The sequence below is a fragment of the Trachypithecus francoisi genome, unplaced genomic scaffold (assembly GCF_009764315.1).
Source record: "Trachypithecus francoisi isolate TF-2019V2 unplaced genomic scaffold, Tfra_2.0 Lachesis_group0, whole genome shotgun sequence".
NCBI lineage: Eukaryota > Metazoa > Chordata > Mammalia > Primates > Cercopithecidae > Trachypithecus > Trachypithecus francoisi.
In genome coordinates this window covers 97,798,206-97,942,384 of record NW_022681453.1, presented here as the reverse complement: position 1 = coordinate 97,942,384, position 144,179 = coordinate 97,798,206, and positions in this window count along the sequence as shown.

Here is a 144,179-nt window from a genome sequence, read left to right as displayed (position 1 = left end):
CTGGTGAGAACCAACTGTTTATGTCTCTTCCTAAATCCATGCTGGGCCTCCTATGACCTGAAGTCCTTCACGGTGGGAGTATCCCACCACAGAAATTGGCAAGTTATTGCAAATCAAGGCTTTTTTTTTTTTTTTCTGGCAGGCAGTTGGTAACCATTCCCAAGCACATCACTGCCTCAGGACTTCTAAATCTCAGCTGTGTTCTTCATCTGTCCCCAAGTTTGTGGTGTCCTCTCTCATGCCTTTGCTCTGTCCACTAGTCATCGCCATGCTAACTCAAAGCAGACCCACAGATGTTTTTCTCTTGGCTTCTTCTCACTTCTCCTGTAGGGAACATGATGGAAGTTCTGACTGACCTCCGCACAGATCTAAGTGACCTCCATAGAACTTGGCCTGGTCCCCTCTGTACCTAACAGGCATCACATTCATTTCTATTTAAGCTGAAGTTTTCTCTAAAACTCTATGTCCTCAACCACTTCCATAAGTTGGTATCCTCTCAGTGTTCAAAAGAGAAAACAGAACAAAAGCGTTCTTGCTTGTTTGATTTTTCTTGAGTTTCTATTTCTTTTCCTCTCTCGTTCCTGCATTTCATCTGGGTGGTGAGGAGAGTAATATTACTCACCCCTGCCCGGCACATACCCTTATCCTATCTGGCCACTTACCCTTCCTTTGTTCTGTATTTCCTTCCGTAGGCTCTCTCTTCTAAACCAAAGGCAACACTGCTCTTCAGCTTCCTCCTACCAGAATTAGCATATGCCTAACGTAGAACATATAGCATATAGTAAGACTTTTTAAAATTTGGAAAAATATATACCATGGTTTTAAGAAAGTGAGCTTTGAGACTAAGAGCTGATCAATAACTTTCTTAAGGCATCATTTTCCCTCTTTCTTCCTGAGGTAAAAAATTTCATGGTTTAGCCTTAATAGTAGGGCTGAAATAAAATATAGTGTATAGAGGAATTAAAAATCATATAAATTTAATATTTGAAAATGATATCACTTGTGTGATTGCACTATTTCTATTGAAGAAAGATGGGGAAAAAGGCAGATAAAACATTCTACTTCAAAATATCAGAAATGTATATGAATTTTGTATAGTTTGATGTATTTATTTACATATGCCCATAGTTCCTAAACTCCTAAATTTAGAAGTATAAAATGTGTGCTGAATGTCCTAGAAATGTACAATAGTTAAATAATGAAAACTTAGATTAATAGTATGGATTTATCAAGGTAACTTTGGGTGTTGGAGAAATGTGTTGCAGAATTTTTTTTTTTTTTTTTTTTTTTTTGAGGCGGAATCTCACTCTGTCGCTCAGGCTTAAGTGCAGTGGCCGGATCTCAGCTCACTGCAAGCTCCACGTCCCAGGTTCATGCCATTCTCCTGGCTCAGCCTCCCAAGTAGCTGGGACTACAGGCACCCGCCACCTCACCCGGCTAGTTTTTTATATTTTTTAGTAGAGACGGGGTTTCACCGTATTAGCCAGGATGGTCTCGATCTCCTGACCTCGTGATCCGCCTGTCTCGGCCTCCCAAAGTGCTGGGATTACAGGCGTGAGCCACCGTGCCCGGCCTGCAGAAAATACTTTATCTACTAACATAACCAGGAAATGTACTATATTGTAAATAATGTTCATCATGACTTTATTTTCAGTATTGTAATTAATATAATGTGGCTAAATAAATCTCTAAATATACCTAAAATGTTTTCTTCAATTAATTAAAAATATGCATGAAAGAAAAACCAGGAATAAATGGAATAAACTGGTTGTAACGCATTGATTAGTCGTATTCTGATTATTACATTTGGAATAGCCATAGTTCTCTTCAACACTACCTCGACAATGCCCACTGAAATTTCATAATACTTTCTCATTTCAAGTTCTGCAATAATCTAAAAATGATATTTCCAAATCATCATTCTGATTATGTTATCATGCCTTTGCAATTAGTGTGATATTCTCTCTCTTTATAATCACTCCAATTCCATCTATCTCATTTTCATCTATTTCCACTCTCATCTATGCATCCTCTTATCCAGACTCATTGAACTAGTTCTTAAAGCTGATAGGTGTGAGCATTTTAGTAGCTTACTTGAGCTGTACCAAATATTGCAAAGATCATTAAGATAAATTTCAGACAGAAACAACTAAGCTTAGATTTGTGCAGTGTGTCTTCCTACAGTGAATTCGTCTAGAAGTAGAAAACTGATCCAAGATGAGCCAACTAGGTGTTTTCTTCGAGAATTTTGAATTGAGATAAAGAGATCCTAACTCATCTAGTTTTCCAGAATGTAGGAAGCACACATCTGAAAACTACAGAAACTGCCTGTGTTCTGAGAATTTGAAGGAGTTGGTCTCAGAAAGAGAAAGTATACCAAAAGCATTAGAGACAAGGGACCACTAAAGCCTCAGAGTTGATCTGTCCCTGATCCCAGTGCTGCTGTGCTTCTGCTCTTAACTTTTGTGGACATACTCCTAAATTCTAATAAATCCTTGTTTTGAAGCTAGTTTTAGATACTTTCTGTGGCTTGCAACCCTAAAATATTCACAAGTACATGCCCTGATCAAGAGTCAGGCCGGGCGCAGTGACTCACGCCCATAATCCCAGCACTTTGGGAGGCTGAGGGGGGCAGATCACAAGGTCAAGAGATTGAGACCATCCTGGCCAACATGGTGAAACCCTGTCTCTAATAAAAATACAAAAATTAGCTAGGCATGTTGGGACGTGCCTGTAGTCGCAGCTACTTGGGAGGCTGAGGCAGGAGAATCGCTTGAACCCAGGAGACGGAGGTTGCAGTGAGCCAAGTTCACACCACTGCACTCCAGCCTGGGTGACAGAGCGAGACTTCATCTCAAAAAAAAAAAAAAGTGGTAAAGGTGAAGAAGATATTGACAATTTTAGAAGATGCATACACTTCACATGTGTTTCAAGATTGCTTCACTAATATCTTTTGATTAAATTTTGCAATAATTATTTCCAAGATGTATCATGACTTTCTTCGTTTTCAGATCATCTTGTCCAGTCCTTACCCCTGTATAGATATCTGTTATTTGCTATTTTCTATGGTGAGCCTCCATTGGAGGTTGTTTTCTCATTCCCAGCTCCCCTTGCATGCAGTTATTTTTGCCAAATGAATATGAACAGAAATGATGTGCATCATTTCCAGGGTAGGACCTACACTCTGGTAGTGGGATTTTTCCATGTTCCAAATTCCCATCTGACTGGCTCTACACAGAGGATGTCCTAGAAACTGGGGAACCAAATATTTCAATTCCCTGGGTTCCTGTTTCACCACATCAAAGATCACCTGTTAACCAGGGGTACATTTAGCCAATACCTGAAAAGTGTTCTTCTATGATGGGAAATATAAGTTAAATAAAATGTGGGAATTTGTTTTTTGTCACTAAATGCAATTGACTATAGGCTTCACAGTGTATAGAATGCTGAAAGTCCAAAACATACATTTGTTGATTAAGGGTATAAATCTATTGAACTAAAGTCATATGCTTATGTGCTTGTCTTAGAAGAGTGTTAGATATGAGTTCTAAATTTCTTTTCAAAGAATCAATATATCAGTATGTTCAATTCTTTGCCTTCTACTTTTAAACAATTTCCTCATAAAGCAACTTTTTGCAATTACCTGCTCCACCCTGACTCATTCCAAATACCTACTCCATCCTGACTCATTCTGATTACCTGCTCTGTCATAACCATTTTTCCCACCAAACAACTCACCCCATCACTCTCTTTAAATTAGCCAATCGGATTTAGTTTAACCCATGCATTCTAACCCTAGCCAATAGGGGAATGCCACAGCAGCAGGGGCCACGTGCGTCAGGCATGAGAACCCCTTCCCCTCCCTTGTCCAAGCGTGCTCTCACTATTGTTCCATCTGTAAGGGCAGAAGCACCTTGCCTTGCTGAGAATTAAAAGAACATTTTATATTCAAGTGCTATTTCTTTTGTGGCACCAAAACTTTATATAGAATAGGAGTAAATATTTTATATATCAATACAGTAGAAGTAATTACATTTATCTTTTCCTGCTCCCAAGGCATTGTAGGTTTACCAGTCTTTAAGGGTGTTACAGGGAGTTATGTGGTGAGAAATCAGATCTAGAAAACTGTAATCTGAGGGGGAATTGAAAGTGCCAAATATTTGGTGGCCTTGCTGCAACTGTGCTATTAGGGAGGTTAGTGAATTGTAGTTAAGTCTTTGCCCCATGAAAATGCATATTTTGGGTTTTAACACATGGAAATGTGATTTATCCATGGCTTTGGAATGTAACTTTTTGCTTAAAATGAATAATAATCTGTGGTCCCAGCTGCTAGGGAGGCTGAGGTAGGAGGATCGCTTGATCCCAGGAGTTGCAGGCTGCAGTGAGCTGTGATTGCACCACTGCACTCCAGCCTGGGCAACAAAGTGAGACCCTGTCTCAAGAAAACAAACAAACAAACAAAAATAAGTGACAAAAACATTAATAACATTAATTTTATTTGGGGGGAAACATTACAGGACCGGTGAGTAGAGTCACTGCCTGGTTAGGCTCTCTCATCCTTGGTAGTGTATCACCTAAGGAGTAGCTGACTAATACGGTGTTCTGATATTCGCAGAGTTAAAAGGGCTAATAAAAGGAATAAGAAAAAAATAAACTTTAGTGGTGGAAAAATGATGATGGCAAACTAGCATTTCACCTAATTATTTCTAGATCTGGCCTAATTTATATCCCTCAAAATAAACCCTCTATTTAAAATTAAAAAAAAAAAAATAGAAACCTAATTTAAGATTTTTTCCCATTAAACTTAAAGAAACTTTTCATAAATTGGGACATTTTAACACACATACAATTGGAAAGTAGCATGTTATATTCAATAGTATATGATGACAAAATAAACTCACTAAAGACCTGTAAAATATTCTTAAAATTCCAGAAATTTTCACTCATTCTTAAAATAATCTTCTTTTTATGAATATTTCAATGCATTTTAAAATATTGTATAATGATTAGCTTTTTAATGATTTTTTATTATATTTCAGTTGGCTAAGTTTGGAATGGCAAAAATGCAGTTTACTTTTGTACCATATTTAGAGTTTTAATTACAGATTTTCTTTTTTCTCCTTAAATCAAATCCAGTAAAAACAGAGACAAAATTTGTTGGTGTTACAGGCATTGATTAAACCCATTTAATATCTGTAGCTATGAGTAAAAATGTAGATCCCCTTTATAGAAATCAAAAATAAATCTGACAGCATGAAAAAGTCTGGAAGGAAATATTAATATCTACCAAGTACATCAAAAATCATTATCTACCAAGTACATTAACCAGACCTTGATCAAATGATTTAATGATTAACTTAGTTAATTTTATACTTGTTTTGAAAAGAGGACCCATCAAATAAAAAAAATGGCTGGCTGGGTATATTAAACTTTTCATTTTCATTTGAATACGTAGTGCAAGCTATGTATAATTGTGGCAGAACTGGTTTTCTTTGTATTCGTTTTCTCCTAATCATTGTCAAGTGTTGGGAACTTATGTCCAGAATATTCATTATTCCCTCATTATCAATCCATCATAAATAGACATTGTTACATGCACCTTGATCTTGGTTTGGAAAAATGAAATTAAAATAAACAGAAAAAAGTGGATTTACATATTCTTCTTTGCTCTATTCTCAGCCAGCAGCGATTATTTGAGACTTTTACATCACAGTCATTAGTAAGTATTTCGGAAAGAGTAAGAAATGCAATAATGAACATTAGGACTGTTAGTTCTGTTGTTAACTTTCTTTGTGAGACCAGTCAAGGAACTTAATCTCTGGTTCTCAGGTTTTTAATGAAGATAATTTTTCTATCATATCTCAAGAGTTGTTATAAAACTAAAAAGCGATAATGTTATATAAAAGCCTGTTGAACATAACTATTTTTTAATCATTATGCTTCAAGGTTTGGAGTAGACACACTTTCCTTTTTCTTTCCTTGTGAACATGAGTGAGGAGTCTATTTTAAAAAGAAGAAGAAGTGATAAAGAACAGGGGACTCAAGCCCCAGAAGAAATCACCTATTCACTAAAAGAGGGGAAACTACCTCCTGAAACACAACGTGTTGAAAGCTCTTATTAAAAGCTCTATTTAGAATACCATCTGGTCCCAGCATGCTTCATAAAGCAAAGAAAAGAGAGGATGATGGAGCTTGGCACATCTATGGCTCTCTCTGTTGGTGAAGGAATACCTGCCATGATACTGGCTAATGGATGAAGAGCAAAATGCAAAACAATGAACAGCAAGTGGGACCCAGTTCAGTAGGCACTATCACCCCCATATAAATGGGGTCATGATAAACAGTATATCAAAGACTAAGCATGCCTATGGGCTTCATGATGTAGAAACATCCTAAGTACCCACCAAAAGGGTCTGGAATAATGGACTTGAAAAGCAGCAGTACTGAAAGAGTGAACAGATTGCTGGGCTGAACTACCATGGCAAGAGCCAGCAGCGTGGTGCCAAAAGCAGTCAAGACTGTTATGCTACCTGAGTTAACACAGAGATGATACCAATGTGCCCAAGCATATTTTTTAGAATTAGAATGGCACTTTAGTTAGAAATAATAATAATAAATAGGCAGACGTAGTTACCTTAAGGAATCATGTTAGCTTAATGCTTTAAGGAGGTACATTGTATAGGAGAATATAGTATTTACCTAAACAGCTAGTATTGGTATTTGCCTCACCATTCAAAACTCTCTAGGTGGAAAAAAGCCATATTATGACAGGAGTGTCACACTATTTTTTTAATGCTTCTCATTTCATTTTTTACTCTGTTAGTTCCTTTACAAAATAAAAATTCACTCTTTAATGTCATAGAATCCTGGTTGTTGGATCTCGTAATCCTAGGAAAAAAGCTCATTTTCCCACTTATTGTCATACTTATCAGTAAGATATACGCCGCATGTACAAAAGGAAGAGCGAAAATGTAGTCATGATAAATATCTTCATTTGCAACAAAAAATCACATAGCAGAGATTTGCAAGTAGAAAGGAATGCAGTGATTTATACTGATTTTTTTCTTTTTTTACAACACACAAATGAACAAAGGAATGTGAACGAGAGAGCTGAACTCTCAAAGCAGCAACCTCATTAGACCTGGGTAAGAAATTTTCTCTAACAACGATGTCAAGTTATTTCCTCACGGATTTGGAGAGGGCAAGGAGGGAAAATATCTGTAAGTTTAATATGATTATTAAAAAACCTATTGAATAATTATAGTCCATTGAATTATTATCTTGAGGATGTTACTAACATCTCCTGTAGGTTCCATCCCACTTACTTTCTCTCTCCTCCCTTCATGTCTTTTTCCCCAACTGTACTTTATAGATAATAACAAGAAGGAAAATGTAGTTAGGTGACAGGCTTCGCTTTAGATACAAAAGGATGTTCTGAATGCTTTACGGTCAGGAGAGGGTAGGTTGCAATGCAGTAACAATCTCCAAAACTCAGTGGCTCAGCACCTCAGGTGTTTGTTTTTTGCTCACACAAAGTCTCCTATAGTTTGGCATGACTTCAGAACAGCAGACTCTGTGAAGCAACTCAGTTCATGTTGGTTTCACCCTTTGTACTCACCGTCTCAATATATTGTTTCCTCCAGCATTACCATAGCAGGCAAACAGACAGAGACTGGAAAATTCATCATGAATTCGTCACTGTCTCAGCTCACAACTGACAGACATCAAATCTGTAACCACCGCATAGACCAGACAGAATTAGTCAGAGGGCCTTGTTCATCTGCTAGGGAGTTTTAAAGTGCTGTTCTTTCTGAGCATAGATGGGGAGGATAACTAGATACAGGAAAACCCTCAAAAGGGTTAGTAAAATACTTTCCTCTTGCAAAATTTTTATCTGCTTTTATAAATGTTACCTGGACAAGATTGGACATTCTATATAATTTGCGAAGTGTCTTTTTTGGACAGTTTATCTCTTGCTTGCTTCCATTCCAAAATTGATTAGGTATTATTATGAATAAAATTATAATATTGCTTGCTTTGAGATTCATGTAATGAATGATGTTTTTATTTCTTTATCATTTATGATGTGCTTTTACAATATGATTTGCACATTTTATAAGGACAAATCAGAGAATCCCATGACTTAATTGCTATATTCTTCATCCTTGCATTTTGTGCATATACAATACAATAAATATCCTTACTGAAGTTATGCCATTCTCGGTCAGTTAATGTGCTTAAATAAAAGCATGTTTTAAGTTACTATTTCCAAGCTAAGTAGTGCATCAGTTAAATTCGTACAACTGAGCTGATTCTATTATAAAGACACAAAAAATGATACATTAATATTGGGAAGATAGTAGTATCAAAAACTAATAAAATTCATCCAAAAACTTTATGTTCACTAACATGAAGTTCACTAGCATGAAAATACGTAGTTCACTAGCACGAAAATGTTTCACTCATAAAATGAAAATGAGAATGATTATTGCCAGTGAGTTCAGGGGCTCTAGGAAAGCCTTCTAGCAGAATGTATCCTGTGTAAAAGGATTATTTGTCCTTGTTTTCCTTTCTTCTCAGCCAAGGATCTTGAAAATGGTGACAATATTCAGTCTCTCCCTCTCTCTCTCTCTCTCTTTTTTTTTTTTTTTTTTTGCAATTCATTACCAACACTCTCCCATCGTTTCACTGAAACTCCTCTGGTAACCTGCACCATTAATCTTCATATCTTGGTATTCATTGGACACTTTTCGGTACTCATTCTACAATGATCTCATCATATTTCACAGTATTGATCTTTTCTTACTCTGGAAAATTACACCCTTCTCTTCTGTGATACAATATTTTTCTGATTTTTCTTCCAATCCATTTGATCTTTATTCTTGGTTTGCTTTGTCAACTTTTTTCTTCCTGCACCCATTACGTAGTACTGATTTCCATGATTCTCATTTCTGCTCACTGAGTCTTTGTTGTTTTTAAATCTTCCTTTCTCTTCTGGGTGATGCTTTTTACTGTCATATTTTTAACAAAGACTATGGGCTAGTCACATTCATATCTATGCATCTAATTTTAATCTCGCATCTGGATTTCATATCTTCAGATGAAAGTGCTTAATGGACATATCTTTCTGGAAGTTCTCCAGATACTTCCAGTTCCACAAGTTCACTTAATCGTATCCTCCAAATTTATATACTTGAATATTATCTCATATGTTGGCACTACCATCTACATTGTTACACAAAATATACAAGTCATCCTAGATAGCTGTTTCTTATTGTTTACATTGATCAATTTATAAGACCTTATAATTTTATTTAAACAAAATTTCTCATATCTAGTGTGTCTTCTTTATCCAAATTAACAAGACCCTAGTTCTGGTTCTCAATATTATCCTACCTAGATTACTGCAATACTTCCTCACTTAACTTTCCAACTCTAGAATTCCTCCTCTAAATACACATTATCTGTATTATTTTATTATCTCTGCCTGGAATATCCATTTCCTAATTCTTTCCCAAGTCTTCCTTTCATTGATTATTACTCTTCCATTAAGTTTCAGCCCAGGTGTAATTCTCTTTCACAGAGCGGAGGCTTTCTATATCCCCTTTGTGGATTGTCAGGGGAATCCTGGCCAGGTCAGCTCTGTTTATTTATTCATTTCTTCAGCTTATGTAATGCTTACCTTATTGCATTTAACGTTTTCTTTATACATCTCTCCTTTCAGTGAATTGCTCGCTCCTTAAAGGCAGACATTCTTGAAGTACTGGCACTGTGAACAATGTCATTTCCATTCTAAGAATTCAGCAAGTGCCAGTTGAAGTAGACTGTCCCCTCATTGCCAGCTCACCTATGCCTGCTTCACCTCATCGACTTCTCGCAAATAAATCTTTCACCTCCTTACTCTTTTCTCTGGGGAGCTTCATTAAAAGTTTTATATTTATGTTTAATGGAAAGAAAAAAAATGCACCAGAACTTTAAGCCAGACATTTATCTTCCATTCAATTCAATCAACTTCAGTTAGCCAAGAGGTAAAAGTAAGGCAGCTAGTTGAGAAAGGCTATAAAGCCTTTCTCTATAGGCTCTATAAGGAAGATCAGGCTGAGTAGGGAACAGTAGGACAGCATTAGTGAAGGAATTGAAATTTAATGTACTGTTAACTTTTTTCCTTTTTAGTTGACGTATCATAATTGTACATATTTATGGGATAAAGAGTGATATTTCAATATATGTCTGCAATATGTAATGAACAAATCAAGGTAATTATCATCTTTATCACCTCAAACTATTATCATTTCTTACTGCTGTGAATATTCAATAACCTCTTTTAGCTTTTAGTTTTTGAAAACACACACTCAATTATCGTTAGCCAGATTCACCATAGAGTGCTACAAAACAATAGAACTTACTGCTCTCATCTAGCTGTAGGAAGGGACTGGGGCTAGTTACAAGCCAACAGTCTAATTTTACAAAGTCTTTAACCACACATATGAGTACTGTGATAATAAAGCCATTCCAGTCATAAACTTTTATCCTCCTCTTAAAATTGAATGATCTTTGAAAACCCTGCCTTCATGCCAACCACAGTTTCTACGATGTCCTTTTTCTGGGTCCTGTCTTTCATGGCCATTAGCCATTGCCAGCTTTCACTTTTTAAAATGCTGGGATGTAGTAAGGAGAAAAGCAGATTTTTATTCCTTTCAGGTATTTCTCACTCTTCTTGGCCTTACTTCTAGGTCTCTGCCTATTTTCACCAAATTAACTGTTGATGGCACTTCTTTTCTTTTAGTAAAGATTCCTGTTCTCTTGGTAGGCATCTTGTTTGGAATTACTATTTTGAGTGGTAATTAGCTCATCAGAGTACTCAATACCAACAGTAAGTTAATATACTACTTCCCTTACAAATCAGCTACAGTGAACTATATATCTAAATATTTACTATAGCAAATAATATATGAATCAAGATTAGACAACAAATTTTTCCAGACAATAAAATGTTATCTGCATGATGATAAATAAGTACACTGAGGTAATTGATATTTTTTCTGTCAATGTGATGATTTACATCTTCCACTAGGTTCAAAACTGATCCAAAGCATGCAACAATATATTTTAGGCAACCTTAACCAAGAAGAGAAAGAGAAATATTTTCTCAGCGAAATGTTCTTCTTGAGAGTAATAAGAAATATTTATAGATAATGTCTTTCTCATGAAAATCCAAAAATAATATTTTGAAATGTTCCATACAAGTTTTTTTCTGGATATCTACTCAAATAATATTAGCATTGCTTAGACATCATGATCCTGTGTCTGCAGGTTTTATTTTATGAAGGAGGCTAACAGACGTAGCTGCCACTTTGTCCTAACAGATCTTCTTAATTTCACAAGAGGTAGCCAGAAAATATAGACTGGAAAGATGCTTTTCCATACACCCACTCAATAGTAGTTACAAAATATCAAAGGAAAAAAAAAATAACTCAAAAGTTTTCACTTCTTCAAGCCCCATTTACCAAACCACTACGTTTCTTTGTTGCTCACCACTTAGGCTTCCATTATCCCCACTTACAAATGGTCCCTGCACAGCTCAGAGACTAAACTATTCCAAAATGTCTTGTTTGCAAATACTCTCTTGCTTGTTTTCCCTCAAACATTGATCGGCTAATACTCTAAATAAGGAGTCTGATTTACTTTCTTTTGACTTAATGTAAGTGATTATCTGTTTAATGACTTATCTTAAATATTTAATAAAAATATATGCACTACATAAGTACAATTTTGAAAGTATTAGCCTTAAGTTACTTACTTATGTTTAATCTTTCCACTTCATGGGAATATAGTACAATAAATATCTTCACTACAATCATGCTATACTTGGGAAATGCACGTTTATAAAAAAAATTACAGAACTAAGTATTGGTAACTATTCCCTAGTAGAACAGGGTATCATTAAAATCACTATATGTGCTATACATGCAGATATACATGTAAATATCTTTAGAATGTAAAAATTCATTTTTCCCTTAAAATATTTAGAGGTCTAATTGGACTGGCATAAGTAAACATAAGTAGTATGACTCATAAATACGTGGTTCCATTTTAATATAGTAGTTTTTGAAGTATTATAAGTCAAATTATTTGGTAGCTAAGTTCACAAAATTTTTCATCAAATGAAATGTTCAAGATAAAAATAAGATATATAAAAGATAAGATAAAAATATAAGCTGATATCAGAAACATGCTGTATTATTTAAGATAAAGAATGACTGCAAGTAACAACTTAAATCATGGCATGCCTTAATAACAGAAGTTTATTTATGTCTGAATAAGTAATATTCTAAGATGGTTTCTGAATTTCTTGGAGCAGAATAAGACAAGAAAAAATTTGTCATGGTGTAACTTCCTTTTAAGGAAGATTCCTAAATCTCCCACATAAAATTTCAAATTCATTTGATAGAAATTAGTCACATGGAGCTATCTGGAGGCAAAGGGAGACTGAGCAATGTTCTTAAACTGGAGTCTGTATGTTGAGATACAAGCCAGAGTTTCTAGTAAGAGGGGAAAATGAAAGAATAGACATTGAGGACAACTAAGAGTCTACTGAACTTAAATTTTAATTACTATTTATAGAATCTGCCCTCAGGTAATTTTTAATATTTCACATTCAGAAATATTAAGCTAATAAAAAATTTTATTTGAATCACAACTGATAAATGTTTTACTAGGTTAAATAATTTTTTGAAGTGCATAATTATATTGAATGGGGCAAACATCCTATTGTTTACTATTCAGTGAATTCATTGCCTGATATATTAATATATATTATTGTGAAAACTTTTAGGGATAATTAAATTGGATGTTGATTAATTGCTACAACATCCTTGGAGAGGCACCTTTGAGCAATGTGAGAATTATACAGATTGTACGCTGCATTGATGAAGTTAGAAAAAGGTGCTTGAAGAGAGTTAAGCCCTTATGTGATTTTGTGGAGCGGAATGACCAAGAGACTGCTTCCTAGCAATCTGGGGATATTCCTGTTTCATTTACTATACCGTCTGTATAATGTGTTTCCCTGTGTTCCTTTCTGTGTTTGCTGAGACAGTTTAGCCCAAGTAAGAGTTTCATTAACTTCACAATAATAACACTCCTCATTTTTCATGATTAAGTTTGTTATATCTTTACAGCCACTGTTAATGAATTATTTATACTCATTTTACAAATAGAAACCCGAGACTCGGACCTTGTAAATCATCTAATAAATCACAAGACTGAAGTCGAAATCATGAACCGATGGACCTCAGTGGTGTTTTTGCATACCGTTGCTTCTAGAAGACGTGAGGTTTTTTTCATTTCTGTTAGGCTTCTTCTACACTAGAGCAGAGTACATTTTAACTCCAAGGAGCGAGGTTTTTTGTTTTTGTTTTTCTCTTTTCTTTCTTTCTTTCTTTTTTTTTTTTTTTTTAACAACTTCTCTTATTAAGTTCAGTGTTTGTGTAATAGGGACTACCTTTTTGAAATATATTACTGTGTTTTCTCATTCACATTTCTTTACATATCCTTTTTCTCTAGTGATTCAGAGCAAGTGTTTTCTCAGAGCTGGTTTGCACTGGCTTGGGAGATCTGGTGATTAAATTTTCAGAAATCTTGCAAACTGGTTGTTAAATGGAGGCATATTAAAAATTAAATTTTGGCTGGCTGCGGTGGCTGACACCTGTAATCCCAGTACTTTGGGAAGTCAGGGTAGGCGGATCACTTGAGGCCAGGAGTTCGAGACCAGTCTGGTCAACATGGCAAGAAACCTCATCTCTACTAAAAGTACAAAACTTAGACAGGAATAGTGGCGTGCCCGTATAGTCCCAGTTACTCGAAGGCTGAGGCATGAGAAGCGCTTGAACCCAGGAGGCGGAAGTTGCAGTGAGTCGAGCTCTCGTGCCACTGCACTTCAGCCTAGGAGACAGAGTGAGACTCTGTCTCAAAAAAATAAAAATAAAAATATAAATAAATAAGTTAAAGTTAAATTCAATGAATTTACAACTAACAAACTATATTAAAACAAAAATAATAAATACAACTCATCTTTCTTAATTACTTTACTGTTTTATTAGTATCTATCCTTGAGAATGATCATGTGCTGAGGAGTAGAGTCTGTGTTTTCCAGCCATTGGATGAAATTATTTTCTAAATATCTAGTATGTCCATTTGGTCTATAGTACTGATTAAATCCCATGCTTCTCAGTTGATTTATGTCTGGGTGATCTGTTAAGTACTGAAGGTGGGATGTTGAAGTCTCCAACTATTATTGTATTTGAGTCTATCTTTTTTTTTAGCCCCAGTAAGATTTGTATTATATATCTGTGTTTTACAGTGTTGGGTGTTTAGATATTTATGGTTGCTACATCCTCCTGTAGAACTGACCCCTTTATCATTATATGATGACCTTCTTTTTTTAAAAAAAATTTTTTATTTATTTATTTATTTTGAGACAGAGTCCCGCTCTGTCGCCCAGGCTGGAGTGCAGTGGCCCGATCTCTGCTCACTGCAAGCTCCGCCTCCTGGGTTCACGCCATTCTCCTGCCTCAGCCTCCCGAGTAGCTGGGACTACAGGTGCCCGCTACCGTGCCCGGCTAATTTTTTTTTTTTTTGTATCTTTAGTAGAGAAATGGTTTCACCGTGTTAACCAGGATGGTCTCAATCTCCTGATCTCGTGATCTACCCGCTTCGGCCTCCCAAAGTGCTGGAATTACATGTATAATGACCTTCTTTTATAGTTTTTGTCTTGAAATATATTACATTTGATATAAATATAGGTACTTATGTTCTTTTCTGGTTTTTATTTTCATGAAATATCGTTTTCCTTCCCCTTTCTAAGTGTGTCTTTATATGCCAAGTGTGTTTCTGTAGGCAACAGATTGTTGGGTCTTGTTTTTTTATCCATTTAGCCACTCCATTTATGTTCCATGTTATTATTGATAAGGAATGGACTTGCTATTGCCATTTTCAAGTTTATTTTCTGGTTTTGAGGTCTTACCTTCCTTCCTTCTTGTTTTTTCTTTCTGTGAAAATGATTTTATCTGGTGGTGTGTTTTAACTTTTTTCTTTACATTTTTTGTGTATCTTTTGTAGGCTTTTTCAACATTTAAGATTATCATAAGACTTGCAAATAACATCTTATAACACATTATTTTAAACTTATGACAACTCTGATTGCAAAAACAAACAACCTTACAAACAAGAAAAGGGAAAATTAGTTAAAACTATACATATTCACTGTATCACACTTGCTTATTAACTCATTTCTATTTATATCGAATTATACTATATCTTAAAAGATGTTATATTAAATTTACTATTTTTGATCAGTTTATCTCCTAGTCTTCCTACTTGTTATGATTAGTTTACACACCACATTTACGGTGTTATAATGTTCTGTATTAGTCTGTTCACTTACTGTTACCAGTGAGTTTTGTACCTTCAGATGAATTCTTATGGCTCATTAATATCCTTTCCTTTCAGACTAAAGAACTTCTTTAGCATTTCTTGTAGCATAGGTCTGGTGTTGACAAAAGTCCCTCAGCTTTTCTTTCTCTGGGAAAGTATTTCTCTTTCACGTTTGAAGAATATTTTCACTGGATATAATATTCTAGAATAAAATCTTTTTTTCCCGTTAGCCCTTTAAGTATGTCACAGCACTCTCTACTGGCCTGCAATGTTTCCCCGGAGAAACCTACTGCTAGACATATTAAAACTCCTTTATATGTTTTTTGTTTGTTTCTTTTTATTTTATTTCTCTTGCTCCTTTTAGGATCCTTTCTTTATCCTTGACCTTTGGGTGTTTAATTATTAAACACCTTCAGGTAGTCTTATTTGGGTTAATCTGCTTGGTGCTCTGTAACCTTTTTGTACTTGAATATCGGTATCTTTCTCTAGGTTTAAGCATTTTTAAATATCTCTTTGAAAAACTTTCTATCTTGATATCTTGATATCTTTCTCTAACTTACTCTTAAGGCCAATATCTCTTATATATAACATTTGGAAGCTTTTTTTAAGAACTGGTAGGTGTGCTTCTATCTTTGAAAAAATTTCTGCTGTGATCTCTTTCTCTACCTCCTTTTTAAGGCCAATATCTTTTATATATGCCATTTGGAGGCTTTTTTTCAGGAACTTGTAGATGTGCTTCACTCTTTTTTATTCACTTTTTTTGACTCTACTGACTATATATTTTCAAATATACTGTCTTCAAGTTCTCTAATTCTTTCTTCTGCTTGATCAATTCTGCTATTATAAGATTCTGATACACTCTTCAGTTTGTCAATTGAATTTTTGGCTCCAGAATTTCTGCTTTATTCTTTTTAATTATTTCAATCTCTTTGTTAAATTTATGTGAAAGGATTCTGAATTGCTTCTATGTATTCCCCTGGATTTGGTTGAGCGTTCTCAAAACAGTTATTTTAAATTCTCTGTCTGAAAGGCCTTATTCCAGAATTGATCACTAGTTCTTTATTTAATTTGTTTGGTGAGCTCATGTTTTCCTGGATGGGCTTAATGCTTGTAGATGTTTGTCAATGTCTGGGTATTGAAGAGTTAGGTATTTATTCCAGTCTTTGCAGTCTGGACTTCTTTGTATCCATCCTTGAGAAGGCTTTATAAGTATTTGAAGGGAATTGAGTGTTGTGATCTAAGTCTTTGGTCACTGCAGACATGTGTGCATTAGGGGGCACCCCAAGCCCAGTAATGCTGTGACTCTTACACATTCATAGAGGTACTGCCTATGTGATCTTGGGTAAAATCCAGGAGAATTCCCTGAATTACCAGGCAGAGTCTCTTGTTCTCTTTATTTTCCCCCAAATAAACAAGAGTCTGTCTGTCTCTGTGCTGAGCTGTCTACAATTGGCAGAGGGGTGATGCAAGCACTCTGGTGGCCACCATTACTGGTTTTGTGCTGGATTACAACTGAAGCCAGTGCAGTACTGGGTCTCCTTTTCCCAAGGACTCTTAATTAGCAGGTGATAAATCCTGCCAGTACTGATTCTTTTCCTTCTGGAAGGCAGGTTCCCTTTTGCCCAGGATGAGTCTAGAAATGCTGTCCCTGAGTTAAGGCTTGGGATTAGGGGTTTTAGAAATCTGTTTGGTGCTTTATTTTAGTGGGACTGAGCTGGCATCTAGGTAGCAAGACAAATCTTCTTTACTTTCCCTCTCCTTTCCTCAAGCAGAACCAATCTCTGCCCATGTTCACCACCACCCCAGGCCCATGGCTACTATAGCCTAGCTACTACTGACATTTCAAGAACCAAGGACTGCTTATTTAACAGGTAGTGAGTCCTGCCAAGCCTGGGTCCATCCCTTCAGGGCAGTAGGATCCCTTCTGGTCTCAGATGGGCATAAAAGTGGTTTCCAGGAGTTAAGACTTGGAACTGAAGACTGAATGTTTATTTAGTGTTTTATTTTACTGTGACTGAACTGTTATCCAGTTTGCAAGATACAGTCTTTTTTATTCTTCCCTCTCTTCCCAGACCTGTGAGCAGCACTGCCTAGAGTTGGAGGAGGGATAACACAAGCACTCCCTTGACCACCTTAACTGGTATTTCACTGGGTCACATCCACCCCAAATCCAGTGGGTCTTAGCCCAGCACAATACCAGGACTTGCTCAAAAATTGCAGTCCTTGTGGCATAGACTGCTTTTCAGTCTTATTTAGAACTCCAGGGCACTTTAGCCTGCAGTGATGGGGCTAGCCAGAATTCAGATTCCAGCCACTGGGATGAACAATACCCCTCTGGCTAGGGCTGTTCTAAATTCTCCTTCCATGGACCCTGGTTGAACTCTGCTCTGTGTTGCTTTCTGCTATGACAGGACAGCACAGAGTTCCAATGCAAAGTCCCCAAAATCACTCTACTCTTCCTCTCCCAAGTACTCAGATTATCTCTCCCCACATGACAGGTGCCACCGTTGGAGGATCGGGGAATGGTGGTGTCAGCAGTTCAAGACTGTCTTTCCTACCTTCGTCCATGCCTCTTTGGTTGATGTGATGTTACAAATCAAGTGTCACTGCTCATCTCATTTTAGTTTCTTTTGAAGGCAAGTTCTTGTGAAGATAGTTGTTGAATTTGGTGTTTCTGTGTGAGGAACAATTACTGGAGGCTTCTGTTCACCCATCTTCCTCCACCTCCTCTATCTTCAATGTGGCTCCTAGAAAGTTTAAAATAGCTACATAGTTCATATTCGTGGTTTGGATTATATTTTAAGAAAGACTGCCAATCTAGATAAATAACCCTGATTGAGTATTCCTCTCACATGTGCTCTGTAGGGGTCTAGAAATTTCTTAGTTCTCTAGTGGAGTGGTATGTAGAACTAACAAACAGATGAGCAGATGGGCAGAGGTTTTTAGATAAGGATGACTGCCAAGATCAAAGACTGAAGGCAATGACTGAGTCCCTTGGCTGAGTCAAGAGCGGTAAATGCAATCTTACAGTTCAAAGATCACAATAAGCTCTCACATTACAGAAGGGGCAAAACCTGATATGCAGAGGTAAGAAGGACAGCACCTACCAAAGAACAGCATGGATTTCCATCACAGTCTCAAACCTGTACGTTTCAACCTAAGCCTTTTGTCCGCTTGCTGAAATGAGAGCTTATGAGCTCAACTCACTATCTTGGGTCAATAAAGCTTTGGGGGTCTTGACCAAAACAGAGAAATAACTCTATCTTTATATTCTTGTACATATATACAATTCAAACATAAATATCTCTTTCAAGAGAAATAATCTCAATTTTACATTAATATAACTGTTAATACGTACTTTTCATTTGAATTATAATCACTATCTCTGATACCTAGATTTAAAAAAAATCAAAATAATAGCTTCAGAGTTTTAGTAAAGATCTCCTTTTAAGTGCCATGTCATCATGTTGAAATCCGGAATCATAATGACCTTCCAAGATCAAACATTAAGTTGTCCACTGATTTATATTCACAAATTTTGGTTAATTCCATAATTATTAAGTTGATCTTAAAACTCTCATTTAAAATTTAATTCTTTTCTATGTTGAAAATATTATTTAAAGACATGAGAATCATCCTATGATTACACATCAATACAACAGTAAAATATTTGCTTCCAAATGTTAAACATTGGTTTGCATTTTGATGATTTCCACATACAAATTAATCATTTTATTATTAAGAATATCCTTATCTTTAAAAAGTGATTTCTTCTATCCTCCACAATTAACTAGTTTTTATCTTTTAAAATGTCCTTTTAAAATCATCTCTTAAAGATGGTGCAATTAAGAGGCATTACTTAAAACAAAACATAGTTTTATTATTTTGATACCTGTAAAAGAAGCACATGCTTTTGGAACCTTCTTTTCAAATCACAATGCTGTTATTTTAGACTCAACTATATTGAAAGGTATGAACACAGCTCATTATCTGTTAATTGTCATTAGCCATGCTGTCATCTTGTGAATTTTAAAATGAAACAAATTAAAATATAAACTATAATAATCCAGAGGTCTCTTTGTTTTGGTTCCTACAGTTAATAAAGAAACCAATTATCAATGTGATAGCGGTAAGTCAGGAGATGGGGATTTTGTTTGATAATGTAACTTTCAGGGGAGAAAAAGAAAGCATAGGCCAAATCAAAGTCATTTCAAGGTACATTATTTTGGAATTTATTTATGCAAATATATTCTGCATTGGTTTGGCAAGGAATAAAAATACTTTGATGCCCTAGGCCAGGGACTGTATTGCTTGTTATTCCTTGCATCTCTTCCATTGAACACCTATCAGAAAATTGGAGATAAATTTTGGATGACCATGGGAGAAGCAACTGTTAAGGCTTATAAATGGCATAAAGACTCCCAAATTAATAATTCAGCTTTTCAGATGTATATTTCTATAAAAATAAAAATTAAAGATGATGTTTTTAGAATATTTTCTTTGTAGTTGATTAAAATATTATTTATGATGAATAGTGGGACTGTCAAACTACTGTCACAGAAATCAGGTCTCAGTGCCAATAACAACAGGTTTTCTAATATTTTCACATTCTTTGAATACTCAAGTTTGGGAGCAAAGACAGAATTTACTATGCAGTTTTGGAAGCTATGGATAGGAGAATATGCAGTTCTCCCCAACAAACAAAAAAAAAGTGTTTTGAAACTGTTTTACGGAAATTTTATTTGAAGCCCAATATATGTTGATGTGAAGTAAAAATATTTAAGTTTTGGGAAGACACAATACTTCAAATTATTCCAAACTCTAAAGAACAGTATAAAAAAATTACATAGATAATATTCATTAGGTAAAGCAGAAGGAGCCCAGCCTATGGCTTCAAAAAGCAATATTTTGAGCTTTTAAAATGCGGCATGGCCCCGAGCAAGCCACTGAGCTTCTCTGAACCTAGATTCCATTTATGTGAAATAAAAGTAACAATTCCTACCAAATCTACTTCAACTTATTGTGAAATACACATAAGGAAATACATGTGAAAGACTTGGTAAATTTTATATTGTATTGATGATAGATTATCATTGCATCATGAACTTATGTTGCTCTTACAAGTTTTAACTATTTGTGAGCTTTTCAAGCAAATACTTCTGAAGGATTTACAACAGACTTTACACAACTAGGAATCTGGGATATATTAAGATTTTTTTTCCTCTTCTTTTCCTTCCCTTTCATTTTCTTTCTCACTTTTTAGGGAAAGAAAAGATAAAAATATAAACAATTTCACTCAAAAGAGAGCAGCATACATTTTCCTATATTGAAGACATTACCGGAATAAAGCAAAAGGATAAGAAAAATTAAAGAAGATGCTGAGTATTTGGAAAAGATTGAGTTATTGAAATAAATATGTTGCTCAGTAGACGAGTGAACACACTTAATGTAGAAAAGAGAAACAACTAATGCTAGAAAATACTAAACCAAAAGTTCCTATGGCTATTAGATTCCATAGAATGGCTTTGCCTTAATTAACCCAAAGAGATGAGGTCATTCTCATGTAACAAACAAATTAGTAAGTAATATTAGTAGCAAATGAAAGATTCACCTAAAGTTCTAGTTTTATGTCCCTCTACTAATTCCCATATGCTGAATATATCCTGAAAGCCATATATATGGCTTTCTTCTTACCCAAGTTTATTTTTTTATCTCACTCCAAGTTTAAATTTTAAAAATTAATCCTTATTTTTGTTCACTTGTAAGTTCATGGACCTATAATTCTATTGAATTGCTGGAACTACAAGAAAAATATTTGCATCTAAGAAGAAAGAAAAATAAGAATTATATTCTTTCCTCTGTAACTGGTTTAACTGATGGATTGAACCATGAGAAATCCGCACATTTGACTCCATTACCTTTATTGCTGTTCCTCTAGTCACTGCTTTCCTGGCCTTTCCATAGTCTCTTGCCCTTAGCAAATGCCTCCTTTTCATGGCAGACATGTCAGCTGTTCTAAATGATGATTGAAGTTCCTTCACTTGACTCAGTTGAGGGAGGAGACAGCCACAAAGCACATAAAATCTTTCTCTAGGAAACTTCTGTATCAATTAGTTTCCCATTTATTTCCTTGAGGTAGGTGATGAGCTGCAGTTCACAAATTCCCCGTCTCAATACCATATACAAGATGTTCTGAATCCGTGCCCCGGTTCTTTTGTTCTTTTTGCCTTTGGGCTTCTCTGTGTCAACAGGACAAATTTTAAACATCTCATTTAGCAACCGTTGTCTAGACTTACACTGTAAAATCTAAAGCTGTATAAATAATGTAATTCCCACTAAAAACAAATTCTTAGTTAAAAGGCAACTTCTATATCTAAAAGTTTCCAGAAATTAATTGTGCTCTCAGTATTTCCTTTTGCTTTACATTTATTTTCTGTCAAGAAAAAGTTTCCTTCCCAGCATGTTGCCAGATATATTCTATAATTACACATGTAAACCTCATAATATAGAGCAAGTTTGATTGCCTACCCTTTTTAGTGCCATTCTTTGAACAGTATTCTTTGCCATTTCTGTCTTGTGGGGTTCTATCAGGAGAAGAGGTTAAAAGTGTCCACCTATCCAACAAGTGTGTAGGTAGAAGTTCTCATCTTACTGTGATGGTGGTTCTGATGAATAGAAGTTTCTGTTTTATTGTGTTGGAAGCTCTGGACTCATCAATGCTCAATTAGCTGTTCTTCCCACCATAGCATATGCTTCTCAGTAGAGAAAAGAAATTCTCTCCTACACGCTTGACAAATATTATTTAACTTAATTATCACAACAACCCTGGTTGTATTGTGTGATGCTGAGGTTAGGTACAAATGATCCAATCTCCAGTACCAAGCCTAGTACCAGACAGTTTTTCAGCCGTTTCCTCTCTCCCTCCCCCTTCTAGTGGTCCCTATGGTCTATTTTTGCCATATTTATGTCCACAAGTACCCTATATTTGCTTTCCACTTACAAGTAAGAACATACGGCATTTAATTTTCTATTCCTGTCTTATTTGTCTTAGGATAATGGCCTCCAGCTACATCCATGCTGCTGCAAAGAACATAATTTCATTCTTTTTTATGACTGCATAGTATCCCATGGTGTATATGTACATTTCTTTTATCCAATCCACTGTTGATGAGCACCTAAGTTGATATCATGTCTTTGCTGTTGTGAATAGTGCTGCCATGGACATGCAAGGGCATCTTCATTTTTGATAGAATGATTTGTTTTCTTTTGGAAATATACCCATTACGAAGTTGCTGGATCAAATGGTTATTCTCTTTTAAGTTCTTTGAGAAATCTCGAAAGTGCTCTCCACAGTGGCTGAATTAATTTACATATCCACCAACAGCATATAAGGGTTCCCCTTTCTCCACACCATCATCAACGTCTGTTTTTTGACTTTTTAAATGTTCATGTTTATTTTTAAGTTCTGGTATCCATGTGCAGAATGTGCAGGTTTGTTACACAGGTAAACATGTGCCATGATGGTTTGCTGCACCTATCAACCCCTCACCTGGGTATTAAACCCAGCATACCTTAGCTATTTTTCATAATGCTCTTTCTCCCGCTACCTCAGCCTCTGACAGGCACCAGTGTGTGCTGTTCCCCTTCCTGGGTCTATGTGTTCTCATTTTTCAGATCCCACTTATAAGTGAGAACATGCGGTGTTTGGTTTCCTGTTCCTGCCTTAGTTTGCTGAGGATAATGGCTTCTAGCTCCATCCAAGTCTTTGCAAATGACATGATCTTGCTCCTTTAAAGGTCGCATAGTATTCCATTGTGTGTATGTGCCATATTTTCTTTATCCAGCCTATCATTGATGGGCATTTGGGTTGATTCCAAGTCTTTGCTATTGTGAATAGTGCGGCAATGAATGCACATAAGCGTGTATCTTTGAAATATAATGATTTTATATATCTTTGGGCATATGCCCAGTAATGAGATTGCTGAGTTAAATGGTATTTTTGGTTCTAGACCTGTTAGGAACTGCCACACCTTCTTCAATGGTTGAACCAATTTACATTCCCACCGACAGTGTAAAAACGTTCCTATTTCTCTGCAACTTTGCCAGCATCTCTTGTTTTTTGACAAATTTTTTAATAATTGCCATTCTGGTTGGCATGAGACAGTGTCTCATTGTGGTTCTGATTTGCATTTCTCTAATGATCAGTGATGTTGACCTTTTTTTCATATGTTTGTTGGCCACACGAATGTCTTCTTTAGGAAAGAGTCTCTTCATGTCCTTTGCCCATTTTTTTAATGGAGTTATTTGTTTTTTTCTTGTAAATTTAAGTTCCTTATAGATTATTATTCTAGATATTAGACCTTTGTCAGATGGATAGATTGCAAAAATTTTCTCACACTCTGTAGGTTGCCTGTTCAGTCTGATGACAATTTATTTTGCTGTGTAGAAGCTCTTTAGTTTAATTAGATCCCATTTGTCAAGTTTTGCTTTTGTTGCAATTACTTTTGGTGATTTTGTCATAAAATTGTTGCTTATGCCTATGTCTTCAATGGTATTGCCTAGATTTTCTTCTAGGGTTTTTATAGTTTTGAGTTTTACATGTAAATCTTTAATAATAACAATAGCCTCTCTGACTGGTGTGAGATAGAGTCTCATTATGGTTTTGATTAGTACTTCTCTGATGATTAGTGATGGGGAGCATTTTTTTCATATGTTTGTTGGCTGCTTATATGTTTTCTTTTGAGAAGTATCTTTTTATGTATTTGGCCTATTTTTAATGAGGTTATTTGTTTTTTCCTTTTTCATGAAGTTCTTTATAGATTCTAGTTGTTAGACCCTTTTCAGATGCATCATTTGCAATTTTTTTTTTTTTTTTTTTTTTGGCAAACACTGCCTTTAGCTTTGCTCTTTGGGCTTAGAATTGCTTTGGCTATTCTGACTTTTTAAAATGTTTCATATGAATTTTATATTTTTTTCAATTCTGTGAAAAATGACATTGGTATTTTGATAGGAATAGCATTGAATCTGTATATTGCCCTGGACAGTATGGTCATTGTAACAATATTGATTCTGCCAAACCATAATCATGAATATTTGTGTGCGTCATCTGCAATTTCTTTTAACAGTGTTTTGTCGTTCTCCTTGTAGAGATCTTTCATTTCCTTGGTTAGATATATTTCTGGGTATTTTCTTTTTGTGTGTATGGCTATTACAAATGGGATTGCATTATTGCTTTGGCACTGAGCTTGAATGTGATTGGTGTATAGAAATGTTACTGATTTTTGTACGCATTGAGTTTGTATCCTGAAACTTTAATAAAGTTGTTTTATTAGTTCCAGGAGCTTTTTGGCAGAGTTGATAGGCTTCTCTGGGTGCAGAATCATATTCTTAGTGAAAACAGATAATTTAACTTCTTCTTTCCTTTTTTCTTATTTAGATGCCTTTTGTTTCTTTCTCTTGACCGATTTCTCTGACTAGCACTTCCAGTACTATGTTAAATAGGAGTGGTGAGCATGAGAATCCTTGTCTTGTTGCAGTTCTCAAGGGAAATACTTCCAGCTTTTTTCCCATTCAGTAACATGTTGCCTGTGGGTTTTTCATAGATGGTTCTTACTATTTTAAGGTATGTTCCTTTGATGTCTAGTTTGTTGGGGTTTTTTTTAATCATGAAAGGATGTTGGATTATATTGAAATCTTTTTTCACATCTGTAGAGATGGTCATACAATTTTTGTTTTTAATTGTGTGTATGTGGTGAATCACGTTTATTGACTTGTGTATGTTGAATCAAACTTATATCCCAGGAATGAAGCCTACTTTATCATGGTGAATTAACTTTGATGTGTGCTGTTGAATTTGATTTGTTAATATTTTGTTAAGGATTTCCGGGTCTATGTTCAGCAGGTATATTGGCTTGTAGTTTTCTTTTCCTCACTGTGTCTTTGCCAGCTTTTCATATCAGGGCAATGCTGGCTTTGTAGAATGAGTTAGGCAGGTGTCCCTCCTGTTCGATTTTTTGGAATAGGTTTAGTAGAATTCTACTTGTATGTCTGGCAGAATTTGGCCATGAATTCATCTGGTCCAGAGCTTTTTTTCATGGGCAAGATTTTTTTTTTTTTTTTTCTGATTCAATTTCCGAACTGGCATTGGTCTGTTTAGTCTTGCAATCTTGGGAGGTTGTGTTTTTCCAGGAGTTTATGCTTTGTCTCTAGATTTTCTAGTTTTTATGTGTAGTAGTGTTCATGACAGCCTCTGAGGATTTTTTGCATTTCTGTAGGGTCAATTGCAATGTCATCTTTATCATTTCTGATTGTGCTTATTTGGTTCTTTTCTCTTTCTGCATTCTTAATCCAATTAGCAGTCTATTAATCTTGTTTATCCTTTAGTTTCATTGATTCTTTTTATGGATTTTTGGGTCTCAGTTCTGTTCAGTTTGGCACAAGACCAGTATTTTTAGAGGTAATGTAATGCTCTGAGCCTTCACTCCATCCAAGGGAAATAAAAAAGCAAAAACAACAATATTTCTTCTGATTTTATGTATGTGTGTGTGTGTGTGTTTAAGTGTAGTTTAATTTGTGATTTAAAGCTCAGCAGCATTGTTGACACTTTGATCTTGCTCTTCCTTCACACATCCATTACATTTCCATGGATTTTTTTTAAAAAACATACTGTTGCAGAGCTTTTATTGTTTGAGGCTTGGATTACCCAGTAATCTATGCTAACTATACTCCTTGTCTTCATTTTTTAATTTCTTCAACTTCCTCACTTCCATTATCAAGTTATTATTCACAACTCACATTTTCTTCTTCCTTCTACCCCTTGAAAAATTTTCGTCTTAGTGTCCATAAGACAGAATTTATGTTTTATCATATAATCTTTCACAATTTATGATGACAGATCTTTCTCTTTTCCATCAACTTTGCAGGACACGTTTTTCTGCACTCCAATATATTTTTTTTCTTTGCATGTTACTACAAACATCCAGCACTTTCCTATTTCCATGTTTGATTTTATCAAAGTCCTCCACCTTTTCTTTCATATCCCTTTCCTTTTCTTATATTTAAACAATAGTTATTACTCAAAATATGCAAATAAAATGGCACTGGTTCAGGAATGAGGTCATGTTTGTTTATCGTTGGCATTAAAGAAATTTTAAGAAACATTACAAACTACAAAAACAAAAGAATATGTCCTCAAAGACAAAGTCAATGTTGTCTTTTGTGCAATCTTAGTATGTTATTTTACTTGGTCTTGTTTCCTCATTTTAAAAATGGTATACTGTAGCCAGGCATGGTGGCTCACACCTGTAATTCCAACACTATGTGAGGCTGAGGCGGGTGGATCACCTGAGGTCAAGAGTTAGAGACCAGCCTGGCCAACATGGTGAAACCCCATCTCTACTAAAAATACAAAAGTTAGCTGGGTGTGGTGGCATATCCCCAGCTGCTCGGGAGGCTGAGGCAAGAGAATCTCTTGAACTTGGGAAGCGGAGGTTGCAGTGAGCCGAGATTGTGCCACTGCATTCCAGCCTGGGTGACAGAGCAAGACTCTCTCTCAAAAAAAGAAAAAAAAGGTATGCTCAGATTAGACTGCGTCTGTCTTTGGCCCTGCTTCTAATATTTTATTAATCTAGTCTCCTATATGAACTTTTCATATGAATTGAATAATTCAGCAAAATTACTACTACCATTACCAAATTAATATTTTCAAATCATGTTTAAATTCTTATATCACTGCCTAAAGGTCCTCCTCTATTCACTTATTTAATACTTATTCTTTATTCCTCTGAACTACCAGCTTGAGTTTGCTGAAGACTGATATAATGCTTCTAGTAGGATATATATACACCTCACAGATCTTACCTCTGTACTGTACGTAGAACAGGGACTCAAAAACAAGTTGTGTTTTTTGAGCTTAGAAAAGCCAATAGGTAACTAATATTACTTGAAATTAATTCCATATAATTATAAAAAGTATTGGAAAGCCTGGCTGGACAGCACCACCATCTCCCCTTCTTCATTTATGTTCCAGGACACTTATTGTTAGCAGGAGAACCGAGATTTGTGGATGGGAATTTGTGTGAAAAATAGTAGTGGTTCTTTCTAAATTCAGAGAGGCCACACAGAATAGAGGAAATCCTCAGTGCAAATGTTGCCCCGAGTAATATCTGTGAATTTTAGAGTTTACCATGTTAGGTTGGCAGGAAGTATAGCAACTAAGGATAAATGATATCAGCCATGTAGCAAGGTGTTCAAAGATTGCACAATGAATTACAAAAGTAATGTTTCAAATTAGTTAGCAAAGCGTTCATATTTACTGAATATTTTAAATTTTTAACTTAATACTGTCTTCCTTTTAGACTTATAATAATCTTATATTTTCTATATTAATAGAGCAAAACAATAATTTGCGGAATCTACTCAGGCAAAAGTGAAAACTATTTCACACATGAAAAAGTAATTTATCAAAAAAATTAATTATCAGCAATCACAATTTAACTTTTTGGAAGACTTACTCACCTTATCAGAGCTCATTTTCCATAGAGTGAAGTAATGGAGATGGTTTAATACAAACATAAGAAACATTTTGATATTAATAAGAGCTGATATAGATTCATTTCTAAATTGCCTACAAAGAGCTAAGAGAAATTCTGTAAAACAGCCACTCTGCATCATGTGATTTTCATTTTAGAAGTATCTATATGTATCCAGGCACAGTGGCTCATACTTGCAACCTCAGCACTTTGAGAAGATGAGGCAGGAGGATCACTTAAGTCTTGGGGTTTGAGACCAGTATGGGCAACGCAGTGAGACCCTGTCTCTACAAAAAATGTACAGATTTGCCAGGCATAGTGGCATGTGCCTGTAGTCCCAACTACTTAGGAGGCTGAGGTGGAAGGATCACTTGAGTCTGGGAGATAAAGACATGTCTTTGCACTTCAACCTAGGTGACAGAGTGAGACCCAGTCTAAAATAAATAAATAAATAAAATCTATATTTATGTAGGCCAATTTCAAATTATGGTAAAAGAGAATTCAAACACATGATTGCTAGACTGAATTTTAATGATTAAATTTTGAAGAGTTTTTTTTTAGAGTTTTTTAAGGAAAAAAAAATGCTTAGCCAAGGTGTTTTAGTGAGCCCCTTTCTTTGTGATTTAAGTCAGTATAATATGACTTGGAAACAAAGATGTTTAGCAGCATATCTATTTTTTTCAGTGGTGTGAGCATAAACCACAAAGTATCTAGATATATTATGTTTTGAAGAAGTACTTTTGTAATGATGAATCTTTATAGAGATATCCAACCCACCAAAAGTGATGTGATAATAGTCTTTATATATTTTTGAAATAACATATTCTTGATGTTTCTCCAATCCGACCTAGTATAACAAGTAAAGTACCTAATGAGAAAACGAGAAACACATGAACAAAGAAAAGTAGATGAGATCATTAGGGCCAACAAATCAAACAATGACTATGAAATACAAAGCCAAGAGTGGCTCCATTAATGACTGTTGAAGTGAGAGCTGGAGAAAAGACTGGGTCTCTTGAAGGATGAAATAGTTCAAGGTAAAAGGAAAGAGTGGTTCATAAGTATCTATCTCAAGTTCAAGACTGGTGCAAAACTTAAAATTGTTTAAAGGAATGATTATTCCCCATTACTGGTGTTTTACTTCATATGTCATTTTCCTTCTAACAACAGCCAACACAATTCTGAGAATTTAGTATGGTCTCAACAAATTCTTGATGAATTGGATTTAACTAAAACAATAACATTTTAAAATGTAAGTTTAATCATCTTTAATTAGAAAAATATGTTGGCAGTTTTAAAATATTTCAAAGTATAAGTTATTATTGCTTGTTTTTTTCTCATCACAAACTCAATTTATGTTGCATTGAGAGGGCTCTGAAGTTGAAGGAACATACAGAAATGGAAGTTGGACAAGATGACTGCTTAAATTCCTAAAAAGTACTTTATGGACACATCTGAGAAAATCATTGATCTACCAAAGTTTCAGCATTTTAGTAAAAGTACTGATTTTGAAATAATCAATTATTCCAGACCAATATATTTCACTCTAAAATTTGAAAATAAATCAAGTCACTAAATAAATGTTTGCTACTCACATTTGAAATTTGATTACTATTTATTAAATTAATGAACATATAGTCTATGTGTCTAACATATATTTCAAAACATTATCTTGTAAGTACCATTAATTCTAAATATAGGTTATGCTTTCCTGTTCATGTAAAGGTCCAAGATATACAAACAAGAGTGTCTTTAGGTCATTTTATAAGCAGTTACAACTTATAGGAACCATACACTTAACAATTTCGAGGGAGGTCATACACCACTCTATATACTTACAGGAATAGTTAATTTGACTTTGTGATGGGAATTCAATTTTTGATTAGATGCATATTAAAGATCATTTTAATATTGATGTTAAACTATCAGGCATTACAATGCAAGATTTTATTGGGGGGCCTTTGTTTAGGCTAGTATGTAATTTCATGGTTGAAAAACTTATTTCACATACTTACTTCAGGTCAAATACCCTAAAAATACACCCTAATGATCATGCTTTCTGGGAGAAGAGGTAGAGCAAGATGACCAAAGAGAATGCTCCAGCATTCGTTCCCTTACATGAGCACTAAATTGAACAACTATTCATACAAGAAAGCACCTTCATAAGAGCCAGAAATCAACTGAGTGATCACAGTAACTGGTTTTGACATTATATCAAGGAAAAGGGCATTGAAGGGGCAATGAAGACATTCTTGCATTGTCTACACCACCCCCTCCCATACCCCAACAGTGCCACTTGGTGAGGAGAGATAATCTGTGTGCTTAGGGAAGGGAGAGAAAAGTAATTGTAGGACTTTGAATTGGAACTCAGTGTTGCTTTCTCACAGCAGGACACAACCCAAGGCAGTATTCTGACTGTGCACCTGGGGGGAGCATTTAGACTTATCCTGGGTAAGGAGAAATCCTCTGCCCCAGTGGAAAAAAACTAGAGATTTGACTAGCTTTATGATTGGCTGACTAAAGTGGCCTAGGGTCCTGAATAAATCTGGAAGACAGGCAACAAGGGCTGCAGTCTTTGAGCAACACCTGGTGCTGCAATGAACTCAGAGCTAGTGGACTTAACGAGCAGTGGGACACCAGCTGTGGTGGCAGCCAAGGGAGTGCCTGTGTCACTCCTCTTGCAACTTAAAGCAGCGCAGACACAGACTCCTTCTGATTGAGGAAAAGAGAGGGAAGAGGACAGAGAACATTGTCTTGAGACTGAAGTAGCAGCTTAGCCAGAGTGAAATAAAGGATCACAGAAATTCCTGAGTCCCTGTCTCCAGGCCCTAACTCCTGGACAACATTTCTAGTCCCATCCTGGGCCAGAGGGGAACCTGATGTTCTGAATAGAAAGGCACAATTCGGGCAGGATTCATCAGTTGATGACTAATGAACTCTTGGACCTTGAATAAACATCAGTGGTATCTAGGAAATAGTTGCCACAAGCCTTGGGTGAGACGCAGTATGGTGCTGGTTTCAGGTATAACCCAGAACAGTCCCAGCAGCGGTGCCACAAGAATGCTTGCGTCACCCCACCCCCTACTCCAGGCAGCTCAGCACAGACAGAGAGACTCCCTTTGTTTGGGGGAAAATAAGGAAAAAGAACAAGAGACCGTGCCTGGCAATTCAGGGGGAATTCTCTGGGACTTCACCCAAGACTACCATGGCAGTATCTCAATGAGTCGTCAAGGGTCACAGAATTTCCAGGCTTGGGGTGTCCCTGAAATGAACATATGGTTGCAGTAACCAGAGACTTAGATCACCACACTCAATTCGCTATGAATACTTGGAATGCCTTCTCAAAAAAACGGTACAAACAAGCCTAGATTGTGAAGATTAGAACAGACCTAACTCTTCAATGCACAGACGTCAATGAACATCTACAAATATCAAAATCATTCATGGAAACATGACCTCACCAAACGACCTAAATAAGGAACCAGTGAGCAATTCAAATGAGAGAGATATGAGGCCTTTCAGATAGATAATTTAAGATAACTGTTATGAGGAAGCTTAATGAAGTCCAAGATAACACAGAGAAGGAATACAGACTCTGATTAGAGAAATTTAGTAATTGGCACATGCTTACATGTTTAACAAACCTGCATATCCTGCACATGTACCCCTGAACTTAAAATACAAATTGAAGAAAAATTAATAATTACAAAGAATCAAGCAGAAATTCTAGAACTGAAAAGTTTAATTGACAATGTGACGAGTTTATTAGACTCCCCCAACAACATAATTGATCAAGCAGAAGAAAGAATTAGTGAGCTTAAAGACAGTGTATTAGAAAATACTTGGTCAGAAGAATCAAAAGAAAGAAGAATGAAAAAGAGGGAAGCATGCTTATAAGTTCTAGAAAACAGCCTGCAAAGGGCATATATGAAATATTGGCCTTAAAGAGGAATTAGAGAGACAGAGACCAGGATAGAAAGTTTATTCCAAAAGATAATAATAGAGACCTTTCAAAACTTAGAGACAGACATGCATATTCAAGTACAAGAAGTTATAGAGCACCAAGCAGATTTCACCCGAATAAGACTACCTCAAAGCATTTAATAACCAAACTCCCAAAGGTCAAACATAAAGAAAGGATCCTTAAAGCAGAAAGATAAAATAAATGACACATAAAAGAGTTACAATAGGTCTGGCAGCAGACTTCTCAGAGGAAACCTCACAGGCCAGGAGATAGTGGCATGATATATTCACAGTGTTGAGGGAAAAAGAATTACAACCAAAAATACCATATCTGGCAAAAATATCCTTCAAACATGATGGTGATTAAAAGACTTTCCAAGACAAATGAAACCTGAAGGATTTTGTCAACACCAAACCTATCCTACAGGAAATGCTAAATGGAGCTGTTTCAGTCTGAAAGAAAATGTTGTTAATAAACAATAAAGAATCTCCTGAAAGTATAAAATTCACTGGTAACAGTTAGTATGAAGACAAATACAGAATACTTGCATGGTATAAATGTGGTATATAAACCACTCATATCTTGAATAGAAAGATAAAAAGGCAAATCTACAAAAATAATAACCACAACAAATTATCAAGAGATAGATAGTGTAAAAACATGGAAACCCCAAGAAGTCAAAATGTGGAATAGAGTTAAAGTGTAGAGTTTTTTTTAGTTTTCTCTTTGCTGATTTGTTTATATGTTGTTGTGGTTGTTTTTTAATCAGAGTTAACCTGTCATCAATTTAAACCAATTGATTATAAAATGTTATTTACAAGCCCATGGCAACTTCAATACAAAAAGCCTACAATAGATACACAGAAAAAAAAAGGAGGATATCATAAGGTACTACCAGTAAAAAATTACTTCTACACAAAGGAAGATAAGAAGGAAAAAAGAAAGAAGGAGGATTACAAAACAACTGGAAAACAAGTAAGAAAATGGTAATAGTACATCCTTACCTATCAATAATAACCTTGTATGTCATTGGCCTAAACACTGCAATGAAAACATATAAAGCGGCTGAATGGATAAGAAAGAATTCCCACCTATATGTTGTCTGCAAGATATTCACCTCACCTATAAACACACACATAGACTGAAAATAAAGGAATGGAAAGTGATATTTCATCAAAATAGAAATCACAGAAGAGCAGGAGTAGCCATACTTATATCAGGTAAAATCTATTTCAAGATGAAAATATAAAAAGAGGCAGAGAAAATCATTATACAATGATAACGAGGTCAATTAAGCAATAATATATAACATTTACAAATAAATATGCACCAAACACGGGAGCACCCAGGTACATAACATAAGAGAGTGATAGACCCCAATAAAATAATAGCTTGAGACCACAAAAGTCCATTTTCTGCACTGGGCAGATCATCAAGACAGAAAATCAACAAAAAAAGTTGGATTAAATCTGCACTATAGGCCAAATATAATAGACATTTATAGAACATTTCATCTGATTCTGCAGAATATAAATTCTTCTCCTCAGCACATGGATCACCCTCAAGGATAGATCAGATGTTAGGCCAAAAAAACAAGACTTAATTTTTTTTTTAATTGAAATTCTCTGAAGTATTTCTCTGACTACAATGCAATGAAACTAGAAATCAAAAACAAGAGGAACTTTAGAAACTATACAAACAAATGGAAATTAAACAATATGATACTGAATGACCAGTGAGTCAATTAAGAAATTAAGAAGAAAATTGAGTAATTTATTGAAACAAATGGAAATGGAAATGCAACATATCCAAACTTATATAGGAAAAGAAATATTAAGAGGAAAGTTTACAGCAATAATTGTCTACATCAAAAAAGTAGAAAAACTTCAAATAACAACCTAGTGATGTATTTTAAGGAGCTACAAAAGCGGGAGGAAATGAACCCAAAATTGGTAGAAAAAAAGACATTACAAAGATCAGAGCAGAAATAAATGAAATTGAAACAAAAAATACAAAAGATTAACAAGATGAAATGTTGGTATTTGAAAAGATTTAAAAATTTGACTAAGAACAAAAGAGAGAAGATGCAAATAAATAAAACCAGAAACCCAAAAGAAGATATTAAAACTGATACTATAGAAACTCAAAAGATCATTAGAGAGCATTATGGAACAAGTGTGTGCCAGTAAATTGGAAATTTGGAAATAACAGACAAATTCCTAAACACATACCACCTATTGAGATTGAAGCATGAAGAAATAAAACCTAAATAGACAAATAACAAGTAATGGGATAGAAGCACTAATAAAAAGTCTTCCATCAATGAAGAACCCAGGACCTGATGGCTTCACTACTGAATTCTATCAAACATTTAAAGAAATATTACTAAACCTATTCACACTGTTCCAAAAGATTAAGGAGGAGGGAATACTTTCAAATTGATTCTAATAAGCCAATATTACTCTGATACCACATAAAAAGACCCAACAATAACATAAAAAAAGAACATGACAGGCCAATATAGGTGATGAATATAGATGCAAAAATTCTAAACAAGATACTGGGAAACTGAATTCAGCATCACATTAAAAAGATTATTCATCATGATCAGATTAGCTTCATCCTAGGGATATGAGGATGGTGCAATGTATGCAAATCCATCAATGTGAAACATCATAACAACAGAATGAAGGATAAAAACTATGTGATTATTTCAATTGATACTGAAAATTTGTTTGATATAATTCAACATCTCTTCATGATACAAACTCTCAAAAAACTGGGTATAGAAGGAGTATGCCTCAACATGATAAAAGCCATATACAACAGACCCACAGCAAGTATTATACTGAAAGGATAAAACTCGAAAGCATTTTCTCTAGGATTTAGAAAGAGACAATGTTGCCCACTTTCACCACTGTCATTCAGCATATTACTGGAAGTCCTAACTGATGGACCCAGACAAGAGAAAGATATAAAGGGTACCCAAATTAGAAAGGAAGAAGTCAAATTATCCTTGTTGGCAGACAATATAATCTTACATATTTATTGAAACCTAAAGCCTCCACCAAAAAATCTATCAGAACTGACTAGCAAATTCAGTAAAGTTGCAGGATACAAAATCAATGTACAAAAATCAGTAGCATTTCTATACGTTAATGGCAAGCAATAGGAAAAAGAAAGAAAGAAAGTAATTCCATTAACAATAGCTACAAATAAAATAAAATACCTCAGAATGAACCCAACCAAAGAAGTGAAAGATTTCTAAAATTAAAGCTATAAAACATTGATGCAAGAAATTCAAGGGAACACAAAAGAAATGGAAAGATATTTTGTGTTTATGCATTGGAAGATTCTATGTTGTTAAAATGTCCATACTACCCAAAGGAATCTGTAGATTCAATGTAATCCCCACCAAAATACTAATGACATTCTTCGTGGAAATACAAAAAGTAATCCTAAAATTTATGTGGAACCACAAAAGACTAAGAATATCCAAAGTTATTCTGAGTAAAAAGAAGAAAGCCAGAGGAATTGCATTACCTGACTTCTGACTATACCACAAAATTATTGTTATCAAAACAGCATGGTAATAGCATAAAAACAGACAGACTAATGAAACAGAATAGAGAACCCAGAAATTACTTTCATACATCTACAGTGAACTCATTTTTGATTGAAGTGCCAAGTACATACATTAGGAAAAGGATGGTCTCTTCAATAAATGGTGCTGGGAAAACTATATATCCATGTGCAATTGAATAGTCCCCTATCTCTTTCTCTTACTATATACAAAAATCTATTCAAAATGGATTAAAGACTTAAATCTAATACTTAGAACTATGAAATGACTAAAAAAATATTGGGGAAACTCTTGAGGACATTAGCCTAGGCAAGGGTTTCTTGAGTAATACTCCAAAAGCACAGGCAAATAAAGCAAAAATGAACAAATGGGGCCACATCAATTTAAAAAGCTCTGTACAGCAAAGGATACAATCAACAAAGTGAAGAGACAACCCACATAATGGGAGAAAATACTTGCAAACTACCCCTCTGGCAATGGATTAATAACAAGAATATATAAATAGCTCAAACAACTCAATAGAAAAGGATCTAATAATCCAATTTTAAAATGGGAAAAATATCTGAATAGACATTTTTCAAAGGAAGACATACACATGGCAAACAGGTATATGAAAAGGTGCTCAACATCATTCATTGTCAGAGAAATGAAAATCAAAACTACAATGAGATATCCTCTCACTCCTGTTAAAATGGCTTATTATCCAAAAGACAAGCAATAATGAATGCTGATGAGGATGTGGAGTAAGTGGAACCCTCATACACTGTTGACGGGGATAAAAATTAGTACTGCCACTATGTACTAGTTTACAGTATGAGGTATGAGGTATGAGAACAACATGAGGTTCCTCAAGAAACTAAAAACAGAATTACCATAAGATCCAGCAATCTCACTGTTAGATAGACATCTATTTTAAGAGGAAATCATATATTGAAAAGATGATCTGCATGCCCATGTATATTGCAGCACTAGTCACAATAGCCAAGATTTGAAATCAATCTTAGTGTTCATCAACAGAAAAACAGATAAAGAAAATGTAGAATGAAGTGTTAGTGAGACATAAAAAGAATGAAATCCCATGATTTGCAACAACATGGATGGAACTGGAGGACATTACATTAAGTGAGGTAAGCCAAGTACCTTCACATATATGGTAACTATATTACCATATATGGTAACTATATTTTAAAAATTTCACATATATGGTAACTATATTTAAAATGACTGAATTCATGGAGATAGAGTAATGCGGTGGGTGATAAAGTAGAGATGGTTAGTGGGTAAAAAAATATAGTTGGAGCCGGGCGCGGTGGCTCAAGCCTGTAATCCCAGTACTTTGGGAGACCGAGACGGGCGGATCACGAGGTCAGGAGTTCGAGACCATCCTGGCGAACACGGTGAAACCCCGTCTCTACTAAAAAATACAAAAAACTAGCCGGGCGAGGTGGCGGGTGCCTATAGTCCCAGCTACTCAGGAGGCTGAGGCAGGCGAATGGCGTGAACCCGCAGGCGGAGCTTGCAGTGAGCTGAGGTCCGGCCACTGCACTCCAGCTTGGGTGACAGAGCGAGACTCCGTCTCAAAAAAAAAAAAAAAAAACAAAATAGTTAGATAGAATGAATAAGATCTAATATTTCATATCACAACAGGGTGATGATAGTCAACATTTATTGTAACTTTAAAATAACTAAACAGTATGATTTGAATGTTTCTACCACAAATAAATGATAAATGCTTGAAGTGACAGACATCCCAACTACCCTGATATAATTATTACACATTGTATGCTTACATCAAAATATCACATGTACTCCATATGTATGCACACTTATTATGTACCCATAACAATTAAAAATAATTTTTTAAAAAATTATGCTTTCTCATGCAGTGAATGCTAGTCAATGTGTTATAAGGAATTTAATGAAGAAACAGAAAACCAAATACTGTATGTTCTCACTTGTGAGAGATAAATGATGAGAATACATGGACAGAGAGGGGAACAACAGATGCTGGGGCCTCCCAGATAGTACAGGTTGGAGGTTGGGAGGAGGGAAAGGATCAGGAAATGTAACTAATGGGAAACTGGGCTTAATATCCAGTGGTGAAACAATATGTACAACAAATCCCCATGACATGGATTTACCTATATAACAAAACTGCACAAGTATCCCTTAACTTAAAAATAAAAAGAAATAATTCAAAATATTTGCATCCACAGTTTATTTAAATATATACTATACCAAATGCAAATCACTTTTAGATGAATTTTATTATTATATTATTAAAATACGTAAATTGTACAAAAAACACTTAGGTATAACATAAAATCCTATTCTACATACTCCTAGACTTAAAATGACATGTGTTCATAGGAAATTTGGATTATTTGAACAACATATTATTAACCCATTTTTACATAAGAATTGAAAATTAACCACCATATTCAAGATATTTGAGGTCATCACTACAAAAGTGCCTCACTACAATACTACCTTGTGCCTCATATTTGCAGATTATTATGACTTTCATATTGCATTCATACCTGTTGCCCATTTGAGGGGAAGCACTGAGTCTAGTTTTTTTTTCTTCCTGCTTCCCAGCCTAGAATTTGGCCCATTATATTCTTTCAGAAAATGTTTGCTAAAAGTATGTAAAAGAATGAATAGGACAAGAAATGACTTTCTAGCACAATATCCCGCCAGAAGGCAGCTATTTTTATTTCCACTCTATAAAGAGGAAGTGAGGACACTCAGAAGTTGGCTGACCTAACAGGTGTTTTTGTTTGAGAATGTAAGTTGATTTCATCCCAAGATTTAATTGTCCAGTGAATGTCATTTTCAGTGATCTGCTTGCATAAGAAATGGAAAAGGATTCTGGGAAGAAGATATTCTAGGGAAAGAGATAATACATTTTCACAAGTTGTGTGCAAGAGTAATATCACGACCAACAAAGACATGGAAACATTTTGTGAATATTTAATATATACCAGGCACAAGAATAATGAGTTTATCTTCATTTTTCGTGTACCTGACACTAAATGATTTCCAAAGTGTATTGCCATATAATTTTCACTACAAACTTATCAAGTAGTTGCCATAGGGAGGAGCCAGTTTTATGGATGGCATGTCTGTAGGTAGTAGACAGTTACTGTGAACTTTGATAGGAGACTTGTCAATGTCCCTTGCTGTCCCTTGGGTGCTGGTCATCCACACCCATAGTTTTCCTGGTAGGTGGAGGAGGTTGGCTGTGACCCCTACTGAGCAGATTGTGATAGTGTCTATGCTGGAATGTGGCTCTGCTCAGGCAGTTACAGGGTCTCTGCTGAAAAGAAGTGTAATGATTTCCCAAAATCCTAAGAGGGGAATAGCTAAGTCCCAGCTTGAGTGAGACCAGTTTATGTTCTTAGGTATATCAGAGGTCTTTGTCAGGGATACACTGGGCTGACTACCCCATGACTTCTCAGAAGTTAAATACAGACTCTGACTCCTTATTTATGACGAAGGCACTAAATCTTGTGGGTACAAGTTTTTCTATCCCTGACTCATGGTTGCTAAGGACTGGGATTTCAGCCCTTCCCATGAAGCCAAGAAGTTCCAATTTTCACCTAGAATTCCAAAAACGGAAAACAACCAGCCAGTCTTCTGAATTTTTTTCTTTTTTAAAAAAGGTAGATTTAAAGAGACTAAATGAAAGGTCACAAGGATATAAAAGTCAGGTATCTACAGTTAACCTTAGTTATTGACAAACCTTGCTATTTTCTCTGCTCTATCAACACTCTTACGGAAAATTATGTAAAGCTACTGCCCTTACATTCAGTGTCCTGTGACTTTCATCTGCCTATTTATGGGAAAGTTGTACAGCCATGATGGTATCAGATTGAGTTAGTTAAACTTCTCGCAGGTCAATAGTTTGTTCAGTTACTGGTCTATAGTGTCTCAATTGACAGACTCAGGGAGCCCATACTAATAGTTTAATGAATTATATTAGGAGTATAAGTAACTCATTGACAGAGAAGGAAGGAAGAAACCAGACAGGCAGGGTAGGCCCTCATTAAAACACTTTCAAACCAAGAACAGCCTGAAAATCAAGCTGTAGACCCCAGATAAGAAAAAGCCCACACCAGCAAAATTACTTCACTTCAGCTCCTTCACTTCAGACCCTGATTGGTCCTGGGTCAAGGTCTGGGGCAAGCCTACACCTCAGCCCTTGATTACTTCCAGGCCAATGTCCCAGGCCATGCCTTCACTTCAGCCCCCAAATGGTCCTTTATGCTATGGTGCCTCTTTCTGAGTGGTGCTTTCTTCAAGACAGCCCACAGACCAATCAGCACACTCCTGCCCCTTTAGAGTGCACAAAATTTCTGAACTTAGCCCCACAGCTAGCAGCCCTCTTTTAGTCCCCTTCTCTTTGCTGAGAGCTTTTCTGTTGCTTAATAAATTCAAATATTCCTTACTCACTCACTGGTGTCCATGTGCCTTATTCTTAAACAATGATAAATGGTATAAAATATGCCAGTGATGAAGAAAATAATGTTTTTGATGAAACAACAAGAAAAAATAGAAGTATATTCTAAGATATAATAGAGGAAAACACATTTAAGGTGAAAATATGAGACAAAAAGTCTCAGAAGGGAATTTTTGCCTCCAGACAGTAAATAGATGATATGGTTTGGCTCTGTGTCTCCACCAAAATCTCACCTTAGATGTAATCCTCATAATCCCCACAAGTCAAAGGTGAGAGCAGGTGGAGGTAATTGGGTCATGGGGGTGGTTTCCCCCATGTGTTCTCATTATAATGAGTGAATCTCACAAGACCTGATCATTTTCTCTGCTTGTATTCACTCTGTCCAATCACCCTGTGAAGAAGGTGCCTGCTTCTCCTTTGCTTTCTACCATGATTATAAGTTTCCTGAGGCCTCCCCAGCAATGAGGAACTGTGAATCAATTAAACCTCTTTCCTTTATAAATTATCCAGTCTCAAGTATTTCCTCATAGCAATGTGAGAGCAGACTAATACAGTAAATCAGTACCAAGGTAGTGGGCAGCTGTTATAAAGATATCTGAAAATGTAGAAGCAACTTTGGAACTGTCTAACAAACAGAGGTTGGAACAGTTTGGAGAGCTCAGAAGAAGATAGAATAATGTGGGGAAGTTTGGAACTTCTTAGAGATTTGTTGAACGGTTTTTACCAAAATGCTGATAGTGATATGGATAACGAAGTTCAGACTGAGGTGGTCTCAGATGGAGATGAGAAACTTCTTGAGAACCAGGACAAATGTGACTCTTGCTGTGCTTTAGCAAAGAGACTAGTGGCCTTTTGCCCCTGCCCTAGAGATCTGTAAAACGTTGAACTTGAGAGGGATGATTTAGGACATCTGGTGGATGACATGTCTAAGCAGCAAACTGTTCAAGAGGTGACAGAGCATAAAAGTTTGGAAAATTTGCAGCCAGACAATACTGTAGAAAAGAGAAATCCAAGCTGGCTACAAAAACTTGCATAAGTAATGAGGAGCTGAATGCTAATCACCAGGACAAGGGGGAAAATGTCTCCAGGGCATGTGGAGACATTTGTAGTAGCCCCTCCCATCACAGGCCCAGAGGACTAGGAGGGGAAAATGATTTAATGGGCTGTGTCCAGGGCCCCCATTATCTGTGCAGCCTTGGGACATGGTGCCCTGCACCCCAGCTGCTTCAGCTCCAGCCATGGCCAAAAGGGGCCAAGGTACAGCTCAAGCCATTACCTCAGAGGGTGCAAGCCCCTAGCCTTGGCAGTTTCCACATGGTATTAAGCCTGTGGGTGCATGTAAGTCAACAATTGAGGTTTGGGAAACTCTGCCTAGATTTCAGAGGATAAGAAGTTTGCCACAAGAGCTGAGCCCTCATGGAGAACCCCTACCAGGGCAATGGAGAAGGGAAATGTGGGGTTGGAGTCTCACACAGAGTCCCCACTAGGGCACTGCCCCAGTGGAGCTATGCGAAAAAGGGCCACCATCCTCCAGACCCCAGAATGACTGATCCACCACAAGCTTGCACCATGTGCCTGGAAAAGCCACAGACACTTAACACCAGCCTATGAAAGCAATGGGAGGTGGGCTGTACTCTGCAAAGCCACTGGGGCAGAGCTTCCCAAGGCCATGGGAGCCCACCCCTTGCATTTGCATGCCCTGAGTGTGAGACAGAGAGCCAAAGGAGATCATTTTGGAACTTTAAGGTTTAATGATGGCCCTATTCGATTTTGGACTTGCATGTGGCCTATGTCCCCTTTGTTTTGGCCAATTTATCCCATTTGTAATTTATCCAATGCCTGTACCCCTGTCATATCTTGGAAGTAACTAACTTGCTTTTGGTTGTACAGGCTCATAGATTGAAGGGACTTGCCTTGTCTCAGATGAGACTTTGGACTCTGAACTTTTGAGTTAACGCTGGAATGAGTTAAGACTTTGGGGAACTATTGGAAGAGTATGATTGTGTTTTGAAATGTGAGGATATGAGATTTGGGAGGGTCCAGGGGCAGAATTATATGGTTTAGTCCTGTGTCCCCACTCAAATCTCACCTTGAATTGTAATCCCCAGAATACCCAAGTGTCAAGTGCAGGGCCAGGGGGAGGTAATTGGATCAGTTTTCCCATGTTGTTCTTGTGATAATAAGTGAGTCTCACAAGGTCTGATGGTTTTTTAAGCATCGTGCATTTCCCTTGCTTGCACTCACTCCATTTTACCACCCTGTGAAGAAGGTGCCTGTTTCTCCTTTGCCTTCCACCATGATTGTAAGTTTTCTGAAGCCTCCCAAGGAATGCAGAACTATGAATCAATCAAGCCTCTTTCCTTTATAATTTACCCTGTCCTGGGTATTTCTTCATAGCAGTGTGAAAATAAACTAATACAATGGAGTAGATTGCAACAAACACTCAACTGAAAACAATTTAGAAGTCAATACAATACAAACATCACATATGTAAAGTTACTGGACACCTAATGAGTCAAGGAGGACTGAAAGTGCTGATTCCAAATGAAATGACCTTTGCTATCTGCTTTCTCTCAGGGTATCTTCTTGTTCTGAACACTGGCAAGAGACTAAGAATGTGGGCTTTTAATGAATAGAAGGTTCCCCATAAGGAGGAAAGAAACCATCAAAACATAGTCTTGCAAAGTGGGAATATGAGACTTCAGGTGCTTCATACCCATGTCTGTTTTCTTATCCAAATAATTTATAAGTGCTGAAGATGTGTGTGTGGGAAACTAAAGAAATAAACCACAAACCTCTGTGTTCATTTACTATTGATGCTATAAAACCACCACAAATTTAGTGTGTTAAAACAACACAAATTTATTATCTTACAGTTTTGGAGCTCAGAAGTTTATAAAGGGGTCTCACTAGATTAAATTCAAAGTAGCAGCAATGCATACCCTCCTTGCAGGTTCCGAAGAGAATGTGTTTTCATTCCTATCCAGTTTCTAGGGGCTATCTACCTTTTTTGGCTCATAAACCCCTTCCATCTCAAAACCCAGCAATGACTGCTTGAGTCTCACAATGGCATCACTCAGGTTCTGACTCTTCTGCTTCCCTGTTTTCTAATTGAGGACCCTTGTGATTACACTGGGCCCATTTGAACAATCCAGGATAATCTCCTTCTCTTAAATTCAGCTGATTAACAAACACAATTCCTTCTTGCCACATAACATAACATATTAATGGGTTCTGGTGATTAGAATATGGACATCTTTGGGGGTACAGTATTTTGGCTTATCATAACCTCTGAAAATCAGAAGAGTTTTCTGCTGAGAAAATGGATCAAATTCAACACCTCCAATGAGAACACACCCTGTAGAATACTTTAGCCTCTCAACTAAAAACCCAAAGAAGCAGACTGCATTTCAGAAATGGAGGCCAGAGGTTGACTGACCTTTGTCTAAACAGTAACTCAAGCCAATTCAGATATCCTTTGTTTTGAGATACTCAGCCTCCACTCTGTCTAGGAGAAGAAAGGAGAAGAAACCCTCTCTTGCAGAAAATAACATCTTCTTGAGCTTCTATACTTTTTAGACACTACTTCTCACATGCATTCAAAAATTACTGGGCATGTTAAGAGACAGTGCCATATGACCAAAAATCAAAAAAGGAAAAGAAATGAAAGCATGGATGATTTAGACATTGACATTAGCAGACAAAAGCTTTGAAATAACTATGAGCGAATCGTGTAATGAAATAGATGAAAGGAAAGAATTATCATCAGTCTTCCTTCCAAAAATACAGTATCTCAAATTGAGAATTTATAGATGGGTTACTCTAGAAGACAGTGTTAGTTAACTGCAGATTGACAGAAAATACCTCCATTCTCTAAGCAGAGTAAAGAGAAATTTCCTCCAAAGTGATGATATTTTTAGGCAAACAAAAAGCTGAGAGATTTCATTATCATCAGACCTGTACTGAGAGCAATATTACAAGGAGCTGTTATTGCAAAAAGAAAATTATTCTGATGGAAAAGTAGAACACAGGAAAGAATAAAGATAAAGAGAATGAGAAATTTGTGGAACTGAATAAATAAAGATATACATACATTGTATAACATAGAAATAGGTGTTTTAATCACATTAACAACAAAATGAAAATAAGATATTTTAAAACATGCAATGACCCTCTATACAAGTCATTTCAAAGGTCATAATATTTAGACAAATCGAAAGGTAAAACATTCTTTTGAGAAAATGCTTAACATTTATTATCATAAAAATGCTCATTTACATTTAAATAAAAAATAACTATTTGTAAAGCAGGCAAAAGAGAAGAAAATCAGTTTTACAACATAAAAATACTTAAAAACTAGTAAATATTTAAAATAAAATGGCGTTAAGCATATTTAATAAAATCTATACATTAAATAATAAAAATAAAATACCTCGACTGTCTTTTTACTGAAACAATTGGCCACAATATATAATATCTAAGTAATGGATGTTGTATTCAAAGTGGCATTATTTGGGAAGCCCACAGAAACTAGAAATATCATACATTGGGAATTTTTTTATAATGTAACTCATTGAAGGCATAGATTACTATAGATATAGAAGGAAAAACAAAGGGAAGTAGGGCTGTAATGAAAATGAAGTAAAACAAAAAGCAAGGTACAATCAATATGTGTAATATAAATATATTTATGTAAGTTTTCTGGAAGGATATACAGGAAACTGCTGACGGTCTTTACTTTTTGATAGTGAAACTCAGGCTGGGGGAAACTTTCTTAAAAAATGAGTAAAATTATTTTTTTATTCTTCATTTTAAATGCTTTTGTATTTTTTAAAAATATGTCACTTTGAAAATAATAATTTCAATAAAAAGAAAGATGAATAGAAAATGCAAAGGGCATATTAAATTTTGTGTCACTTTGGAGTTATTTGCTGGACAGTGTGATGAGAAAATTTTGAAAGATATCCTCAGTAGTACTGGAATATTGTGTGGATACAACTAAAGTGGTACTTCACTCATGAGTGGGGCTTATTCAAGAGAAATGTGATGGACCACAGTAAACTGGCCTGAAAAAACAAGTAGCTGGAGACTTTTCCCAACTTTCAAATAACTGTTCAGTTTAGTGTCAAAGTTTCACTGTGTAGCAGCATATGGAGGAATGGCCATCATTGATATGCACTGCTTGTTTTCTAGAAATCAAACATGAGCCCACAAGAGCAACTGACAATAATGAATGTTTCACTGGGTAAGTGTAGTCTTGGCGTGAGATCTTGTCTTTATATCTTCCTGCATTATAACCTAAGCTAATGTAACATTAAAACATCTCGAAAAAAAAGACAATTTGGACCTCTAAAAAATTTAATAGACCATGAAATTATGCTGTTTCCTTAGGGTCAGAACGGGATGTAGTCAACTAGGTATTAAACAACATTTTCTTTCATTTGATCAGTGGTTTAAGTGTTACATAAGAAAAAAATACTTCAGGTAAAAACTTGCTTTACATTTAATACAATGTGCCCCCTACATTCACATTTTGAATATCCTAAAGAAAGAAAAGAAAATATCGCCAGTGGAAATATGATAGAAAATTAAAATTGAAGATACAGTAAACATACTTAAGAAATTATGGAGTCTTTTTAGGTCTATTTTTTTCTGTGATGTTACTCTGTAACATCAATATATTACCAAAAGAAAAAAAAAAAGTCAAAACAAAAACAAAAACAAAACCTGTGAATTCCATGCCTTAAGGACAACTACCACAATCAGGAGTAACTGTGATGCTTCTGAACTTCAATCTACTAAATTTATTTATTATTTAGAGAGTCTCACTTTGTCACCCAGGCTGAAGTACAGTAGTATAATCTTGGGTCACTGCAAACTCTGCCTCACAGGCTCAAGTAATTCTCACGATTCAGCCTCCCGGGTAGCTGGGATTATAGGCATGTGTCAGCATGCCTGGCTATTTTTTGTGTTTTTAGTAGAGATCTGGTTTCACCATGTAGGCCAAGCTGGTCTCAAACTCCTGGCCTCAAGTGATCCACCCACCGTGGCTTCCCAAAGAGCTGGGATTATAGGCCTGAGCCACTGTACACACCAAAATCTTCTGTATTTAAACATTGACAGAAAAAGATGAGGGGGACATGTAATGCCATTCTACTCCACTGATAGAGGAACACAGATCCTTTTCCTTCTGCTCCTCACCATTTTAAAATTAGTCATTTTGGAACTTGGGATGAAACCCTAAATGAAGGAAAAAGGAAGTAAAAATGATGGAGAGCCAAAGAACATGGTATGAGGGATATTTTGTGGTAAGACTTTGAATTTAGGCAGTTGCTTTCATTTAGCAAATGTTGGGGTACGATAGAAGAAGAAAGTAAGTTGCTGATATGGTTTGGCCCTGTGTCCCCACCCAAATCTCATGTTGGAATGTAATCCCCAATACTGGGGGAGGGACCTGGTGGGAGGTGATTAGATTATGGAGGCAAATTTCCCCTGTTGTTATGGTGATAGTGAATTATTACCAGATCTAGTTGTTTGAAAGTGTGTAACACTTCCGCTTTTGCTTTCTCTCTCTCCCATCACCATGTAAAGATGTACCTGCTTCCCCTTTGCCTTCCACCATGATTGTAAGTTTCCTGAGGCTTCTTCAGCCATGCAGAACTATTTGTCAAGTAAACCTCTTTTATTCATGAATTACGCAGTCTCAAGTAGTCCTTTATAGCAATGTGAGAATGGACTAATACAGTTGATATGTATTTATCCTATGGTCAAGGGAATGAGATAAAGGAGCCCTATGGATTTAAGTTGTCCAATCCTGCTCACCAGACTGGGAAAGAAAGTGATGAAGGTTTAACAATAAAGATATATATGTGTGTGTGTGTGTGTATACACACACAGTTATATATGTGTGTGTATGTGTATAGCTATATAAAAACTGTATATAGTATGCATGTGTATAGTGTATGTGTATACATATATACACACACATCTTTATTGTTAAATCTTTATCACTTGTGTGTACACACACATATACACACAAACATATGCAAAACATATGTAGAAAAGTATATAAAACTTTTTTGCTTACCAAGAACTTTTTCTCAACCAATCTAAGTCCCCATCCGCCACACAGGAAGAAGGTATTTCTGTTAAACAGAAATTTGGATAAGCCATGTGCGTAGTATATCAGAGATCCAAGAGGCACTCTTAAGTGACCATTGATACGCCCAGATGAAGTGACAGTTGATGAGCCTGTCCATCACTTGAATGGATACTATGAGGTGAAATCAGAGCAGAATTATTCAAAGCCAGAGAGACAAGTTTAGATTACACATGAGGGAGGAAGAAGGAGAAATGAGATGTCTGTGGAACTTGAGCCAAAAAAATCCATAATCCTGAGAAAGCAGATTAAGTTTTGCACTTGGATACATAGTGTAATATTGCTATTCTCCTTCTATATAAAATCTCATTGAAACATCATTATTTGCTAATGTGTTGTAATGTTAAACATGTTTAGGATAGCAAGTAGAGTACCCGAGTGGTTTGGAGTGAAGTAAAGACCATCTGTAGGAGTGTTGTCACATTTTAGTTATGCAGGGGCAGAAGTTCTGTTTAATAAAACACTTAGGCAATGTGTTCCTATTCCTCCTCTTCCCAGACACAGAGCAGCCTTGCTCTCTCCCTTCCATTCTTGTCAAAGCTGCTCTAAGGAAAGGATTTGACATTGATCAGTTACAACATAGTATGAATTAAACATAGCGTGCTCTTTTTGAGGTAGTATCACTAAAAAAATGCTATTTGAATCATGAAATGGAATGTACCCATGCCTACTTTACTTGGCACTAGATATCAATGAGATACACAATTCTTTTGATAGAATCATATATGTAGGATAAGAAACAAATAAACCATTCTATTCTACTTCTTAAAGAATTCTTTTCAACAGCTTATTATTAATGTCACATTAACTCAATTTAATCAATCAGTCCCTTAATGATGTGTGGATACGAAGTTGACACTGTCTGGGAAGAGAAGTTGGACTTCCAGAGTATTATTTGATCTGAGAACCCCATGTAAGGTTTACCAGAATCCACCAGCAAGATGCCATCTCCACTGAGTGGGGTTAGAATTTTCGGTAGGAACAACAGTTATCCTGCAACCTACAGTGTGCCTTTCCCAAAAAAGTGAGTAATGTTGACATTTAGGAATTCTGACTCCCACCACTTCACTTGCAATCCCATTTCTCAATGACTCTAGTTGTGTGAAGCTAACTCTTTGAAAGGGAAGTGTGCTTTCTTGCCTTTTCTTCCCTTGGGAAATTCTTCTCTTCTAGGAAAAAGAGGAAAAATTAACAGTTCTCTTAGACACAGCTGATTATTTTATAAATCAAACATCCAAAAGAAGTAGAGCATGTTCATTGTAAAAGGTCTTATGTTTGCACTACTTTTCTTCCTGCATTTAAAATAGAATAGGAGATAAAAAGTTATATGATTTAATTTTCATAATCAAAAGATACATGTTGCCAAGGTACAAAGACAATGGAAATTTGATCATCATTGTATTCTAAAGAATTTCTCCATTTTCTATTTGTAGATGAATTAAATCCAAAGGGAAATTTGAATTTAAATTTTGATAAAGCAAAATACTATTACTAAAGTTTTTAAATCATCCTCAAGGTGAAACAAACAACAACAAAAAAATGAAATTAGAAACAGAATGGGTTTTAGTCAAACAGATGGCAAAAGTCTTTACAAACACCAGTTAAAGTTCTCATTTGTTCTTGAAGTGCTCAAGTAGATCATTTAGATAATCCATTTTATGTCCTTGTAAACTTTATTAATCTTGATTTTCAGAATATTTTAAATTACCTCCATTATGCAAGAACTTCTAGACTCCCTTTTATACCTAATTTTACAAACAAGATAACTGTTGTTAAATTTTGCTAAAGGCCAGATATCAAAAGCAGTTAACTAAATTAGATAGTAAATAGCTAAATTTCTGGGACTCCATGGAACTTCTTGTAAAAAAAAGATCCAGAGCAAAACTGGGCCTACATTTGCTGAACAAAATCAAAGCACTTTTGACATTAAAAATTACTGGGAACTGCAGAGAAAAGTGCTTGATTTGCATAACTTGTAATAATCCGCCATAAGTATTAGGAGTTACATTGAATTTCTACAAATAATTGTGAAGGAGTTTCACTACAAAGGAAGAATAAAATGTGAAATGTTAGAATATCACTAATTATACTGATGATTATAAAAGTTCTAATATTTTAGATTAGTGGTAAATTTTAACAGCTGTTATTCCTCATGTTTCAGGAAATACCAATTAATCAGTAAAAATTACATATTGTATCATGTTTTATAAATAGGTTTTTTTTCTATTTTAGAGAGATGGAGTCTTGTCCTGTTTCCCAAGCTGGAGTGCAGTGGCATGATCATAACCCACTGCAGCCTGGAACTCCTGAGCTCAAGTGATCCGCCTGCCTCAGTCTGCCATGTAGCTGTACAGGCGTGAGTAACCATGCTTGACTAAAACCTTTTAAATTTTTGTGGAGATGAGGTCTCACTATCTACCCAGGCTGGTCTCAAACTCCTGGCCTCAAATAATCTTTCTGCCTCAGCCTCCCAAGTAGTTTAAATAGCTTTTGACAAAATCGTATGTTCAATGATCTCACTAATTTCCTTTGCTAATTTTTGTAGAGACTCTTGAAATAACTTTATTAATTTGTTTATGTACTAATAATTTTTTGAATTAATACACAAAAATGTTATGATCACTAATGCTACATATTCAGTTAACATTAACTGAGATTAATTTTATTTCCAAAACATATCTACAAATTAGATTATAGTGTTTTCACTAAAGTGACTTGTCATTGAGATTTATTTAAGGCCAATTATTCCTTCAATTGATACAGTGCTATGAAAATCTTTTATAATCCGTATTTCAAAACTTTGAGATTGTTTTACAATGAACAGCGATAATAATCCTCAAGAAGATTTTTAAAGAAATAAGTCCCTCTTAGTGTCATCTTCAGATATATGAAGACGCAAAGATCGTTCAAGGCAATTCTAGTTATGTGTGAGTTTACTTCTCTTTCACTTCACAGTACTTGAGGATCTTGGATTTTTTTCCAAGAGTTTATAGGGCTAAGTTTTCTAAGTGGCAAAAATATGGTCTTCATAGAGGTACTTGAAAATTGTACTGAATTAGTTTTGGGTTTTATAGTCAGAGAAATAAATATGAATAAACGAATGCACATACACATATACTTCCACATACACTAATTGCTCTATCATATTTTAACTGTTATACATTAAACCCAAATTTTCTTCTGACCTTTGTTTATATTGAAGTGATTCAAAACATATAAACCCTTCAGAAATATCCCAGTGTTTCAGAATTGTTGGAAAAAAGATGAATAATATATAAACACCAGTAAGGTAGTTAAAAATATTAAAATAAATAAAGTTTTCTCTGAAAGAAAGGTTGTCAAATACTTCTTATATGAGGTTCAAAACTATCCACATTTTTTTCTTCTTCCATTCCCAAAGGTAACGTATTAATGAACTTGGTCAGCATTGTGAGGCGGCAGTGAGCTATGATCGTGACACTGTTCTCCAGCCTGGGCGACAGAGTGAGACCCAATCTTAAAAAACATGAGCCTGATCTAGGATTTTCTGTACTCAACTGACACCGATTCCCTCTGTGCACATATCTGCTATCACTTCAAACGAACCAAAATCCATGATGAAATCTAATTCTAGTTCCCTTTGTTTTACAGTTGCCCATCCTTCTAAACTGTACATGTGACTAGAATTTAGTGTTATGTAATAAAGTTGCAGCCAAAGGTTGAAAAATCATAAAAGAAGATAATTTGAGTTTGAATTTTCTCTTAAAGACTTGGGTATTTATATTAAAACAAATGTCAAACAAATATAGGCATACGGGATACGTTTCTCATAGAATTTTAAGATTAAAGATACATCTATTGTAGAAAATGTTAACACCATACACTAAAATTTACCTCTGCCTTAATTTTTACTTCAAAGTGCCCAAGAATTTAATAAGATGCATCCTGCATATAACTCATAGTTCTTTAAAAGATTGTGTTAAAACATGATACAAAGTCAGATTCCTCTTTACAGAAACTCTCACTCTTTTCAAGGACATTATATTCAAACTCAACTTTGATTATGCCGAGTTTATATTACCATCATCAAATGAAAGGGTCCTGTAAAGATTTTTTCAACAGAAATTAGAGATGTCAAATGTCTGTGACTTTTACTCTGTAGTACAGTTACTTTGGTTACTTTAAATGAGACGACTTTATAAAAAAAAAAATCTTCAAGGGGTTCAAATTTAGAGATTCAGGTTCGGAGAGATTGGTGGAGTCCACCCACTGCCATTCTGAAACCAAGAAATATCAAGTGGCTTCCTCAAGGTGACACACAGAAAGAATGGAAAAGCTGAGAGGAGAACCTGAGTTGTCTAGCTTTCAATCAGATGTCCCTTTTTGAACACATAAATTATCTTATTAACACACACACTTTACTGATGAGACAACTAATAATCAAAATGGTAAGTATAGGGATAAATCGTGGCATTAGAACTAAAATTAAGCAACACATTGTGGTCAAGAAGCTTTAGGAGGTAGAGAAAATGGGAAGTGTTCTCTGAAACCTGGAAGACAAGAGAGGTTGACTTTGACATAGAGGAGATTTATGTTCTAGCATTTGGGCATGGATGCAAAATGGCTACATGAGAGACCAATATTTCTTGGTTTCAGAATGAGAACCACCTGTTGCTGACTTGTGATGGGCAGGTGTAACAGGGATTTTGTTAAGCTTTTGCTTTTTGAAGAGGGAAAAATTTAGGGCCGCCTTAGGTAACATTTCAAAGTAAGCATAATTCATATCCAATTTAAATTAAGGAATTAAATTAAATTTCTTATATCCCATAATTTATCCATATATTCCATGATGTCTCACCTTGACACTTTGGCTGCTGTGTTATTAATCTAGCCCACAACTGATGTACACTATTGTATTAGTCTGTTCTTACGCTGCTAAATAAGACATACCTAATACTGGGTAATTTATAAAGGAAAGAGCATAATTGACTCACAGTTCTGCAGGGCTGGGGAGGCCTCAGGAAACTTACAATCATGGCGGAAGGGGAAGCAAGCACATCCTTCTTCATATGGTGGCAGGAAGGACAAGAATGAGAGCCAAGTGAAGGGGAAAGCCCCTTATAAAACCATCAGATCTAGTGAGAGCTTACTCACTATCATGAGAAGAGCATGGGGAAAACTGCCTCCATGATTCAATTACCTCCCACTGGGTCCCTCCCACAACACATGAGGATTATAGGAGCTACAATTCAAGATGAGATTTGGGTGGGGACATAGTCAAACCATATCAAGTATTCCTGTTTCTTCTTTTTTCAATATTTCCCTGCTTCTCCTCCTTCCGTCTCTCAATTTTTAGTTTTTTTATTTTCCCAAAAAAATCAAAATTTCTTATCTTAGGCACAAAGGTTGATCAGATCTCCTAAAACACTTCCAATTGTTTTATATCAGTGAATCTATATGGTAGCTTCTAAATTAGTGTTGGGGACAAAGAATAGGACAGAGTACCTTCCATGAAATCATAGTATGTGGTGTGCAAGATGTATAAATGTGTGTAAATGTGCATAAAATGGGTCCTGGGCAAATAGACAAAAGGAAAAGGTTAATTTGTTCTCTTCCCAAAGATGAATTTATCATTTACAGATATTTATAAGGATTACTTATGATATATAATTGCCATAAAGCATAAAACTTCTAGACACAATCCTCACTTACTCATTCATTTAGCAAATATTTAATGAGTGCCAAAATAGGACAGGAACTCTGTTACATATTCTTAAATAAGTTGATGTCTGAGGAAAAGACTATTGAGACTGACTTAAATGATTAACATCAAATCAAACTAATTACATATTTATGTACAAAAATATTTTTATTTACATATACTTGGTGTCTTCACATGAGTTTTCTTCTGATATACCATTGCTATATCTACCAATAAAAACTAAAATACAGTACATGTGTTACATCCAGTATTTCTCTCCTAACTTAAGAATTTTAATTGTTTTAAATGTTCTCCAAGAGTAATTACTGAAAATGTAGAATTGTATACAAATTCATTAGGGAACTATTTGGTACAAGAAGTGCATCTTTTTGTCACCTGTTCCTTGCTGCTTAAAGTGTAGTTTTGGAGTTAGCAACAACAGCATAACCTGGGATCTTGATAGAAATTCAGAAACCCAGCCCAGATTTAGTGAATCAAATCAGAATTGTATAGATGTTTCCCAAGTGAATAAGTATCACATTCAAATTTAAAAAACACTCACTGAGTTAAGACAAGAACTGGATTGGCTGTATCCAGTCTCATCACATGGTGTAAAAGCTTTCATGCATGACGCAAAATATAGGAAGTGAGAATTACACTTTATTTTGCCATAATTTTCATGAAAAATAGGTTCTTAATTTTTACCAGCTCAGTATACCATTTCCACAAATACTGAGAAGTAATGTCAGAGAATGTGCAGGATATTCTGGAAATTTGGAATCTATTCTGGGCCATCAAGAAACCTATTCATTCATGAAGGTCTTAGGAACATCCTTGAAATTGTCAGAATTGACCCACCAATTGAATTTATCACTGTTCAGTTTTAATTGCAGAAATAAACTCTGATCTAACCTAGATCTCTCAGAGCTACATCCTTGAAAATCTTATATTTTTTCTTAAATTTTTTTTAGAAATTTAATACAGGTCCATTTATTTCCTATACTTCTTCATGTGATTTTTGGCAGATTTTGTGTTTTAGTCTCCATGACCTCACAGGAAGGAAAGAGAATTTGGGCAATGCTTTTCCTATTTATCTACTAATAAGACTGACCTAAGTTTACATATACAGATTTCCACATGCACTTCTCCAGACCAGTGCCTCCCACTACCTAGACCTAATGAGCACGACTCTCTAGGGAAAGACCAATCTTTCTTTTCTGTCTTATTTTCCTCTCTTCATTTTATCCTTCACTTTATTGTTGGCTCTCTCTCACACACACACACACACAAAATTGGAATCATATTACTCATCATTCTGGCCATACTCAGACCAGTGGCCACTTACCCTTAGAGTAGGATGATGTAGTCACAGCATTAACACAATAAACACTCTTAATGAAGCACATTCAAACCAGAATGCAATTTCGTCATTTCTGCTTTTCTTAGACAGCATCTTTCTCTCCATCTGTTCCGAGTTTAGAGCCAAAGTCTGCTCTAGATAAATTTAGTGTCTGTGGGAATGGATGTGGAGGAGTTCAAAGACCAGCCTCCTGGGTGGGTTGCCAAAGACTCAAAAATGTAGAAAAGTTCCTTTTCTTACCATCAGGGAAGGAAAAAAAAAAAAAAAAAAAAAAAAAAAACCTCTGTGTCTGTCTGTGGGAACCCCACCTAATGTGGCATTAAAAAGTACTGTACCACTCCAGGACTCAAACTTGTCTTCTCTGTTTCTTAGATTAGCCCCCAAAATAGAGGATCGTTTTTATTTCTCAAGAGGTGAGATCATCCATTTCTCCCAAAACCCACCTGGGAAAATGGTCACACTTCACAAAGCACTGACACCATCAAACCCCAGCTCCTTGCCTTGCTTTTCCCAAAGACAAAATCGTAGGTATTTTTACTTAATTGGTTTTGCCTCAGATCTCTTCGGGGAAACAGAAGATTACAAATAAAAAATATGAGAATGTTATACATTTGTTATGGCTCTTGCCCTATAGTTTTTTACTCTCTCCAAACAGAAAAGGAAAGCCACATTTGTCCCCTACTTTTATCTTCCTGAGGTAGACATGCTATAAATGTTCCTCTTCTCTGTATGTTTCCTTCATAGTACGCTCTTTCTGTTCCAAAAGTGCCTTCAAAACATATTTTTTGCATTATTTCCAATAAGTAATTAATTGTGAGTTTCCAGACAGTTTTGTAGAGATTTCATTACACTTTTGTTCTGCCTAAGGAAGTTTATTTTTGTACAAAACAATATGCTGAATGATTACAGGTGGCTTAGAAGGAAACCTTAAATAGAGCAAAAAAACACAATTTCACATTTGTAAGAAAATAGGAAGGGAAAATCGCGGGGGGAAACAAAATAAAATGAAAGTGTCAGTAAAAGTCATACAAAATTACATTCCATGCATAGCGATCTTTTACTTTAATCTGGCTTTTTTTTCTTTGCAAGGAACAGTGTCTCATTGGAGCTATTTCAAGGAAAAGAGGAATTAATGTGGACTGGAAAATTGTCAGACACCAAGGACGGCTACTCTGCACTCGGTCATAACACACTTTTGTACTTCCTCATGACATCTCGGGTTGTTTTTACTATGGTGGCTGTTTCTCTGAGTTTATTTTCATTGCCTCGCGTATTAATTCCTCTCCTGAGTTATAGATGTTGCTATCTCATTACTGTTGTGTCACTTGGTCTCTCTACCCGATTTCATCTGATAAAACTTTTGGGCTTCTTCTACCCCTTCATTTCCTACCATCCTGCTGTCAACTGCCATGGTCTTTATGCATTTTCCAGAAAATCAGATCACTGAAAGAAGGTGTCTTTTTATACCAGCTAATGACCATATAGCACTAGCTGGCCCATAAGTGGGCTAGTTTGACATAAAACAAACAAAAACAACAAAACCCCACTCCTCATTTAATCATGGAAATGAAGGTAGAAATGTGGTTAAATTTAAAAATGAAACAAAAGCCAAACAAACAAAAAACAAACATCAGCTTCCCAGAATAAGGTGTGGGTGAGACAGATTATTTTAAAAAGAGATTTGTGAAGTGCAGGAATCTTGACATGTACAGTGTATTTTACTAGTTTGCGTCCTGCACCCATTTTTACATAGATAGTGACACAGAGATGCCTGTGGTCGGTAAATTGCCCAACTATTTAGATGTCCAGCTACATTAACTTCCAAACGACCTCCAGTTACAACAGTCATAGTTAAGTCCAGTTTCTTCAGTTAGAGCAATACCATTGAGACATTTCAACAAATTGCTTTGATTAAATGTGGCATTAATATAAAATAATATTTAAAAATTATGTTTAAAACATAAATAAAACCAGTGCATAAACAACAAAACCCTGTGTACCTGCCTTTACTTGAAGACATTATAATGTGGACTTACCTTTGAAATTATTTGTGTGGTCCTCCTTGATCCCCTTTTCTCTCTTCTCCACAAAGGTTTTGTGTGGTTGCTATTTACTTGCTTAGCATCAGTTTTTTTTTTGTTTTTTTTGTTTTGGTTTGGTTTGGTTTGGTCTTTTTATTTTATTTTGTTTTGTCTTTTAATTTTTTTTGAGACAGAGTCTTGCTCTGTCACCCAAGTTGTAGTGCAGTAGTGCAATTTCGGCTCACTGCAACCTCCGCCTCCTGGGTTCAAGCAATTCTCATGCCTCAGCTGGGACTACTGACGTGCCCTACCAAGCCTGGCTAACTTTTATATTTTTAGTAGAGATGGGATTTCACCATGTTGGCCAAACTGGTCTGGAACTCCTGGCCTCATGTGATCCACCCGCTTCAGCCTCCCAAAGTGTTGGGATTACAGGCGTGAGCCACAGCACCTGGCCTCGCCATATTTTTTAACACAATTGCGTCCATAAAGAATATCCTGTTTAGTTTTGCAAGTATTTGAGCTTTACGTGAATTGGACAAAACTGTGTGCAGTCTTCAGAAACATTATTTTTATATTATGTTCTGGAGACCTATTTATGCTATTGTATATAACAGTGTGTCTAGCTGTGACACTTATTTTTACTAATGTCCAACAGCAATGTATCAGCATAACAAAATTTACCAATCCATTCTATTATTTATGAGCATTTTCAGTTGTTTCCAATATTTTGGAATTAAAACGGTACTGCCAAGAACTTGTTCCTGATGCACATGTGCAAACGTGTTTCTAAAATATACAGATTGACCATCTTTGATCTAAAAATCTGAAATTCATACTGCTCCAAAACTCGAATCTTTTCAAGTGCTGACATGGCAATACAAGTGGAAAATTCCACATATAAATACTCAGCACAAACTTTGTTTCATGTATAAAATCATTTAAAATATTGTATAAAATTACCTTTTGACTATGTGTACAAGGAATATATGAAACATAAGTGAATTTTGTGTTTATACTTGGGTACCATCCCCAAGATATCTCATTATGTATATGCAAATATTCCAAAATCCCCCCAAAGTAATCTGAAATCTAAAACACTTCTAAGCATTTTGAAAAGGGATACTCAACCTGTATATCTTGGGAGCAAAGTTGTTGAGTCATAGAGTATACACATCATCCACTTTCCTAGAAGTGGCCAACATGGAGAAGGACTACTCAGATTCTCCTTGAGAAAAGACTTGCTATCCAACTTTGAGTAATGTGATTTACTAATTTCAATGTCTTTTCTAGTCTTTGAGTTAAGGTTTTCTCAGAGTGGCTGCTGGATAATAACTGAGCAGAGTATGGAAAAGGTTCCAGACATTTCCACCAGCAGCAAAACTTTCAATGGGCAATCCTTGCTTCAGAATTTCTGTTGCACTGGCAGAGACTTTGTCATGTCTCTGTTGCAAGACAACAGCTGCCTCTCTGCTCTACTGCACTTCCACTCCTATTTGTCAATCTCTGCATTTATTTCTCAGAATGACATACCTACTACACTAAAACATTCCAAATTATTTTCCATAGTTGTTGAAACAATGGATACACCCACTTTCAATACACGTGCCAGCTGTACTGTATTTTTAGAAATACTTGGTACTATCCAACTTTCAAAATTTTACAAATCTCATGAGTGAAGAATTAATGATTTTTATTTTGCTTTACCCTTTATTACTAATAAGATTAGGGGTGTTATGTTGTTTGGTTTGTTTTTCAATTTTTATTCATCTTTTAGTTTTCCTCTTTAATGAAGGGCTTGTTTATGTTTTTCCTTTTGAGCTGCTTGCTCTCCTTTTTGTTGATTTGATTGATACCAACCATTGTTTATTTATTAAGTGTTTCCCAGTTATAGAGACGTATTTGTTTGCAGTTTGTGTCTTGACTTTCTACTTTATTTATAGTGCTTTTAGATGAATCACACTTCCAAATTTTAATGTTGTCAAATTTATTGATTTATGAAGTTATTTGTGTTTGGGAACAAGTAAAACACTTCAAAAAACTGAAAGTTTTCCTCCTAAATTATCGAAAAAGACAAGGATGTGTACTCTCAGCATTCTTAACACATCTCTGAAAATTCTAGTGAGTACAATAATGCAAGAAAAAGAAATAAAAGGCATACAAACTGGAATATAAGTAAAACTGTCTTTATTTGTAGTGATAAGACTGCCTACATAGAAAATTGAAATGAATCTACCAAAAAAAATCCTCAAAATAATATGTGAGTTCAGCCAAATCACAAGATATAAGAAAAAATATACAAATTATTTTTATTTTTGTATGTTAGCAATGACCCTGTGAAAGCCAAAATTTAAAATAAAATACTATTTTCAATATCTAAAAATATGCAATAGCTGTCAACAACATAGACAGGACTTATATGCTGAAAATTGTGAAACACAAATCAAAGAAATCAAACAGAATCTAAATAAATGCAGAGGCAGACTATGCTTATAGATTGAAAAAGTCAAAATAATAAAGATTTTACTTTTCCCCAGATGGAAGAATGTTTAGCACAATTGTTTTCGAAGTCCATACAATTTCTTACAGGTATAGATAATGTTATACTCAAATTTATATGAAGAGACAAAGGAACCAAAATAGATATAAATGATCATGACAAAGAAAAAGAACTTTGGAAGAATCTGTTTACATGATTTTAAGACTTATTATAAAGCTATGTGATATTGACAGGAGGATATAAACATAGATCAATAGAACACAATATGGAACACAGAAATAAGCCTGTACAAATATTGCCAAATGGTTTTTAAATAAAGATACAGAAGCCATTTAATGGAGGAAAGATGGCCTTTTCAATATGTGCAACTGGAGTAGCTGGACATATCTAGGAAAGAGAAGAAGGAAGGAAAGAGAAGAAGGAAGGAAGGAAGGAAGGAAGGAAGGAAGGAAGGAAGGAAGGAGAAAGAAGGAAGGAAGGAAGGAAGGAAGGAAGGAAGGAAGGAAGGAAGGAAAGAGAAAAAGAAAGAAAGAAAGAAAGAAAGAAAGAAAGAAAGAAAGAAAGAAAGAAAGAGAAAGAAAGAAAGAAAGAAAGAAAGAAAGAAAGAGAGAAAGAAAGAGAGAGAGAGAAAGGAAGAAAGAAAAAGAAAGGAAGAAAGAAAAAGAAAGGAAGAAAGAAAAAGAAAGGAAGAAAGAAAAAGAAAGGAAGAAAGGAAAGAAGACTGGGGAGAGGGAGGAAAGAAGGGAAAGAAGGGAGGATGGGGAGAGAGAAAGAAGGAAGAAAAAAGGAAGGAAGGAAGAAGGAAGGAAGAAGGAAGGAAGAAGGAAGGAAGGAAGAAGGAAGGAAGAGAAGAAGGAAGGAAGGAGAAAGAAGGAAGGAAGGAAAGAGAAAAAGAAAGAAAGAAAGAAAAAGAAAGGAAGAAAGGAAAGAAGACTGGGGAGAGGGAGGAAAGAAGGGAAAGAAGGGAGGATGGGGAGAGAGAAAGAAGGAAGAAAAAAGGAAGGAAGGAAGGAAAGAGAAGAAGGAAGGAAGGAAGGAAAGAGAAAAAGAAAGAAAGAAAAAGAAGGAGAACTTTGACCTAAGAACTTTGATCTTACACAAGAGTCAATACAAATTGGATCACAGGCTTAATTGTAAAATACAAAACTTCTAGAAAAAAACCATGAGAAAATCTTTGGGATTTAGGGCTAGGTGAGAGTTTTTAAGACTTTATACCAAAAGCATAATCCATAAAAGAAAAAATTAATAAATTGCATTTCATCAAAATTTTTATAAATTATCTGTGAAAGACCTACTTAAGGTGATGATATGAAAAGCTGTAAAATAATGCAAGCAACATATCTAACAAATGATTGGTATCTAGAAAAGAAAAACAAAATTTTCAAAACTCAACAATAAAAAATCTAATTGGAACATGAACAAAAGACATAAAGAGATATTTCATAGAATAGGATATACAAATGGAAAATGAACACGTGAAAAGATGTTCAACATCATTACCTAGTAGGGAAATAAAGATTAAAACTACAATATTACATCACTACAAAACTATTAAAAACTTCTATAGTTTTTTATAGAACAGTAAAAATAGTTTTTTATAAAACAGTAAAAATACAGTTGAACCTTAAACAATGCAGGAGTTAGTGTTGCTGACTCCCTGGGTAGTTGAAAATTTGCATATAAATTTTGACTCACCAAAGAGTTAACTACTAATACTCTACTGTTGACCAGAAGCCTTACTGATAACATAATCTTTTAATACATAGTTTATATGTTGTATGTATGATATACTGTAAGAAAATGTTATTAAGAAAATCATAAGAAAGTGAAAAGATATTTACTATTGATTGAGTGGAACTATATAATCATAAAGGTTTTCATCCTTGCCATCTTCACATTGAGTAGGAGGAGGAAAAGGAGGAGTTGGTCTTGCTGTCTCGGGGTGGCAGAGGTGGGCAAAGTGGCGGAGGAGGAAGAGGAGGCAGGAGAGGCAGGCACCCAGAGTGAAAATTTACAGAAATACATTGTAATTTCTGTCTGGCTTTTTTGTGTTTTAATTTCTCCAAAAATGTCTCTATACAATACCAATCCTTCTCCCACCATTTACGAAGGGTACATGCCATAAAATAATTGTAAATAATCCATAAATAATTAGAACCCTTCTGCCAGATTGACTCAAGTCGGTTTGTCTTCTGGCACTGATTCTTCTATGCCTTCATCCTCATTGTCTAACACTGGTTCAGAAGTACTGATTTCCATGAAACTGTCTTCTGTTTATTCCTTTGGTGTAGTGTCTATCAGCACTTGATGTTCTTCTAAGATTCATATCTTTTAACCCACCAACCCCCATCTTTTATTTTTTCCTTTTTTTGCATATTCACAACCTCTTTCCTAATTTCCTTGATTTGCTCTGTCATCATTCTATGAAGTCATGCACAACATCTAAACACAGTTTTCTCCAGCAGGAATTTATTGTTTCAGGCATGATGAAAAGCTTTCATGGCTTTTTCTATAACAATGACATCATCTTCAGTGATGTGATTCTTCCAGACTTTCATGATGTTCTGTTAGTATTGTTTTTCATAGTGTTGACAATTCTTCCATAGAGTACTATGTGTAATGAGCCTTAAAGGTATTTATGACCCTCTATTCTAGAGGCTGAGTTAGAGATACTGTGTTTGGGAGCAAGAAGAACACTTCAAATTATAAAAAATAAGAATAGATGACATTTAAAAATTTTATAATGCTTTTAAAACTATTTAACCTTGCATTTCTTCTACGATCTGTTCTGAGAAATTATAATTTTCTAGCAATTTAGGCATTAAATTTATTTTTACTATTTATATCAGACTTAATTTATTTGTGGCTAGAAAAATTAGTTGCATGCTACCATGTGAAATCTGTTGGGATTTGCTTTATAGGCCAGCATGTGGTCTGTGTTTGTGATTCAAAAGAATGTATACTTATATGTTGAGGTGATGTGTTTCATGTAAGTGAATTAGATCGAGCTTGCTAATTGGTTCTTACAATCTTGCTTGTCATTGTTGCTTTTTTGGTCTCTCTAACAAAGACTGAGAGAAATATTTTCAGATATTCCTAAAATATTATAAACAAAGCAATCTTTAAAAGTGAACTGTGAATTCTTGGGGAGTTTTATGGCAAATCATACTTGGATAAAATTGAAAACATTAGGAAAAACTGTTAACAGACTGGAGAAAAAATATAACTAATATGTCTACATCATTCAATTTTAACGAGTCAACAAACCATATTTGTATCCACTGTATGCCAGGCATTAAAAAATTAAGACAACAGTTCTGTAAGATACCTTCTGGCATGAATGTGCAAATAAGGTGTACATCAATTTTGATAGAAGATGGCATTTGATAAAAGTTCTAAAAGAGTGGAACAAACAAAAGACTAATGGAAGCCAAGGGAAGTGGTTACTTCTAGACAAGTAGATGAAAAATGCCCTCAGATGAAGCAATGGACTCTTAAAGGATGAGTAAAATTATGACAAAGAAAAACGGAGAAAGTATATATTTTCCAAAAGTGAGAAGGCAATAAAATACTGGCTTGTTTAGGAAAATTGAGTTTTTCTAATTCGATTAAAATATAGGGCTCATAACATATCTGGGTGATATGTCAAGTTAGGGTGTTTAATATGAGCTGAATTGCTTCCCCCGACGCCTGGAAAAAGAATGTATGTGTTGAAGCTTAACTCCTAGTACGTCAGAATGTGACTATTTTGTGATATAGGTCCTTAAAAGAGTTGATTAGGCTGGGCGCGGTAGCTCACATCTGTAATCCCAGCACTTTGGGAAGCCAAGGTGGGCAGATCACCTGAGGTCGGGAGTTCAAGACAGCCTGAGGGACATAGTGAAACCTCGTCTCTACTAAAAATACGAAATTAGCTGGACATGGTGGCACATGCCTGTAATCCCAGCTACTTGGGAGGCTGAGGCAGGAGAATCGCTAGAACCCGGGAGGTGGAGGTTGCGGTGAGCCGAGATTGCGCTGTTGCACTCCAGCCCGGGCAAAAAGAGCAAAACTCTGTCTCAGAAAAAAAAAGAAAAGAAAAGAAAGAAAGAAAAAAAGAGAAGAAAAAAGGAAAAGATAATTACAATAAAATGAAGCCATTAGGGTATATCCTAATCCAATCTGATGCAGAGAGAAAGCAGGAGTGCACATGGGTGCACACAGATGCTATGTGAGGACATAGCAATAAGACAGCCATCTGCAAGCTAAGGAGAGTGGCCTCAGAATAAACCAAATCTGAAGACACTTTGTGTTGGATTTTAGCCTCTGGACTGGGAGAAAATCAATTTCTGCAGTTGAAGTCATCCAGTCTGAGGTATTATGTTTTGGCAGCCCTAGAAGACAAATACAGGGATATGCTGGAATAATAAAAAATGATGCCTATTTGCCTTTGGTTAGCCTTTGAAAGCCATCACACATATATACACTTTCTCTTAAAACATTTAACTACTTTTAATTTCAGCTGGTTATTAACATGAGGATCCCTCATACTTAATCCTTGCTTTATCTGTTCTTCTGTCACTCTATTTTTTACCTCTGTAACAGGACTCCAAATGTTAGTCATCTAAATCTGGCGTCTCTTCAACCACATGAGCTCTCCCATAAAAAAAAATCTTCTAGCTTAAGAATAGTTCATAAATATCTATATGTAAAGAAGATGAGTCAATGGGGCATATATGAAAAATATGCATACTACCAATATAATTGTAGAATATGTCACAGTGCTGAATTCTAGAAGGCAAAATGTGAGTTTATTTTAATTCCACATAATGTATTTGCTAGAAGAATATTTAGTTTGGTTTTTGTTACAGAGTTCAAGCTTCCTTATTTACTAAATGTCACTTAAGAACTCCAAAGAGTGACCTACAACTAAATCATACTTGGAAATAAATGAGCCACATGGTATTCATCTCTCATTCATCTGCTAGTTTGGATTTGATGTGGCATCTATAAAAAGCACAACATGTTAACATATACCTAATAGGACAGCCATGAGCTGTACAAGTTAATTGAGCCTTGGTTTCAAATAGTGTATCTGTTCATTAAATATTCTTCGAAGCTTCCGGCAGTTCTAATTTGTGAAAGCAACAACTTCACCTAGAAGTCGTACGCTAACTCTTATTTTTGTTACAAATTGCTGTTTAACGATGAGTGTGTTCTTTCTCCATAAAAGATTTTGAGTCATTTACTAAAGGATTGAGGCTAGGTTTCCCATTTCTGTTGTATCTTCTGTAGTAGTTTGGTATTCCGCAAAGAGTGCATGCTGGAAAAATATGGAAAACAGAAACCATAGGCGAAAAGTGTCACAGATATGCGTTACATAATTAGAAAACCAAAAGAGTAACCAATATGTAAAAGAGGGTTGAACATGGATCTCTGATGAGAATGAGTCATGAGCAAGGGTTGTAATCAATTTAATTATGTGCCCTTGAGGTATAAAGGGGAAAAAGGTTAGGAAAGTATTTCAAGCTTGCTCATAAACCAATAACATCTAAACCCTTTGTGATTCTAATATTGTAAAACATCAAAGAATACAATTTAAGCAGTTCAGTTTGTTAGGACATGAATAAAGTTATATTAAATATTGATTTTGTCATATAATCTCCCTCTCAGATATTAGAGAAAAAAGAAAGCTTTAAACAATAATTTTGAAGGGTAGATGTGCAAAATTGAAAACACTTGGAGCATTCACAGATGATAAGAGATATTTTTTATACTGCTTCATGTTACTCTATTTTCTTTCATTTAACTGGTGATGATTTGCTGAAATTCAGCAATTTTGCTTTTTATAGTAAAGAAACTGACAGATGTATTTGGCTGCAGAAATGTCTCTGAACTAGTTCCAAAAGATACATGGGAAAATGAAAGTTTCTCATATACGTATGTGTGTGTATGTGTGTGTGTAATTATTATTTTTACAGAGGTTTCAGAAAACATATTTCTTAGCTTATCTAAGTTAGGATTTCAAATGAGAATGTTAAGAAATGGCCTTCATAATTCATGCATCTTCTTTCTTAACAAAATAGAGATTTATGCTATTCAACTACATAACATGGACATTCTTATTGAGGAAAAGAGAAAGCGAGCACAAATTGTGAGTAAAATATATCCCATTAAATTATGTTTTGGCAAATGCTTGCTACCACCGTCATCATCAACTAATGTTTTTCAAGGATCCTCCATGAGTCAAGTTAAAAATGAATTTTTGGGTTTATGAGGGCATCAGGTGTAGAATCTTTAAAATAAGACATGTATTTTTATTTGCAGACAACAGAATAATTTACTGTACCTAGTTTGAGCTCAAATAGATTTATTAAAGGACGTTTGAAAGTTCACAGTATTATAGGAACACTGAAGGATGAGATTGCAGAAATAGTCCTCAAACAACATTGTAGAGCCGGCCTGATAAGGAAACTGCTGCTGCTGCTGCTGCGGGCACTGAGCACAGAGGTACCCAGTTCCACCTCCGCCCACACGAGGAGCAAGAAGCAAGATCTCACTGATTCCCCGTAAAACTCACCTCCAATTCAAACTCTTGCATGGGTATGTTTATTGAGTGGGACTTAAGTTATATGTGCATACACTGGCAATAAAAATTTTTATTTTATTTTATCTTGGGAAAGATAATTAATGACATGAGAATGTGGGGAACTATATTACACCAAGGGTGAAAATAATTTAAAATGTTTTGGGTAGCCACAAATGGCAAGTGTCTATTTCTATGTAACAACCCAAACTTCATTAGCATTGCCAGATTTTATTTTTGAAATACATTCACTATTTATAATATACAAACATCTACCTACAATTATATGATAATCATCAATGCAGGTTCTTATAAAGTATAACACATTTGAGGTGCTAGGGAACTGCAGTAACGGGATCTCCTCTAGGGAAAGTCATAAAATACTTTTTCTATTGTTAATTCTTAAGTAGTGTTATCTTTAAGTTTAGCTGTAGTATATACTACACTGTCTTTCTCCCATCCACTAGTGCTAATGGTGCTTTAAAATAGCCTAAACTAAAATTCCTAATAGAAAAAGTTACTAAGTATTTTTTTAAAGTAACCACTTGTATAATTTTAAGTCCAACAAGAAAATGTCTATGTAAATATTGCCAGTGTTAGCTCTTCTTGTGAAGGATATAAAGGATTCATAATCTTTTCATGATGTGCTCTAAAATTCCTTTACCACTCCTCTTCTCCTTTCTACTTGCAGTAACATTTGTTTTAAGTGAGTCAGCTGAGATGCAAATATTAGCTTATTTCACCAGTGACCCAATTTTGAACAATACTGGAAAACAAGACATGTTGGGTAATGAAAAAGACTGTTTCCAATTGTTCTCTCTCTGAACCATTCTGGATGGCATTCTCTTAGCAGAATTGTTGGAAAATTACAGGAAAGTTTAAAAGATAACCACAAAAGAAAACCTGGCAGAGGAGTGGCATGCAGAAAACAGTCAGTGGTTGCTTCTCCCTTCAACTTTTCTCTTTAGTCCCTTCTCAGTCTGATTCAGAAAACAGTGATTGCCTGTCTCCTACCTGCCAGGAGTTTGCTGAGCCTTGTGGTGAGTAACCTCAGTTTGCTGCCCTCCAGTCATTTACAGACAGTGTCGTAAACATTTATTTCCAAAACAGGTGGTGTGAGCCGTGAGAAGACATGCATAAGTACAGAAGTTCACATATGAAAGAAGGAAGTAATTAACGTGTTTTCCTTCAAAGAATAGGTGGTATCTCAGCAATGTCTTGACAGATAAGTAGGAATTCAATAATCCAGGAACATGTGATACATTAGTAAAATCAATTTTCCCAACGAATTGTCCCTTCTTGGTCACGAAACCTGGGAGACTTTGTAAAATCAGATAGCCTGCCAACTACTGGTGTATATATTAATCATTTTACATATATTTGAGTGATTCTGGCTCCTTTTAAATCATATCATATAGACTGATCTCTTCATTCAGCAGCTGAAGCAGAATACTCTTAAATTAGTTCAATGAGAAAAAAATAGCCCTGATTTTCTTGTTTAATAGAAAAGAGAGAGAGATAAAAAACTTGTATCGAAGCCATGACCACTCAGGGAAGAGTGCTTATTGAAAGTGTACATCTCTCTATGCACTATTTGTAACAATAGATCTATGTTTAATGGGATTAAACTCTAGGATGGAGAACAGGGATAGCTTGAAGGAGGCTCAGCTATGAGGAGACAAGATAACAAATGTAAGATTATTGCAAGTGAACAGCAAAATGAATATGGCATAGAAATCCAAAGACAATATGGAACAAATACATATGAAACTAATAGGTTATTTTTTTCATCAAGGGAATGGAAAATTAAGATTAATTCTGATCACAGAATTGCAAAGTAGCATACAAAGGGAAAAGCTTAGTTGATAGGACAATAAGCAAAGTAAGTTTTGGGTGGTTTTTAGCAGATATTTGTTTAAACTATAACAGTATCTCTCCACTCTGAAATTTCCAGTATTCTGTGGTCATTCTTTCTGCTTTTATCTAAATTAAATATTTCAGGTTCTTATTAGGCATAATGTTACATAATCCAGCAACCTCGTAAATATTTGTAAGGAGTTTCTTGTGTTCTTTGTCACTTGTCATGTGTAAGACTACCATACACGGTCAATAGACTGCGTATTGTCTACTGCACAATTCCAAGGGCACGACTCACAAAGATTCCACTGGAATTGGTATTCACTTTCCTCCCAGAATTGTACAATGGACATTGTGCATATCTGCACATAGTGGTGCAACAGCTTTCATCTCAAAGCTCCTCTCTCAGCTTTTGTGTGATCCCCTCTCCTGTACTGCTATGCATCATCCTTGCATCTTCAAGCATGTCTGCCTCACCTCCCATCCAAGTATGGACATGCTACCTCCCTTTAGACACCTAAACCACTGACTGCAGTCTAAAAATTTTTGCTCTCAACTTGGTGGTATCAAAAGATTATATATATATACACATATACACACACATATATATACACACACACCACTATATATATATATATATATATCACATTCTCTCTGTGTGTCTCTTACACACACACACACACACACACACATAAAACTTAAAATTCCATATCAATAGCATATCCACTGTTCTTAAAGAGTTTTGTTTTTTTTTTTTTTTTTTGAGACGGAGTCTGGCCCTGTCGCCCAGGCTGGAGTGCAGTGGCCGGATCTCAGCTCACTGCAAGCTCCGCCTCCCGGGTTCCCGCCATTCTCCTGCCTCCGCCTCCCGAGTAGCTGGGACTACAGGCGCCCGCCTCGTCGCCCGGCTAGTTTTTTGTATTCTTTAGTAGAGACGGGGGTTTCACCGTATTAGCCAGGGTGGTCTCGATCTCCTGACCTTGTGATCCGCCCGTCTCGGCCTCCCAAAGTGCTGGGATTACAGGCTTGAGCCACCGCGCCCGGCCAAGAGTTGTTCATTGTTTTTGTTTGCTCTTCAAATAGAGTCCAAACGTTCAGCCTTATAGACTAAAAATAACAAATTAGCAGGCAAAACAATTATAATGACAAACATTTTCTATAATATAAATGATTTATGTTAGGCGTTGTTCACAGAAAGATACCTGGGAAACTACAAAGTAATGAATTTTGAGGGTTCAAGTTTTGTGTTATGAGTTCATCATGACTCCAAAAGGTGCTACTAATATTTATTTATTCATAATTCTAACTTTAAGCTGGGATGTCACACTTGGAAGCAAAGAGATTGAGTTTCTGGGAGAAACCCAGCAATTCTGGCCGCTCTCAGTTTACCTTGCAAGAAACTCAGACAAGCAGAGCAAGACAAGGGCGTGTACGTAGGAGCAGTTTCAATTGTCTAAGTGGGCATGTTGATAAGCTTACAATTCTGAATAAATATTATTAGGTAACCTTTGCTAGCTCTCTCCATTGCAGCTGGACAGGACATAGAAAAATCAAGGGCATAGTCATAGCTAAGTAGGAATGGCAAAGTTGTGAAGGCGTGGCTTGCACCTCCAACCTGTCTGCAGCTATGCTCAAATTTTGAAGATTCCTGCCTAGTAGTCTATGACTCTAGGATCCAGATTCAATATGGAGTCCAGAATATAAATTATTAATTGAAGTTGTGTTACGGACTAGAGGAGAGAAATCCATTTGCCAGTGTACATAATATATAAAATACTTCGTGTATCTTCATGTGCTAATTCTAAAATATTTATTGCCTTCATCAGATTTACTAAAAAAAATGCAGTTTGAAGGAATAAATGTTTACAGATGAAGGATGATTAAGAAGATAGACTAGCATCATCATGTTTTGGTGATTTCAACTCTGGAATATCAACAAACCATCTCCTTGGTCATTGTTAGTTGCAAATGGGCCACTTTTGAAATCAATCACTCCAACTATGAAGAGGTCTGCTTCCCCCTGCTGGAAGCATCCAGTAGCTGCACTTAATCCAGCAATCTTTTCAGTAACATCACCATTGATAGAACTGCTTGCTCACATTTATTAAGTGCTTACTCAATAAATGGGTTTGGTATAAGAAAATGATAATAAAATGTCCCTTTCCTCTTGTACATGACGAAATCTTTCTTATGACTCCCGGAGATGTGAGTATAATTCTGTCTAGGCTTCTCCTTGACCACGCCACATGTGCTAATACACAAACCTAAGAAACAATGTGGTTTGATGCTCTAATACTTGAAAAGTGCTTATTGGCTTCTTTCTCTTCTTGCAAAATCACAATCACATGCAGAATCTCTAGGTTCTCAAAGAGGAGAAATCCTTCTTTTCTTTTTCTAAATGTCCTATTGCTTTTCTTCTCTATCATTTCTTTTGCATTTCTTTCCTGTCAGCGAAATCCTCAGGGTCTGGTGGAGACCTTTCTTCTTGATCCAATTACATGTTTGTTTACCATAATATGTTTTATAAGAATAAAAATACCTGACTCCTTCCTTATATCTATGTGTGTATATTTTATGTATATATTAATTATTCCACATCGCAGGAGCCAATGAAAGACAATTTACAAAACAATTTTTTACAAAACCACTTAAATAAATTCATCAAATTTTACATATCTTTGGCATACCTTAATACTTTATGAACAAGTTTAGAAAAATGTTATGATTTGAATCTGAAGTTAATAAACATAGTGACTGAATAGCTACTGAGGCTTCTGATTAAGTAACACATCATAATTATGGCTGGTCGCCATTTGGATGTTTTCCAATTGTCATCAGAAAATGAAGTGTATCCTCAGGAAGATAATTTTAAAAATTGTCATATAATTTTCTAGGACAGTAATAAACACTCACAGATAATGAATACTGAAGACAAATTGGTGCTTTGCAATTAAGTTTGTTTTCCAAATCAAGTTTGTGTGTTACAGAAGGAGGTTCACTATGGAGAGTCAAAGTTCTAAGATGAAACAGATCTCGGCCGGGCGCGGTGGCGCAAGCCTGTAATCCCAGCACTTTGGGAGGCCGAGACGGGCGGATCACGAGGTCAGGAGATCAAGACCATCCTGGCTAACACGGTGAAACCCCGTCTCTACTAAAAATACAAAAAAAAAAAAAAAAAAAAAAACTAGCCGGGCGAGGTGGCGGGCGCCTGTAGTCCCAGCTACTTGGGAGGCTGAGGCAGGAGAATGGCGTAAACCTGGGAGGCGGAGCTTGCAGTGAGCCGAGATCGCGCCACTGCACTCCAGCCCGGGCGACAGAGCGAAACTCCGTCTCAATAGAAAAAAAAAAAAAGAAAGAAACAGATCTCTGGTGATTCATGGCAGATAGGAAAAACAAGACCATTCTCAGTTTTGTGATTTCCAAAGAGTAATATCACATGGGGACAATTTTATTAAAAACACAGCAGTTTCGGATTTTTCAGGCCTCAGATGAAGATTGGTATTCTTTATAAAGTTCTGCTCCAACTTACAGAAAAGTTGTGAAGATAATATTTTGTTTCATTTGACTATTCCTTGGTCAGAACAGGCTAACTTACTATGTTTTATAAGCAGTATTGTCTGTTGGTGACCTTGAACTTGATTTCACAATTTTCACACTGCCACATATTAAATTTCATAGTACAGATACCAGGATTCAAAACAGGTGAGGAGCTAACACTAGGAGATCAGAACCCAAAGTCAAAAAATATCTAAAATTACTTTGACAGTCTCATGCAGGAGACTTCTGTCCTCTCTAAAATATTTATTGCCTTCATCAGATTTACTAAAAAAAAAAATGCAATTTGAAGGAATAAATGTTTACAGATGAAGGATGATTAAGAAGATAGACTAGCATCATCATGTTTTGGTGATTTCAACTCTGGAATATCAACAAACCATCTCCTTGGTCATTGTTATCATATATAACACTATTATAATCACAGTCAAAGCCCGATAACAATCAGCAAAGATCATTTGCACTTTATTTTCGCCTAATTTGGCAGTTAAAATGGTCACCAATGGATAGTGATACAAAGAATTCTTGGAGATTCTAAGGCTCACTATGTTTTCTGAAGGCAGTTATTTTTTAAATTATATATTCTGTTAACTTTTTATTATAGTTTTAGTTTGTTTTTTAGTCAGTATACTCAAGGACTACAATTTCCATATCAGAATTTTCTTTTTATTTTTGACAAGTCTTTTTAACTTCGCATAAGCTAGATTAATGGTAATTGCAAATAGTTTAAAAACAGTTAATGGAAAATTAAGGGCTAAGATATGCAGTACACATAATTTAAGAAAACTTGATTAGGCATCCCTATTTCCTGAAAAATTACAGAATTCTTTATTTAGCTTTTTAATGTAAAATTAGAAATGCTAAGAAAGTTTATGTTTACCAGAATACAATTTATTTTTATTTTTTAAAACTCAACTGTATGTGAATATTCTGATTTAAATGACCACACCTCTTTATGAAAAGGAATGGTAGATCTAACATACGATATACATTGTTAATGTTTGGAGAGCACTTGTGTCGATAATGAAGTATCAATGTTAAAGGAAAATACTAAGCAGAAGATTAAAATTAAAAAAATAACTGTCTTCCTTTCTTAGCTTAAGGTATTTTAATAGGCTGTTACTAATTATGACTGTAACTACATGTGTCAAGGTTTTCGCTAAAGAATAACACATTATGGCTGAACAAAAATTCTTCAGCATTATATGTACAAATAGGTATAAATTGAACCATTTTGGCTAATATAACCATTTCTTGAAATTATTACTTATATTTATGGCTTCTATTGCTCTACCCCTCACAATTAAATGAGGGTTTCAACATGGTGACTACGGTTAATAACTTTTTCTTGAAAATTGCTAAGAGAGTATATTTCAGGTGTTCTCATCATGAAAAAGTATAAGTATGTGAAGTAACTCACACATCAATTAGCTCAATTGAGCCATTCCACAATGTATACATATTTGAAAATGTGTTGTATATGACAAATATATACTTTGTATATAAATTAAAATAAATAAATAAATATTTTGTTTTCTTAAATACCCAGAAAATTTGACTCCTAGTAAAATTTTACCGTTTCTTATCTATACCTCTAAGGTCCATCCAGTACTTAAATTATTTACCATGTATACACATAATGAGATACAACCAAGAATGTACATTGCCAGTTTATAATAGCCAAATTTGAGAAATGAATAAATAAATTATGCTAGATATATAAAATAGAATAAATGAAGCCTTTGAAATGTACAATCTGAATGTATCAACTTGGAAATATAATACTGAAAGGAAAAAAGTGATATGCACAGTAAGACACTATGTATATGAATTTTTAATACAAAAATATGCAAATAATAATGCATGCTATTATACACAAATACACATATTTTGCAAGATATTATGTCTTTCTGTAAAGAGATTGGCAATAATGATTGGATTAAGTGTGGCTTTTAACTATATCAGTAAAATTTTACTTCTCTTAATTTCTACCCTGAAAATGATCTAAAGAAAACAATGACAAAACAGTAATGTACATTACACTTTAATGATAAGAAAGTCTTATTATCTAAACTCTTTAGATGTTTGCAATATTTCATAATTTCCTGAAATAATAAGTTATATTGGATGTGCTCAAGAGATATATCTGGAAAGATAGTCAAACTTTACTGGGAATTAAATTTTTGGCCTTCCTAAGGAAGATTTTCACTCATGCCACTTTGTGTTGTGTAGTGATCATGCCACCACACAACCTTATATGAATGATTTCAGCTGACTGAAAAGTTATTGGCTGGGCACAGTGGCTCACATCTGGGAGGTGGATGCTGGTGGATCGCTTGAGCTAAGGAGTTTCAGACCAACCTAGACAAAGTTGAAACCACGTCTCTAAATATAGCCACTTTTGAAAATAGTCTGGCAGTTTCTCTAAAAGCTAAAGCTAGAGTACGATCCAGTAATATCACTCCTAGATATATACCCAATATAATTAAAAACATATGTACACATGATAATTGTATACAAATATAGAAACATTATTTATAATATCCAACAAGTGGAAACAACCCAAATCTATTTATCCATCAACTGACAAATAGATAAAAAGTTGTAGTATATACATATGATAGGATACTATTCAGCAATAAAAAAGATTGAACTTCTGACATATGATACATTGTAGATGAACCTCAAATCATGCCAAGTAAAATAAGCCAGATACAAGAGACCACATATTATATGATTCCATCTATATAAAATGTCCATAAAAAGCATGCTAATCAAGACAGAATGTAGATTAATGGTTGCCTTGGAATGGGTATAAGAAGAAAGATTAAATGTTAATAGGCATGAGGGATCTTATTAAAGGATAAAAATGTTCTAAAATTTAGTTATGGTGATGTCTGTCCCACTCAATAAAGTTAATAAAAACCATTGACTTGTATACATGAAATTATGGATGAATTTTATAATATGTAGACTATTCCTCGATAAAGCTGTTTTAAAAAATAAAAATAAATTTAAAACAAAAAACAAAACAAAACAAAACAAAAAACAGGCGTGACGGCGTGTGCATGTGGTTCCAGCTACTTGGGAGGCTGAGGTGGGAGGATGGCTTAAGCCCAGGAGGTCGAGGCTACAGTGAGCCGTGATCATGCCACTACACTCTAGCCTGGGTGGCAGAGCGAGACCCTGTCTAAAAAAGAAAAAGGAAAAGAAGTTACTGAAGGTCCTGTGACTTGAAATGTTGACTAGGCTAAAGCAATGTTTCCCTGGTGCGCTCCTGCAAACACCAGTTTTATATGATTTTTAAAGTATTATCTGAAAAAGGATTGCATGTCCAAAGAAATTGGAAAAACTTTGGGTAAGCAGATATAATATATTGTATTGTTCAAGAGATCTCAGTTTTTGATGTGCTACATATTGTGAATTTTCAAGAAAAAAGCAGAACATGTGGAATGTGCAGAATTAATTGATCATGAGGCTTTGCTGTGTGTTTGTGATGTCTTTGGAAGTTTTGCCACAGAACATAGGTTGAGGCTTATGAAACCTGAGGATTACTTGTCAGGGAATGAATAGAGAGAATTTCAATAAAGGATGTGTAAGAATTAAAGAGGAGAGAAACAGGAAAGATGACTTTTCAGTCAACAGAGACAGGTTTGTTTTAAATAAACATGAGACGGGCAGCTGGCCGAGTGAGGTCAGAGCCACACCCTCTTAACAGACTGTTTTTAAGGATTTAAGGTGGGAAAGTTTATCAGAGGCTTGGACTGCTTCTGCATCTCTTTGCTGTGCTTATCTGGGCGGGACAGTTGTGTGTCTGTTCCCGTATATCTTTCCGCAGCTACAGGCATATCCCCGGAGTCTGCTTTTAGTTTCCCTGTGTTTGTGCACCTGAAGGGAAAGGAATGTCCTTATTAAGGCCCACTGTTTTACTGGGGCCCATTGCGTGAGGGTGAAATTTGGCAGTTACTCAAGAGACTTTCCCCTCACCTCTCTCGGTGCCCGAGCTGTCTTGTCTGTGATTTATGGTCTGCTCCTTCTGGCTCCTTGTAGTTAGAAGAGAAGTGATTTCCTTGAAATGCATGAGGCTAGAAAGGGAGTTGGAACTTAAAGTGGCAGTATTTGTCCAAGATGACGGTGCTCCTGCTCTATCAGGATGGATGGCTGAACTAGACAATGGACAAATCTGAGAACTTATGCAGCATCTATTATGTGCAATGGACTTTATGAAATGTAAAATAAATAAATACGATAAAGTTTATATATACTTAAGTATATTAGTGTGATAGAACAAAACAGTTATTCTGTACAAACATGAGATTTTCAGACAATATTTTATCCTTATCTTAATAATTTCTCATCTAATGAATATGTTGGGTTTGCATTCCTGTAAGTGTGACAAGGGAGTAGTTGAAAGTAATTTCTAGTATCTAAAAGGCAGTGAATCTCAAAGTGTAATTTAACTTTATATTCCACTATTTGTCTCTTCTGTGGATTAATAGCCTTCATTAGAAAAGTGATTTCCCACTGCTATATTGCAGTACCCAATGCCACTCACCACTTCCGATACGTCCAATAAAATATGTTTTGAGAAATTTTAGGTTATGCAAAGGCTTCCACTATTATTAGGGGTTTTGTATAGTTTTTGTTTATCTAACAACTTTACAAACTCTGTCTTGAATATGCTAAGCATAGTTATTAAATTTTTTAAATTATTGCTTTATGACTATTATCTAGCAGATCTAAATATGGTTGAACTAACTTCTTAGCAGTCCAAATGATGTATTTATACATCCTCACGATCAATTCATTTGCCTGAATGAAAACCACCTTTTAATATATTAATGTATGAAGTCACCATCTGTCAATTATTAATTTATTCATTTAAAAATTCTCTACTTTACTGGTAAAGTTATGGGGATTCTTTGTGTCCACGTGTGGTATGTGTCTGTATGATACATGACAAAAAGAGTTTTCTAATATCAGTTTGGTTAAGATACCAGAACAAAACCAATACTTATTAACAACTTCCATTATCCAAATCCAGGAATTTGTAACTGATTCTGCCAATAATTTCCAACTACTTAAGAAAAAGTAAAGAACTCTCTAGAAATTTGAAAGCAATTAGAAATTAAACATTTCCTTACTGTTCCCCTAAAATTAACAAAGTGGAGGGATGTGGAGCTTTCAAGAGAATCTCTTAGAGAGCTCGAACATTCTAGTCTGTAGGAATGTTGGAAATGTGGGAACTAATAAATCACTAACATTGAAAACAAAATAAAAGGGAGTTTGTCTGGAGTACCCTGCTTGGTGACAGAAAGGAAGACTTTTCTTGCAAAAGACTCAACTTTGGGGGTTGATGGGCAAAAGCATACGCATGTTGTTTATAAGTAATATTTTCATCTTCTGGACAGAAGTTGACTTAGGATCATTTTAAAGAAACGTTAACTATGAAAACTGCATGCAAGGGGTGACCACAAAATAGGGGTCAACCCAGAAGCAAGAATCAGAGCAAATTGTGCAAACAGCTGCATTCCCAGAGAAGCTCATATCCTCATGATGGCCACGATAGAACATTTCAAAACAAACCCACAAGAATACTTCCATGGGAGCTTTGATAAACAACAACAGCCCAGAATGGAACAAGAGTAGATGATAACTATGAAAACCTCATGGAATTTTGCCCTCTCCCTTTCTTCCTCCTTATACTTTCTGAGGCAGACATGGTGGAACCAGAAGCAGGTCTGTGAGGGGGAAGAAGGGATCAGGAAAAGGTGGAGAACTTTCCAAGTTTGACCCTTTCTAGCCTATATCCTACAGCAGCTGGGGGATGCAGAAATTTGGAGGTGAATAAGAGTCTGAAGTTTTTATATTTTTATGAGGTGCATTTCTCATTATCTGAAAGTGAGACTGTTTATCTTTTAGAATAAGAAAAAAGACTAATTTGCTTGCAATACATGACAAAAATGAGATAACAGTCAGTTTAAGGGGACATTGTGAAAAACAATAAAATTACTTTTTTCTTGAAGCTTACCAAACTTCGGTTAAATAAGTACATGTAAGATAGCAAAAGAAATGAAGATAGTAACTTGGTTTGACATCATTTAAATGACATCACCCAATCAAACATAAGTAGCATGAAATTTGACTTTCATAAATTTAAAAATAAATTATAGTATAAATAAATGATAGTGAATTTTCAATTTCCTTGAATATTATTAGAACAATGTCTAGCACAGAGCAGATGCTCTCTTGAGAGACAGAGAGAGAGAGAGAGAGCATCTTTGTTTAATTTTAGGGGAATAGTAAGGAAATGTTTAATTTCTAATTGCTTTCAAATTTCTCTCTCTAGAGAGAGAGAGAGACAGAATCTCACTGTGTTGCCCAGGATGGAGTATATCAGTAAATATTTTGGAATAAATATTTTAAAATGGCTGAAATAATATAAGTTTAATGGCAAAAATTAAAGAATAAGAAGTTATAGCTCTGGCCAGATGTGATGGCTCACACTTCCTATCCCAGCACTTTGGGAGGGTGAGGTGGGAGGAGACTCTGAGCCCAGAAATTAAAGACTAGCCTGGACAACATAGTGAGACCCCATATCTACAAATAATACAAAAATTAACCAGTGTGGTGTTGTGCACCTGTAATCCCAGCTGCTCAGGAGGCTGAGGTGGGAGGATTACTTGAACCCAGGAGCTTGAGGCTGCAGTGAGCCGTGATTGTGCCTCTACACTCAAGCCTGGGCAACAGAGCAAGGCCCTGGCTCAACAAGAACAACAAAAAGTGATAACTGAAAATCTTGTTAATAGTACTATTTTGTTTTTGTCCTTAGTCTTTCTATGAACACTAATTATTTCACATATATTATCATATTTTTAATCATATTACTTTCGGAGCTTTATTTTATAACAAATTTGAAAATGTTATTTTTTAAATTGAAAACTGAGATCTTTAAGTTTCACACTAATGTATTTTAATTATTTCAAATTCCAATTATAATTCCCCGTACTAGTTAAAACCAAATATATTGACAAAAGAGAGTCTGAAAATGTTATTTTTTATTAAAATCTGAGATCTCTAAGTTTCACACCAATGTATTTTAATTATTTCAATTTTCAGTTATAAATAATTCCTACTACTGGTTAAAAAAATATTGACAAAAGACAGTCTGGTAATAGTACAGTCATAAATTATACTATAATATTTTAAATCAGTTAAATCAATTTGAGAATACAATTCAAAAATAATTTCCAGACCCAAAGCACACTAAAATTTTAAAATGTGCAAATAAAATAAATAGCAATATTATTATCCAGCCCTGCTCAGTTCTTCTAATAATGTTAAGCACCAAGTAATAAAACTGTAATATATTTTTTAAATCCAAGAACTCTTACTGATTTAAAGCACAGATTTCTTAAGCGTCTTTTCATTATTTTTTATTGACATGATGAATTATGAAATAAATTTTATGTGATGATAGTTATTCTACATCATCTGTGTTCCTTTCTTGAAAATAAAAATATCTGTTTCTAATATAGGGAAATGGATTCACAGATGTATTGCTTTTCAAATTAGTAAATTTTCTATAAGCTAAACTTATTGCTGTGTCTTTACTCTTTTAATTTCTTATTTTTAAACTGAAAATAGGAATAAAAGACTTGCAAAACTATTGTGGGCCATTACGTTTTATAGCCATTGACCTAAATAGAATATATTCTTTCCTGGCTTATGTTTCATAAACTGGAGATGTTAGATATCCTTCCAAAATCATATAAGCCTCATAAAATATATGATTTTTCTAATGTGATAGTTTACAATTTGAAGATTCTTAGTCTCTCTTAAAATACCGAACTCTTCGATTATGTAGCTGTTCCTAATTTATATTAGAGCTGGAATTCTGGCAAAAATCAAGTAGTGTCTCTATAGATTTGTTTTCACTCTTTAAAGAAAATGGAAACTTGGTGATCCACAAAACAGAACATGGTAAAATGTTGAAACTACATTTTAAAAAATCATGAATGTTTATTCATCTTAGTTAGAAATTGAAATCATGTTAATAGCAAGGCTTGACTCTTTTATTATTAGTTTGGTTATTGCTGAATTAGTCTAATAGTATTTATCTAATGATTAATCAAATAACACAATATAGTAAATTGTTAACTAATTTATCAGAAATTAAGATGTCTTAAAATACCAAATCACTTTAAACATTTTTAAATAAATTTTTGGAAACTGGTAATAGTCAAATGTAATTTTTAATTGATACTTATGTTTTCTTAACGGTTTATTCAATAACCAGAAAGCTAATAAAAGTAAAATGCCCAAAAACAATTTGTCATTGACCTCTTCTAGCAAATATTTACAAAGAAAAAAAGACACTGTGATTAAAGTTTCGAATGTATGAAATGATAAGTGAGTGTCTTGGCTTCCCTTAGTAAGGATTAAACATCTTAATTAAAAACAATCTTTTATCTCATCCAAACTTAAGTCCAACTAACTTTTTGAAAGCAATTAAGTATCACAAGCTTTTAAGAGAGGAGCCAGAACATTAAAGGAAATAGAGTATTAGTTCGGCAATATTTATCTAAGGCCACCTAGAACCACTGTGCAGTCATAATTCATAATTTAACCTCGATGTGGATTTCCAGCTTTTCTAGTGATTTCAAATCTCTTTTGAGCAATAGAACAAAATCTTATTTGAAATCCTAATATGCAAAGTAGTTTAAAGTCCCGGAGCTTCACTGTGTCAGTCTGTTTCATTCTCCATCACCACAGCCGCAGTTCCAGAGAACTGTACAGATTCTAGGATTTTCATGAACATGGTTTGAAAATCATGGCATCCCATCTTTTGATGAAAACATTAAAGAAGCAGTGTTAAATAATAGTAGGTTTAGGACTAGAACTCTGTTCTCCAACTTCATTCTCATTCTTTCTATTAGATTTTTAAGTTTGTCAGCAGTACAATATAAATGATTGTAAGTATGGTTTCAGAATTGAATATATCTGAGTTTAATACTGGTTTCACTACCAACTGTTGCTAAGAGCAAGTATAACATTCTAAGTCTCATCTTCTTCATTTTTATGAGGATGAAATGAGATAGCTTATGTGAAGGACTCACCATAGCACCTTTCCATACTAAGTGCTCAGTAAATATTACCTATTATTACTATTACTTCAAAGTTTAGCACACTGTTGTTGGCTGCTAAAATGTTAAAGTTATGTAGATGTTACAATAATTAAAAAGAGAGGAATGGGGAAGTTTGAGTGCTATATAGACTAAAACAAAATTAAACATCCTTTTTTATACAAAAGAATGTAAAAAACTGAAGTGAGAACAAACAAAAGGCAAAAGAAGGGAACTAGAATTTAAAGATCTAAACAAATAGGGATATTGATAATTTAATGACAAAAACAGGGACTGATCAAGTCCCAGGGATCGCACAATTTGATATTAACTGGAAATCTTAACCTCTCCAGAGTTTATTTCTTATCCTCTTTATATGTACTGAAGCCTCCACCCACCCCTGTCTGTGTAGTTATCAATAATCAGGATAGGGAGAAACGTCTGTCTCATTTGGTTTTACTACAGAGAGTTGACTGTATCCTGTACAGAAGTTGTTCTTGACCCATTGCTCAAATCCTGACCACTGGTGTTACCAGTAGCACAATACAATGGTGCCGACAATTTTTCAAAAGGGTTCAGCTTACTCTGACGAAAAGTGATCCCTGAAAATGGAACCAGGTTCTGGATTTGAAAAGTCAAGAATTTCTCAGTTCCTTTACCAAGATTCAGGCTGTGATAGACACATCCTCCTAGACATCAGGGCAATCCTTTTACACAAGGGGACTCATGTATCACAGCTTATGGAGACTGCTAAATTACTAAATCACTTTGGAGTTCAAAAACACGGCTATTTCCCAAGGCATAAAACGAACTTGGGAGGGCTGAAGGAGAGTAATGTGAGGTATTTGTTCCATTTGAAATACTATTCAGCTCTCTTTCTCTCCAATTCAATGCCATGTTTAACATACTGATTTTGTTTTTCTCTGTGTTTGTGGTTACTTAATCTTTAATGTTCCGTGGCCTTTTCCTACCAATGGGCTTTGGCTAGGACAACCCAGTCACCCATTTCTCATGAATCACTCTCATGCTAAATCCTAGGGAGATGATGTCAAGGAAGATTGGTTCTTTTCTTCCCAGAAGACCCCTAGACTTATAATGCAAATTCACAAAATACCCCCTTGCCAATTTTATCAATTTAAAGCTCCCCAGGGCAGAGGCCTGATTCCTACACATCTCCCATACCTAACAGGGGTCTGCCATATTTGCAAAAGTGGGATCTCACTATTACTGAGCAAAATGCCCTGGATACCTTTTTACCAGAGCACTTTCAGCATCAGCCTGTACCTTTACATATGTACCCACGTATAAAAATGGACAGACTCACACATAAGGGAATACAAGAAAGGAACAATTGTGATTCAATGTTAATGATTTCAAGGGAGAAGGTGACAACTAATCAGAGGTTTGATACTTTTGCTGGGTTTATCAAGCAAAAGATGCAGTTACCAAAAAAAAAAAAAACTTAAGGAATGATTGCACTTTGTTGGAAATCAACAGAAGTTGTTAATTATTTCAGAAAATTATAATACAAACAGTAACACTGCTTGGGGTATTAGATTCGTTTGTACAAAACAATCAAAACAAACCTGTGTGAACCTACGTGCTTCACTTAAGGTGATTCTGTATGTACGTGCAAACAGTGGACTCTTTCACCGTGTCTTCTAATGAAGTCTTGTCAAAACATTTAGATTGAAATATATATTGTTTTATTAAAAATTAATATTGTATACTGATTAGATTACAATCATGATATACTATCGGTATTTTGGAAATTACATAGGTAAGTTACATTATTGATGATTCTCATTGTAGAGCAGTAAAAAGGAAGTTATAAAATACTTGTTATTAAAAAATAATCTGACTGAGATTCTCTTTTTATAGGGATAGATCTAGAACTACCGTACCAAAGGAACCCAAATATAGTTACTGTTAACAGATTTTTAAAAACTATTAAAGGTTCTTTTTTTCCTACTACAAAAATTATCACAAACTGAGTAGCTTAAAACAATAGAAATTTATTCTCTCACAGTTCTAGAAAATGGAAGTCTACAATCAATCAATGGAGGGCCAGGCTCCCTCAGAAATCTCTGGGGGAGAATGATTCTTTCTCTCTTCCAGCTTCTGTTAACCTCGGACATTTCTGGGCTTATGGCAGCCTAACTCCAATCTCTGCCGTGTCTTCGCATGGCACTCTCCCCCTGACCCTCTTTGACTTCTCTTCTTACAAGGACACCAGTCCGATTAGATTAAGGCCCACTTTAATATCTTCATCATAACCTGATTACATCCACAAAACCCCATTTCCAAACAGTCACAATCACAGGTTCTGGAGGTTAGGATTTCAACATACCTTTTTGGGGAGACACAGTTCAATCCATAATGGGCTTATTGCAAAAATATATATATATAGAAAGTGTAGATTATTTTCAAGGACACTTAGTTATAAATAAAACTTGAACATAATTTTTATTATAATATTTTGCTATTTCATTGGAAGTGAAATGTAGACAAATATTTGAAAGTAAGAATTAGATAAATAGGTTTAAGCTCTTACTACACACAGCCAAATTGCTTTGCAGAAAGGTTATACTGAGTTTGCTCTCTTTAGTAGTATAATTTTATGTTTTTTTTTTTTTTTTTTTTTTTGAGACGGAGTCTCGCTCTGTCGCCCAGGCTGGAGTTCAGTGGCCGGATCTCAGCTCACTGCAAGCTCCGCCTCCCGGGTTTACGCCATTCTCCTGCCTCAGCCTCCCGAGTAGCTGGGACTACAGGCGCCCGCCACCTCGCCCGGCTAATAATTTTATGTTAAATCATAGGTCCTCCAGCATTGTGCATAGCCTTGGCCTATCTATCTAATGAAGTCTAGGGCTTCTACATATTTATTTGTTTACTTACACTATTAATAGAAGTAAATGCCAGTACTGGTAACTGGTATGTTAAGATAAAATAAACCAACCTATTTCTCATTTGTAGATGATGGTTCTAATGAGAGAAATGTTTTATTATTAAAGTTTGAACCAAGCTTTTTACTGGCATATCACCTGCTGTTACCAATACAAGCAAATCAGAATCCTAGAGAATTCTGTAGGCAGGGTGTGCAAAATTACACTGGAAACTAAACATTTAAAAATAAACAAATATTTATTTATTTAATATTTATTCAGTATGTATTTCATTAAGGTTACAAATTTGGTAAAGTTCTTTACTAAATTAACATAAAAATTCATTTTAAGACCAATATGTCACTTTTCTTCCTGAGAATGCTATTCAATTAAAACTGAGACATCAAAGTTCTTCTACACAGAGAGTTTCATTATGCAACCTCATTATGAGGTCTAAATTCCTGGATATATGAATACATTTAAACTATGGATACTACCAATATAATCTTGCAAAGACAACAATTAATTATGTTTTAAATCTTGGCTCCCGAGAAATCAACCTTGAAGCACAGCCTACATGCAAATGCTTTATTAGGATGAAGAGTACAGTCACAGAGCATCGAAATAAGGATAAATGGGGTAAAAAAGAGAAAAAGTGGGAAAATAAATACAAGATTGTGTATTGCAGAGATGGTCATGACTTCATAGAATACACGGTTAGCTATGTATTCACATGAGATGCTTCTGGAGAATTGGTATGAAGCCACAGTGATACTGTTTGGCTGTGTGTCCAACCAATTCTCAACTTGAATTGTATCTCCCTGAATTCCCACATGTTGTGGGAGGGACCCAGGGGAAGGTAATTGAATGATGGAGACTGGTATTTCCCATGCTATTCTCATGATAGTGAATAAGTATCACAAGATCTAATGGGTTTATCAGGGGTTTACACTTTTGCTTCTGCCTCGTTTTTCTCTTGCGGCCACCATGTAAGAAGTGTTTCTCGTCTCCCACCACGATTCTGAGGCCTCCCCAGCCATGTGGAACTATAAGTCCAATTGAACCTCTTGCTCTTCCCAGTCTCAGGTATTCTTCATCAGCAATGTGAAAATAGACTAACACAGTAAGTTGGTAATAGTAGAGTAGGGTGTTGCGGAAAAGATATCCAAAAGGCTGGGCGCAGTGGCTCAAGCCTGTAATCCCAGCACTTTGGGAGGCCGAGACGGGCGAATCACGAGGTCAGGCGATCCAGACCATCCTGGCTAACCTGGTGAAACCGCGTCTCTACTAAAAAATACAAAAAAAAAAAAAAAAACTAGCCAGGCGAGGTGGCGGGCGCCTGTAGTCCCAGCTACACAGGAGGCTGAGGCAGGAGAATGGCGTGAACCTGGGAGGCAGAGCTTGCAATGAGCTGAGATCTGGCCACTGCACTCCAGTCTGGGCCAGAGAGCTAGACTCCATCTCAAAAAAAAAAAAAAAAAAAAAAGACGATATCCAAAAATGTGGAAATCACTTTGGAACTAAGTAAAAGGCAGAGGTTGGAACAGTTTGGAGGGCTCAGAAGAAGACAAGGGAATGTGGAAAAGTTTGGAACCTCCTAGAGATTTGTTGAATGGCTTTGACAAAAATGCTGATAGTGATATGAATAATAAGGTCCAGCCTGAGGTAGTCTCAAATGGAGATGAGGAGTTTGTTGGGAATTGGAGCAAAGTTGACTATTGTTATGCTTCAAGCAAAGAGACTGGCAACATTTTGCCCTTGCCCTAGAGATTTGTGGAACTTTGGACTTGAAATAGATAATTTAGGGTATCTGACAGAAGAAATTTCTAAGCAGCAAAGCATTCAAAAGGTGACTTGGGCACTGTTAAAAGCATTATATTTTAAAAGGGAAACAGAGCATAAAAGTTCAGAAAAGTTGCAGCCTGACTATGTGATAGAAAAGAAAAATTCATTTTCTGGGGAGAAATTCAAACAGGATGCAGCAATTTGCTTAAGTAGCAAGAAGCCTAATGTTAATTTGCAAGACCATGGGGAAAATGTCTCCAGACTATGTCAGAGACCTTCACAGAAGCCCCTCCCATCACAGGCCCAGAAACCCAGGAGGAAAAAATGGTTTAGTTAGACAGGCTCAGGGTTCCTGTGCTGTGTACAGCCTAGGGACTTGGTGCCCTGTGACCCAGTTGATCTAGCCATGGCTGAAAGGGAACAACATGCAGCCTGGGCTGTGGCTTAAGAGGGTGGAAGCCCCAAGTCTTGGCAGCTTCCATGTGGTGTTGAGCCTGCAGGTGCACAGAAGTCAAGAATTGAGGTTAGGGAACCTCCATCTAGATTTCAGATGATGTATGGAAATGCCTGGATGCCCAGGCAAAAGTTGGCTGCTGGGGTGGGGCCCTCATGGAGAACCTTTGCTGGGGCAGTGCAGAAGGCAAATGTAGTGTTGGAGCCCCCACAGAGAGTCCCTACTGGGGCACTGCCTAGTGGAGCTGTGAGAAGAGGTCCATTGTACTCCAGACCCCAGAATGGTAGACCCACTGAGAGCTTGCATTATACCCTCGGAAAAGCAGCAGGCACTCAACACCAGCCCTTGATAGCAGTCAGTAAGGAGGCTGTACCCTGCAAAGCCACTGGGGTCAAGATGCCCAAGACCATGGGAACCCACCTTTTGTATCAGTATAACCTGGATATAAGACCTGTAGTCAAAGTAGATAATTTTGGAGTTTTAAAATTTGACTGCCCCGCTGGATATCAGAGTTGCATGGGCCCTGTAACCTCTTTGTTTTGGCCAATTTCTCCCATTTGGAATGGCTGTATTTACTCAAAACCTGTACCCCCATTGTATCTAGGAAGTAACTAGCTTGTTTTTGATGTTGCAGGCTCAAAGGCAGAAGAGACTTGCCTTGTCTCAGATGAGATTTTGGACTGTGGACTTTGGGGAACTTTTGGGAAGACATGATTGGATTTGAAATGTGAGGACATGAGAGTTGGAGGGGCCAGGGGTGAAATGATATGGTTTGGCTGTGTCCCCAGCCAAATCTCAACTTGAATTGTATCTCGTAGAATTCCCAAGTTTTGTGGGAGAGACCCAGGAGGAGGTAATTGAATCACAGGGACCAGTCTTTCCCATGCTATTTTTGTTATTGTGAATAAGTCTCACAAGAGCTAATGAGTTGATCAGGGGTTTCTGCTTTTGCTTCTTTCTCATTTTTCTCTTACCTGCCACCATGTAAGGAGTGCCTTTCATCTACCACCATGATTCTGAGGCCTCCCCAGCCATGTGGAACCATAAGTCCAATTAAACCCTTTTTCTTCCCAGTCTCAGGTATGTCTTTATCAGCATCATATACACATAGCCTCTCAAAACAGGCCTTCACAGGGCAAATAAAGGGAATGAACTCTTGACTGAAGACTCACTTTCTTACACCTTTCATGTGTAGACTAATTAAAGTGAATTATTTAATGATGTCACATATCTGAAATCTGCACATACCAAGATATCTTTGTGTGATGGCTGGCAGAAACTACTCAGGAGGATTAATACATGTCTTCGGCATCAATAAACCACTGAAAATTGGAAATAACTCCTAGACCCATAACTTCTGGTGATGATAAATAATAAGGTAAATAATAATAATGTAATGAAGGAAGTGTTTGTGATGATCTTAAACCAAAATTACATTTATTAGTAGCTCAACAGGCACTGGAGTACCGGGTGTAAGAAAATGGGAAAGAACAAGGAAGATGTGATGGTTAATTTTATGTGTCAACCTCATTGGACCATGGAGTATCCAGATATTTGACTAAAACATTCTTCTGGGTATGTCTGTGACGCTGTTTCTGAATGAGATTAACCTTTGAATCTGTGGACAGTTTCTTCAGGAAAAAGTCTGATGCAATCCATTTTCATATTCCTTCCAGTTTGCTGAGAGAAAAGTGACCTTTTTTGCTGAATTCAGGATACTGTCTATCTAAAATATTTTCAACACCCCAAAAATGTTAGGAACTAAAAACAAATTTTAGAGAAAATTCAAATAATATTCACACACTCTAAAAAATACTTTCTACAAAATTAGTTAATAATATATATTTTACAATATTCAGTTACCTTCCAATCCTTCAAAAGCTGGAAATAGAGTTTCCCTTCTTCTCTCTGAAGAAATAATAATTGTAGACTCCTCTCTAGGTGCTAGGAACAGTAGGAGGCATCCTCACCTGTGCTACGTCATGTAACCTACACAAGCCTGAAAGGTGCACATATTGCAACTGATTAAGCCTCTTTAGTCTAGTGGCATGTCCCCTGTCTCCTTTTCTCCCTGTGAAATTTATTTGTTAAAAAATAGAGTAATAAGTCGTTTGAAATTGTTCACCGTCTAGGGTTTATTGAATATATTAAATGCATGCCCAGTTTAAATTGTCTTCATTTTTAAAACGACTACTTCAGAAGCAGTGTTCTCTTCTACTACCCAGGGACACAGATTTGGTTTGTCTCTCTTTTTGTGATATTAACAAGAATTTGTATATGCTTGATTCTTTCTTTCTTTACATTTTTGAAGTTAATAGGTCAGTTTGCTTACTTGGTTTAACAGTGAACTATTAGTTAATATTTTAGTATCACTACATACCTACAGATCTAAGCATATCTGATGCAATGCAATCTATTCTGGTGATTAACTTTATTGATGATCTAATTGTCTGCTTTGTGTTTAGTGAAAGCCTCTTCATATGAATCCTTTGGGCATAATCTCTTGCTCTCTGAAATGGTATTTTACAGTCTCATCTTGCATATTTCCTGCTCCAGCCCTAAAATCAGCCATGTATCTAAAAAAAAGTCATAGTCTCTTTTACTGGGAAATTATATTTAGGCATAATTGGACCCTTAATGGCATTGTTTTTCATTATTGTAAAATAGGTGCTGCTGCTTCTATCAGAAATTTGAGCCAATGAAAAATTTTTGCTATACGTCAATGCTCTTGGATCAACAACCAATGCTATAGCAAACAAATTTTCTTGTTAGGGACTCACACAATATCAGAGTAAAGAAGAAATATAATAAAATTCTAAAGAGCATTGTCATCTAAGAAATTGACCAACTCCCATAGACTTCTTTCCTTCTCATTTTATATTTAGTTTCCAAATTGATATAAAAATAGGTATTTGAAAGCTTTGGAATTACCATATGCCTATTTCAGGTACTATTATCTGCCATATTATGTAGTGTGTCACTGGACTTCTGCCTCCTAGCCCTGCATCTATGTTCATGTTATAGGGGTGTGCTACCTATTGACAGTAAAAGAGGGCATCTCCAAATATTCCCCACACTGGAACTCTCCATGAATTGTATAGCTGAAAGCAGTCAGAGATCTTCTCAACAAACATAGCTTCTATGTTGGAATTTCTATTTTTATTTCTAATAAATGACAGTACTTCACAGTATTTGATGTGTTTGGTACTTTATGAAAGACATTGCCAGATATAGTATTCTACTGTTAACTTTGGGTATATTTCTAAAATTCTCAGGCAATTGAAATACTTCAAATCTTGTAAAAAAGATAAGACTGGGAATCTGACAAGTGAGTGAAACTACTAGAAAGTTATAATTTTTACAATTATAATAAAGGTACAACAATGAATATAGCACAGTAAATAAAGCAATAATCAATGTATCTTTTTTTTTTTTTTTTTTTGAGATGGAGTCTCGCTCTGTCGCTCAGGCTGGAGTGCAGTGGCTGGATCTCAGCTCACTGCAAGCTCCACCTCCCAGGTTTACGCCATTCTCCTGCCTCAGCCTCCTGAGTAGCTGGGACTACAGGTGCCCGCCACCTCGCCTGGCTAGTTTTTTGTATTTTTTTTTTTTAGTAGAGACAGTGTTTCACAGTGTTAGCCAGGATGGTCTCGATCTCCTGACCTCGTGATCCGCCCGTCTCGGCCTCTCAAAGTGCTGAGATTACAGGCTTGAGCCTAATCAATGTATCTTAAATTAGCCTTTTAGGAATAGATGGGTTATAAATAAATAAGTGAATTAACAACAGTTTTCCTTTGTAATAATGGCATTCTTACTAGAGTTTTGCCTAGCTCCAGCATCCACCCACCATCTCTGGACTCATGAAATAACGCGAGTGCTTCAGAGGGCAAAAGCTCTGGTCAAACTTCATTGAAGCCAATCAGACAGACATTATTGCTATGTACTTTTAAAATTTTAACTGCATTCAATGTTCCACCCACAATGACTTTATGCCAACATAACACCATGCATATCTGGAAACTTTGGTCTGGCTCTGCCAGAGTCACACACTATTACTTGCTTCCTTCCTAATAGCTATAGGAGTATACTTCTAAGGGCTGCATTCATATTCTCTCTCTCTTTTTTTTTTTTTTTTTTTTAGCATTCTTGATTTTCTTGATTATCTTACGGCTAAATCCTCTAGTTCCATTTGTTCTTTAGCCTTACTGTTTTGCTAATTTCCATTGATTTTTCTTTTTGATTGCACATAATTCATGCCTGTGAAGTTGTTTGCTCTCCAATAAACATTCATTTAAACTGACAAAAATTATATACTTATTATGTACAAAATTTTGTTATGAAATATTTTTACATTGTGAAATGACTAAATCAATCTAAGTAACATGTGCATTAGCTTGCATGCCTATCATTTTGTTTTGGTATGGGGAGAACACTTAAAATCTACTTGCTTAGCAATTTTCAAGAATATAATATATTTTGTTAACTATTGGCACCATGTTGTACAATAGGTCTTGCAAACTTATTCCTTCTATCTAACTGAAATTTTATATCCTTTGTCCAACATCCCATCAACTCCCTACTCCTCCAGCCCCTAGTAACCTGCATTCTGCTCCTTATTTACATGAGTTCCACATTTTCAAATTCTATATGTAAGGGAGATCGTGAAGTATTTGTCTTCCTGTGCCTGGTTTATTTCACTTAGCATAATGGCCTCCAGGGTCATTCACACTGTCACGCTTGGCAGAATTTCCTTCTTTGTTATGACTAAACAGTATTCCATTGTTTATGTATACCACATTTATTTATCATTCAACTGTTGTTAGACACTTAGGTTTATTCCATAGATTGGCTAGTACGAATAATGCTGCAATGAACATGGAAGTGCAGATATCTCTTTGACCTACTGACTTCATTTCCTTTGGATATATTACAGAATTGGGACAGTAGCTCTATTTTTAATTTTTTTTTAGAAACTTCCACACTGTATTCCATAATGGCTGTATAAATTTATATTCCCAGCTACAGTGTGCAAAAGTTCCCTTTCTCTACATCCTATCCAACACTTACATATATATTTTGTTTATAGTAGCTGATACAGTTAGGCTTTGTGTCCCCACCCAAATCTCATCTTGAATTGTTGTTCCCATAATCCCTACATAACATGGGAGGGACCCAGTGGCAGGTAACTGAATCATGGGGGCAGTTACCCCCATGCTGTTCTTGTGATAGTGAGTTCTCATGAGATTTGATGGTTTCTAAGGGACTCTTTCCCACTTCACTGAGCACTTCTCCTTCCTACTGCCCTGTGAAGAAAGTTCTTTTATTCCCCTTTGCCTTCTGCCATGATTGCTAGTTTCTTGAGGCCTTCCTAGCCAGGCAGAACTACGAGTCAGTTAAATTGCTTTTTCTTTTTTAAAAAAATAAATAAATAAATTACCCAGTCTTGGGTATTTCTTCATAGCAGCATGAGAATGGACTAATATAGTCAACTGGTAACAGGAGTAGTGAGGCGCTGTTGTAGGTGCCCAAAAATGTGGAAGCGACTTTGGAACTGCATAAGAGGGAGAGGTTGAAACAGTTTGGAGGGCTCAGAAGAAGACAGGAAAATGTGAGAAAGTTTGGAACTTCCTAGAGACTTGTTGAATGGCTTTTACCAAAATTCTGATAATGACATGGACAATGAAGTCCAGACTGAGGTGGTCTCAGATGAAGATGAGAAGCTTATTGGGAACTAGAATAAAGGTGACTCTTGCTATAGTTTAGCAAAGAGACTGGCGGCATTTTGCCCCTGCCTTAGAGATCTCTAAAACTTTCAAACTGAGATAGATGAGTTAGGATATCTGGTGGAAGAAATTTCTAAGTGGCAAAGCATTCAAGAGGAAGCAGAGGATAAACCGAAAAATTTGCAGCCTGCTAATGCGATAGAAAACAAAGACCCATTTTCTAGGGAGAAATTCAAGCTGGCTGCAGAAATTTGCATAAGTAACTAGGAACCAAATGTTAATAGCCATTGCATAAGTAGCCAGAAGCCAAATGTTAATAGCCAAGACAAGGGGGAAAATGGCTCCAGGGCATGTCAGAGACCTTCACACCTGCCACTCCCATCACAGGCCTGGAGGCCTAAACGGGAAAAATAATATTGTGGGTGGGACTCAGGCCCCCCTGCTCTGTGCAGCCTTGGGACATGGTTTCCTGAGTCCCAGCTGCTTCAGCTCCAGCTGTGGCTAAAAGGGGCAAGGTACAGCTCTGGCCATTGCTTCAGAGGGTGCAAGCCCCAAGACTTGGCAGCTTACATGTGCTGTTGGGTCTGCTAGTTCACAGAATTCAGGAAATAAAGTTTGGGAACCCCCACCTAGATTTCCGAGGATATATGGAAATACCTGGATGTCCAGGCAGAAGTTTGTTGCAGGGGTGGCGCCCTCATGGAGAACCTCTGCTAGGGCAATGTGGAAGGGAAATGTAGGATTGAAGACCCCACACAGAGTCCTCACCGGGGTACGGCCTAATGGAGCTGTGAGAAGACGACCACCAGAGGATGGTAGACCCACCAACAACTCACACTGTGTGCCTGGAAAATTCACAGACACTCAATGTCAACCTCTGAAAGCAGCCAGGAGTGGGGGCTGTACCTTGCAAAGCCACAGGGGTAGAGCATCCCATGGCTGTGGGAGCCCATCTCTTGCATCAGTGTGACTTGTACGTGAGACATGGAGTCAAAGGAGAATATTTGGGACCTTCATGGTTTAATGGCTTCCCTATTGGATTCTGGATTTGCATGGGGCCTATAGCCTCTTTGTTTTGGCCAATTTCTCCCATTTGGAATGCGTGTGTTTACTAAATGCTTGTACCCCCATTGTATCTAGGAGGTAACTAACTTGCTTTTGATTTTATAGGCTCATAGGTGAAGGAACTTGCCTTGTTTCAGATGAGAATTTGGACTTGGACTTTTTGGTTAATGCTGGAATGAGCTAAGATTTTGGGGGACTGTTGGAAAGGCATGATTGTGTTTTGAAATGTGAGGACATGAGATTTGGGAGGAACCAGGGGTGGAATGATATGGTCAGGCTTTGTGTCCCCACTCAAATCTCATCTTGAATTGTAGTGCCCTTGATCCCCACATGCCATGGGAGGGACCCAATGGGAGTTAATTCAATCATGGCAGCAGTTACCCCTATGCTGTTCTTGTGACAGTGAATGAGTTCTCATGAGATCTGATGGTTTTTTGTCTATTAGTTGGTTGGTTTGTTAAGACAGTCTTGCTCTGTCACCAGGTTGGAGTGCAGTAGTGTGATCTAGGCTCACTACAACCTCTGTCTCCCAGGTTCAAGCAATTGTCATTCCTCAGCCTCCCATGAAGCTGGGATTACAGGTGCCTGCCACCACACTTGGGTAATTTTTGCATTTTCAGTAGAGATGGGGTTTCACCACGTTGGCCAGGCTGTTCTTGAACTCCTGACCTCAGTTGATCTGCCTGTCCTGGCATCCCAAAATATTGGGATTAAAAATGTAAGCCACTGTGCCCAGGTGATCTGATGGTTTTATAAGGGGCTCTTTCCACCTTTGCTCAACATTTCTCCTTCTTTCTTCCCCTTCACCTTCTGCCATAATTGTAGGTTTCCTTAGGCTTCCCCAGCTGTGCAGAACTGTGAGTCAATTAAACCTCTTTTCTTCATAAATTACCCAGCCTTGGGTATTTCTTCATAGCAGTGTGAGAATGGACTAATACAGTAGACATTGTAACAGATGTGTATGAGGTGATATGGTTTTAGTTTGCATTTATCTGATAATTAGTGATTTGAGCATTTTTATATACCTACTGGATATTTGTTTGCCTTCTTTTGAGAAATATCTATTCAGATCCTTTGCTCCTTTTGTAATAAAGTTATTTATTGTATTGTCATTGATCGTTTGAGTTTCTCATATATTTTAGGTATAAACCCTTATCATGAGTATGGTTTACAAATATTTTCTCCAATTATGTAGATTATCTGTTCACTCTATCTATTTTTTTCCCTTCATAGAAGCTTTTTAGTTTGATACAAACTCATTTGTCTATTTTTGCATTTCTTGCCTTCACTTTTGGGTACATTTCCAAAAAATCATTGCTCAGACCAAAGTTATGGAGTTTTTTTCCCATTTTCTTGTTAGTTTTATAGCTTCAGGTCTTGCATTTATGTCTTTAATCAATTTAGTGTTGACTTTTGTAAATAGTATGAGATAAATGTCCAATTTCATTCATCAGCAACTGAATATTCAGTTTTTCCAGCATCATTTATTGAAGAGGGTATCCTTTCCCCATTGTGTGTTCTTGGCATCTTTGTCAAAAGTCAATTGAATGTAAATGTGTGAGTTTATTCTGGGTTCTCTATTCTGTTCCATTGGTCTATGAGTCTGTTTTCATGGTAGTATCATGCTATTTTGATTACTATAACTTTGTAGTATATTTTGAAGTTAGCTATATAATGTCTCTAGTTTCATTCTTTTTGCTCAAGATTTCTTTGGCTATTCAAAGAATATGCATTGTTCTATACACATTTTAGAATTCTTTTTCTATTTCTATGAAATACATCATTGGAATTTGGATAGGGTTTGCATTGATTCTCTATATGACTTTGCATAGTATGAACATTTTAAGAATAATAATTCTTCCAGTCTATGAAAACAGGTTACCTTTCCATTTATTTGTTATCTTCTTAATTTTTTTATCTGTATTTTCAGTGTACAGATATTTTCACAACTTTGGTTAAATTTATTCCAGAGCCTTTCATTTATTTATTTATTTAGATTTTTAAATATCTTTTTCACACAGTTTATATATAGTATATATAAATGTTACTGATCATTATATGATTTTGTACCCTGCAAATTCACTGTATTTGTTTATTATTTGTAATAGTTTTTGTGTAGTCTTTAGGGCTTTAAGTATGGAAGATTATGTCACCTGCAAAGAGGGACAATTTAATTCTTCCCTTCTGATTTGGATGCCTTTTATTTTTTTCTCTCGTGTTGAAAGAGATCAAATGAAAAGACTAAGAGGCAGAAATGAAGTCCACAGGCAAACAGCCCAGGCGGCGCCCTGACAGCCCGGGTGGCGCCCTGAGCCTAGTTAAAGATCGACCCCGGACCTAACCGATTAAGGTTATCTATAGACTCCAGACATTGTAAGGACAAACGTTGTGAAAGTCTCTGTCCTGCTCTAATTACCAGTGTCTGCCACATATCTTAGTCCTGGGCCCAGTACAAACACAATCCTCTATTTTGTCCCAACTTCCTGAGCCCAATGCAAATACATCCCCCTCCCCACACATCTCAGAAACACCACCTAGAGAGCCCCTGATAAGGTCACAACCGTTTGTAGTTTTACTAAATGCACGGGAACAAATAGAAAACTGTTAATTGTATTAACCAAATTACCAGTTGTGATGCTGCAACCAAAAGAATTCCTTTGTACCTCTGTAACCTTACATATCCTGTATGCATCGGGTTATAAAAAGCGGGCACATGCATCATTCGAGGCCCTCTTGTATGTTATAGAACGGAGGGACCAAGTTCGAACTTGCATTAAAGATCCTTGCCGCTTGGCTTTGACTCTGGTCTCTGGTGGTCTTCTTCGGGGAACAAACGGTCTGGGCATAACAGTGTAATTGCTTGTCTAGGATTTCCAGTACTATACTAAATAGAAATGGCAAGGATAGACATCCTTGTCTTGTTCCTAATCATGGAAAAAAAAGATTTCACCTTTTCATTATTGAATATAATGTTAGCTGTAGGTTTGGTATATATGGCCTGTATCGTGTTGAGTTACATTTCCTCTATATCTAACTAATTGAGAGGTTTTATCATAAAGGTATGTTGAATTTCATCAAATGCTTTTTTCTACATTGAGTTGATCATATGGTTTGTATTGAGATGATCATATGGTTTTTGTTCTTCATTTGTTAATGTGGTGTATCACATTTATAGATTTCATATGTTAAACCATCCTTGCACTACTGTGATAAATTCCACTTGATCATGGTGAATATTCCTTTTGATGTAATGTTAGATTCAGTTTGATAGTATTTTATTGAGAATAATTGCATTTATGTTCATAAAGGCTATTGGCCTGTAATTTTTTTTCTTGTAGTGTCCTTGTCTGGTATCAGGAGCATGCTGGCCTTGTAAAATGAGTTTGAAAGTATTCCCTTATCTTCATTCTTTTTGGAAGAGTTTGAGGATTATTAGTATTCATTATTCTTAAATGTTTGGAAGAATTGAGCAGTGAAGACATCAGGTCCTGGACTTCTCTCTGATGGAAGGCTTTTTATCAGAGATTCAATCTACTTACCTATTATTGGTCATTCAGATTTTCTGTTTCTTCCTGATTCACCCTGTAGTTTATATGTATTTAGGACTCTATCCGTTTCTTTAGGGTATCCATTTTTTTTTTGCATATAATTTTGATCTCTAATGATTCTGTTTGCATACAATTTTGATCTCTAATGATTCTTTGTATTTCTGTAGTATCAGTTATAATGCCTCCTCTTCACTTCTGATTTTAGTTACTTGAGTCTTCTCTCTTTTTTCTTAGTCTAGCTAAATGTTTATTACTTTTATTTATCTTTTCTAGAAAACAATATTTTGTTGATCTTTTCTATTATTTCTTTAGTCTCTATTTCATTTATTTCTGCTCTGATCTTTATTATTTCCTTTCTGCTGCTAACATTGGGCTTCATTTGTTTCTACTTTTTAGTTACTTGAAGTGTATAATGTTAGAATGTTTATTTAGGATCTTCCCTTTTTATAATGTAGATGTTTATTGCTATAAACTTTTCTCTTAGAACTGCTTTTGCATCCCTTTAGATTTGTATATTTTTTTCCATTTTCATTTGTCTCAAATTTTTTTTTAATTTTCTTTTTAATTTCTTCATTGACCCATTGTTTGTTCAGGAACACAGTTGTTTAATTTCCATGTATCTGTTTATTTTCTAAAATTTGTCCTGTTATTCATTTCTAGGTTCATGCCATTGTGGTTGATTAAACAGAGACTTGATATGATTTCAAGTTTTTTAAGTTTGTTAAGACTTGTTTTGTGGCCCAACATATGATCTATCCTGATCCTTAACCACTACAGACATTTTGATAGTTAGGAAAAAGTACACAGAAGAAAATCTAATACACAAAGGTAAACCTTAATATAGAAAATAAACTCGATGTTTGAGACGTGTTATTACAATTAAAGAAACATCAGGCTGTTCTGATGGTTCAGATTTTATGAGGCATTGAGTAGTTTGATGAAAACCTAGAGATTCTGATTCCTAATTAAATGCTTTTTTCATTCTAACATTCTATGTTTATTTTAAGGTTATAGATAATTTAAATAAGTTGCCTCTTAGATTTGTCACTCCTAATACCACAAAGATGTCTCTTAACCTTAAAAAAAGAGAAATAATAGTTGGGAAGGATTAATGTAAACAGCAGAATACATCGTCAGTTTTCATTAAGTTCAATAGCATAATACAGCAAAATTTCTTAATGTTATAATCATTATTTTTTTCTTCCCATAAACTGGTCCTCAATTTTCATGAACTTTTTGTTCAATGGCTCACAAATGATTATTAATTTTATGTTTGGAGGGTATTACTTTATTTCTTGATTAACATTACTTAATTACATGACTTTGAGTCAAGACATATATTTGCCTCAACAAGCTTTATAATACTTATTAAATCTTTCTTTAAACTTTTTCCCTAACTAAAGAGAATACAGATTCTCTTTGCCCTCCTTTTCTTTCTGATTAGATTTTATCCCCTCTATTTAATGTAATGTAACTAGGCAACAATATAATATTGTGTTGGAGTTTTGGTTTCTTTGAGCCTCAGTTAATATTTGATTTTCCTTGAGATTCTGTAGTTACATTTCAAAGGCGGTTAAGCATAATCATAGTATATTTTGAACAAGAAAAAAAGCCAAAGTTTTTAAAACTTTCTAAAACTTGATTAAGTCTTATCTTCTACAATTTCTTAATGGGAATTTACTTATAAACCAAAACAAGAATGAACTATTTTAGTCTGAAATGTATTATTTAATAAATAATGTATAAAGTGATATGTGAAGTACTGAAATAAAATTTGAATTTAAAAGCCTATCAACATTTTTTAAATTATGATTTTCAACTTTTTTATATCTGCTCTGCAAAGTTGTATTTTAAGACCTGTGAGTTCTACTGTTTACACAGATTAAGAAACAGTGGAAAGAAGGATGCAGACCTACAGGGCTGATTTCATAAATTCATTATACTTCTCAGGCACTTCCCATACAATAGTAATCTATTATTTGATGTAATAATCATCATTTTTAAATGTGAAATATTTAAATAAATTAATTTACCTTGCTGGGGATTGCTTTGGAGAATCAAATTAGAATTTATTTTGCTTTAACCATCAGTGGCTGAATATGTTAATTAAGGCTAGAGGAGGTCAAGAAAAATTCAAAGTGAGAGGCTGAATGAGGCTTTGGGGTTTTAGCCAAGTGCTAAATGTTGTTGTGTTGCAGAACTGGTTGAGATTAGAGAGGCATCATGGAAACGAAGAGAAAACTAGAAATGACAGAAAAATTTAGAAAATGATGGGAAAAAGATAACAGGAATATATGTTAGCTTAGGATCTTGAAGACAATCAATGTGGCAATGACTGGCCTATACAGACCTAATATTGGTTGGAATTAGAGCATGCTGTGAAATGGACATGTCTTGTTGGTTAAGAAGAGAAAAAAACAAATAAAATAGCATTGCATGTTGACTGCTTTCATAATGTGTCACTCTACTGTTTTAATTGAATATTCCAAACACTTCCATGAAGGTATTTTTAATCTTAGTTTTAACTATCGTCAGTATAAAACTTTTAAAAACTTTTAATAATGAATCATTCATAAAGAATGTGTCCAAGGGGATTTATTCTATTCATATTTTGCTCTACTACACACCCTCATCCCACATGGCCCAGCTAAGTTTCTTGTGCCAACTTTAAGACAAGATACCAAATTTGAACTCATTTCCCAAGTCTGGGCTAAGCTCCACATTTCCCCCACCAAATCCCTACTTTCCCGGTGCTTGGAGGAGAGTAGCAAAGAAGACATCTGCTTCTCCCTGCCCTATACCTCTTAACCCATCCTCAACATCCTCAATAGCGTCAGAATAAAATTAATTTTTTCATGCTTTTTATTCATTCACAGGTTGCCTTAGGAAGAGTCCTTGCAATATTTGGAGAATGAAAAAAAATTGATTTCCCTAAATATTAAAAGGTGAACCAAAAACCTATTGGCCTTTTACAATTTTGATTTTTCTAGCAAGGAGTGTTGATTTTAGATTTAGTTACACCTCTCACAAAATAGACTGTATTTTAAGACACATAGCATTAATTTTTTTTTTTTTTTTGCTTTCACAGGCTTTCAAGCTTTCATTTTAATAATACACAGTGCCATCACCCCAGTCATGACGTGAGAGAGCAAAACTAACATTGTTGCTAAAAATCAATGATAAACCTGCCAAGCACAATTTTTTTGGTGTTTTAATATTGAGGCATTTTTTCTTACATGTCTCATGAGTATATCTTTTTTTCAACCTAAATGCCATAAAATATTTTTCTTGTTAAAATATTGTAAAGAGATTTCTGTGACTGTAAATAGCACCATGGGTTTTTTTGACCTCTAAATAAAAATGTTAAGAAATGTAACTAATTATTTGAAATGGCAAATTTATTTTTTTCTCATAATATAGAAAGTCAGATTTAACCTGTCTTATTTTTAATGCATTTGCTTATTGTTCTCAATGCACCTGGATAACTCTTGGTTTAGGAAATAGGCAAATTTACATTTGTTTTCATTGTTGTTGTAATAAAACATGTATTTAAAAGTGGTAAATTAAACCCATCCACACACACACACACACACACACACACACACATACATGTGAAGAAAAAGTATGTATCAAGTAATGGTCTGCCATTTTGGAAATGTAGCTTCTAAGTCTGAGTTAGTTAATGGAGTAGCATCATGTGAATCTACTCTTAACTAGGGAAATCTCTTTGATTCCTAGAATTAATGTTATCCTTTTGATTTACCTTGGTTTAAGGTGTAACATAGTTTTAAGTATTTTTCTCTTATAGTATGTTTTCCACATTTTTATGGGTCTGAATGAGAAGAAAAGTAAAAATACTTTATGTTTAAATCAGTAGTACAGAAAAAATATTAAAAATTAATTAATACTTTGGAAATAACACATTTACATTTGAATGCTATGAAAGCATTCATAATTTCTTCACATACGCTTACAAAACCTTTCTCATTCGTCACCTTTTATCCCTCTTCTGACAGTCAGTAAATTCTTGGGAAGTTATATCAGAATATTGAAGTTCTAGGAGTCTTTTTTGTCAATTTCTGATGAGGATATTTTTAAAATGATGATTTGAGGAGCTTCTCTGTTAAACACACATACATGTTTTAGAATAAAGCATGACATTGTGAAAGAGAAAAAGACAAGAAAAGGTTAAAGCAAGGTGATAGAATTGGGTAAACGGTCAGGAAGCCGGTGGAAACAATCACCAGTGGATTGTCTTCTCACTGGCACTGCTCAAGTGCTGGTCATACATCACTTCACTTAGTCCTCCTAAAAATCCTATGAGGTAATTATTCTTTTATTCTTATTATCAATTCTTTCTAAATAATGAAACTGAGGCACAGAAATAACTTGCCCGTGTTCTTGGAGCCAGTAATTACAGAGATTGGATTGAACATACCAGTCTGGTGCCAGAACCCAGGCTCTTAGTCACTATATCTTGCTAACTCTCATTCTAAATATTTCAATGGTAAGAACAAGACTCAAAAAAGAAATTATAAAATGTCTGGAATTAAATGACCATGAAAGTTACAACAAAACTTGTGGGATGGATCTAAAGTTGTGCATAAAAACAAGAGGTATTCAGGGCATTAAAAACATATGAAAGATTAAAAATAACAGAGCAAACATTCAAATTAGACTCTAAAAATATAATAAACTCTAAAGTAGAAAGAAAAATGATAAAAATAAGAGCAAAAATTTGTTAGTGAGAACTTAAGATAATCAAACTAAATAATAGAGAATCTCAACATAGCATAGCTGAAGAAAATAGATTCTTAGACTAATGACTGAATTAACCCATCTAAAAAACAAACACAATTTTAAAAAGCTAAGAAAGAAAATAAAAGATATAACATTAGGAACAAAAAACAAAGTTAAAAGGAAAGTAGATATTTAAAAATTTTATTAAAATAATGTTTTATATCAATAAATTCAAATTATTAGTTTTTATGGACAATTTTCTAGAAAAAAATTACTAACATTAATTCAATGAAAAATAAAAAATTATGTAATAAGAGAACAATTGGAGAAATTTAATTATTAGTTGAAAGTAATATTCTTCTAAAATCATAATAGAAAATCACTATCTTAATTTGAAAATGTTTTAACTAATAAAAATTTACACTACACATATGTGGAAACTTCAGAAGCAGTCCCATTAAAATCATTATCATTGGAAAAATGCCTATTACCACATCTATTATTTATAATTTTGTTGCAGGTTCTAATTAATTTTTTTTTTTTTTGAGACGGAGTCTTGCTTTGTTGCCCAGAGTGCAGTGGCCGGATCTCAGCTCACTGCAAGCTCCGCCTCCCGGGTTCACGCCATTCTCCTGCCTCAGCCTCCGGAGTAGCTGGGACTACAGGCGCCCGCCACCTCGTCCGGCTAGTTTTTTGTATTTTTTAGTAGAGACGGGGTTTCACCGTGTTAGCCAGGATGGTCTCGATCTCCTGACCTCGTGATCCGCCCGTCTCGGCCTCCCAAAGTGCTGGGATTACAGGCTTGAGCCACCGCGCCCGGCCTTCTAATTAAATTTTTAAAACAATAATAGGAGAAAAGAAACTTTAGGAGTTCTCAATATTTGCCACAAATATGATTGACCAAATACGAAATACAAGAGAAGTGATAAATCTACAAATGAAGGGTTATAACCAATCAAGTTTAGGAAGATTTCTAAATATAAAATAAATATGAAAGGATAGAGTAAATATCTAAAATTCAATTTTCTGAAAATTAAGTCATACATTGGACATGATTCCTATAAAAATGTCAGTCCCTTTTTTTTAAAATGAAAGTTGAGAATTCTGAAATGAAAAAATGAAAAAACAGGTTCGAGAAGAGCAAGATAATTTTAAAGACAAAATGGAAGGTGTAGAGAATTATCCAACCATGTATCAGTATTTCCTTTAGACCTAAAACATTCAGACTGAGACTAGGTCCAAGATAGATAAATAGAATAACATACAGAATATAGGATAAAATAGAATAGCATATAGAATGTAGTACAGATCCATGTATACACTGAAACCTGTCAGACGTCATAAGTAGTTTTTCAAATGAGAGGATGGCTCTCTAGAAAAATACAGCAGGTGATGAATCAGGAAGCTTTGGTAATTGTATTTGAAGAAATTATTAATTATCTTCTTTTAAAAATTGCTCAAGTATGTGGCTTAGAGTTTTTTAATGTCAAGCTATGCATGTGGAAAATATTGTTTTGCACCACACAAAATGAATTCATGATGCATTAAAGAGCTGTGTGAAAAATGAAATTATGGAATATCTAAATAAATATAACAGGGTAGTGAAGGATATCTTAAATAAAACATAAAAATCAGTGTTCACAAGGGAAATGATGGATCCATTAACTACGTTAAACTTTAAATTGTGCATGTGACAGAAAAACCATAAACAAACTCTAAAGCCCATACAGGAGAAAATGTTTGTACAGTCAATTCTGCTGTAATGGTCTTTGAAAATGCAAATTCGTTCCAACTCCATTGAAATAATTTTAGCATAATGAAGATTTCATGTCTGCTTATATTTGATTACGTCTGGGAAAAAATAAGACTAGGTGGAGAGAAAGCACTGCACTGAGCTGAACCAAGCAGTGTCATAGTACACAAAATACTCCTCTGTAGACACCACAAGCATCTACCAGCTCCCTCAATTCACTGCGTGTGTGACAAGCCACACCCACCCACATCTGGTGTTATAACTTAGTTTGATATCAGATAACCTTACTTCCCACCACTTCACATTAGTGAATGGACTGCAACCTGTCTAAGGCCCAATTCCAAAGCACATATCTGCTCTTGGACAAGATGAAGTGTTATAGTTATTGTAGTATTTATGCATTTCTTAACCATCTAACATATGGAAAACTGTGCCATAATTTTTAAGTTTCCATTGTTTGAAATTTGTTACTAATGAAGTTTTTCGGTGTGTGCCCCAATTTTATCTTCTTTATAAACCCTGCGATTTTTATTGCAAGATTTTGCATACAGTGGTGATTTGTAATAAAGTTCATATCCTGTTATGGTAAAACTGTCTGTATACAACACTCATATTAGTAGTTGCAGATTGGATATATAGATATAAATATAGAGAGCTTTCTACAAACCAGAAATAAAAAACAAACAACACTGTGGAAAAAATAATATGGTAGATAAATAAATGGCCACAAATTATTCAAAGCTTCTCCCACCAAAAGATGGAATCTATTTTTGCATCTTTTGAATCTAGGCATGCCTTGTGATTTGTTTTGACGACTAGAATGTAGCATCTTCTGGGATGACCATGTAGCTCTTAGTTGTAAATAAATGTAGCAGAAAAGTTTAAGAAATAAACGTCTTTCTTTCTTCCACCACCTACTGGCTCTTCCAGTGCCATCTATCTTCTTTGTACAGTGTTATATGTTGTTATTAAGATTTTCCTATTTGCTTATGTAAAATTATAAAATAAAACTGTCTTAAAATGAGAATTTGCCATATTTTGCCTAATTAAAATAAATTCAGCCAAGAGACTAAAAGAATCATGTCTGAGAGATTTTTAATGTTATTATTTTTAAACATGTATCTATTTAAAATGTTAATATTCTTATTGCAAACTCAAATATATGTCATTTATTTTTATATTTTAAATTAGCATGGCTGTTTAATCAGTTGCATCTATTTCTGTGAGTATTCAATTTAAATAATTATCCCCATGTCACAATGTATTGGAGAAAATAAGACAGTAGGAATGGGAGTAAAATAAGAGCAAAGACAGGTCCTTGTTATTGTATCATAATAGAAGGATAAAGAATAGAGTTAGTTTGGTTGCAGCACTAAAAGAAAGCAAGCTATGAATGGTAGAAACATAAAACAAGTGATAAAACTACACATATGATTCTCTCTGGTGGGATAAAAAAGAGGAGAAAGAAAAAGTCAAAACAGTCAATTACAGGAGAGAGACACAAAGAATTATAAGATGACAATTTTTGTAATCTAACATGTCTGAATTTAGCCATATTAGGTGGAAGATGATGGCTGGACTTTTCTTTGAATGGCCAACTTGCTTTAAACACAACAGGATAAAATACTTGAACTCAGGAGAAATTTAGGCTAAAGACAGAGTCTCTTCAGTGATCCTCACAAAGATAGTCATCACCTAAGAGCAGATGAGTTATTTGTGGAAGAGGAATATACACAGAGGAGAAGAGAGAGCCAAAGCTTGACCAGCAGAATGTATATTATTCACTTTTATATCTAAACTGCACAGCATTCTTTTTAGAGTAATTAAAATACATGCACATATACACGCACAGGTCCGCCATTTCTGCAATTTCTTCCTACTGCACCAGGCATCTGTCTGAAGAAGCAGCCAATGAGACCAGGAGATATTTTTGATAAAGTACATTTCAACCTCAAAGGTTCCAGCTGTCCATGATGCTATTCCATCTCAACAGATGGTACAAGGGACTTAGAATGTTTTTCTTGGATTACACGATAGAGTTCTTTAAAAGATTCCTTACAGGTGGTTACTTTCACTGGCATTGCACTTTAATGCAAAAAATAGGTTATTTGAAACTTAGTAGCCATTTAAATGGAAGGGTAAGATCTTACTGAGTCAAGAGTCAGGCCAATACAGCCATAAGCTATGATTTACTCTGTTTTATTTCTTTCAATGTCTTATAAGACAGGATTTTCTCCATAAAGAAAAAAAATTAGATTTTTAAAACTGCATCACAGGATTCAATTTATTAACATTTATTTATGTACTCAAAAGTTTTTTAAAAGCCGTAAGGGAATTAGGATTCATTGTTAAGAAGAAGCTTAATTTAATTTTATATTTTACATGAACGGTTTACAAACCAAAAATTTCTCATAGTGCTTGGGGAATGATACAAATGTGAGACTTGCATCCACATTTTCTCATTAAACAATTGACGGTAACAACTACCAGAGGCTATAAAACAAACTCATAGTAGACACATTTCGTCCATGGTTCTAAGCACAGTTTACTCGAGTTACCTAAATATTATGCTTATTTTCCTTTCTTGACGCTTTTCCCCTGTTTCCTGACAGATCAACCTTGTATTTCGTTGAAGTTCCCCTTTTTTTCAAGAGCCGTAAGTGAGACAGACAGGCTGGTTGGTTTTCTGTCGTTGCTGTTGAGATGGAGTCGCGCTCTGTCGCCAGGCTGGAGTGCTGTGGCGCGATCTGGGCTCACGGCAAGCTCCGCCTCCCGGTTCAAGCGGTTCAGCCGCCTCACCCTCCCGAGTAGCTAGGACGACAGACTTGCGCCACCATGACCTACCATTTCTTTGTTTTTGTTTTTGTTTTTGTTTTTTTGATCCGCCCGCTTTGGCCTCCCAAAGTGCTGGGATTACAGGCATGAGCTGGTATTGTATTTAACGCGGTCTGGAAGAAAATAGTAAAAGCCCCTCACTCAAGCTCTGGCTTATGTAACTCTCAGACAGTCAGTTAAGAAGACTCAGAAGCTATCAAGTGCATGTTTCTACTTCAGGGGACTAGGGACTTTCCTGGAGCATCTGCTTGCACATTTAAACTTAAACTCCAACCTATAGTGACCCCTTCCTCAATTTAATGCTAAAAATCATGTTCAGGGATGGAGACTTAAAATGCTAATGTAGGCCAGGTGCAGTGACTCATGCTGAAATCCCAGCACTTTGGGAGACTGAGGCGGGTGGATCACTTGAGGTCAGGAGTTCAAGACCAGCCTGACCAACATGGTGAAACCCCATCTCTACTAAAAATACAAAAAAAATAGCCAGGCACGGTGGGGCACGCCTGTAATCCCAGCTACTCGAGAGGCTGAGGCAGGAGAATTGCTTGAACTCCGGAGGTGGAGATTGCTGTGAACCAAGATGGTGCCACTGCCCTCTAGCCTGGGTGGCAGAGCAAGACTCCATCTTAAATAAATAAATAAAATGCTAATGCTACATATAATATATGAAGAAGCATGATGAGCCATTGTGCAAGCACGAGAAAAAAACTCTCTTATACATGCCCTGATGTAACCCTTCCTTGTAGAAAGACACTATAAAACTAACCCACACACTACGCTCCAAGAGCAGCCTATTCCTTTTCCTTTCTTGGTGCTGGCTCGCCTGTGCTTCTTTGCTGCTATACTTGATATTTTCTCTTGATTTCTATCCTGGGAGATTGCGAGAACCCAGGGCACTGGTAACATAAATATACGCTGACCATTTGAGACCATTCCCCATCTTGGAGCCCTATTTTACTCAGTCATGTAAAAGCCACCAAAAAGATTGTTTACAGCATTTTTTTCCCACCCTGTTTATTCCCAATTCTTGATAGCAAGACTCTACTCCATATCAAATTTTTAATTTTTATTTGTTCTGGTAGCTGTTCCTTTATTCTTCTCAAGTTAGCCAAAAATGGCAAATAATTGTTCTACACTCACACAGTTATTTTATTTTATTTTGTCTTACAGTATGTTTTTAAAAATTTTTTTTTATTTTTATCAGGAAAACTCACTTTTTCGTGTGCACATTCTATGAATTTTCACACATGCATATGATTGTGTAATGAACACTGTAGCAAAACCTGAAATGGCTCTCTCACTCCCCAGTTCTTTTTTTCCATTGCCAATGTTAGCTTCCTAAGACTGTTACAGCAAATTACCACAAATATAATGGCTTCACACAACAAATGTAATAGATATACATTCCAATATATACTGTTATATTTGACATTATTACATAATTTTTTTAATGTTTCTCCATAGTGTCGATAAATATTTCATCAGAGACTTCAGGATGTTATTGTATTTGTTGAAATTTACTATATCATTTTCTACTATTGTGAATAAAAATCATCAAATAAAAATAAGAAATTAAGATGCATATACTTTGTGTATATTATAGGTTATATTGTGATGAAAGTCCATCTGCAAATATTATTTTACGTTTTTTGAAATTATATTATTAAATGAATAACTAGGATTACTAATTATTCCAATGTTGTGCCAATATTTATAGTTCATGTTATGTGTTGTCACGTTGCTTTCCAAAAGTCTGTACCAATTTTAATAACCTTAGCTCTGTAGAACTATACCCAGTAATTGCAAACTAGATATATACTTGGTGACAGATTTTTTTATTTTTTTAATTTAATTTTTTTATTTTTTATTTTTTTTTTTTAGTTTTTGAGATGGACTCTTGCTCTGTCACCCAGATTTTTTTTAAAGAAAACATTTAATGCAACTTAACAGGTTTAAAATCTTAATTTAAGTTTAACTTACAATATTTTATTACTAAAAAGGATGAACATTTCCTATTTGTTTTTCTTCTAAAAATCTTTTTTTCAGAATAAAGCAGAATATAAATAAAAATAAATAAAATTGGTTTTTTAAAATGTTTTCTCTGGTGTCAATTTCTTTTACACACTTAGACCACTTGTCTATTAGAATTTTTATTTTCCTTCTTTTAAATATGATTTAGATGTTTATTTATTAGAGTGATTTAATTATTATCTAGGCAAGAAAATGTAATTTTTCCAAGCTGTTGTAGTACTTCAATTTTTAGCATTATATATCACTTTATACATTTTTAAAATTATGTCTGTATATAGCTATAACTTTTCCTTTTACATTGTTTCTGCTTCATTTCATTAAACAAAGATATTTATTATCTAATCTCATAAAATAATCTTAGATTTTTATAGCTTTTATATATTATTTAAAAAGCTATAACATTTTTATAGCTTACTTTATATATATAGTATTTTATATTTATAGTTTACTTTAATATATAGCATTAAAGGACATAGTAATAATTTTCTGTTACTATTAAATATTTGTTAATGATCTGTTCTTGTTGCCTTGTTTTGAAAAGCTTGCATTACCATGTTAGGTTTTATATGTATTTCACAACCACTTATGGGATTAAGATAGGAGATGTGACTCAAATTATATTTTTAAATTAAAAAATCATGTGCAATAGAAATTAATAAGGTTCCATCAAGATGTGCTATTACTACACGTAGTTATGTACAACATGTATCCTATTAAAAAAAGGTAAATGTTTGTCATCAGAAAAATCATGTAAGAGAGGTGTGGTACCGTTTCCGACTCAAACAATTGTAGCTATTATTTTATATCATCCTCAGTGTATTTCCTTATTAGGTGACATACTTTTATCTGGAATATAAAAATATTGCTAACCAATATTTTGAAGCATTCTTAAAATTGCACATATAGGTTATGGTTCTAATTATTTGATTTGATATATACAGATATGCTATACTATTACTGAATTGGGTCAATTCAACTAAATCCATAATCAATTGCTTTAATGATATTTATCTATCTAGCAGTCTCTTAAGCTCATCGGCAGTTGTAGTTTATTGTAATAGATTGATACCCTGTTTTTACCAAATGTAGTTAGAATTATATACATGAAAACTGTACATTGGTAGCCTGAGTTTCCAGAGACACAATGACTAGCTTTTTATCATTCTTTGAAACTTTATATTGGCAATCCTGGTTGTTTGAACATTACTGGAGTTAATCTAAAAAATGAAAATAAAAACTGCTCTAAAGAATATGTTCTTCATTTATTCACATTGTGAACATGGTTGGATGTTTATTCAGCATTTATTCTTTCTTCACCAATTCATACAGAACTCCAATCTTATTTAGGTATTCCTCCCTTACCCCCACCTCTACTGCATACCCCCACGCCACTCAGAAAATTCTGAGTCCACAGTCAACTCCTCAGGGGCTCAGTAGGAATGAGCCTTATAAATCCATTATAAATCCTTATAAATCCTTCTTGTTAGTCACTGGGGCTCAAAAATCAGCCTGTGAAAGAGTTTCAGAAAGTAAGACCAGTGTGAGTTAGGAGGACAATGGTTCTGATGGAAAACTTTCCTCTCTCCGAACAAAGATGAACAGGGAGGTACAGCCTCTTTTGCTCATCCGAATATTGTTATTCAGGTTTATCCCTTGCCACCAACTTGGAAATGAGACCCAGTCTCCAGAACTGCACATGCAATGAATGACCCTCACTTGCCACTTCATGTTACCTGAGGGTTTTAGTATGAGAAAGCAAAGTGTCTCAGAGTAGTCTGAGGAATGTGAGGTATGCACAATTTATCAAGCTTAGAAGAGAACTAGACTTCAGTCAGACCCACCTAAACTTCAGTCAGATCCACCTAAACTTCAGTCAGACCCACCTAAAGAATGAAAATAAAAACTGCTCACGACTTTCCCACATTCATGCTAGGAAGTAATAGTTTAACGGCATTTTTTTTTCTTTCCTTCCTCCTAGTTTCAGACTAGCTAATAAATTACCTAAAATGTGACCTACCCATTATCTTCATGTTCCTGACATGCGTGATAAAAAGAACAACATATAGCCAATAGATAGATTATATTAACGAACCAATGTAAATTCCTGGTTTAAAAATTTTAGGAACTGCACTCTAACTTTTTTTTTTCTTTAAAAACCCACTGGTAAGTGCTGAAAGGCTGCATTCCTCCATCTTGGTCTGAATAAACTCTCTACTTATATCTTAGTTTCTTCCTTTAGGTTAACAATTGACAATGAGTAAACACTGATTATATCAGTAGGTCTGACTATTCTGGAGATGTAGCTTCAAGCCACATTCCCAGTTTTCTAACTCCACCTACCTCTGTGAGAGTGAGAGACCTGAAGACTTACTTATCCACCCCCCTTGTGTCTGAGACTGTTCTGGATGCCACCATAGAGAGCTAAATGTTATGCTTCATTTATTTGTTTGTTTAGGTGGAAAAATTATAAAACAGATATATCTGTCTCTTGCAGAGTAAAGTAATTCTGAAAGCATAACTCATGTTAACCCAAAATACCCGAGACAGGTCTCAGTCCATTTGGAAAGTTAATTTTACCAAAGTTAAGAACACACACATGACACAGTCTCAGGAGGTCCTGATGATATATGCCCAAGGTGGTCGGGGCACAGCTTGGTTTTGTACATTTTAGGGACATTAATCAATATATGTAAGATGTATATTGGTTGGGTCCACAAAGGCAGAACAACTCAAAGCAGGGAGGGGGCTTTCAGGTCATAGGAAGATGAGAGACAAACTATTGCATTCTTTTGAGTTTTTGATTAGCCTTTCCAAAGGAGGCAATCAGATCTGCGTTTATCTCAGTGAGCAGAAGGATGATTTTGAATAGAATGTGAGGCAGGTTTGCCCTAAGCAGTTCCCAGCTTGACCTTTTTTTTTTTTTTTTAGCTTAGTGATTTTGGGGTCCCAAGATTTATTTTCCTTTCACACTTAGATGAATTATTACGCTAATCCAAGAATGAGAATTCAGAGAAACAGAGAATTTAAAAAGAAAAACACACACACACACACACAGAGGAAACTTGGCCTTCCGCAGAACAAAATTGAAAAATAAATGAAAAGCAATTGCTTAAGAAAGAGTCTTAGAAAACCATTAACACTTTGCTTTAAGAATTAAGAAACACTTTGCTTTTTTCTAACATATGTGAAGTACACTGTTGCTTCATAACTTTTATTTTTTTAAACTAAAAATTGGGGATTTAAATAATATTGTCTTATTGCCTTATATATATGTATCTGTAGGTATATATATGCATAGATTGAGTGCATTTATAAGTTTTTAAAAATGAAAATGACAGAGCAGAAGCATCGCCATCTTGGACAAGCACTGCCATTCTAAAGTTCCCCTTGATCAAAAACTGCCTAAATCCAAAGGGCATCAGTCTAATGGTTAAGGTCAGCATGACCATAAACCACAAATAACATCTCCGACCAGAAACATTCCAACCGTAAGATAAACTCCTCCCTGACCAGAGACATGTCAACCCCGAGATAACTTACCCTCTGGCTGGAGAGATGTCAGCCCCAAGATAGCCTCCCCTCTGACCAGAGGCACTCCAATCCCACCATAAGCTTCTCCCTTACACAGAAACATTCTACGCTTGTGATAAGCTCTCACCCCAAAAAGCTAATAAATACTCTTAGTCTATAAGAGAGAATGCTCCTGACCAAAATTGGCCAGAAGTCCCTCTCAGGTTTATTCTCCAAAATTAACCTGTCTTTGACTTTTTAGCCACTTTTCACGTTTCTTTCCTCTTTCTTTAACTCTTACAAAAAATAAACTTATATGTACTGAAAAATAGTAGACTGATACTTAGTGGGAAAACATGTGTTTAATTGTGGAATGTAACAAAAGATACATTAGGAATTTTAATTTCTGAAAAAGCCAATGTTCTTTGTTTTACTCTTTCCATTTTTTTTTTTTGCTTTTACCATTATGTAGTATGATAAGAATCAGCACAAAAGAATGAAAGATAACAGTGTCTTTGAATATAAGGTAGACATTCAATTTGCACAGTTGCTGTTTTCTTCTTTTTAATCTCTCTAATCATTCTGTAGGTGAAGACAAAAAACGTCAAGATTATCTTTTTGTTTCATTTAGATAGACAATAGATTAGTAGTCACTTTGAAAGAAACAACTTTAATATTCTTTAATCAAAATATTAATAAGATCACAGAATCTAATACTAAAATCAAGTAAACTAAAGTACCAATGAAGAAACTCTTCCCCAATGTCCCACTCAACACACCTAGGGATTTGATTTTAAAACTTGATTGTTCAGATAATTACTTGTAGATCTTTGTTTAGTTCCTTCCATTAGTGTTCAGTGAAGCTCAAATTGCCCTGGGCTTCAGGACCGTCTGAAGAGCTTGTTAAAATGCAAATATCTGCTCCATCATAGGCTTACCAAAATAGAATCTCAGCAGATGAGATCTTGTCATCTGTATATTAACAAGCTGTTCCAAGTGATTCTGATCCATCCCAGGTCTGATTCTGGTGTAGCTAATTATTTTAGGTCATCCCTGTAAGTTTGGTACCTTCTTCCCCTTCCCCTATATTGTGGGGAAGCTACATATTGGTATTCATTAACACTAGATAATTTAAGATCTTCAAAAGTAAAATGCTGTATTATTTCCTAAAAGTATAAAATGGTTAGAAAACATCCAGAGCTGCTGTTTGTGTGGATGTGAAAAAATAAAATATGCCAAAATCCTCCTACCTTCTAGGCCTCTGATAAGAAAGGGCTTTTAATCCCAGCATTTTGGGAGGCCAAAGTGGGCGGATCGTCTGAGTTCAGGAGTTTGCAACCAGCCTAACTAACATGGTGAAACCCCGTCTCTACTAAATACAAAACAAAAATTAGCCAAGTATGGTGGTGCATGCCCGTAATCCGAGCATAATACTGTTATGCCCAGACTGTTTATTCCCCGAAGAAGACCACCAGAGTCCAGAGTCAAAGCCAAGCGGCAAGGATCTTTAATGCAAGTTCGAACTTGGTCCCTCCGTTCTACAACATACAAGAGGGCCCCGAATGATGCATGCGCCCGCTTTTTATAGTCCGATGTATGCAGGACATGTAGGGTTACAAAGGTACAAAGGAATTCTTTTGGTTGCAGCATCACAACTGGTAATTGGTTAATATTTTAAGTTATACAATTAACAGTTTTCTATTTGTTCCCGCGCATTTAGTAAAACTACAAACGGTTGTGACCTTATCAGGGGCTCTCTAGGTGGTGTTTCTGAGATGTGTGGGAGGGGGGATGTGTTTGTACTGGGCCCAGGACTAAGATATGTGGCAGACACCGGTAATTAGAACAGAACAGAGCAGGACAGAGACTTTCACAACGTTTGTCCTTACAATGTCTGGAGTCTACAGATAACCTAATCGGTTAGGTCTGGGGTCGATCTTTAACTAGGCTCAGGGCGCTGCCCGGGCTGTCAGGGCGCCGCCCGGGCTGTTTGCCTGTGGACTTCATTTCTGCCTTTTAGTTTTTTCCATTTGATCTCTTTCAATACCTGGGAGGCAGAGACAGGAGAATCGATTTTACTTGGGAGGCAGAGGTTGCAGTAAGCCGAGATTGCACTCCAGCCTAGGCAACAAGAACAAAACTCCGTTCAAATAAAAAAAAAAAAAAGTGCTTTTTGTGGGCTATATACATGTGGGTCAAAATGTACATTTGTGACCACTTTGAGAATAAAATCCTGTTTCATGAAGGTGCTTATTCTCATAGGTTCATGTTTATGTTTTCTGTTTTCTCACCACTCTAACAGTCCACTAAAACTAGGATTAAGGATCTCAGACTATATATCTATGTGAGTTACGTTAGCTTGGGAATTCTTAAAAGACAGAACATGATTCTTACGCTCTTTATTTCTCAACTCTTAAGAAAATTTTATCTTTAAAATATGGTAACCATCTTTGTCTGATTTGGGTGGAGTGGGACTTATTCTGAATTTTATGTGATTATTATTGCACTCTAAGATAGCATTTATTCATTTTGATTTCAAGAAAATCACGTTATTTTTGTACAGAGCTTGTAATTAAATAATATTGTGAAGATGTTTTTGTTATTAAGAACTACTTTCAGGCTATCTCCTTGCTGTATTAGTTCAATTTAGAAACTTACATTCAGTTTTATATCATTATTTTGCTTAAGACACAATATTCTAAGATTTTAAAATAATTTGGATTGCTAATATTCTCATCAGTATATTATCTACATATTATAATACTTTGCTATTTGAAGGTTTTATGAATCTGACTTCTAAATGGAACCATCTTTGCAAAAATTATAACAGTGAGAAAATTATGACAGTGAAAATGGTCTGACCTAACCAACTTCATCTTGCTTCTAACCTCCAGGCTGTCCTTGTTCATGCCTGGGCATAGGCCAAACTAACTTTGAGAGGCGCTTAGTTTGTAGTTTAACTTTGAAATTAAGGTGATAACAGCCCTTTCCCAAAAGAAAACTCCCTCTTCCGTGGGAACTGTACTGCTTTTGCAGGACTAACAAATTAGCCATAAGATTAGAAATTATGGTTTAGGAGTCACAGTTGTAAAATCTGAGATCAGTGTGCTTGAGCTATTTTGCTGACTCTGCATTCTGATGCACCAGTTGACACCACTGAGATGGATAAACTACCTCATCTGGTCTTGTGACCCCAACCCAGGGACTGACTTAGTACAAGAGGACAGCTTCAACACTGTATAATTTCATCTTCGACTTTACCAATCAGCACACTCTACTTTCTGATCCCTTACCCACAAAATTGCCCTTAAAATCCCTGATCCCCGAATTTTCAGGGAGATTGATTTGAGAGTTAATTCCATCTCCTATCACGCAGTAACATAAAGTTTCATCCAGCCACACACTATGATTAGTGCCTGAAATTCTAGCTGCTCAGGAGGCCGGATTTCAAGAAAAGCCTGGGCAGACTTTTGCATTTCTGATGACTAATGGATGGATGGTTTTACCCAGAAGTAGACTCCCCGGCCCTCCAAACTATCCTCGAAAAACCCTAGCCTCCTAATTTTTGGGGAGATTAATTTGAGTAAAGATAATTCTGTCTCCCACATAGCATGGCTGGCCTCATGTCAATTAATCTTTACAGCAATGCTGTGGTCTCAGTAAATTGTTTTCATTTGTGTAGCAGGCAGGAAGAACCCATCAGGTGGTTACACCTTCCTGCAATATGTTTTCACCCATGAAAATTTGTTCTTCCTCCTCCTAGCAAAAATTAAAATGCAGAACATGGAACAAAACTGGGAGAAGCTTTTATCAGGTCAAAATGTGTCTTGTTATATGTAATTTTTTCCCATTACAATGAGTGCAAACTTGCCAGAAGCCAACAATTTCAACCTGTATACCTAAAATTTAGCTAGCAAACCTCTGCCCTATGAATGTCCTCGGCTTCTTGCTAAATACACACTTTGGCTCTTTTACAGCAATTAATTTAGTATTATTGGTAGAGAAATAAATAGAAACTAATACAGCAACTAAAATGTTTGAAGGGAAAATTGGCTATATATCTAAAAAGCAACGTAACTGATGAATCATATTTTATTGATTGTGTTAGGACATGTGATCACTGATTATATAAAATTACACTAACATGGCTTCATAATATTGTGAAATAATTTTCTTTCTTCTACTTTCTTCTGTTCCTGTATCTCACTCAAACAAGCAGCCTATCCTTTATTTTAATGCTACAGGGAACGTTTTTAAGGGGCTAGTACATAGAGGTAGACTTAAGTTTGAATTTTCATACATCCTAAGCTCTTAGAAAAACTGAAAGATAAAAAAATAAAGGAAAGAAAGTGGGACTATCTGCCCTAAAGATTAAAAGGAAATACTTCAAGCGGTGGAGCAGAGAGATGTTCTTATGCCAGAAGAGCAAAGGAAACCCATGCCCTACTGGCTGGAAGCACCTCAGGGATGATTAGTAGATACCTAAGAGGAAAGTATGCATTGTGCACAGCAGATGGAAACTAAGGTAGGAGGCCTCGCAGATTATTTTTATTACAGCCAGAAATCAAAGAAATTTGCTAATACTGAAGGGGTATACAGGAAGAAATCTCACATCTATATCAAGTTGAGATCTGATGATACTAAGAATAAAATAAATCCCACCCAGTGCATTGGCATTGTATTATCCTGATAACATTTTGCAGAGAGGTCAGAGACTCAGGAAGAACTGGAGTTTTCCACTAACCTAGAGTGATAGGTATTGGATTTAGAAATTAATTTGATTTATAGAAAAGAAAGTAATCCTTACTGTGCACCTGTGTCTGTTAATGGACATTTTTATAGTTTATATGTCATAGATCTTATCAGTGAAATATAAAATTGCCAACATCTAAAGTTGCACATAGCAAATTTGTAACTGCCTAAAAACTGAAAGAAAAATCTAACATTTCAACATATTTTACTTTGCCAGTGTTGACAAAAAGAGTCAAACTCTGTAAAATATTTGAGGAGATTTATTCTGAGCCAAATATGAGTGGCCATGGCCCGTGACGCAGCCCCCAGGAGGTCCTGAGAACATGTGCCCAAGGTGAGTGGGGAGCAGCTTGGCTTTATACATTTTAGAAAAGTGGGAAACATCAATCAAATACATTTAAGAAATACATTGATTTGCTTTAGGAAGGTGAGACAACTCAAAGAGGGAGAACTTCCAGGCTACAGGTAAATTTAAACATTTTCTGGATGACAATTGGGTGAGTTTGTCTAAAATCTGGAATTGATAGAAAGGAATGTTCAGGCTAAAGATAAAAAACTGTGGAGACTATGTTTTATTCTGCAGAGGAAGCTCTTAGATAGCAGACTTTAGAGAGAGCAGGTGGTAAACTGTTTTTCATCATACTTAAAACGGTGCCTGGCTCTTAGTTGATGATCTCCTGGATATGGGAAGGAAGGAAGGAAAACAAAGGGGAAGATGTTTCTTTATAGAATGTGGATTTTCCCACAAAAGACTTTGCAGGGCAATTTCGAGGCGTGGCAAGGAAATATGCTTTGGGGTTAAATGTTTTTTGTTGTTGTTGTTTTTCTCCCTGTCTTATAATGTTATGCCAGAGTCAGATTGAAAACTAAGTCACAATAAATAGGGTCAATAAAACCCATCTGATGAGAACTTATGGTTTGTAAGGCATGACTCTTTAGACCCCTTAGGTAGGAATTTGGGTGAGATTAAAAAAATCAAAGCTTATCCTCATGAGATTGACCCCATATTGTTGGACTTTATGAAAATAATGAGCACAAAGAAAGCTTCTAGTGGCAGAAACAATAAACAATAAAATTTGATAAGGGCAAAATTAATGAATATCAAAAAACAACTACACCAAAAGAATTTATTTTATAAAAATAATTGTAGTAAAATTAAAATTAAAAAACAGGAAATAGTTTAAATATGCTATGTAGAAAATGAAGGAACTAAATTTGCTTAATATAGCTTATTTCAAAAATATTTTTTCTGATGAAAATGCACCATTATTGTTCTAATTCTGATATTAAGATATGCATTCATTAACTCAGAATAAAATATCATTAGGTTCAAAATTAAATCCATGAAGGTATAATCTACAGATCCGTTAGTCTGACTTGTTCTATTTCTAAATAACTAGACACTTCAAATTATTGTTCCAAAAAATAAGAAGTATTACCTAGTAATTTTCTTTTTTACCTTCGAACACGTTCAGCAAATTATAATTGATTATTTTTACTTACAAAAAGAAGGAAAACTAGTGATAGGAGGAGAGAAAGAAAGGATGATAAAAGAAAGAAAAAGATTGAAAAAAGGAAAAGAAGGAGATGTGAGCATCTTCTAACAGGCAGTTAGACAGATTGACTGGGTCATTTGAGAGTAATTTCACTGAAATTGTTTGAGTGGGAGTTAAACTGCAATTATCTGGAAGAAATGGACGCCTAGGAAGTAAAAATAAGAGAGTAGCCTATTATTTCAAAAGCCTCACTCTGAAGGGCAGACATCAAACTCATAGCACAGTTTTACATGTTAGTTTTATTGCATCTATTAACTGTATAGTCACCCTAGGCTTACTTTTTCATTTAGGTTTGGCCTGATATTTTTTCCTTGATTATGTAGCCCTTGGTAGCCCCATTTTTATGGGATTTTTATGGGAGGATTAACTCTCAGTACCCACCTGTGGCAAGTTTTGAACTTTGGACTTTTTGTTCTGCTCCCAACCAGGTTTTCGGAGGCAGAGTTAGTGCTTACCTAGTGTGTAAGTGTCTTGGGGAAAACATGGTCTTTGCACTTTGTTCATCCTCTTGCTTTCACTTCATTTTGGTCTGGTAATTTCTCACTATCTTGTCTGTGGTTGATGCATTTAAGTATCTACTTTTCAAACTTTTAGCCAGCGTTTTCAGTTTTCAGTTTTTTGCCAAGCAGGTGGTTTGATGTATTTCTTTTGTTTGTTTTTGATTCACCAAAACAGTTTTTTTCAACAGACACGAAAGTATGAATACTCCAGTCTGTTATATTATCAGGATAATTGCCCCAGTAAACAACATACAATAGTGATATGATTTCTCAATAAAAATAGTTCTCTATTTACTATTTGTGGCTGAATGGTATTTCCTGGCTAGATTTAACAAAACTTTTCTACCCAGTCATCTATTTTTTTTTTTTTTTACATTTCTTCTTTTAGTTTTTTAAATAGATAACTCAGTTATTATTTTGCTTGTACATAGCTTTTATGTACTTTTCTACTTCATATAAATACATTTATATCATTTAGCTAAAATAATTAAGAAATTTTCAACTATACTAATTCTTAGAAAGAACAAAGAATAAAGCAAGTGTTGACTGTTTAGCATAATTCTGGAAAATTGTATTATACTGAGATTTAATTGCTTTTAATTTGCATTATAGCACAAATTTAAAGTGAGACATTTTGACAAAAATTTTTAATTTCTTCACATATTTTCTCCTTTTTGAATCATTTGATATTCAAATAAGTCTGATTTAAAGCACCGATTATTTCAACATTATTGCCAAGTTTCTTGTCTTCAATTATTGGAATCATCAATTATAGACTTTTGTGTGATTGACCTTTATCATAAAATATAAATTGCAATCATATTTTTTAAGAAGCATAGTGGACATGAGTAGATGGAAAATTTAAATGCTTTGTGAAATGGCCTTTCTTAATATGTGAAGGGAAAAAAATGCTTGTAAGATATTTACATTTGTGCATAGACAAATGGACTAGAAACCAATGATCCTACTGGAGTTTAGCCAGGTGGCTCAAAGGCCTCAGTGAAGGTTAGAGACACGTGTGCTCCTCCCCTGCCGTTTATCAAGTTTACACGTCATCGTGCCATGTTTACTCATAGTTAGTGAAAAGCAAAAATATAAATGTTTGCCACCAACTCGTGTACGTGTGTTGTTTAAACACAAACTTGTGATAGTTTAACCACATGGTTGTAAAATGTATTTATTATAGGAAAATATATTTTAAGTTATTAAGGAGCAGGAATTAAACAGACTTGTTTATTGTTCTTAACCCACCAATATTGTTTAATATTTTTGAAATAATTTTACCTGTGCCTTTTCTTTATCGGTGGAGATTAATGTTACCTTCCACAGATCTAATCTGAGCACAATGTGAAGCTTAGTTTTTTTTTTGATAAAACATAAATTTCTTCCTGTCATTTATCCATGATTTTGAATATGATTCAAACAACTCTAAAATATCATTATACTTGACTTCATCAAATTCTTTACCTTTCACAAGATTTTCAATTTCACTCTGCAATCATTTTACCTCACAGTTACACTTTATGATTATATCTGTATAAACCCATATTTTAAAAATATTCAAGGATCTGAAATTATATTAAGAACAAGGGTAGCATTATTTTTTTAAGTGAAAAGAAATGGTTATACGTGATCAATAATGATAAATTTCAGTCTGCTAAGCAGATGCATTATGGTCTCAGATAATGAACAGTGAAACCATAGTTTATCCTGGGTCTGTGTCTCTTATCTGTAATCTTTTTCATTGGGCTGTATATATCAGTGCTTGTAACATATTGCTTCTATTAGCCTGTGAAACATTTTTAATCTAAAATTGCAAGTCCTGTTTTATTTATAAAATTGTCTATTATCTTCTAAATAATCTATAAGTGGAATGCTCAAATTCTGCAGAAAAAAATTTGATATTACATTGAATTTCTAGCATAATGTAAGAATAACTAGCATATTTCCAAAAAAAAAGCAATATTTGTAACTCCTAAATGTAGAAAAAGAAAGCTAGTCTTATTCAGATTAACCCTAATGCAAATTAAGACCAGAGTAGAATTTCACTTTCTACTTATTAAATTGGCAAAGACAAAACATTGATGACACTGTGCTGGAGAGGACACATGAAAACGAGAACAGTTACATATTAATGATGGGTAGGTAAATTGGAGCTATGGAGTACAAATATTTATGAAAAATTTAAATGCACATATTCATTTACCAACAAAACTGCTTTCAGTAATGTTTCCTGCACATAAACTGGCACATGTATAAGCTATTATAGAAATATTTTCATTGCAACCCAATTTGTTATGCAAATATGGGGAATCACCTTAATGCCCCACTCTAAAAACTGAGTAAAAATATTTAACATACTTTTTTTTTTTTTTTTTTTGAGGCGGAGTCTCGCTCTGTCGCCCAGGCTGGAGTGCAGTGGCCGGATCTCAGCTCACTGCAAGCTCCGCCTCCCGGGTTCACGCCATTCTCCTGCCTCAGCCTCCCGAGTAGCTGGGACTACAGGCGCCCGCCACCTCGCCTGGCTAGTTTTTTGTATTTTTTTTTTTTTTAGTAGAGACGGGGTGTCACAGTGTTAGCCAGGATGGTCTCGATCTCCTGACCTCGTGATCCGCCCGTCTCGGCCTCCCAAAGGGCTGGGATTACAGGCTTGAGTAAACATACTTTTATACAAGACAACATTATGCTATCATCAAAAATATCCAGAAAGAAGCTCTACAGGTATATAATTCAAGATAGATCATTAGATGAAATAAGGCAAGGTGAAGAGCAGCATATATACCATGTAACCACTGGTGAGAAAAATATACATGGTTAACCTTACAAAATGAGATTCAGAAAATATGATTAAGCATACGGTTTGAGTGCAAAGCTCTAGGATAGCCATTTGGGAAACATCAACTCCAAATGAATGGGGTCAATGTTCCAAAGTGGAAAAGTTAAGATTTCACTTACATAGGCAGATACAGAGAAATTTTAGCAGGATTACATTTTTCATATGAGACCAGCGTATATATTACCATGATTCTATTGATTACAGATTGGATTATGTTATTACTTCATGAGGAGGGGTGGTGATTTGAAGGAGGCATCTTATCTCCGGTGCCACTTACTCTTAATTATTTACAAGAAGAAAAAGGCAGAAGTTGCAGCTGAATGCCACATGACTCAGGCTACATAGACATATTCCCCTCAAGGCTCAAAAGAATGTAAAGTGCCAACAGTGTTAAGTTTGAATTATTTTGTTTGAATTATTTAATTTTAGAGCATCCATTTATTTATGTATACGTGCATATAATATCTCTAGAAATTGCAGAAGGTGATGGCTGTGTCTGCTGGGATTTGAGTAGCTAGCAACAGGGGAAGGACAGAGGCTGAACTCTTTGGCAAATAGAATTTAAAATATTGTACTGTTTCCCACTTATAATAACAAAACAAAAACGACAACAACAAATTTCTGAATGGAAAAAATTGAAAATTTTTTAAAATGTTAAGTAACAAATTATCAACCTCAATAGAAATCAAATTTGTATGATATTCTTTATGACTCACCAGATAATGACAAAAGCAAATTTTTTTATTTAAAAAAAATACACCCACAATTAATAGCTGGCAGTGACTCAAAACCACAATAAATCTTTTTTGGAAAAAAATGTGAATGCTTGAAAGTGGCAAAAAAAAAAAAAAAGATATGAAATTGCAACTAGTCAATCCAAAGGTATATGTGGGGACAGTATCTGAAATTGCCAACTGGATACCTTTAGAGTTTCTAAAGCTAAGGCAGATGTGATTACAGCTCTGATGTATCTCCCCTCACCAAAAAAGGTGACATTACAGCAGAGATGAAACTGTGACATTCTTTTATTTTGTTATTTTTATAGATATTTTTAGTTGACAGCCTAATAGACCAACTCATTGTGATAACCCCAAAGAAGATAAAGAATAAATTCACCCACTTCTTTATAAGAGAAACATCTAATTGCCAGGGGGAAACTACTACTTTCACAATTCAAACAGCCTCTTGACAATCTGATCTGGAGTCCGTCATGGTCAGATTCAGGAATCATCAAGCTGAGAACTTGAAATGAAGCACAAACCCACACCAGCCAGTGCAGCAACAGAGGGATAATAAAGATCAACAAATAAAGGTGAAGAGAAATGTAAAGAAAAAAGCCCACATTAAATGGAATTCAAACATAGCGTTAAAAACATTAGCTAATATCTGATGTGGAAAATGCAATGTTTTCAAATTTGAAATAATCCGGGCATTCTGAATTTGATAGTGTAGGTGCCAAGGGAAAACTTCTTTGCCCTCTGAAGGTTCCTCACAGGCAGCAGGACACAGAGAGAATAAATGGTAAATAATTCTTTCAGACTTTGTTTTTTTTTTTTTTTTAATTGTAAAAAATAACGTTAGAATATTTTTTTCACTTAGATTTGCATGGTTGCAAGACTTACTTTTATTTCATTTTATTTTTAACTTTTATTTTAGATTCAGGGATACATGTATGTGAAGGTTTGTTATATAAGTAAATTAAATGTTGTAGGGGTTTACTGTGCAGGTTATTTTGTCACCCAAGTAATAAGCATAGTACTCTACTGGTCATTTTTCAATCCTTACCATCAAATAGGCCCCAGCGTTTGGCGTTGCCTTCTTTGGGTTTATATGTAGTTGATGTTTAGCTCCCACTTATAAGCGAGGGCATGCAGTATTTGGTTTTCTCTCCTTGTGTTAGTTTGCTTAAGATAATGGCCTCCAGTTCCATCCATGTTGCTGCAAAGGACACGATCTTGTTCTTTTTTGTGGCTGTATACCATTTTATATTACTTATATTTACCACATTTTTAAAATCCAGTTTACCATTGGTGGACATTTAGGTTGACTCCATGTTCTTGCTATTGTGAATATATGCATGCATGCGTCCTTATGGGAGAACGATTTATATTCCTTTGGTTATATACCCAATAATGGGATTGCTGGGTCAAATGGTAATTCTCTTTTAAGTTCTTTGAGAAATCACTAAACTGCTTTCCACAATGACTGAATCAATTTACATGCCTGCCAGCAGCATATAAGCATTCCCTTTTCTCCACAACCTCACCAGCATGTTAATTTTTTGACTTTTTAATAATAGCCATACTGACATTGTAGCCTTACTGACATTGTAGCCATACTGACATCGTAGCCTTACTGACATTGTAGCCTTACTGACATTGTAGCCATACTGACATTGTAGCCTTACTGACATTGTAGCCATACTGACATTGTAGCCTTACTGACATTGTAGCCTTACTGACATTGTAGCCATACTGACATTGTAGCCTTACTGACATTGTAGCCATACTGACATTGTAGCCTTACTGACATTGTAGCCATACTGACATTGTAGCCTTACTGACATTGTAGCCATACTGACATTGTAGCCTTACTGACATTGTAGCCATACTGACATTGTAGCCATACTGACATTGTAGCCTTACTGACATTGTAGCCATACTGACATTGTAGCCTTACTGACATTGTAGCCATACTGACATTGTAGCCTTACTGACATTGTAGCCATACTGACATTGTAGCCTTACTGACATTGTAGCCTTACTGACATTGTAGCCATACTGACATTGTAGCCATACTGACATTGTAGCCTTACTGACTGGTGTGAGACGGCACCACACTGTGGTTTTGACTCGCATTCCTCTAATGATCACTGATGTTGAGCATTTTTTCATATGCTTGTTGGCCACATGTATGTCTTCTTTTGGAAATGTCTGCTTATGTTCTTCACTCACTTTTTAATGGGTTTGTTTGTTAGTTTCTTGTAAATTTGTTTAAGTTATAGATTCTGAATATTAAACTTGTCAGATGCATTGTTTGGCCAAGGGAAAACTTCTTCTTTGCCCTTTGAAGGTTTCTCACAGGTAGCAGCCCTTAGAAAGAATAGATGGTAAATGTTTCTTTCAGACTTTTAAAGGTGTCAGACTCTCGGCCTCTCAGTTCATCTTTTCTAGATCCAGACAAGAGAGATCCTCAGAGAAAGGCCAGTTGTGTGTCAACACAGATTTTCTCTAGATGGAAATCTCCTCCACAAAAGGCAGCTTTGTAGGACTACTCTGTCTGCAATCCCTGTGAACAGCCATCTCAAAATATGTCAAAGATGTATATTTTGGGATAAAATATTTTGGTTTCCTTCAACAGAATTTACAAAACTCTTGGGTGCCTACAGTTTCTTTCTTCTGTAATAAAGTAGCAGTCAGATATGAAATTTCATCAGACTATTTCTCTTTATTAACAACCTCTTGAATATTATTTGCAGAATCTGCATTTTTGGTCATATTTTTTAAAGTCCCACCTCTTTCAAGATTGATAAAAACATATGTTTGTCTTCCAGAACGAAGCCTACATTAAGGAGAGGTTTAGGACAGATTCCTTTGAAAAATGTTTCGCATGCACTTACAAGATTAAAAAAGAAGAAGAAGAAGAAGAAGAAGAAGTACTAATTGCAAAAAAAATTAAAAGCAATTACCTAAAGCTTAAATGGTGATAGGTAAGATGAAAATCCTCTGTCCCCAAGAAGGATCACAAACATACATAAATTTATCAAAGAGGTTCAAGCTTGTTAACTTGTTAATAATAATTTGCAGAGGGCCATCCACTCTACTCTGTCTCCCTCACAAATGGGCAATAGCAACCTTCTGCTCTGGAAAACAAATTTTCCTATATGCCCCATCCACTGAGGGGCTTTCTCAAGCAGCAAAGGTGCTTGAACTCTACCTATTGGAATCATTGAGACCATTTATTTTCACTGAAACTGTGTTTTCTTTTTTTTTTTTTGAGACGGAGTCTCGCTCTGTCGCCCAGGCTGGAGTGCAGTGGCCGGATCTCAGCTCACTGCAAGCTCCGCCTCCCGGGTTTATGCCATTCTCTCGCCTCAGCCTCCCGAGTAGCTGGGACTACAGGCGCCCGCCACCTCGCCCGGCTAATTTTTTGTATTTTTTTAGTAGAGACGGGGTTTCACCGTGTTTGCCAGGATGGTCTCGATCTCCTGACCTCGTGATCCACCCGTCTCGGCCTCCCAAAGTGCTGGGATTACAGGCTTGAGCCACCGCGCCCGGCCTGAAACTGTGTTTTCTTGCCTTTTTTTATGTTTTTTTCTTTTTGCTCCACAGATTGTTGCTGATGATTAATTTTTGCAAATTTTATGTCAGGAGAGTTTGGCAAATGTAGTACCATTTGCAAGTGACTAAAAACCATAAAATTCACTTTGATCAATTATATTTTTAAAGGACTCTGGATTCAAATTACTGGTATATTTCACGTTAATATTTACAAATAATTTGGCTCACAAATAAACTTTTTAACCTGTCTAATGACTTTTTAAAAATCAGATGACTGATTGTGAAAATTAGTATCAAAATGTATGATATGCAAAATAGACTATCTGATTTCAGAATTCACATAGAAATTCAAAGAACCAAAAATTTGCCCAGATAATTTCGAAGAACAAAATTGGAGTGTTTATCCTATCAAGTGTCAATTACGGAGCAGAACTGAGAGTCCAAAATGATCCACAGAGATATGCTTACCTAATTCATCACAAATGTGTCAGAGCACTAAAGTGAGAAAGCGATGGTCTTAGTAACAAATTCTATTTGAACTATCAGATATCCATGTGGGGGAAAATAGATATTAATGCCTAGATGACACAGAAAGTAATTCCATATGGATTATAAATGGTATATATATATATATATATATATATATATATATATATATATATTTAGCTTTGTGAAAGTAAAAGAATAAAGCATTTGGAAAATGGCATAAAAGGACAACTTGCCATAAGTTTGGGATGAGCAGAGATATCTTAAATAGGTAACATAAACATTAAATGCAAAGAATACAAATGTTAAGTTTAGCCTAAAGCTGCCTCCTTACATATTTTAAGTTCAGGCTAAAGGTTGCCCCATGCATAGTGAACTATGACCTAACTGAGTTTGTAAATTGACTGTCACCTACTCTTCTTGTTTTCTCAACTGTTAAGCTCACGAATACATGTGCAGGATTGACTGTCACATGCTATAGTACCAATTACGGTTTCAACCAATCACAGCAGCCAATTGCTCAAATTGTGTTCAAATACGGCAAACACCCAGCCATAACTGATCCAACTGTCTGTACCTGACTTACGTTTTCTGTATATCACTTTCCTTTTTCTCTTTATGAATATTTTCTGGCCGGGCACAGTGGCTCACGCCTGTAATCCCAGCACTTTGGGAGGCCAAAGTGGGTGGATCACGAGGTTAGTAGTTCAAGACCAGCCTGGCCAATATAGTGAAACCCCATCTCTACTAAAAAAAAATACAAAAATTAGCTAGGCATGATGGTGTGCACCTGGGTCCCAGCTACTTGGGAGGCTGAGGCAGGAGAATTGCTTGAAGATGCAAGGTGGAGGTTACAGTGAGCCAAGATTGTGCCACTGCACTCAAGCCTGGATGACAGAGCAAGACTCAATCTCAAAAAAAAAAAAAAACAAAAAAAAAAAACTCTGACCATGTGGCAGCCCAGAGTCACTCTGAACCTCTATTCTGGCTCTGGGAGCTGCCTGATTTGTTAATGGGTTTTTGCTCAAATAAATTCTGTTAAGTTTGTCTAAAAGTTTTCTTTTAACACAAATGAAAAGTTGCACTTTATTAGAAATAAGGACTTTCTCATCAGAAGGGACTATTAGGATATTAAAAAATTAAGCCACAAAATGAGAGAAAATGATTTCATCTTGTATTTCTAATGAAGGATTTCTATGCATAATATATAAAGAATTTCTATAAAACACTAAGAAGAGATTAAGTAGTTAAATACAAATGGAAAAGCACTTCAAAAAAATAACATACTTATATGTATATATATATGTGGTCAGAGAACTTTTGAGAAAATAACCTAAATAATTGACTAGAGAAAGGATAGTCTCTTCTATAAATGGTGCTAAAACAAGTGAACATCTATATGAAAAAAATCAAATTTTATCATATATGATATAACGAAAATAAACTTCAAATGTTAATGACTTAATTAAAACCTAATTATTAGATTTTTGGAAAAAACATCTAACATTTCTAACCTTGGATTCAGCAAAACTTTCTTAGATAAATCTCTCAAAACATAAGTTATAAAAGATAAATTTCATAAATTAGATTCCATAAAAATGTAAAACTTCTCTTCGAAAAACACTTATAAAAATGTAAAGACAAGCCACAAAGTGGGATAAAGTATTTATAAGACATATATCTCTATCCAGGACATATAAAGAACTCTTATATGCCAATAATAAAAAGACAAACTTAATTTAAAAATATGGGCAAAATGTGTGACAAAGAAGATACTTGGATGACAAATAAGCATATGAAAAGTTTTGCAACATCAAAATCATTAGGGAAATGTTAAATAAAACACCAATACTAACCTTCTAGAACAAGCAGCATTTAACCACTGCTGGCAGAATTGTACCCTGGTAAAATCCAGTTTGAGAACACTTTCCAGTATGTACAAAAACTGAACATATGTATACCACATAATTTATCAATTTCACTCCTAGGAGACATAGACATATAAATATATAAACATATACACATACACACACACATATATAGACATAGAAGTCATATATAGTGGTTAATTTTAGAAGTCAGGATAATAACTAGAAGTCTTCTGGGGTATTAGTGATGTAACATAGACATATATGTGTGTGTGTATATATCTGTATGTGCATATATATACACATATATAATAATTTTCATCTTAGCACTATTTTAATAGCCAGAAATTTCAAATAACTAAAAGCCTTAAAAGTTCATCAACAGTACCATGAATAAACAAATGTTGTTATATTGAAACATGGAATGTGACACAGCAATAAAAAGAAAGAACTACAGGCTGTATTTGATGCAGGCAGGAGGCAGGGAGATACTAGGTAGAAGAGGGCGGTTCCCTGATAAAGGCCCCACCCTCAAGCCTGGAAATCCATGGCCCCTAAATCAGAACAGGCATTCCTGTTTCATGCCCAAATGTTGCCTTTCAGCCTGACATGCCACCCTGTTCAATAGCCATATAAATTCCAAACCCCAGGCTCCATGAGCAGAAAATGAGAAGAGCAGAGGAGCAGAAAAGTGTTGCATCAGAGAAGGAGAGAAGGGAAGGAGCATCTGAATGTTGACAGTTCATCTGCAGACAGTCAGAGAGGAGATGGGCTGCTGGATGGCCACACTCCAGGGAAAGATCATGTTCCCACTCCATCCCCTTTCCAGCTCCCCATCCATCCCGCTGACAGTCACCTCCATTAGGCAATAAAATCCCAGCATCCACCATCCTTCAAGTCCTTCAAGTCCGTTTGTGACCTGATTCTTCCCGAATGCTGGACAAAACCTGGGTACCAAGAAGGCACTGAGCTTGTTCACACTTAGGCCGTCTAAAGAGTACTGTAACACACCCACTGGGGCTTTGGGAGTTCCCGGTACCCACCCCTGGATGCTACCATAAGGCTGGAGCCCAAAAACACTCACCCTAGCTCCTGCAGCTGCTGGTCTGGGTGCCCCTCCTCCCATAAGGGGCTTGAGCGCATGGCAGCAAAACAGACAAGCCACACCCTTGTCACACGTCCTGTGACAGGGGTCAGGGAACTCTCCCGTTTCACATTCAACAATATAGATAGACCCTGGAGGTATAATACTGAGTAAAAGTCAGACTCAGAAGAGTATATACATAAAATTCCATTTGTTTAAAGTTTTAAACAGGTAGAAAGAATGTACGTGATAGAAGTCAATATAGTGGTTAATTTTAGAAGTCAGGATAATAACTAGAAGTCTTCTGGGGTATTAATGATGTAATGTATATCTGGTGTCTACACGGTTGTATTCAATTCATAAAAATATTTTGGACACAGTGATCTTTTCACTTTTCTACTTAAAAGTTTATTTTGTATATATATTTTATATTTTATATACATATTTTTATTTCCAATTAAAAGTTAAGTTTATTATATTCCAATTGAAAAGTGCATTTTTAAAAATTGCTAATTAACAAAATCTAATTTAGAAGCATGTCACTTTTTGCTTCTTCTTTCCTCTTTTGAAGGGTAATAAATTTTGCTTTTAATTAAATATTAATAGCCATAAATACAAGTACATAATATTGAGCGAAATTATCTGGAAACATACCATTACATTCATCTATTTTTAAATGTAGTAAAGAAGAGTGTGATGAACCTTCAAGAACTCTAGTTTTCTTTGTCATATGTTTTATATTAAAATATATTTTAATGAGGTATATAATTTTTAAATTAATTAATATACCTGAATAGGTTTCAAATAAGCTAATTCTGTGCTCTAGATGGTCATATTTTTTCAGGGATGATCACTTTTACTATAAAAGACACTATTTTTTTACAGTTTTATATGACCAAATTTTACTGATCAGCTACAGTCTAGCCATACAGGTCTCAACCTGAAACCAGTTTGGTTCTTAGAGAAAAAAAAAAATTCCCCAAATCAAACTACTTTTGATTTAGTTATTTGTAACTTGTTATTCTTTTCAAAATTGCTAAATATTGTTATTAGCCTTAATGTACTAGAAAAATAAACAAACAGAAAACTTAATGTATTCTGAGTTAGGAGACCAGAGTTCTAGTGTGATCTGTGTTTCCGGGTGAACTTGAATGAGCCGTTTAAATTCCCGTATGTCACTTGGCTCATTTGTAAATATAAGAGTGGTGGATTTTATGTAAGATAGTCCCTCGCTTCAGTAAATATTGGTGCAGACAGTTAAAGTTAGGTAAAATAGTAAAACTGATTTAAACATGGCTACATTGCCTGAGAAAATTTTTATGTACGAAACACTCACTTTTTATGATGAAAAGATAAATTGCCACATACGAAAAAAGTAGCAAAGCAAGACACCAAGACAGGAATCATGCCAGACAGTAAAACTGTTCATATTTATAAATTTTGAATCTAAAACATAACTTGTTATTTTAGGAATAAGCATGAGTATTTTTTCATTTCTAAACTGTAGCTGCATACCTAAACACTCATCCTGAAATATTTTCCAAAAAATTATGCAACTCTTTCAAATTTCATTTCAATGCAGTACAAACATTAATATTTTATAAACTCTATCTATAAAGTGAACATTAAGAAAGATGAGTGCCTACAAAGAAATTGTAAAAGGCAGCTATAGGTCAGGATCTAACAGATTATGGCATTTAAGATATGAAATTGTGTCCAACTTTCTGGGACGAGATAAGTGAGAAAAAAGGGAATAAAAAAAGCACAGCAAGTTCCTAAAAATGTTATAGATAGTCACAAAGACAAAATGAGAATTTTGGTAGCCTTAAACCTAAACTGCTGTTATCTCCTTGATATGACTTCGTCGATTCATTCTGATAAGAAAGTTCTGAGTCTCTGCTTTCAGAAGTGTCCGTTTCAGCATGTCAGTGGCACTCTTGCTTAGCTCACGAAAAGATCACTTGAAGGCTAGCATTCACAGCTAACCAATTACCCCACTTTACAACACTTGCAATGAGATAAACACTAGCTGAAATCAACAGCTACAGCCATTTGATATAACTCATTTTTTATCAAGTGATAGATGAGCATCATAAAATTATCTCTAGAAAACAAAATTCAAACCTTAATTTTCAGTTCAAGTTACACCTCTTTCATAAAGCATTAACTGATGTTTCCAATCAAATATTCTCTCTCTTGTGTCAAACCCATAGTTCATCTGGACATTTTTATGATATTTGTTGTTATGATTGTACTATAGTGATTTGTGAATTTTTGTTATCGGATCTTATCCCATCCCTAGTTATCTTGTTTGATCCTTAAGGACGAGAATTATCATTACTCTTCCTTAAATCTTTCACAGTGCAGTATAGTACCTACTCAATACTATTAAGTATTTCTTGCTTAAACAAATAGGTGAGTAAATAAATGTTCTGACTGAAATAAAACAAATAAAGGATGAAAATCAATCCCAATAGTAACACATCTTTTAAAAATGATTAGACTAGAAATGAACATTATACCTTCATTATATCTGTGTTATTTCTTTAAAAACCTATCAAGATAGTATGCATGAAGAAACTATGGAGACAGTATGTAAGATTGGTAAGATTTCATATGGCTGCATGACGAATAAAAGGGATTTATAATGCTATGCTCTTCTTTTCTCTGTATATTCAAAATATGTCATAATTTAAAAATCTCTGGGACTCAAGGCAATGCTAGCATTTCAATATATGCAGAATAGCACACTACCTAGATTGTGTTATTTACCTTAATAAATACATATATTAAATATAGATACGTATATATTATATATTTACGTATACATACATATATTTATATGCATACACACATATATACATATATGTGAGTGTGTATATACATATGTGTGTGTATATATGCATATATATATATATATGACATGGAGTCTTGCTCTGTTGCCCAGACTGGAGTGCAGTGGGGTAATCTTGACTCAGTGCAACCTCCACCTCCTGGGTTCAAGCGATTCTCATGTCTCAGCCTCCCAAGTAGCTGGGACTATAGGCGAATGCCACCATGATCAGCTAATTTTTTGTGTTTTTAGTAGAGACGGGGTTTCACCATGTTGCCCAGGCTGGTCTCAAACTCCTGACCTCAGGTGATCTACCCACTTCGGCCTCCCAAAGTGCTGGGATGGGATAACAGGCAGGAACCACTGCACTCACCCTTAATAACTATTGTTTTAAAAACAACGTAGCAACCTATCACTAATCTAGAGATAACATATGACATCAACTACAAAGAACAGAGTTAAGAACCAGCATAAAAAGACCTCTAAACCAAGTAAAAGAGGTTTTAAAAGTTTTGTGAAACAGAAAATACTGGTTTACAAGATTAAAAACAACAACAATGAAACACAAATCCTTAACGCATTATTCTAGCAAGTTTTGCTACACAGCTATCATATTCACTTAGTATGTAAAGGATCAAATGAAAAAATGGACACAAGAGAAAGTCTGGAAAATTATAAAATATACAGCTCACAAGGACATTTGGTAGAATATATTATGTAGGAAGCCTTGCAACATTTGGTGAGCAAATGGTGAAATTGTACTTGGGGATGAGGAGCAAGGTAATCAGTTCTATTCAATACAATCATTACAAACTCAGAGAAATAAGAATTATATATTAGAAAGAATTGTATTATTTGTATAATGATTAATTTTGTGAGTTTGAAAAGAATGATTAGGTTCCATTTACTTGGAAGACCTTATTTCTTGGTAATTCCACTAAGGCCAATTCAACTAAAAGACACATCTTTGAACTCCTACTAAATGCCAGAAATTGCTTATAAGGTGCAAGTGTGACAGGAAATTTTAATAAATTCTGAAAGATACAGAATGAAAAACCCTCAATAAAGCCCATTTTTGTGAAATCACCTTAACAAGGTGCATTATTCAAATATGCAAGTCAATTGAGGTACAAAATAAAATTTCATTGAATGTATTTGGAGGAAATGAAAAATCTTGAGATCTATAAAGAGTCTGTTCTTCAAAAGGATAAGGGTTATAGCAAGTTTTCTGTAGGAATGGCATTCTATTCAAAAGCAATATAATGTTTTTGGCCCAGAAAGACCTGAAACAAAAACTCCAATATTAATATAATAATATACAGCCCCAGAATCACCTTTAGAATCATACTCTGGCAAGAGGTATTTTTCCCTCATTTAAAAAAAGAAAAATAAAATCTCTGTTTCAAAACAAGAGCTGTAATAGAAAGAAGAGGGAGGATGACTTAAAAAGCCAAAGAAATTACACATAAAATGATTACATGTATTTTTAAAGTTTTAAGGGTTTTTGAGCTTCATTTAGTCCAACCTCTTACTTTATAGTTGAGAAAACGAGATTTGCTGACTATTAATCAGTTTCAGATACAAACCTGAAACCCAGTTTTTTTGACTGCCAGTTTACTTTGACAAGATCCCTTTCAAAACTTAAAATACATCAAACAAATTAAATAAAAACATTTATTCTCACTTCAATGATGTGATGCTTATATATTTTCACAGATATTTATGAAAAAATCTAAATAACACATACCATCAGTTTGATGTATCCAAGCATAAAGAAACAGTAAATTTTCTAATCTAGAATCTTGTCTGCAGACCAAGTGAGCATTCTAGCAAGACAAAGCAATTTAGTATAATAACAGAAAGAAATTACCTCTAAATGCTTCATTGTTCTTTCAAAGGTGCTGAACGATATTCCTAAAACCCACAGACACCCACAGAAAACTTAGCCTGATGTCTACAATATATTTTATTGGCAGAAAAAGTAAAATAAAAATATATCTGAAAAATTACTTCACTTTAGGAATGCCAAGCAAATTTTTAAAAATTATTTAAATTGGAAGACACTAGAGTAACTATAGACAAATTCATTGTCCTTTAAAGTTTTAGAACATAATATTAAATTTATACAAGAATCTTACTTTAAGAGTAAAACTATACTCTATATTATTTTTAAATATTTAATGTACTATCATGCATATGATTAAATTCTGAAATTATTAGACTGTGCTTTGAAAATAATTGACCTCACACTTTAAATATGTGCTTATTTTTTTACAGAGAGATAGATGAGAAGGCTTTGGACTTGAAAACGGTTTTGGACCTGAAAGCTTTGTCTGTAGACCTAAAAGTCAGATCTAAATTCCACATATGTCATTTAACTTCTATGAAATTTAGCAACTTAAATCCCTATAAAATTTGCCTTCTTGGTTTTCTCTTCTGCAAAAAGGAGACAATATCCTCAGGGGCATTGTAAACTTCAAATAAAAGTTGTTCATAAAAGTTTGTTGAAAAATAATACAACAGGTTTAAGTCTCTATTCTTTTTCAATACACATTATTAGTTTATGTTATGTATAAAAAGAAGGGCTTATCACGCCTGTCATGCCAGCACTTTGGGAGGCCAAGGAGGGTGGATCACCTGAGGTCAGCAGTTGGAGACCAGCCTGGTCAATATGGTGAAACTCCATCTCTACCAAAAATGCAAAAACTAGCCAGGCATGGTGGTGGGTGTCTGTAACCCCAGCTACTCGGGAGACTGAGGCAGGAGAATCGCTTGAACCCGGGAGGCGGAGGTTACAGTGAGCCAAGATGGCGCCACTGTACTCCAGCCTGGGCAACAAGAGCAAAACTCCATCTAAAAAAAAAAAAAGAAAGAAAAGAAAGGTTTAAATTAATGTAGCTTTTAAGACTCTTTTAGTCAGAAAGTCCAGTTAAGCACATATAACAGAGAGTCATAAATTGTTATATTACCATATTATTGAAAAACTCCTGCCGTATGTTTTCACAAATTGAAGTTTAGTGATTATAATTATGGACGAAAAAACAGAAAATACCTTAATTGAAATATAAAAGAATACTTGAAGTCTGTTTACTATTAACTTTATCTAAAATGATTTGACTCATGCTTTACTCACCAAATCTTGCATTTTCTTCAAACACCACACATTTGGCAGTTTAAAACCCAACGGCTGGGCTTCTTCTGCATCTCCATGAACATTTAGATAAGAAATCAACTGTAACTCTTGTACATTGCTGGAGCGAAAAGAAATTGGTTCCGCCGCTTTGGAAAACTGGAAAACTGTCTGCAAGTATCTACCAAAATTAAACATATGTCTTCCTTATGAGCCAGCAATTCCACTCCTAAGTATATATCCAAGAGAAAGGAGGGCACATGCTCACCAAAAGACACGTCAAGAAATGTATTCATAGAAACAATATTCATGATTGCTCAAAACTAGGAACAGACTAAATGTTCATCACAAAAATAGACAATTGAAGTTCTAAAATGGAATACTACACTGCAATCAAGGAAGAACAAAATACTAATACATGTAAAAATGTGGATGAAGCTCACAGAAATTATCTTGGATAAAAGAAGCCAGCCACAAAAGCACCCATACTGTGTGATTCTATTTAGAGAAAGTTTAAAAAAAAAAAAAAAAGCAAGCAAAACTCTTCTTGGTGATCGAAGTCAAAATTATGACTGCGATAGGATGCTGATGTGTAAGAAAAGCAAAGCATGTGGCGTCACTGGTCTTGGTACTGGGCAGCAGACAGAAGGAAAAAGAGCCTTGAAGAAATTGTTAGTGACGGCTGGAAAGAGCATGAAGACAATCTTATTGGAAATGAGAGAAAACAAATTTGATTTATATTTTTATTTCTTTTAGAGGTTTTTTTTTAGTATTTTTTAAGAGGTTTTTTTTTTTAATATAGAGGTATGGTTTTCTTAACATATTTTTATAGAGGTATGGTTACCTTGGTGTAAACATTTATTACAACTGTATTGATGATCAGCACTTGCTGTTACAGATCATTTATACCTCAATTAACAACAAGATAAAAATGTATTAAAAAGACAAAATTATTTTTAATACATACTACTGGTACGTATTATAGTGTAAAAGTTGTGTAAAAACAAAGCATTTACAATTTTTGCCATATGTTATTGTTTTCTTTTGCTTTTCTTTTCTTTTCTTTTTTTCTTTTTTTTTTGAGACAGGGTCTCGCCCTGTCACTCAGGCTAGAGTGCAGTGGTGCGATCACAGCTCACTGTAGTCTCAAAATCCCGGAGTCAAGCAATCCCCCGACCTCAGCCTCTTGAGTAGCTGGGACTACAGGTGCGCACCAACATGCGCGGCTAATTGATTTAATTCTTTTGTAGAAACGAGGTCTCACTATGTTGCCCAGGCTGGTCTCAAACTCCTGGGCTCAAGCAATCCTCCTGCCTTTGCTTCCCAAAGTGTTGGGATTACAGGAATGACCCACTACACCCAGTTGTTATGGTTTTCAAATAACATGAGACCCACAATAGCTCTAGTTTATAAAAATTACATTGGGATTTTTCATTTATCTCAGTGTCGTGCCATCAACTCCTTGAATTATCCATGTTCTCTATACTTTTTAAATATTAGAATACTAAGAAAGCTTGTGTCTGCAACAAACATATGTGAATCATGTCAATAAAAACAATCATAAATAACTTCTTAGTCAAAATTTCTTGTCGTTATTTTAAGTTTGAGCTTTTTATGTAAAACGTCAAGATTTTACATCACATTAAAAAGGCTGATGCAATCAAAGACATCAAAAAAGACTTCGAGTGTCAGGGTATAGTGGATTGATTGACAGATAATCATCTAGCAAGGAAGTTAAGGTAATTGGAAAACATCACATTAGACTTTGAAATATATATTGTGATGCACATGTACATGTGCAGTTTTTCATGTAGGAAGATGGCACAAATGTCCTTCCATTAATAAGACACCTAAACTTGTATGTTTTTTTATTTTTTATGATCATTCTGTGATCAAAATATACAGCCCAGATGTAGCTAATAACAGTATTCCCTTATATTTCCTCTCTCTCTCTTTTTTTTTTTGAGATGGGGTCTCACTCTGTTGCCCAGGCTGCAGTGCAGTAGTATGATCTTAGCTCTCAGCTTACTGCAGCCTTGACCTCCGTGGGCTCAAGTGATCCTTCTACCTCAGCCTCTCAAATAGCTGGGACTACAGGCATGTGACACCATGCCCAGCTAATTTTTGTATTTTTTGTAGAGACAAGATTTTTTCATGTTTCCCAGACTGGTCTTGAACTCCTAGACTCAAGTGATCCACCCACCTTGGTCTCCCAAAGTGCTGGGATTACAGGTATCAGTCACCACACCAGGCCTTCCCTATATATTTTTAAACAATATACATTTGAGCATTCTGACGATAGTTCTTTCCACCTATTATGGGCTGAGTTGTGTCTCGCACCTGCAAATTCATATGTTGAGGTCTTAACACCTAGTACCTCAGAATGTGAACTGTATTTGGAAATAGGGTCTTTAAGGCATAATTAAGTCCAAATGGGAGCATAAGTATGTCTGTAGTTCACTGTGATTGCTGCCCTTATAAGAAGAGGAAATTAAGACACGGATTTGTATATGTACAGAGGGAAGACCTTAGGAAGACGCAAGAAGACGGCTATCTACAAACCAAGCAGAGAGGCCCCAGAGAAACCAAACCTGTCACCAGCGTCAGGTCTCTGAGCCCAACCCTGCACATGTACATCCAGATGGCCTGAAGAAAGTGAAGAATCACGAAAGAAGTGCAAATATCCGGTTCCTACCTTAACTGATGACATTACCTTGTGAAATTCCTTCTCCTGGCTCAGAAGCTCCCCCACTGAGCACCTTGTGACTCCCACCCCTGCCTGCCAGAGAACAACCCCCTTTCCACTACCTACCCAAATCCTCTAAAACAGCCCCACCCCATTTCTCTTCACTGACTCTATTTTTCTCTTTTTGGACTCAGACCACCAGCACCCAAGTGATTAAAAAGTTTTATTCCTTACACAAAGCCTGTTTAGTGGTCTCTTCACACTGACGCACATGACATTTGTTGCCATGACTCGGATCAGGGGACCTGCCCTGGGAGATCAATCACTTATCCTCCTGCTCTTTGTTCCATGAGAAAGATACACCTACGACCTTGGGTCCTCAGAAAAACCAGCCCAAGGAACATCTCACCAATTTTAAATTGAGTAAGTGGTCTCTCTTTACTCTCTTCTCCAACCTCTATCAATATCCCTCAACCTCTATCTCTTTTCAATCTTGGCGTCACCCTTCAACCTCTCCCTTCTCTTAATTTCAGTTCCTTTCCTTTTCTGTTAGAGACAGAGGAGATGTGTTTTATCCATGAACCCAAAACTCCAGCACTGGTCACAGACTCGGGAAGACAGTCTTCTCTTGGTGTTTAATCACTGCAGGGACAGCTGCCTGATTATTCACTCATGTTTCAAAGGTGTCTGATCACCACAGGGACGCCTGCCTTGATCCTTCAGCTTACTGGCAAACACCACTTTCCTGGGGGGCAAGTACCCCTAACCCCTTCTCTCCATGTCTCTACACTCTCTTTTCTCTGCACTTGCCTCCTTCCCTATGGGCAAGCTTCCACCCTCCGTTCCTCCCTCTTCTCCCTTAGCCTGTGTTCTAAGAACTTAAAACCTCTTCAACTCACACCTGACCTAAAACCTAAATGCTTATTTTCTTCTTCAATGCCGCTTGACCCCAATACAAACTCAACAATGGTTCCAAATAGCCAGAAAATGGCACTTTCAATTTTTCCATCCTACAAGATCTAGATAATTCTTGTTGTACAATGGGCAAATGGTCAGAGGTGACTGATGTCCAGGCATTCTTTTACACATTAGTCCCTCCCTAGTCTCTGTTCCCAACGTGAATCATCTCAAATCTTTCTTCTTTCCCTCCCACCTGTCCCCTCAGTCCCAACCCCAAGCATCGTTGAGTCTTTTGAGTCTTCCTTTTCTACCGAACCATCTGACCTCTCCCCTCCTCCCCAGACTGCTCCTCCTCATGTCGCTCCCTACCAGGCTAAATCAGGCTCCAATTCTTCCTCAGCCTCCGTTCCCCCACCCTATGATCCTTCTATCACCTCCTCTGCCCACAGTTAGTCCAGCTTATAGTTTCATTCTGTGACTAGCCCTCCCCCACCTGCCCAGCAATTTCCTCTTAAAGAGGTGTCTAGAGCTAAAGGCATAGTCAAGGTTAATGCTCCTTTTTCTTTATCCGACCTCTCCCAAATCAGTTAGCATTTAGGCTCTTTTTCATCAAATAGAAAACCCCAGCCCAGTTCACGGCTCGTTTGGCAGCAACCCTGAGATGCTTTACAGCCCTAGATCCTGAAAGGTCAGAAGGCCATCTTATTCTCAATATGCATTTTATTACCCAATCTGCTCCTGACATTAAATAAAACTCCAAAAATTAAATTCCAGCCCTCAAACCCCACAACAGGACTTAATTAACCTTTCCTTCAAGGTGTACAATAATAGAGAAGAGTTATAATTATTTGCCTCTCCAGTGAGAGAAACCCCAGCCACATCGCCAGCACATAAGAACTTCAAAACGCCTAAGCCACAGTGGTCAGGCATTCCTTCAGGACCTCCTCCCCCAGGATCTTGCTTCAAGTGCCAGAAATCTGGTCACTAGGTCAAGGAATGCCTGCAGCCCAGGATTCCTCCTAAGCCGTGTCCCATCTGTGCGGGACCCCACTGGAAATCAGACTGTCCAACTCACCTGGCAGCCAGCCACTCACAGAGCCCCTGGAACTCCGGCCCAAGGTTCTCTGACTGACTCCTTCCCAGATCTTCTCGGCTTAGCGGCTGAAGACTGATGCTGCCTGATAGCCTCAGAAGCCTACAGGACCATCACAGACACTTTGGGTAACTCTTACAGTGGAGGGTAAGTCCGTCCCCTTCTTAATCAATACGGAGGCTACCCACTCCACATTACCTTCTTTTCAAGGACCTGTTTCCCTTGCCACCATAACTGTTGTGGGTATTGATGGCCAGGCTTCTAAACCTCTTAAAACTCTCCAACTCTGATGCCAACTTGGACAATATATTTTTCTGCACTCCTTTTTAGTTATTCCCACCTGCCCAGCTCCCTTATTATGTCAAGACATTTTAACTAAATTATCTGCTTCCCTGACTATTCCTGGGCTACAGCTACACCTCATTGCCGCCCTTTTCCCCAGTTCAAAGCCTCCTTCACATCCTACCCTTGTATCTCCCCGCTTTGATCCACAGGTATGGGACACCTCTACTGTCTCCCTGGCAACCAATCACATGCCCATTACTATCCCATTAAAACCTAATCACCCTTACCCCCACTCAGTGCCAATATCACATTCCAATATTCACTCACCTGTTACAGCATGGCCTCTTAAAGCCTATAAACTCTCCTTACAATTCCCCAATGTTACCTGTCCAAAAACTGGACTAGTCTTACAAGTTAGTTCAGGATCTGTGCCTTATGATCCAAATTATTTTGCTTATCCACCCCGTGGTGCCAAACTCATATACTCTCCTATCTTCAATGCCTCTATCCACAACCCCTCCACAACCCATTATTCTGTTCTGGATCTCAAACATGCTTTCTTTTCTGTTCCTTTGCACCCTTCGTCCCAGCCTCTCTTCACTTTCACTTGGACTGACCCTGACACCCATCAGTTTCAGCAACTTACTTGAACTGTATTGCTGCAAGCCTTCATGGACAGCTCCCATTACTTCAGTGAAGCCCTTTCTCATAATTTACTTTCTTTCCATCCATTTGATTCTCACCTTATTAAATATTTTAACAACCTTCTATTTTATAGTCCCTCCTACAAATCTTCCCAGCATGACGCCCTCCTGCTCCTCCAACAGCTATTCTCAAAAGGATATCTCGTATCCCCCCCAAAAGGCCAAATTTCTTCCTCATCTGTTACCTATCTTGGTATAATTATTCATAAAAACACATGTGCTCTCCCTGCTGATCGTGTCCAGCTAATCTCCCAAATTCCACCCCCTTCTACAAAGCAACAACTCCTTTCCTTCCTACACATGATTAGGTACTTCCACCTTTAGATGCCTAGCTTTATCATTCTGAATAAACCATTATATAAACTCACACACATACAGACACACACACACACACACACAAAACCTAGCTGACCCTATAAATCCTAAATCCTCTCCCCAATCCCCTTTCAATTCCTTAAAAAACAGCCCTAGAAGCTGCTCCCACACTAGCTCTCCCTAACTCACCCCAACTCTTTCTTCATTGTGCAGAGTCAAAGTGCAGAGCTATGTGGTTGGAATTCCTACACAAGGAGCAGGACTATGCCCTGTAGCCTTTTTATCCAAACAACTTGATCTTACTGTTTTAGGCTGGCCATCGTGTTTCCATGCAGTGGCTGCTGCCACCCTAATATTTTTAGAGGCCCTAAAAATCACAAACCATGCTCAACTCACTCTCTACAGTTGTCATAACTTCCAAAATCTATTTTCTTCCTCACACCCGACACATAGACTTTCTGTTCCCCAGCTCCTTCAGCTATACTCACTCTTTGTTGAGTCTCCCACAATTAACATTGTTCCTGGCCTAGACTTAAATCCAGCCTCCCACAATATTCTGGATACCACACCTGACCTCCATGACTATATCTCTCTGATCCACCTGACATTAACTCCATTACCCCATATTTCCTTCTTTCCTGTTCCTCACCCTGATTACACTTAGTTTATTGATAGCAGTTCCACCAGGCTTAATTGCCACTCACCAGCAAAGGCAGTCTATGCTATAGTATCTTCCACATCATTTCATAACCTCTTCCGTGTAGGTTACAAGCCTCTAGCCCGCCTCTTAGAACCTCTCATTTCCTTTCCGTTGTGGAACTCTATCCTCAAGAAAATCACTTTTCAGTGTTCCATCTACTATTCTACTATTCCTCAGGAATTTATCAGGCCCCCTACCTTCCCTACACATCAAGCTCAAGGATTTGCCCCTGCCCAGGACTGGCAAATTGACTTTACTCACATGCCCCAAGTCAGGAAACTAAAATACCTCTTGGTCTGGGTAGACACTTTCACTGGATGGGTAGAGGCCTTTCCCACAGGGTCTGAGAAGGCCACCATGGTCATTTCTTCCCTTCTGTCAGACAAAATTCCTCAGTTTGGCCTTCCCACCTCTATATAGTATGATAATAGACCGGCCTTTATTAGTCAAATCACCCAAGCAGCTTCTCAGGCTCTTGGTATTCAGTGAAACCTTCATACGCTGTACCATCCTCAGTCTTCAGGAAAGGTAGAATGGACTAATGGTCTTTTAAAAACCCACCTCACCAAACTCAGCCTCCAACTTAAAAAGGACTTTTACCACTTGACCTTCTCAGAATTCAGGCCTGTCCTGTGGATGCTACACAGTACAGCCCATTTGAGCCCCTGTATTGATGCTCTTTTTATTAGGCCCCAGTCTCATTCCAGACACCAGCCCAACTTGAACTGCACCCAAAAAACTTGTCATTCCTACTATCTTCTGTCTAGTCATACTCCTATTCACTGTTCTCAACTACTCATAAAATGCCTGCCCTTGTTTACACTGCCAGTTTACACTTTTCCTTCAAACCATCATAACTGATATCTCCTGGTATTATCTCAAACCAACAACACCCTTAAGTCTCTCTTAAAATGGATAGATGATCTTTGCTGACAGGGTACACTCCAATACTTTCACCCTGATGAAGTCCTATTCTTTACTTTTATACTCACTCTTTTCTTGTTCCCCTTCTTATGCCACCCTCTACCTCTCCCCAGCCATCTCCACCACACTACCCATCTCACTCACTCTCTCCTAGCCATTTCGAATCCTTTAACAAACAATTGCTGGCTTTGCATTTCTCTTTCCTCCAAAATCACCGAGGCCTAGACTTACCCACTGCTAAAAAAAAGGGGGACTCTGTATATTTTTAAATAAAGAGTGTTGTTTTTACCTAAATCAATCTGGCCCAGTGTATAACAACATAAAAAACTCAAGGATAGAGCCCAAAAAACTCACCAACCAAGCAAGTAATTACGCTGAACCCCCTTGGGCACTCTCTAATGGATGTCCTGGATCCTTCCAATTCTTAGTCCTTTAATACCTGTTTTTCTCCTTCTCTTATTTGGAACTTGTGTCTTCCATTTAGTTTCTCAATTCATACAAAACCGTATCCAGGCCATCACCAATCATTCTATACAACAAATATTTCTTCTAACAACCCCACAATATCACCCCTTACCACAAAGTCTTCCTTCAGCTTAATCTCTGCCACTCTAGGTTCCCACATCACCTCTTATCACACTTGAAGCAGCCCTGAGAAACATCGCCCATTATCTCTCCATACCATTGCCAAAAATTTTCGCCACCCCAACTCTTCAACACTATTTTGTTTTATTTTTCTTATTAATATAAGAAGACAGGAATGTGAGACCTCTGAGCCCAGGCCTGAGTGTATACATCCAGATGGCCTGAAGCAAGTGAAGAATCATGAAAGAAGTGAAAATGGCCAGTTTCTGCCTTAACTGATGACATTACCTTGTGAAATTCCTTATCCTGGTTTTCAGAAGCTCCCCCACTGAGCACCTTGTGACCCCCACCCCTACCTGCCAGAGCACAACCCCCTTTGACTGTAATTTTCCACTACCTACCCAAATCCTACAAAATGGCCCCACCCCATCTCCTTTTGCTGACTCCCTTTTGGGACTCAGCCCACCTGCACCCAGTTGATTAAAAAGCTTTATTGCTCACACAAAGCCTATTTGGTGGTCTTTTCACAAGGACGTGTGTGACAATCACTTCAACCTCAGACTTCCAGCCTCCTGGACTGTGAGAACAGAAATGTTTGTTGTTTAAGCTCCCCAGTGTGTGGTCCTTTGCTATGGCCACGTTGAAAAACTAATACAGTGCCTCATTGCAAAATAATACCTTTGGAAGTAAATTACTGTCTCCTATTTTTTTTCTTCTGTAAATCTATCTTTTCATATATTGTGTAACTTGGGATAACCCACACCAATTGACTGGAATATGAAACAGATAACTAAACCAGCAGATGACATTCCACACTGCAATGTCAAAGGCAAGACCCCTGAGGCCTCCTCTTTCCATTGGCATACTTAATTCTGCTCATGCAGCAAGCATTTCAATCACCCTCAGGTGTCTGTTTTTTTTTTTCTGTTGGTGTGTGTGTTTTTGTTTTTATTTTTGTTTTGCCAGAAGCTCAGTAAATACTCCTGAATCTGAGTCTTCCACTCTAATAATCTAAAATGTTGGCACCAGATATTTTGGAATATTGGTAGAATGTAGAAACTGTGTGAGACAAGATAGTGGAGCGGAAAGTACACTGGACCCAGAAATCAGACTAAATTAGTGGTCCTGCTTAAGGCCATCTAGTCGCCTGAAGTTGAACCATCTGCTCCTCTGGGGAAGTAATTCTTCATCAGTAGCTGATTCACTCACAAGCATGAAATCAATTAAAATATCCTAGGGAGTTTTTAAACAGACAAGCGTCTGCGACCTACTCCACTTGATTTTCAACTTGCTTGAACATTAGAATCATCTGTCAAATTTTTTAAAAATGCTCACTAGACCTCATTCTCTAGAGATTCTAACTTAATTGATTTCACTGGTTTCAAATGTGGCCTTAGCATTGTGACTTTTTAAAGCTCTTTGCATTCAAGGATGACACCCATCGCCCTGGACAGTATGAGTTAATTGGTGTAAGGAAGTACCTGGGCATTGGTATTTTTAATTCCCCAGGTGATTCTAATGCACACTAATTCCCCAGGTTATGACCATGCACAACCATATGACGTAAAAGTAAAATAATGCTCCTCCCAGCTCTAACATTTTGCAATTTTTTTAACTTTTTGTGAGATACTGTATACCTATTAGACATTTCAAACCCCACACAGATAGAAACAAGTTTACTTACCCATAGTCTCATTAACTAATTAGAGAGCAGGAACTTTCAGTTCTGTGAGTTCAACACCTTTCAAGTGTTTTTGAGTGTTTCTGAGTGTGCCTAAGGCAGAAAGAGAGGAGAGGCTATGTGTGAAATTGGGTTACCATCCCAGTCCCAGCTGTATGATGGATGCAATTATTTCAGGAAGGAACACATGCACAAAGATGAAGACACAAATCGTAATTGCTTCTATGATAGTAATTTAGTTTCCAAGAGTAAAGATTCAAACCAGCATCTCCCATTAGTCTAAAAACAATTACATAGTTTTCCCTTTCATCCATTTCTTTCAAGCTTTTCTTATATTTGAAGCTTTCTAAAGGGTATTTGAGTGATCTCACATTAACCGCCCACACACTGTATTTACCACTATTATTAGCACAGTGGATGATCTTGACAACTTAGTGAAGTTCCCAGAAGCATTCTTGCTGATTTTTTTAAGAGGGCCTCTAAATCACTTGCTGTTTCTTCTGATTTATATCTAAGCCAGAATTATTTTCAAGAGACTTTTAGTTTAATCTACTTAAAGCTTAAAAATGACTATAACTAGCAGCGTGATGTAAGTGCATTTTGAACTTTGAAGTTTTATATTTCAGTTTACATAAATTCTGAAAGATTAGAAGATATAATGTGACAAAGTAAAATACAACAGTGCACTAGCATCCTCCTTTTAGGTTCCTTAAACAGCTACAAAATTATCAGAAAGAAATTAGGTAAAGGATGGGGTAGGGACTGGTTTATAATCACTAACAAGAAAACGCATCAGTTTTTGGTTGAATAGAAAATGTATAAATATGTAACCTCTATTAAAGTGAATTTAATTTTAGTCTCT